The sequence below is a fragment of the Hemiscyllium ocellatum genome, chromosome 7 (assembly GCF_020745735.1).
Source record: "Hemiscyllium ocellatum isolate sHemOce1 chromosome 7, sHemOce1.pat.X.cur, whole genome shotgun sequence".
NCBI lineage: Eukaryota > Metazoa > Chordata > Chondrichthyes > Orectolobiformes > Hemiscylliidae > Hemiscyllium > Hemiscyllium ocellatum.
Genome location: NC_083407.1, coordinates 66,649,492 through 66,793,670, shown reverse-complemented (window position 1 = coordinate 66,793,670; position 144,179 = coordinate 66,649,492). Strand labels below are relative to the sequence as shown.

Here is a 144,179-nt window from a genome sequence, read left to right as displayed (position 1 = left end):
TCAGTACATTTACTTGGTGGCACCCATCTCACTGATGTTATTAAATCCAATTGGTTTCATCTTCTGTGAAATACAAAAATGGAGGGAAAATATGAACACTGAACAAAGCAAACTGAAGACTGTTGCACTGGTATTGTTACAGGTTTTTAAAAACCCAATTGTTTTTATGGTCATTGTTGGAATTTGTGGGAATTTTATCTTTGAACGAAAGATTCCGGTGATTATTGGAGAATTTCTGGATGGTCTGGCAAGCTCTTTCAGTGGTTCAGCTCTCTTTTATCTTGGACTTACAATGGTGGGACAAATCAAGAAACTGAAAAAAAATTCATTTGTTGCAATTATTCTGCTGATCACAGCCAAACTGTAAGTAGAAAAATCTTGCTGTCTGATGTGTTATAAGTGCAATTAGTGGCTGATTCTTACAATTTAAATTTTCTACTCTGTCTATTTTATATGGGAGTTAAGTCCTTTTAAATATTGGGATTCCACTTGCAAAATCAGAAAATTTTCACAACTTTTTTTTTACTGGAAAAAGGATCAGTGACTGACTGAACTAGAGACATAATGGAGAAAAAATATACTTTGTTCAAAGTAGGAAGTGATCACCTACAGGATTAGAAGAGGGAGGAGAAATAGAGAAGCAACACAGGACAATTCCAAACTGACAGAATTTTCCTCTCGGTGAACAGCTCTTGGTGCATATGAGAAGAACATGGGCAAAGGCACAGAGAAAGTATTCAGAATCAACAGCATGGTATTTTCATACATGAGACAGAACCTAGTTCCCTCCTTTCTGGTGATTTTGGGGTTTAATCAGCTAGCAGGATGATGGGTAGAGACCCTATCACCATCCTGCCTCCACCCTCATTAGGTTCATGATGGGAGGGCGCTGGTAAATTTTCCCATCCTGCCACAAAACAAGACCTTGAGGAGAAATTAAAGCCCTTCTCATTGTTGCTAATGTCTTTGGAGTGGCAGATTGAAGATTTATCATGTGGGGAGCACAGCAGAAATCTCAAATCTGCTTATGGACTGCCTGCTGGGATCCTGCATTCAAAAGCACTTGATGCCTGAATAAGAAGCCTAGCATCATAAAGGGGAGTTCTGCCCTTGCTGCCAACCCTCGCTCGCCTGCAACCCCCTTTCCACCATGCTTCAACCCTGCTGGGATTCCTCCCCAATCTGAAACCTTGGTTGGGTGTAGTACCAGTATCAGTACTAGCAACAGCCACTGCCTGACTGTTGGAGCTGCTGAGTACAGAAGAGCTGGCTACCAATCGGTCCTTGATCTGGGGAAAGACTTGTTTGGGCGGCACGGTGGCACAGTGGTTAGCACTGCTGCCTCACAGCGCCAGAGACCCAGGTTCAATTCCTGACTCAGGTGGCTGAGTGTGTGGAGTTTGCACATTCTCCCCGTGTCTGCGTGGGTTTCCTCCGGGTGCTCCGGTTTCCTCCCACAGTCCAAAGATGTGCAGATCAGGTGAATTGGCCATGCTAAATTGCCCATAGTGTTAGGTAAAGGGGTAAATGTAGGGGAATGGGTGGGTTGCGCTTCGGCGGGTCGGTGTGGACTTGTTGGGCCGAAGAGCCTGTTTCCATAGGTAAGTAATCTAATCTAATCTAACCTGTCTGTCAAGTACTCGAGTGTCACAAGATATGGCATGGCCTCCTGAAAAGAGGTGGTATGGCAGGGGTTCAAAGGCAACAAGTATGAGCCTCAAGGACAGATTAATTTATTCTTGTAAGTTGCATAATTACGGAGACAAACATTTTTACAGGCAAGGTGAGGCAGGTTTGCGGAGAATAAAATATCATGAAAATAAAGTCACTTTTGGATCCCCGCATCACCATCACCCTCTTCGAAGTTTCAACCTGGCATGGATTTGAAGGCTCAGTGTGAGGCAAATTCACAAATGGAAATTTTCATTGTTATGGAAGATCTGTGAAGGCTTTGATAAGTGACCATCTGCAGCCTTCTGAAATAAGATTTCCTTCCCAGTGGACAGCCAGCCCTGCATTCTCAGTAGAGATGCACAGCACATCGACAAACCCTTCGGTCCAATACGCCCATGCCGACCCAGATATCTCAACCCAGTCTAGACCCACCTGCCCGCACCTGGCTCATATCCCTCCAAACCCTCCCTATTCATATACCCATCCAAATGCCTCTTAAATGTTGCAATTGTACCAGTTTCCACCACTTCCTCTGGCAGCTCATTCCATACACGTACCACCCTCTGCATGAAAAAGTTGCCCCTTGGGTCCCTTTTCAATCTTTCCCCTCTCATCCTAAACCTATGCCCTCTAGTTCTGGACTCCCTTATCCAGGGAAGAGACTTTGTCTATTTATCCTATCCATGACCCTCATAATTTTATAAACTTCTATCAGTTCACCCCTCAGCCTCCGACATTCCAGGGAAAACAGCCCCAGCCAATCAATCTCTCTCTATAGCTCAAATCCTCTAACCCTGGCAACATCCTTGTAAATGTTTTCTGAATCCTTTCAAGTTTCTCAACATCCTTCTGATAGGAAGGAGACCAGAATTGCACCAGTATTCCAAAAGTGGCCTAACCAACGATCTGTACAGCTGCAACATGACCTCCCAACTCCTGTACTCAATACTCTGACCAATAAAGGAAAGCAAACCAAACACATTCTTCACTATCCTATCTCCCTGCGACTCCACTTTCAAGGAGCTATGAACCTGCACTCCAAGTGTTGCTCTTTGTTCAGCAACGCTCCCTAGGACCTTACCATTAAGTGTATAAGTCCTGCTAAGATTTGCTTTCCCAAAATGCAGAACCTCACATTTACCTACATTAAACTCCATCTGCCATTTCTCAGCCCATTGGCCCATCTGATCAAGATCCCGTTGTAATCTGAGGTAACCTTCTTAACCGTCCACAACGTTCCAATTTTGGTGTCATCTGCAAACTTACTAACTATAGCTATTATGCTCACATCCAAATCATTTATGTAAATGATGAAGCGTAGTGGACCCAGCATTTGTGGCATTCCACTGGTCACAGGCCTCCAGTCTGAAAAACAATCCTCCACCACCATCCTCTGTCTTCTCCCTTTGAGCCAATTCTGTATCCAAATGGCTAGTTTTCCCTGTATTCCATGAGATCTAACCTTGCTAATCAGTCTCCCATGAGGAACCTTGTCGAATGCCTTTACTGAAGTCCATGTAGATCATGTCTACTGCTCTGCCCTCATCAATCCTCTTTGTTACTTCTTCAAAAAACTCGATCAAGTTTGTGAGACACGATTTCCCACACACAAAGCCGTGTTGACTATCCCTAATCAGTCTTTGCCTTTCCAAATACATGTGCATCTTGTCCCTCAGGATTCCCTCCAACAACTTACCCACCACTGACATCAGGCTCACTGGTCTATAGTTCCATCGCTTGTACTTACCACTCTTCTTAAGCAGTGGCACCAAATTAATTAATGAGGTGTCCATCACTGGAGGGTCATTACTTAATTCTTGACAGTGTTATATCACTCACCTCAGGAGAGGTGATAGTCAAATGTTATTGTCTCTAATAATCCAGAGACCCAAGTAATGTTCTCAAATTGGTACATGCTGGAATTTGAGTTCAATAATCCCTTAACAGTAGATGCAATTACCCTCCATCCAGCAGTCCCTGTGTGCAGTTCAAGAATTTGAAAAATGCTCCTGTCCAGTCACATGTGTTCTCACTCTCACGCTATACACTTTCACATCTGTACTTGTTCACTGTCCTTTTTGCTCTTTTCCACTACCTTGCATTCATGTGCTGGTCTGTCTGACATATATTTTCTTTCTTTCACCTACCTATACTTGCTTATGTGTGGTCTTCTTTGTACACATTATTTCTTTACAGTTCTGCATACCCATCCTGAATCATGTTTTTTCCTATGTGATGCATTCTTATTCATGCATTTTGGTTTTCTCTTCCTCTCTGATTTACTCATGTTGCTTTGCTTGTTCTGCTCTTCCTTTTCATTCATTTGCACTTTCTCATTGCTCGCTATGGTATTCTTGTTCTTTCTTCTACCACCTTTCCATTTTGTTGTCTTCTTTTTCCCTTGTTCCCTTATCCCATCTCTTAAGCCCTAGGCCGGCCTATCACTCTCACCTTGACCTCCTTCCACCTATCACATCTCAATCGCCCCTCCTCCCTACCTTTTATCTTAGCCTGCTGGACACACTTTCCTCATTCCTGATGAAGGGCTTATGCCCGAAACGTCGAATTCCTGTTCCCTGGATGCTGCTTGACCTGCTGCGCTTTTCCAGCAACACATTTTCAGCTCTGATCTTGCATTTAATCTTGATATATTTCCTCCATTCCCCATCATCTCTCAGTTCCTATCGAGAACTATACTTGTCTCGAACATTTTGTTTTTCTGTGAACATCATGATTTTTCTCTCATCCTGTCACTCTCTCTCACTTTCCTGAGAAGATGCACTCTAGTGCTTTCTGTATTATTCAATCACTCCAAAGAGCATTGAGGCAGATCCAGACCCCTAACGCCCCACCCCACCCTATCTCTATAACCCTGCACATCCTAACATGCACATCTCTGGACATTATGGGCAATGTAGCATGGCCAGTCCACCTAAACTGCACTTCTTTGGACTCTAAGAGGACACACAGGAGGTCCTTAGCGCTGTGAGGCAGCAGTGCTAACCACTAAGCCACCATGCGGCCCGGTAAATTCTCTCATGCATTTTACACTCCCTATTGCAGGTTTACTCTTGCTTCTGTTGAACTTCTCTCTTGCTTGTTCACACAGGGGAATGTTAAAGAGCTTTTGAAAAAAAGATTTAGGAAGCTCAGAAATTTTAAGATGTTGAAGTTCTAAAGAAAGTGAATCACAAGATAAGATTCATCTAATAAATCTTGATTGCAGCATATGTTTCTGTCTTAAAGTCTCCTTGCTTTGAGCAGAAATGCGCTCTGTTTTGTCTTCTCACTAATTCTATCTTGTATGTTTTCTTTCTCTTTACCATTCATTCTTTTGATTATAACAATAACACATTATGAAGTATTCATCGAATTCCCTTATGTCTACTCTGCCTTTGTGCCCGTTCATTCTTCTACACTTTCGTTTAGTTTAGTGATTGCTTTTACTTACCCTGCCTTTGAATTCATGTGTTCTGGCTGGAATATTCTCTTTCGTGCTCGCTTTCAGTTTTGCATAAGAGAAATCTTGCATAAACATAGTGAAAAACTAAATTTAGATGTGATAACCAACACAGCAGTGTTCCAACACTTTTCCCATATATGAGGAACATTTGCCATCTCCCTCCGACTTGAAAGAAAAACACTTATTGTCTGATACATGATGATGTGCTTTTCACAGTAGCTTTTAAATTCATTCTACATTGCAAACTTTAGTCTCTATTTTTTTATGGGGATTTCTCAACTAATCTCTCACCTGTTTCTTCTATACTTCAAATATGTAACACAGCACAGACTTTGTTCTCCCAATAATATTCATGTGGCAGTTCATTACATAATGCCTTGACTTATACTTAATTTTTCTTACCCTTCTCTCTGTTGGGAACCATGGCTGTCAACCTTGTGACAAGGTTGTGATTACTTTCATAGCAAAAAATTGGGTGATTAATTGAGTAGTTTGGATTTAGCAATCTTTAGAAATTTACGTTAATAATTTCATGTGATAAATTTGAAATTTTTTTCAATTTTCTGAACAGACTAATATGATTTATTGTTTCATTTAATTTGTAATAAAATATATGTTTTAAAATTCATAGGTTGGTACTTCCCCTCATCAGCCGTGAAATGGTGGAATTACTAGACAATGGTAATACTGAAGCTAACTATACCAGCCTCTCAAACTATGCATTTTTCTATGGCATTTTTCCAACAGCACCAAGTGTAGCTATATATGCAAGTCAATACAATATGGAAATTGAAATTGTAAGTACATCAAGAATTAGTCTCCCATTCTAAATTTAAAATAGGAAGAGTTTTTTTTACAGGATTTATTGAGAGGGTATGTATGAGTTGAAACTCTTTTAAATTATGTATTCAGCTTTTTTATGATTCTTCCAAATAATTCAAGCCTCAGTAAATTTAGTATGAACACTGTTGAATAACTCATTAACGTTTTCCATGCAAAACCATATTTCTTTTCAGTGGAAGTTGATACCGTAGCAATATTTGAGAAGCAGTTAGACAAATACATGAACAGGCAGGGAATACAGCGATATGGACCATGTTCAGGCAGATGGGATTAGTTTAGAATGGCACCATGGTCAGCACAGACATATGGGCTGAAGGGCCTGTTACTGTCCTGTACTGTTCTCTGTTCTAAGTACAGATTATGAGACCGTAAGTCCTAGAAAGCTTAGAGGAAGCACTCATTTAGATAATCACAACTTGTTCATTTTTTTTCTGTGTCTACATCACTATTTGTCAATAACTTATATATAAAATTATTTTATAGGTGACTCCTGGGATGGTGATAAATACATTTGTATCTGCTCCCATTATGTATGTGTCTGCTTGGCTTTTGACAATTCCATCTATGCACACACAGGTGTTACAATCTGCCATTCAGAGCATCAGCTTTGACATAAGCATAGTCACCCTCGTTTTTCTGGTTAGTATACCGTTTCTGTAAAAACATTCATTTCTAATGTTAAATATTTGATTTAGCATGCAGTGTTCTCACTATTGTTGAAAAAAGTTGAGTTTTTGATGTTAAAGTTGAGGTTAATTCATTATGATTTTGGTGTATATTTTGAGATGTTGGTTGACTTGTACTTCAACTTATGGCAAGTTATGTACTGTATATTGAAAATATCAATAATTCACTGAAAATCATCCTTTTTGATAGTGATGCTTCCAAACTCCAACAACATGAAGTAGTACTATCTGACTCCGGAGCGCTCAATCCTGTTCTGACAGAGACCAGCATCATTCCTAAGCCATATCAATGACCCTTAACACCGATAATTCCACTTCTCATAATTACCAAATATAAAAGTGCATAAATATTGTTATAAACCAATTATCTGCTAGCTTTGTGTGCCATTTTGGTGTCCTTACATGTGGAAATATTTAATTACCATAAAGGGAATGTAACAAAGGTTCACCAAACTAATTCCTGGGATGAAAGTTTGACAAAAGATTGAATAGTAAAAAGTGAGGACTGCAGATGCTGGAGATCAGAACTGAAAATGTGTTGCTGGTTAAAGCGCAGCAGGTCAGGCAGCATCCAAGGAACAGGAAATTCGACGTTTCGGGCATAAGCCCTTCCTGATGAAGGGCTTATGCCCTAAACGTCGAATTTCCTGTTCCTTGGATGCAGCCTGACCTGCTGCGCTTTAACCAGCAACACATTTTCAGCAAAAGATTGAATAGCCTGTCCCTCTATTCTGTGGAATGTAGAAAATTGAGGGTGACATCATTCAAAAATAATCTTTTCTTGAGATGAGTACGCATACTTGTTGCACCAGCTATATTTTACAATTGTTTTTAACAGAGCCATCACACCTATGACGTTTGACTAGCTATTTACTGCTAAGCTTTGGGTGAGGGGAAGCTTTATTAGCTTGAACACTGGAATGATCATGTGACTATGCAATTTCTTAAAACAAATTGAAGGGTCTGGAGTAACTGACTCCAGTTAACACAGAAATAAACTGAATATTTTGTTAAGAGACATGGATTCCACAGCAATTGAGTTAGGGACGTCTGTGGCACATAGACAGTGAGCTTGCTATTTCCGTTTATTGTTTGGGCTGTCTCGTTTGTATTTTAACAGTGTACAGTATTGTTACTGCTAGGTATCAACATAACGTAAGCAGTCACTGAGGGCTGTTTCTGCGAACTCTGAGCAGTTCAGCTTTGAATAGTGTTTCAACAATTTCTGTTCCAGTACATCTCTCAAAATTATCTAAATCAATAAGTTAGTATCTTACCAAAAGATGTCCCCTGTGGCAGTACTATAATCAATCAGTACTGCATTGAGATGTCATCTGAAATATGTACTTCGGTGTCTGAAGGAGAAATGGATCCCTCAGATTTGAAGACAAGAGTGGTATCACTATTCGATTGTGATAGGCAAACTTAATTTTTAGTATAAATCTATAAAAAGGATTAACCGCTACAACATTAAATAATTCTGTCAATTCAGAACCCTACTTCTGCTGTGTTGTAAGTTCCTGAAAATCATATCAATCATTTTCTGTGTAAGATCCATGCTTGACAAGGTAGTCAGCCCCAGTTCATACTGCTTTCCACACACCCATAACTTTCCCCATTGCCACAACTTCTCTTCCTACTATCTAACTCCTCCTTTAGCTATTTTTAGATCTTCTCCCCAATAAACACCGACTAGCTTGACTCCAGATTGCTTGTCTTACTAACTCTACATTTAATAGATCCTAGAAAATTGCACTTCAGAGCTCAGCCACTTGAAGGAGCAAGCTATCCCAGCAGTAGTCAGCACCAGAGATCTTCACTAAAACAAAGTAAGGACACAGCTACAATAAGAATTCCAGCTATGCAGAAGTTGCATTAAAATTGTATTTGCTCAACTGATACCACACTTTCTTCCTCTGTTTGCATTTGACCACCACACATACTTAGATGCCTCACTGGTGCTTATCCTGTACCTGCTAATGCTATGGGAACACATACAGTCTTGCTCCTGACTTTCATCAAGATTTGGTTATTCACACAGCTAGACTTTGTACTCTAAACCTTTGGCCCAGATTACTCAGAAAACCTGCTCAGCAACTGAATGATGCATTTTAAAATGTATTCTATAAAATTTGTTGATCTTTATCAAACATAGCATTTATCAAACTAAAATGAATAATATCAGTCCATTGTGATTGTGAAATAAAACCTTTTTATTTACATTGTGTGTAACATCAGAGAGTGCCACAATCAATTAAGTTTAGGTATCACTCTCTTGACTGACTCAAATTTCATTTATCTAGAACAATGAGAGATTGCAACTGGTCATCTGTGGAAACTAATGATGAAGATGACCATTGTTAAAAATGAAATAAGAAAGGAAAATAAAGCAGTATTTGTTGTTTTCTTCTGACCTTGATAATCTGGCACCTCCGCAAGGAGTTTTGTAAAAGCAAGTTCCAATCTAAGGCATCTGGAGGCAGTAAACTCCACCTTTCTGTTCAGTTTCATTTATTTTAATCATTATTGTGTAGAGTAAGAAGCTGCGAATTAGCCCCAGGATTTTCCTTTTTACAATACTTCGCAGTAGTTAAATCTGTCATAATTAAGCATAACCTCTGATTTACCATGAACAATGCAATGAACAACATCGTTATTTATAAATTAATTAGAATTACCACTCAAAAAAAGCTTTAATTCTGCGCTGATTCAAAGTTTTATTTTGAATCATATGTTTGGCAATTATAATTGCAATTTGATTAACTTACACAACTTTGTTCTTTTATACAGGTTTGGTCTGTTGCTGTTATGCTTTTGAGTAAGAAATTTAAGCAGTTACCGCATTTATTCTCCATTAATCTGCTGCTTGCACAGGTAAGTTTCATCCAATATTAATTGTAAGGTTTTGTGGAATGACATTTACTTATGGATCATTGGCTGTGGCCATTTGCATACTTTCTGAAGGTACTAGGCCAAAAAACAGGTCTCGACTATATTTCCTATTCCTCAGATGCTGCCAGACCTGTTGGGTTCTCTGGTATTTTCTGTTTTCAGTTCAGACCTTATGAGAGAGAATGAGGACTGCAGATGCTGGAGATCAGAGTCAAAACGTATGATGCTGGAAAAGCACAACAGGTCAGGCAGCATCCAAGGAGCAGGAGAGTCAATGTTTCAGGCATAAGCCTTTCATCAGGAATGTGGTGGAAAGGGGTCTGAGAGATAAATAGGAGGGTGCGCATGGGAAGAAGGTAGCTGGGAAGACAATAGGTAGATGCAGCTGGAGGGTGATGGTGAGGTGGGAAGGAAGATGGACAGGTAGGACAAATCAAGAGGGCGGTGCCAAGTTGGAGGGTTGGATCTGAGATGAGGAAGGGGACATGAGGAAACTGATGAAGTCAACGTTGTTGCTGTGTGATTGGAGGGTCCCAAGCCAGAAGATGATGTGTTCTTCCTCCAGTCATCAGGTGGCTTGGATTTGGCAATGGAGGAGATCCCGAACTTGTATGTCCTTGGCGGAGTGAGAGGAGGAGTTGAAGTAGTCGGTCACGGGGTGATAGGGTTGTTTGGTGCATTGTCCCAGACATGTTCTCCAAAACATTGTGAGTTGGCATCCTGTGACCGCAATGTAGAGGAGACCACATGGAGAGCAATAGACACAGTAGATGAGGTGTTTGGATGTGCAGGAAAATCTCTCCTGGACATGGAAGGATCCTGTGGGGCCTTGGACAGACGTGAGGAGGAGGTGTGTGCATGGTGGTAAGAGAAGGTGCTGGGAGTGGAGGTTGGTTGGGGACGTGGATCTAACAAGGGAGTTGTGGATAGAATGATCTTTACGGAAAGCATATGGGGTAGGGAGGGAAATATATCTTTGGTGATAGGGTCTGACTGTAGGTGGCAGAAATGGCAGAGGATAATGCACTCTCTCCAGGGATTAGTAGGGTGGAAGGTGAGGACCAGGAGGGTTCCATCCTTGTTGCGGTTGGAGCGGGGGGGTGGGATTCAAGGGTGGAGGTTTGGTGAGCGGAGGAGATGCGCTGGAGGGCATTGTTGATCATATGGGAGGGGAAATTGTGGTCTTTGAAGTAGGAGGCCACCTGGGATGTTCTGGGCTGCAATTGCTCCTCCTGGGAGCAGATACGGCAGAGGAATTGGGAGTAAAGGAAAGCATTTTTACAGGAGTGGGTGCTGAGAGGAGGTATAGTCCAGTTGTAGTCGGTGGGTTTGAAGTAGATGTCCATGTTGAGTCGGTCAGTGGAGATGGAGACAGAGGTGACCAGGAAGGGGAGGGAGGTGTCTGAGATGGTCCAGGTGAACTTGACGTCAGGGTGGAAGGTATTTGTGAAGTTGATGAACTGTTTAACCTCCACGTGGGAGCACAAGGTGATGCCAATGCAGTCATTAAAATAGCTGAGGAAAAGGTGGAGAATGGTGCCGGTGTAACTGAGGAAGATGGACTGTTCCACATATCCGACGAAGAGACAGGCATAGCTGGGACCCATGTGGGTGCCCATGGCTACCTCCTTGGTTTGAAGGAAATGGGAGTATTCAAAGGAGAAATTGTTGAGGGCAATGACCAGTTCTGCCAATTGAATGAATGTGTTGGTGAAGTACTGGTTGGATCAGCAGGAGAGGAAGAAACAGAACCAAAAGAGAAAATGCTGGAAAATCTCAGCAGGTCTGGCAGCATCTGTAAGGAGAGAAAAGAGCTGATGTTGCGAGTCTAACTGACCCTAAATCAAATTGTCGATGGGACATTGGCCGCCTTAATTTCTTTGCCCTTCTTACCCATTCCAACCTCTTTCCATCCAAACTTTCTGCCCTTTGCTCCCTTAGGTCCAACCCCAACCTTGTCATCAAACCTGCTGACAAAGGGGGTGCTGTTGTCGTCTGGCGTACTGACCTCTACCTCTCAGAGGCTGAGCGCCAACTCTCAGATTTCTCCTCCTACCTTCCCCTGGAGTATGACCACACCACTGAACATCAAGCCATTGTCTCCAACACCGTGACTGACCTCATTTCCTCCGATATCTCTTCCCCCCCCCCCCCCCCCCCCCCCCCCCCCCCCCAGACACTGCTTCCAATCCCGGACAGCCCGTTTCTGCCTACTCCCCAAAATCTACAAGAAGGACTTCCCACAGGCCCATTGTGTCAGCATGCTCCTGCCCCACTGAACTTATTTTCTCCTACTTTGATTCCATCCTCACTCCTGGTTCACTCCCTCCCCAGCTACATCTGGGATTCCTCTAATGCCCTGCGACACTGACTGCTTTCAATTCGCAGGCCCTAACCACCTTCTATTCACCATGGATGTGCAATCTCTTTACACCTCCATCCCACACCAGGACGGCTCAAAAGCTCTTAGCTTCTTTCTCATAAAGAGGCCCGAACAATCTCCATCCACCACCACTCTCCTCCGCCTGGCTGAATTTGCTCTCAGCTTTGACAAAGGGTCAGTTAGACTCGAAATGTCAGCTCTTTTCTCTCCTCTCACATGTTGCCAGACTTGCTGAGATTTTCCAGCATTTTCTCTTTTGCTTTCAGATTCCAGCATCTGCAGTAATTTGCTTTTATTTAGGAAGAAACGGAAGTCATTGGAGCCTTCACCATGGTGGATAAGTATGTATACAGACTGGAATGTCCATGGTGAAGATGAGGCATTGGGGGCCAGGAAACAAAAGTCATGGAGGAGGTGGAAGGTGTGGGTGATATCCTGAATGTATATGGGAAGTTCTTGGACCAAGGGGGACAGGATGTTGTCAAGATATGAGGAGATAAGTTCGGTAGGGCAGGAGCGGGTGAAGATGATAGGTTGACTTTGCTTATGTCAGTCAAGCAGACTCCTCTGTCTGGGTCGTGTCAAATTTCTTAGTTATTGTTGCAGCTGTATCTATCCAAATAAAGTGGAGTACACCAGCACATTCCTGTCTTGTATCTTGTAAATGGTGAAAAACCTTCCCCTCCGTGGGGAATCAGGAAATGAACTATTTCTTGCAGTATGCCCAGTTTCTGACCTTGTGCAGTAGCCATAACGTTTATGTGCCAGGGTCATTTGAATTTCTGGTTAATGGCGACCCCATTATTGTGATGTTGGGGATTAGACAATGATCTTGCCATTAAGTGTCAGAGAAAGGTGGTTAGGTTCTCAGTAGGAGATAGTAATTGCCTGGCACTTATATAGCACAAATGTTGCTAGCCACTTATTATCACAAACCTGTATGTTGTCCAGGTCTTGCTTTAAAGAGCGTGGACTGTTTTATTAGCTGATGAATGGTGATTGGACATGGCATTCATCAGCAAACTGCCCACTTTTGACCTTAAAATGAAAAGCAGATCATTATATAAAAGCAATAAGTGACAATTTCACTGGATTGACAATCAAGAGCCCTGGGCCATGGGGTCAAATGACACCATGGGTGTAATTTAAATTCAATAAAATTCAATAAACAATGGGAATAAAAACAGTCACCATGAGACTAGCTATGGAACCATTGTTGTAAAAATACAACTGGTTCTTTTGCAGAAGGAAATCTGCCTTCCTTCTAAGGATCTGGGGTGGGCAATTTAGAACAGAGCTGAAAAGCATTTCCTCACCCAGACTGTTGTGACCGTTTGGAGTTCTCAGCCACAGAAAACAGTTGAAGCCAAAAAAAATGTTTTCAAGGAGTTAGATTATAGTTCTTATGTCTGAAAAGATTAAAGGTATGGGGTGAAAGTGGGAACAGGGTACTGAGTTGGATGATTAGCCATAATCTCATTGAATTGCAGAGCAGATTCAAAGGGCCAAATGGCCTACTCCTATTCCTAGCTGCTACATTTCTATAAAACCGATCGTGATAGTTGGGCAAGCATTGACGAACTCCTGCAGTGATGTTTTAGAACTGAGATGATTGGTTTCCAAATCCAAAGACATCATTGTGCTATATATGTCCAATAATATGACAGTTTTCCCACTGATGTCCTTTAACTAGTGTTGCTTGATGTCAAATGTTGTCTTGATTTCAAGGGCAGTCACTCACCTCACTTGGAATTTAGCTCATGTGCATATTTTGAACAAGTCTGGGATCAAGTAGTCCTGAAAAACCTAAACTGAACAGGTTATTGATGAGTAAGTGCCACATGATAGCATTATTCATGACTCCTTCCATTGGTAACTGAGAGCAAGTTGATGGAATAGTAATTGATCAGAATTGAATTTTTCTTTGGACAACTTTTTAATTTTTAGAGCAAATTCTTGGTTGTAGAGTTGTATTATACCTTCAATGGAACAGCTTGGCTAGTTGTATGTCTAGTTCTGGAGCAAGTCTTTGAAACTGCAGACTGAATTTTGTTGAGGTGTGGGTCTAGAACTCTTTTTAATGTGTCAATTCACTAATTTTTTTTGATCTTACATGGAATGAATCGGGTTGGCTGAAAGTTAGCATCTGTAATGTTTAGCATCTCAGGAAAAAGCTAAGAGGGATCATTCTTTGGTGCCTCTGCATGAAAATGACCTTTCGTTTTCTATATTGTGTTTGGTTGTTCTAGGATAGAGGTATTCATGGAATCTCCTTCTGAATTTGTTGCTTAATTGTCTGCCACCATTCATACCTAAAATTGGGACAGGATTGCCGAATTTTAATCCCATAATGAGTTATAATTAATTTTAGCGTAGTCTTCAACATGGTGCTTCTAATAATTAGCAACCATATAGTTCTGTATTGCATTTTCTTGAGGTTGGTATCTAAATTTCAGGTAAACGTATGGCACCCATTTTGTTCTTCCACATTCTCGACTGAGTTAAAAATCACACAAGACCAGTTTATAGTCCACCAGGTTTATTTGGAAGCACTAGCTTTTGGAGCACTGCTCCTTCACAACCACTTGATGAAGGAGCAGCACTCAGAAAGCTAGTGCTTCCAAATAAACCTGCTGGCATATAACCTGGTATTGTGTGTGATTTTTAACCAGTCCAACATAGGCTTTTCCACATAATATTGGACTGAAGTAAGGTTGATCATCAGGTTGACAATGTTGGAGTAATGAAGAATAAGCAAAGAAATAAGAATAAGAAAAGAAAAAGTTAAAAATGGCATTGGGGTACATTGATGGCTGCTATCATACACAGCACCTCAAGTTTATCTGTTGCACTTAGTACAGTGACAGTATCACATAGTATGATGAAAGGATCTGTCATGGCAAAGAAAGAATTTGCAATGTACGCAGCTGAGATCTAAATATGTTGAAGTTATTTGACACCAAAATGGAGATTTTTTTTTTGTAAGTGTAAAGTCTGTGGGAATGTAGAAATTAGTACTGCTGATACCTATATTTGTTGCATATCAAAATATATGGGCTTTTAATAACTATGTTAGGACTGTCAATAAAGAAACGGGCTTGTCAGCAGTATTCTACACTACTCAATAAGAAAACAGTGTGGATAACGATTCAGAAAAACAGTGAACAGCAATTAGTAAATTAAAAATGTAAGTTTCCTTATCCAAGCAGTTGCTATGACTGAAGTTATTTTATGATGTTAAACTTCATTTGCCTTTTGACCAATGGCCAATGATGCTGGGATTTGATGAGGATTTATGAATAATTGCAATTTTATAAATGAAACAAATGAAAATTTCTGCAACTGAAGGAAATTAAATGGAGCATTTGCAGAGTTCAACCTAAACTGGAGATACAAGAGATGGTCAGCAGACTTTGCAGAATAAATTGTCAAATTCTAATACTTAATCTGTCAATGAACTGAATATTGATTACTTTCTCAGTTAGGTTTTTTACACTTTTTAAAAAACATTTTCCAGAGTATGGTCTGTTTGGGAATGATCATGTGGTATGTTATCACCAAGCAAAATACTCGTCTTGGTCAAGTGCTGGTCTTCATTGTGCTATATTGTTCTTTGTATAGCACGTATGTATGGACAGGTAAGATCATTTTAGACGATTGTTTTAACCCATTCACTTTGCTTTCCTCTGTTGTTTGCTATAATAGTTCTGTGTATTTTGATTTCTCATTGTGTCTCTACTTATTTTGTTTTCTTTGTCTTTCCTCCCTTCTCCCAATCTATTTATTATCTGTTTTCCTCTTTATAACAATGACTAATTCTGCTAGTTCCCTATTTTCACTTTTTCTATTTTGCCCCTTTTCTTTCCCTGACTTCTCGTTCCCTTTGCCATCTCATTCTCCTCTTATATTTTCCTTTTCTTCCTTTTGTTTGCTTCTTTTACTATTACTTTTCTTTCCTATATAATTCAGTTTTTCTCCTTTCCACTTTCCTCCCCTCTCATTTTTTCCCTGATTTCTTTATCTTTTCTCTTTCCCTCTCACTTGCTGTCACTCTCTTCTGTATGCTATGAGGCTTTGCCACAAAATCATCTGAGTTACTGCATCATTGGCATTTCAAATATTCTTGTAGATAAAAGTGATGTCACATTTTTAAAAGAACAGATCACTGATCTAATCACTTGTTTCACAATTTGGAGCCCTAATAGAAACACAGCTGATTTACTGTGTTTTTTCATAGTGGTCTAAAATGTCCACAACAAATTTCTTTTAATAGGTCTCATTGCTCTCTCATTACTCCTGTTGGAGAAAAATGCATCCAAGCAAAAAGGATTCTTCATCATTGCTGGATGGGGGTGAGTGGAAAACTGTTATACATTTTCAAAACCTGTCTGTGGATACTGTTATTGATAGGTGATAGTCAACAACAAACAAAGCAAGAATGGGACCTGAATAACATGATATTTATTTTATAATATTATGGCATAGCTAATAATTTTACCATTTGTTAGTCTAAATAATATACTTCAAAATTGAATGGACCGAGTTCAACAAAGCTCGGTATAAAAATAAGAAATGGCCATGGAGAAAAGGTTTGCCTTTAGATGAAATGGAGATCTTGATCCTTGAATTGTTTTAAAATAATCTATTTACATTGGGATTAGGATGTTTTGGGTTATTTGATCTGTTTTAGAAATTTGTGGATTTTCTCAGCTGTTGTGATAGAATTTGTCTTGGCTATCAAAATGCAAACCAATTTTTCAGAGCATATTGTTGGATGTGGATTGGCCTGGGCTTCCTCTATGAATTAATGCTCTCAATAGAATGACTTTTATTTTTTGCTTAATAGTTGCATACCATTAACCAAGCTAAGAAAAGCTTCACGAAAGAGCCAAGTGATACATTGAGTTAATGGTGGAGGTAGTGCTCTACTTAGTACTGCACTGTCTTCGCTTGTTATAATTTGAAATGATTAAATATAGTCAGACTGATAAGAACTGAAATCCCATTTGTTAACCCTACTGTTAAACAAACCTGCTCATCAACTGTTAAATGTTTCAACTTGCCGAGTGATTTCTTGATTTAAAGATTGTGTAAAGATTGGAGGGACATGTTAGGCCACCTGAGTAAATATCAGTTATCTCACTTCAGTCATTTGGCTGTACTGTTGTTCTAGACATTTTTTTATCGGTAAATTTAGAGCCCGATAAATCGACATGCATTAAAATGCTCAAGATTAAGATCCTCAACCTGCTAAGAGGAGCAATTGATGCACTAAACCAGAAGGCATCTAAAGCAGACTTCATTTTGCCATTCACATTTTATTTTATGTATTTATACATGTTGTCACCACTGTGCTTGCATGTCAACCAAAGGCATCCATCTTGAAACATATGTTGATTTTGGTAATGGAAGACTGCTTTAAAGATCAATTTGTACTAGGTTTTCTGTCTATATTTGTCCACTACCACAGAAATTAGCACTTAATGTATTTCATGATAATCTTAGCTGATATCCATTCTTAATTTCTGTAACAATTATGTTGTTGTAATCCACTATTCTAGCAATTAATAGTTATATGTTTTTGTTTTATTAGAATACCAGCATTCATTGTGGGAATACTATTGTTAACTGGTCACCCAAATACACACACACTGGGAGATTCAGCATTCTTTTATGGAAATACTCAGGTATGAATTAAATAGGAATTTTGGAAACACCCTAAAAATATATTGTTGAAATTGCTTTAAGCTCTTAATTATGCCATACTACTAGCATGGAACTATAAAACTACAGAGATTCACATTTCTCTCCAATTTTTGTACAAGGATCATTTAAACCAATGTTATATTACCAACATACAAACTTGAATGGTAAAATTAATTCATAGTTTTGATATACTTGAAATCTTGAAATCTGATGCTCTATTGCCATTGGGATCAACATAGAACATACTTCTAGGATTTAACGCTTACACTATTAAAAAAAAAGCTAATAATTATATAGAATGGTTGAGCTTTCATTGTTATGGCTTATAATTAAAGAATCCTCCAGATAGATAGAATTTGCATCACCAAAGAAGTCTTTTCAGCAGATTTTTATGTTCCACATGTGTTCATTTACCTCATCTTACCCAGTCAAGAAATGGTGTGATATTGCATTAAAGAACAAAGGATTTTCAGATTTTGTTTTGTCACAGAAGTCAAGTTGGAAAATATCAGTGCTGCCCAACCATTGGTGCATACACACCCAATGTTTCATTTTGTGCATGATAACAACAGGTCAGTCTTAATAACCGACATCATTAAAGCAGCTGGAGGACAAAAGACCTCTGTACTGAAGTGGCTTAGGAGAGATGCAATTAAACAAAATGAGGGACTATGATGCTGCTACTAAAGCAAGAAAATCCAAAGTAGTTTCTCGATTTTCTTCAGGATAAGATGGAAGATGTATTTTGATCTGAGTATTAAGACCCTTCCATTTTTCTATTGAATACATGGTCAAGTTGAATTTAAGCAACTTAGTGATTTTGGTAATGTTCTTTTGGGTTCTGTGCCATAAATATAAATTAGCTCTCAAGTTCAATCTTCGGTCAGGGCTTAGTTAACTGATCTCAGTCAGGGAGGCATAAGTGGACCTGTAATTAGCCTCAGTGACGTGGAAGAGAACAATGTCTTTGTGAAATTACCAATAAAGTAGTAATTATACTGTAATTTGCTAAGTTCAGGAAATGTGCATTTATTAGAACATTAATTAGATTTTGAAAGGTGCATCTGCAATACATTATGGTATTTTCTAAAATTTAGGTAGACGGGTAGAAATTAGAATATGTAGGCTTACTGTTCACTAATATTAGCAAGACTGTTCATATAATTATAAAGCAGCATAGTTCTAAGTTTTATGTCAACACATGACTAATTGTGGAAATTCGGGTATTCTTTGTTGTCGAAATTTTGAAGCAGCACAGTTGTCTTAGATGGGATTTGGGAAAAATAACTTTAATTGAAAAGAGGAACTGTAAATATCTATTATTTTTAGTGTTGTATTTGCATAGCACATGTACAGACTTCCAAGAAATGAAAAATCTCAATCCTATGGTGCAGTGTTGAGGTGGGGAATAAATGAATCAAACTAACCTGAGCATTCCTGGCAACTAGGTGAGTGGCATACGGGTGCCCCGGCCACATCAGGCTACTTGTCCTGCTCCTTTCACTTCACCTCATGCACAGATGAAGATAGGCCATTACCTTTCACCCCTTGAAGCTCACATTCTCTCCGGTCTGTACTGAAAGGAATCCCATGGTCTCTCCAGGCAGCTGAATCGCTTCTTTGGTATCTAGGTGAATGATAACCCTAACCATATTTTACTGATTATCGGTAGTAGGGCACTTCCTGGGCATTGTCAGCCATGTCCTTACAAAGTAATCAATATATTGAAGGAGCATTTCAATGATTTGCTTAGAAGTGTGAATATCTTTGAGTGATTTGACTAGCATTCTTAGATTTGGCTTAGATTAGTTACAGTGTGGAAATAGACTCTTTGGCCCAACAAGTCCACACCGACCTGCTGAAGTACAACCCACCCAGACCCATTCTCCTACATTTATCCTTTCACCTAACACTACAGGCAATTTAGCATGGCCAATTCACCTAACCTGCACATTTTTGGACTGTGGGAGGAAACCAGAGCACCCGGAGGAAACCCATGCAGACACGGGGAGAATGTGCAAACTCCACACAGTCAGTTGCCTGAGGCGGAAATTGAACCCATGTTTTTGGCGCTGTGAGGCAGCAGTGCTAACCACTGTGCCACCGTGCCTCCCATCGATGAAGGAATGAAAGTGGTTACTGCATTTTGTAATGACATAAGAAGTAATTTCTGATGGTTGCATATCAGCTGAACACTAATGTAGTGGAATGCTTTTGATCGATGATCTGAGGGAGTACTTTGATGATCAAATGGATATAATCTCCAATTCAGTGTACCTGTAGGAATCTAGCCAGAGCAGTATATCTTAGTGTCCTTGGACTTTTGAAAGTAGGCGCGTTCACGCCAAAATGGAAAATGTAGTATTATTGCACAGGAGGTGCACTTTTGTATAACAGAATGTGTCTTTCTACAAATATCACATGGAAGGAGCAAAAGGTGAAGGAATTCAAGATGATTTTGATTCCAGTGGGACTATGTGTCCACCTGTGCCACTGAGAAGGAGATCCTTCTAGGAAGCTGCCATTGTCTGTGATTGCTTGGTGATGTCTAAAAAGTTAATCCATTGGAGGTGTCACTTACTGTGAGCTGGAGCATGGTGCTCATCCCCTCTGTCCTGTGGGATAAGACATGGATGAGGAGATGGCTGATGCTGCTCCTACACTTGCAGAAACCACTCCTCAGGTTGGTCATTCACTGACTTATGGAGAAGCTGCATGAACAGCTCCTATTCTGCTGTGAAGACTGTGCGTATCAAAGATTGGAAATCTCTAAACAAAGCAGAAATGTCTTTCAGTGTATTTCACATCACCTCTGACTGTGAAACACACTCTTAGAACAAGTCCTGTGAACAAAGTCCGTTCACTTAGGCAAGAAGGCATCTATCATATCTGATAGAAAGAGCCTTCTTCCCCTTTCAGTTGCTGAGTCTCTTCGTTCCCTGTTGTCAGGTAAAACAAGGTGAAAGAACAAGTTCCAAGAAACCCATGTGCTCAGAGTTCAAACAAACACAGGGATTAAAAACTATGTTATTGGCTTTTTAAATATCTTTATATATCCGAGTCACTTGTCCCTCAGATGTTTATTTGTGCAAATGAATACACTCGGGTTAGACATGGAGCTGCTGTGCCTTCCTGCTATGGACTTAATCAGGATAGAGATAGGAGATAGGAGCTGGTGGGCTGCCAAACCATTACCATCTTGCTTGATTAAGTGTCTTCGTTCCACCACCAAACTGGCCATGGGAAAGGGTCTTAAATATGACTCATGATGTTTATAACTAAATAATTTCTCATTTCTATCTAAATAAAATTGTTGTTTGCTTAAATATTTCTTTCTTTGACATATACATTCTGCCTATGGTGTTTCTTGCCACTGATATTTTGTTCCCACACTTGGTTCCCAACTGTTCTATGATCACTCATCACTGCTTGATGAATGGCTCATGCCTGAAACATTTATTCCCCTGCTCCTTGGATGCTGACTGACCTGCTGTGCTTTTCCAGCACCACACTTTCAAGCCAGCCCAAAACCGCTCTTTACTACAAGAGTTGAACAGCAAGACTAATAATCTCGCAAGAAGCTTGTTTGTACCTGTTTGCATGAATTCACATTTTATTACCACGTAATCTCAATTAATTAGTATGCCATTTCTAATTCCCTCAACCACTAGAGAGAAACTAAACTGATTGCTTAGTTGGCAGGACTGATGTTTGAAGAGAAACTGGATTAGTTAGGTCTATATTCACTGGACTTCAGAAGATTGAGGGGGGAGGGTGTGGGATTTCCAATGAAACTTACAAAATTTAAACTGGTCTAGACAGAGTAAAGTAAAAAATGAGGTCTGCAGATGCTGGAGATCACAGCTGAAAATGTGTTGCTGGTCAAAGCACAGCAGGCCAGGCAGCATCTCAGGAATAGAGAATTCGACGTTTCGAGCATAAGCCCTGATGAAGGGCTTGTGCTCAAAACGTTAAATTCTCTATTCCTGAGATGCTGCCTGGCCTGCTGTGCTTTGACCAGCAACACATTTTCAGCTAGACAGAGTAAACACAGGAACGATATTATAGATGACTGGTCACAGTCTAAGGGTGGGGTAAGTCATTTAGGACAGATGCAGAGAGATTTTTTTCATGCAGAGAGTGGTGAGCCTAGGGAGTTCTCTGCCACAGAAGGCAGTTGAAGCCAAAACGTTGAATGTTTTTAAAAGGGAGTTATAGAATTCTTAAGCCGAAAGGGGTCAAAAGGTATGAGGAGAAAGGGGCAACCAACTATTGAGTTGGATGATCATCCATGATCGTATTGAATGGTGGAGTAGGTTCAAAGGGCTTATGCCTGCTCTTATTTTCTGTGTTTCACTGTAGAGAGTAACTTTTCCCAATCTTGAGAGTGGGTACTGGCAACAGTGTATGCTATTAGCTGCTCTGTACCTCCACACTCTGTACCATTGTCCGTCTGTCAGTAGCTCAGGCAATGCTTCACAGGCAGTGACCATTCGCAAACCTCCTCTCCCTCTGGCCTGTGGATATTGACATTAGAGATGTACCAGCCTCATTGCACCCTAACGGCACATTTTCGACCCACTTACAATACAGTTCTAAATCTTCATCCTGCACCTCTCCATGGAAAATTAGGGTCCAGACCATGTGCACACCGGGACTCGTGGATTAGACAAAAGTGAGGACTGCAGATGCTGGAGATTAGATTCAAGAGTGTGGTGATGGAAGAGCACAGTAGGTCAGGCAGCATCTGAGGAGCAGGAAAATCAACATTTCGGGCAAAAGTCCTTCATCAAAGTACATCTCTGAGCTCATTGCTTGCATCTTAGCATTCACTCACTTTGTACTTAATTGAATGCTTACATCACTGTGCCTTTCTTTTTGTGATTTGGCTCCTCAGCCAGAGTTTAAAGTCTTACAGCTCTTCTGTTTTGTGATGCCTTTTAGTGCAGACACAAAGCCAAACTGCTTGCATTGGATGTCAGCAGTGACTTGTTAAAGGGTGAACACATTACAATACAGCACCATCTTATATCAATCCCGTACCTGTACTATGTGCCAGCAGCATGCGCAGCAAACACTAAATTTGGTGTTACAACCAAATGGCCAAGACTAAAGGAAGTAGTCCTCAGTCAAGACAAGGGAAACAATCTTCAGTCAGGGGTTCCAGCACAGGAAGCCAAATTCAGCTACTGATTTCAGTCCAGGGGCCAGGACATGGTCACTCAGCAGCTTAGGGCAGTCAAGGGTTCAGTATCACTTCATTCTGGGGAGTGCACCACTATCAGACCATAAGACATAGGAGTGGAAGTAAGGCCATTTGGCCCATCGAGTCCACTCCGCCATTCAATCATGGTTGATGGGCATTTCAACTCCACTTACCAGCTTTCTCCCCGTAGCCCTTAATCCCTCGAGACAACAAAAATTTATCAATCTCTGCCTTGAAGACATTTAGCGTCCTGGCCTCCACTGCACTCTGCGGCAATGAATTCCACAGGCCCACCACTCTCTGGCTGAAGAAATGTCTCCGCATTTCTGTTCTGAATTGACCCCCTCTAATTCTAAGGCTGTGTCCACGGGTCCTAGTCTCCTCACCTAATGGAAACAATTTCCTAGAGTCCACCCTTTCCAAGCCATGTGTTATCTTGTACATCTCTATTAAATCTCCCCTTAATCTTCTAAACTCCAATGAATATAATCCCAGGATCCTCAGCCGTTCCTCATATGTTAGACCTGCCATTCCAGGGATCATCCGTGTGAATCTCCGCTGGACACGTTCCAGTGCCAGTATGTCCTTCCTGAGGTGTGGGGACCAAAACTGGACACAGTACTCCAAATGGGGCCTAACCAGAGCTTTATAAAGTTTCAGTAGCACATCTCTGCTTTTATATTCCAACCCTCTTGAAATAAGAGACAACATTGCATTCGCTTTCTTAATCACGGACTCGACCTGCATATTTACCTTTAGAGAATCCTCGACTAGCACTCCCAGATCTCTTAGTACTTTGGCTTTACGAATTTTCTCACCATTTAGAAAGTAGTCAATGCTTTTATTCTTTTTGCCAAAGTGCAAGACCTCGCACTTGCTCACGTTAAATTCCATCAGCCATTTCCTGGACCACTCTCCCAACCTGTCTAGATCCTTCTGTAGCCTCCCCACTTCCTCAGTACTACCTGCCTGTCCACCTAACTTCGTATCATCGGCAAACTTCGCTAGTGTGCCCCCAGTCCCCTCATCCAAATCATTAATATATAATGTGAATAGCTGTGGCCCCCAACACTGAACCCTGCGGGACACCGCTCGTCACCGGCTGCCATTCTGAAAAAGAACCTTTTATCCCAACTCTCTGCCTTCTGTTAGACAGCCAATCCTCAATCCCTCCCAGCAGCTCACCTCGAACACCATGGGCCCTCACCTTGCTCAGCAGCCTCCCGTGTGGCACCTTATCAAAGGCCTTTTGAAAGTCTAGATAGACCATATCCACTGGGTTTCCTTGGTCTAACCTACTTGTCACCTCTTCAAAGAATTTCAACAGGTTTGTCAGGCATGACCTCCCCTTACTAAATCCATGTTGACTTGTTCTAATCAGACTCTGCTCTTCCAAGAATTTAGAAACCTCATCCTTAATGATGGATTCTAGAATTTTACCAACAACCGAGGTTAAGCTAATTGGCCTATAATTTTCCATCTTTTGTCTTGATCCTTTCTTGAACAAGGGGGTTACAACAGTCATCTTCCAATCATCCGGGACCTTTCCTGACTCCAGTGACTCTTGAAAGATCTCAACCAATGCCTCCGTTATTTCCTCAGCCATCTCTCTCAGAACTCTAGGGTGTATCCCATCAGGGCCAGGAGATTTATCAATTTTAAGACTTTTTAACTTTCCTAGCACTATCTCTTTCGTAACGGCAACCATACTCAACTCAGCCCCGTGACTGCCTTTAATTGTTGGGATATTACTCATGTCTTCCACTGTGAAAACTGACGCAAAGTACTTGTTAAGTTCTCCTGCTATTTCCTTATCTCCCATCACTAGGTTTCCTGCATCAGTTTGAAGTGGCCCAATGTCTACTTTTGCCTGTCGTTTGTTTCTTATGTACTGAAAGAAACTTTTACTATCATTTCTAATATTACTGGCTAGCCTACCTTCATATTTGATCCTCTCATTTCTTATTACACTCTTTGTTATCCTCTGTTTGTTTTTGTATCCTTCCCAATCTTCTGATTTCCCACTGTTCTTGGCCACTTTATAGGATCTCTCTTTTTCTTTAATACATTTTCTGACTTCCTTTGTCAGCCATGGTTGTCTAATCCCTCCCCGGATAATCTTTCTTTTCTTGGGGATGAACCTCTGTACAGTATTCTCAATGATACCCACAAACTCCTGCCATTTTTGCTCTACTGTCTTCCCGGTTAGCCTCTGCTTCCAGTCTATTTTTGTCAGTTTCTCTCTCATGCCCTCATAATTACCTTTATTTAACTGTAACACCATTACATCCGATTTTGCCTTCTCTTTTTCAAACTCCAGACTGAACTCTACCATATTATGATCGCTACTTCCTAAGGATTCCCTTACTTTAAGATCTTTTATTAAGTCTGGTTCATTGCAAAGCACTAGGTCCAGAATAGCCTGCTCCCTTGTGGGCTCCATGACAAGCTGTTCCAAAAAGCCATCCTGTAAGCATTCCATGAATTCCCTTTCTATGTCTGGAGCAACCAGTCTTGGGATTCATGGTAAGACATTTGGGGAGCTACAAAGAGATCAGTTAGGGGTCTAGTCAGTCATCATTCAGGTCTGTCCATCCAGTTAGGTCTATGGTCTGACCTCTGCTCTGTCCACTAAAGATCAAGACTGAAGAATAGGGGTCGCTGTTCTGTCAGGGAAACTGAGGAACTCGAAAGTGGGGGTTAGAGGTAGCAAACAGCAGTAACTCAACCTATAAGGAAGGGAAGTGATGGAGAATGTGAAGAAAAGGAGCAATGCAGGAGGGGACTTTATTGACAGTCTGCACCACCTTGGATTTGATCGATTTGACAGTGCACTTCTATGTCTGGCATGATGATGCAGTGTCTCTGGAGCTCCGGGTAAGAGAGAGATGAACTCTTTAAAAACAAAGGCTGGGTAGGAGTGTAATAGATTACTTATTGATGATTTTTACAGGTTTCAATCATTATCTGGGGCTTCCCATGCAGAATAGGCAGCTCATAAAAATTTAGTGTAGTAGAACCCAAATGCTATATTAAAAGAAATTGCGCAAGTTGGAGCCTTCAATACCAGAGGTTAAAATATATGGATGTAGGTTTGCTTGCTGAGCTGGAAGGTTCACATCCAGATGTTTCGTCACCCTACTAGGTAACATCTTCAGTGGGCCTCCGAGCGAAGCACTACTGATGATTCCTGCTTTCTGTTTATATGTTTGTTTCTTTTGATTGGTGGTGTCATTTCCTGTAGTGACGCCATTTCCTGTGGTGATGTCATTTCCTACTATGCAGAGCAGAGGAAATTCACCTATACCATGTATTCGAAAAGAATGGGTACCCAATGAATACAATCCGCTGATTTCTCAGCAACACCCCAAACAGGCAGACAAAACACGTCCAGAAACTCTAGCCAATCTCTCTACATCAATGACTGCCAGGATACTCTGATCTCTTGGCATCATGGCAGCCCACAAACTCACCAACACAAAAAAAAGCAGCTAATGAACTTGAAAGACCCTATACAGCCAACAAGCAAAACTAACGTCATTTACAAAATACCATACAAGAACTGTAACAAACACTACATTGGACAAACAGGCTGAAAAGTAGCCACCAGGATCCATGAACATCAACTAGCCACAAAACGACATGACCCTCTCTCACTAGTATCCTTACATATAGATAAGGTAGGACGCCATTTCGAGTGGGACAACAGGACAAGCCAAACAGAGACATGCACGAGAATTCCTAGAAGCATGGCATTCCAGCCAGAACTCTATCAACAAACATATCGAGTTAGACCCCATCTACCACCCCCGAGAAAAAAAACAGGAAATGGCATCACCAACCCAAAGAAACATATAAATAGAAAGCAGGAATCATCAGCAATGCTTCGCCCAGAGGCCCACTGAAGATGTTACCTAGTAGGGTTACAAAACGTCTGGAAATGAACCTTCCAGCTCAGCGAGCAAACCTACGTCCAGAACTTCAACCTGAGCTACAAATCTTCTCAAAACTCGTTAAAATATGTGACTAGAATTATCACCTCAAGTCTGTTTGCTACAAGAGGTGTGGACTGTATTCTGAATATTTTTATTGATCTGACCCACATTCAGATTCTTTGGAAGGTTCCTTGTTCACATGCTTGTCATTGCAGGTTATTAGTACAGCAGCAGTATTATCATGTAGCATTATTCTTGCGGGTTCATCATTGATGTTACTGAGTCGGAAGAGGCATGATAATGCTTATCAGATACTACAGCGCGACTCTATTTCCAGCAATACGAGTGAGAATCCTAGCCGAACAACAGCTACAAATGTTACTCCTGATGTAGAATTTGCAACTGGAGAAGGTAATGGTCTTTTTGATTTATATAACATGAAATGACTAATGTAGATTTATTCTCATTTCCTACTTAAAGATACTATATGCACTGTATGTTCTTATTAAGCACTGTAAGTAATCTAATCTAATCAGAGATAGTCTGGGTCGCTTCCCTGTCTGCCACCTGTGTTCCCCACATTGCTTGCATTTTATTTCTTTATTCACATTTGTATATTTAGCAGAATGCTGCATCTTAGATTTACTTAACCTGGTGCCATTATTTAAGAAAGATGGTAAGGAAAAGTTGGGGAGCTACAGACCAGTGAGCCTGACATCGGTGGTGGGCAAGTTGTTGGAGCGAATTCTGGGGGACAGGATTTACATATATTTGGAAAGGCACGGACTGATTAGGGACAGCCAACATGGTTTTGTGTGCGTGAAATCTCACTAACTTGATTGAGTTTTTTGCCTCGAAAATGGTCATTTAACCGACCAATCAGTTAGCTGATGCTGACTCAATATATAATCCCAGACATTATACAATACTGTCAATACCAGTCAACACAAAAAAGTTAAATTGGCATGATTTAATAATATGTGATCATGGTTACCTTTTGTCTACAAGCATATTTGGCATCAATTATGTAATCGCTGTGTAGTATAAGAAATGTTAGCCAAATTGTACACAGTAAGCTCCCACAAACAACAGTGTGACAGTTACAAGATGATCTACTTTTGTGATGTTGATTGAGGACTGAACGTTGCCTGGACATCAGGGATAACTCTCCTGATAGTCACCAAGATAATGAGATGAAATAATTCCTGTCCACCTGCTGGGGCAGATTGGCTCTCGGTTTAACATATTTGAATGTTGACACCTTTAACAGAATACTGAAAAGTAAATCCTCACCACAGCTTGTCATGGTGTAATTTACTTCTTGAATTGCTACCACTATCCTCTCTTGGTAGGAATCAAAAGGGCCTCCTTTGTTTGGTGTGATAGAGAAAATGCAGTAAAAACTAATCTAATGAGAAGAAACTTTTTGTCTTAGACAAGATGTAGTTTATTGATTGATATCGGGAGCAAGGTACAGTGTTATAATAGGTATTGTTACTGAGACCACAAAAGAGACATGGAAACATAGAAAATAAAGCAGGAATAGGCCCTTTGACCTTTCGAACCTACTCGACCATTCATTATGATTGTGCTGATCATCTAACTCCATGATCTGTTTCTGTTCTTCCCCCATATTCTTTTGATCCCTTTTGCCCCACGTTTTATATCCAGCACATCATACAATGTTTGGCTTTGACCGCTTTCTATGGTCGCAAATTCCACAGGTTTACCACTCTCTGGATGAAGCAATTTCCCTTTATCTCAGTCCTAAGTGGCTCTGTCTTCCTGCCTTTGTGACCAAAGTAGATAACTTCACATATATTGTATTTGCCCAATCATTATGCTTGACCAAATCACACTCAAGCATCTCTACATCCTCCTGAAAGCTAGCTTCCCATCCAGTTTGGCGACACTACTTTTAATTCTCTGATCAAAATCATGAATCTATATTTTGAATATCAGGAATCCTAGCACTGACCCATGTGGTACCCACCAATCACTGCTTGCCATTTGGGAAATGCCCCATTTATTCCTATTGTTTCCTGTCTGCCAAATCATTTTCTATCCATCTGCATACACTGCCCCCAGTCACTGCTTTAATTCTACACACTAATCTCTTATGTAGAACTTTATTGAAAGCTTTCTGAAGGTCAACTGAGTTATGTCCTCAAAAGTTCTGATACCTATGTCCAGCATGATTTTACTTTCAATAACTCAGTGCTTACTGTCTAATGCTATCACTATTTTCCGTGTGCTCTTCTATAAAATCTTTTCTAATACACTTGAGTATTTTCCTCACTAATGACTTCAGACTGGTGGTCTGTAATTCCCAGTTTTCTCTCTACCTTTTTTAAATGAAGGGGTTACATTAGCTACCCTCCAAGCTGTAGAAACCTTTCAGAATCTTGGAAGATGACCTCAGACCTATTTCTGTGGCCACGTTCTTGAGTACTTTGGGATGTAAATCATCAGGCATTGTAGATTTATCGGCCTTCAATCCCATTTCCGTACTATTATGAATTTCCTTTCATTCCTCTTTCTCACTAAACCCTGTGTTCCCCATAGAATGCAATTTATGTCCTCCTTTGTAAACATAGAAGTATAAATTTAGTTGGGTTAACCATTTCTTTGTTCCCCCTTATAAATTCCCTCATTTCTAACTGTGGGGAAACCTAGATGAGTCTTCAACAGTCTTTTTCTCTTCACATACATATAGAAACTTTTACAGGTGGTTTTTCCACAGGCTTAATCTCAAACTCCTGTTTTTTCTTTCATAATCAATCCCTTAGCCCTCCCTTGCTGAATTCTTAAACTGCTCCCGCTCCTCAGATCTATTTTGGTTTTGTTCCCTGGCTAATTTGTATGCCTCTTCCTTGGATAAAATACTACCTATAATTTTCATTGTTTGGTGAGCTTTCCCATTTTACTTTTGTGCCAAACAGGAATGAACAGTTGCCATAAGAGGTATGAGCAGAATTACGCCATTTGGCCAACTGAGTCTCCTCCACAGCTCAATCATTGCTGACAGTTCCTCATCCTCTTCTCCTGTCTTCTCCCTGTAATTATTGCATGAACTCTTTGAATGTTTGCCATGCCTTCCAACTGTCATGCCATTAACTAAGGTTTCATTGAGAGAGCAACACTTATCCCCTCAAAGAAAATCAGTTATGTTTTCACTGGTTCCCGTTTCCATGGCATTTGTTTGGCCAGTGTTGTTGCTGTTGACCTCTGACTAGCAACTTCGGGGATGAGATATCTTGACAACAGGACCTGATTAGTCAAGAAACCTCCAATCAGTATTAAAATGCCTGATTTTCCCATTAATATGATGGCTTCCTGATGGAGCCAGCTATAGCCATTAAAGAAGCTCACCTCTCCACTTTATCTGAAAAATGGAAAGTCCTTGTCTGTGTCTGTGTCTGTGTCTGTGTGTTCAAAAATATGGGCTGCAATTCTCCTAATTTTCATATTAAGTCTGAGGCTGGGTGTTTTCAGTTGCAACTGACTCAATGCCCATCAAGAAAGCTTGCTGGATAATGGTTATGAACTAACTGGTAAACTTACCTGCAAATTGCAAACCTCAACAATTGAGTCGCAGCTTGCCAAAAGCTTCCATCCAGTAAGAGGATTAGATTCTGAGTCCCATAGACCATCTAGTTGAGACTTACTCTTCAGGGGACACAGTGGCAAAGAGGCAAATGTTTTAATTGCTCCTGGGGGAGGTGAATGATACAAGTAGAGGAAGGCTCAAGGAGGTCAGAGGCAAGGGCAGAGCACGTCTCTTGAAGGTCACCACTTGTCCCACCATCCATCCTTCTGATTGCTCCCAGATTTGGAGTAAATGTAGCCCTCTCACAACCTGCCAGACAGACTGTTCTGGTTTTGAGTTGGGAAACTGGCTAGTTTTCTTTGCTGCCAGAAAGGCAGATAATTGTGGAGGTGGCAAACTGAGGCCTCTAAGCTGCTGTTAATTAACCACCTAAGGGTCTCAATCGCTGGTGGGCCTTGCTCAAAACTTAAAGTGCAAAGTGGGTGAGTATCTCTCCAGGGCTAAATTGTTCCAATATTTCTGCTAGTTGGAATTCCACCCATGTAGTGTAACGATTTTGGAGGAGATTGTCGGAGAAATATTTAAAGTGTAAACCTAAACAGGATCATTATTGGGCTTGAAATGTTAATCTCCTAATTCCATGTGTAAAAAGTTTATTTTATTTGGCTAAATACAAAAACTAACATTCTTCTTCTTTCCTGACAGAAATATGTCCATGTCAGATGGAAAATCAAAGTACATTATGTTATTCCAACCAGCAAGTTCAGAATAATGGCATAAGTATAAATGAGGCATCGTTGAGTGGTATGTTTTGTGAAACAATGTTGATTGACTTTTGAAGTGTACCGTATTAAATATTTTGATACCTAAAAGGAGCACAAAATGTATATGCGTTCAATAGGAGTTTTATTCACAATGTCCTAGAAATGCTTCTCTAGCCAAATGTTGTAGGGATTTCAACAGGGAGTTTAGTAAACATGTAATGGTTTTAAAACTTAAACAGACTACATGCCTGCAATGTAACCATGTATTTGTGGTTGTAATCTTCATTTTTGAGTTAAATAAATTGATTTCTCACAATGGCCTAATACAGTATTAGTTCTGTGATCAGTCAACCTGTTTTGAGTCTGATATTGCTAAATTGTCAACACTGCAGTTAATAAAAACTCAAAACAATAAAATGGTAGCTGCTGTATTTACAATGTTACTGTGATGTATTTTGCAGCAGAACAATGTACGACATCATGCAATGCTGAAAACTGCATATTGATACAAGAAGAGCAGCATTTGCAGAATACTGATCCACAGCTGGCCAGACACGTGTTGCTGTGCTTGCTTCTCATTGTAGGCTTGTTTGCTGTAAGTTTAACATTAAAGTTACCATTACAAGGAAGAAATTCATTTTAATGAAGTAATAGAAATGTTATTATATCATCTATAGTTTTATCTTTTATCTCACTCGGTTCCCCTTCTTTCCTGAAAGTTGTGTTTCTTGCTGAACAATTTTCCAGCCAGTACTAACCTTCCAGTGGCGTCCCCAAGGTGCCTATCACAGTATCCCTACAGTATGGAGGCAGGCCATTTGGCCCAACAAGTCCACACTGATCCTTCGAAGAACATCCTATCCACTCTGCTACTCCATCCCTGTAACCCTGCATTTCCCATGACCAATCCACCTAACCGACACATCTTTGGCCTATGGGAGGACACCCACACAGACACGTGGAAAACGTGCAAACTCCACACAGTCAGCTAAAAGTGGAATCAATCCCTGGTCCCAGTTGTTGTGAGGCAGCAGTGCTAATCATTGAGCCACCATGCCTATCATTGATGAGAGCCTTGACAGTGAATTTCAGCAAACGTCTAGAGAGGCAAATAAGTAATTGAAAATGTAAAGTTTGCCTTTAATTTTCTCCCTGTGTTGCTGCTGTTTTAGTTAAACAATAGCTGTTGCCATTTTCATTTGCCTAAATAGTAATGTGGGAAATGTTTGTCTCAAATCTTATTTATTTTAGATTAGTCATCCTCAATGGGAGCATAGATTGCGTGGAGGTAGAGACATTGAATATTGAGGTAGATAGATGTTTGAATAAAAGAATATAAAATGGTAATGTGAAATTGAGGCCATGATCAGTCATGATATTGTTGAAAGGCAAGCATACTTGCTGAGCCAAATGGCTTACACTTGCTTCTAATTCATTTTCAAATGTATTTGTATTAATTTAATAAATAACAGTTTGACTTTTTAAAAATCATTTTTCAGAACGTATCCAGTTGTTTATGGTGGTTGGTTAATCATGAACCAGGTCGCCTTTATGTTGAGCTACAGTTCTTCTGTATAATCTTTAATTTTGGTCAGGTTTGTATTTTTTCTATGACTGCTTTGTTGCCAATATTTCAACAAGAATTGAATTAGTGATAAATTTCAATCTAAATGGTAAATAATAAACCTACTTTTCTGTTTCCTTTCAGGGTTTTATTTCTTTTGGCATATTTGGGCTTGATAAACATTTAATCATACTTTCGTGTAAAAAGAGGTAAATAATTTTCTTCATTTAAGCCAAAAAGTTCTATTCCTCACTCTTAAAAAGGGGGGCAATTCAGATTGCATTAAATCAACAAGCTGCGGATCTTGCTGCTGACCATCACTGCAACTTGCTAATCACACAAGTTCTTCAAGTCTTGGCAAACTTGAAGTAGTGAAAAAATATGGTTTTCTATTAAGTAATCTGTTTAGCTGCAATCATGAGATCCATAGGTTATTCACTTCTGCTATTCTAGCTGAATTGCAGCAACCTGGTTTCAGTAGTGGTAACAATGAAAGATGTCAAAGGGGACAAAATATACACAATATGTTGAAATGCCAGAGAATTTCCACATTAACATAAAGCTTTTATGCATTTGTCTTTGATTTTCTGAATATTTACCTATCTTTCTATGTTGACATCTAAAATGGGAGCTCCTTGTCAATGTACAAATATACTTATCTGCCTGTGATAACAAAACAGTGCTTTCATCCTGAGTGAAGAGTGCAATCAGAATGTGACAAGTTTACAGATACATTTTCTGTTACATATCTGAATTATAATGGAAACATTTGACAGGATATGCATGCTGGGTTAAATCTTTTATATCTGTTTTATAATATGCAATATATTGGTAAACACATCTTGTGTAGATTGGATTGGCACGAAGTAGTGTTTCATGTAACATTTGTTGACGCAAAAAAGATGGTGAGATGTGGATTTCTATTCCCATTACGTGCGGTGAATTTTTTTCTAAACTTTCGTTTTACTGTTGGTGAGTTGCCTTCATGCAGTTATAGAATACATTATTTTCACCATATTGTTTACCTCTTCAAGCAACTACCATGATGGTTTAGCAGGACTACCAGGATGGCAGAAAGAAAACTAAATGGCTGTTGTTATTTTTCTTAAATTCTCATGTTCCAACTCAAGGATGATTCAGTCAGCTCAGGAGTTGACGTTTAACTATGTTTAGTACATTTTGGCGTGTCTTTGATTAATCATTCTGCTTAACTTGACAGACTAGAATTCCTATTGCATGGAAGAAACTTAGGAGGACAGACTGACGATCCATTGACTGATGACATAAGGTTGACTTGCCAGCAGTTTTCTCAATATCATATGGGTCAATGTGCCAGAGACATCGTCAAAGCAAGGAGGTATGAGTTTAAATTAGCATGACTCATTGTGCTCATCAACTTGGCATTGCCAATTAATTCATTGCATTTTATTAATTTGCTTAGACTCTAATAGCTTTATTTCAATCTGAATTTTCTAAAATTGACTAATATTCTCAAAGGCTGGGGTCTTGCTTTTATTTGAATTCAAACTTTCTTTTGTTCCTTTAATAATTTGTTCATCAATATAAACAGCATATTCCTCAGTAAGACAATAGATATGTTATTTGTGGAGAGCTTTGAAAATATATGTTGTATTGAAAAAGTCCTTCTAATACTTTGTTTAGAATAAACATTGCACATTTGTTAGTACATTACTCTGCAAAGCATACTTTTTGTGCTTACTTAAGTGATTTTTCTTTTTATAATTTTTTAATGTTAAGAATGATATGCTGTTTGAGTGATTTTAGTTTCAAATAATCTATACTATGTAGCACTTAAAAATTGTACTTCAATTATGTTTGAAACAGAATTAAGATGCAAAACTCTGGTTTTAGCCAATTTTCTCTGATGATTTAATAAGTATTAAGCAATAATAAATATTATGTAATAAATTCATCCATTATTATAGATAACCATGGTAAATTTTGGTTTAGTTTCAGTACTGTCAACAAAATAGGATTTAATTCTTGCCAAAATTATTTGACACATTACAGTGTCTCACAGAAAATGCATGGTGCAGGATAAAACTTCCTTCCAGTGAGAGCGCTGAGAGAAACATTTTCTTTGAAAACAATGAACTTATTTAATTTTTTGAAAAATGTTCTTCCTAATCACTCCCAGGATGGAAAAAGAAAAACTGCTTTTTCTTCACTCATAATCTGGCCATAACCTGGTTCCTGTGGTTTGGATATTATACATGGGAGAGGTGGGGTGGGATCTTGGGTACAGTCAGGTTGGTGCAAAGATAGATATGTGCAGAGTACTAGAGTTTAGGATGAAAAACGCATATGTTTGAGTTTCCTTAAATGATGTGTTCAATTTCACAGCTTGCATACTGACAAGTTTCTTGCCTGGAAGTGAGCTTAATTTGATCAGCTTTACTTCCAGATAGGTGCAGAGGACTCTAGAGCAGGTCACAGATGTAGGGTTGGTCCAATCTCCCAACCACAGGTGTCTTTGTACTGGGGTGGATGGTTTTGTAGAGCCATGGGCCATCAGTCCTGCTTCTCCTGGGTCAAAAGCAGTGCTGGGAAAGTACTTAGTTTCTCCCTGAAGCTGTCTACACATTTTCTTGAGGTCTAATAAGTCTAGCCAAGCCATGGTCGAATCAGCAAAGCAGGTTATATCAGAAGTTACCAATCAACATATTTAAATTGTCAATCTATCTCCCAAGAGCAGATTGGCTGCCTATCCCTTGCCTCATCTCCGTTAAGTCCAAAAGCCCATTTGCAGAACCTGCGCTGTTGCAATCACCCAAGCCACCTTCCATTTCATCTGGAGGTCTAAGATGGACCATGTCCGCAGGGGCACAATGTACAAAACCATGGGTGGCATGGAAGGAACGTACCCAATGCCTCCCTCATCATGATCGCCACTTTCATATGCACAGCTCGATGCAGCCACATAAACCCTCAATACACAAATACCAAGTGTCTCTATGTGTTGAAGTTTTACCTGTCCCCAGTGTTGCAAAGGATGGGTCTGGCCTCATAGTTAGACCGTGCTGTGTCACCTGTCCTTCATGGAGATATTTGCAAAGAAAAACATCTTTGACCATAAGTCCTTCAGGAAGTGATCAACATTTGGTGTCCTTGAGATTCTGTGGGAAAAGAAGGTGGAGGATCCTGTTGAGTTTATTCTCTGAACAGAGAACCCCATGATTTTCCTAATCCACACGTGGATGTTAGATGAGCAGTCTTACGATAAAATGGTGCTGGAAGGTACATGTGAAAGTTGGACTTTCTGTGTAACTTTTCAATGATACCACTATATATTTAGTTAAACCCGACTATAGATAGTGACATTGATTTAGGCATCATTTTACTTAAATCTTTATTTCCTACCATGCCACCTTGTTCTTCTGTTTTTGGTGTTTCCTTTCCTGTGAAACAGTGATGTGAGACTTGCAGACCAAGTGGATGAATCATTCCTTTGACACAGGTGTGGTGCAGAAACCTTCACAGATATCTTCCGAGGCTGTGATCTAGTGGATTGGTTGATTCAAGTTGGTCTGGCCCATGACCGAGGAGAAGCTGTTAAGTATGGAGATCAATTACTAGAAGGTGGTGCCATTCGACACATTACCAATGAATATTCATTTCAGGATGAATCTTTGTATTATCGCATGTCGCAGATTAATGAAGCATGATTTGTACAATTATTAGAGCTGCTTTGAATCTACAGATTAAATTTACAAGATTTTCTTCATTGCCATAAAACACAGTATGATATATTTTTTAATTTCTGCCTTTTTAAAATTCTTCATTACTATTAACCAAAGAATTTGGAATCCCATTTACTAAATAAAATTAAGTTTGTTTCCAATTTTTAAGATATAAAACTCATGCTGCATTAGTGTATTGAAAGTAATCTCAGATCCATGAAAGTGTTAAATGTGACAGTAGTGTCAAGGTGGACAATGATTTAAGGGTTTGCCTTCCATTGTATTATAATCGTAATTGAGTCAAAGTGATGAGATCACATTGAAGTACCAAGCTAATATTTTGCGTTTTACTTTTTGGAACAGAAAAGCTGAAAATTGCTTTTGCAACAGTTCTTTATGGAACTAGACATTTAAAAACTTTCAATCTTCCATGTGTTCATTCATCATTGTAACATCATTGTAAGGATTTCTCCTTAACATTAATAAAAAATAAAAATTGACTAAAACAGGGTAAAAAATAGAAATGAACATTGAGTCATTAATTAAATGTAAATTACATTCTTAATGACTCCAGTCTTTATATATAATCTTCATAACGGGTGTGCTAAAGTTTGCATAACTATATGTTTAAAAATTGCACTTTAAGTTAAAAGGGGTACTTTTAAATTCATTTTAAGATATGTAAAATACTATGTGAAAGCTGAATCTTTTAACTTTATTTATCCAAATTATCTGTTAAACACTGAATTTTCAAAGATCAAGAAAGAGCCTGATAAAATAGAGATGGGTTGACATCCCAATTTAAGTTACTTTTAGCTGTATGGTAAAATAATTTAAAAAGCATATAAATTTTTTGGAATGTAAGGTTTTGGTATTATAATATTTTGATATGTTTAGTATGTCCCCATGTCCTGTACAAATGAAGAAATAAAACATTTTTAATACTCGAGTTTCTAGAAGACTGGAATAGTTTTGTATTTTAATGTGCAGTCGGATAATACATGGCTGAACTTGAAATTCAGATTTCATTTGTCTTCATTTAAACGTTGCACATCTTGAGATAAGACCCTATCATTCTTCAGTTTGTTGATTTTGATTTTAGTTTCTTCTGTAGAGTAATTTTTTTTAAAATTTAGTTGCAGCTTAATAAGTTAAGTAGTCAAATTATAATGTTTACTTGTCTGGAGAAAGTTCCAGTGGTATGTGAACATTAAATGAAAGTGCTCAGAAAAGATGGTTCTTAAGCTTAAATTTCTTTGTTTGTTAAAATTTGATACCTATTTAGCTCATATTTTCCACACATTGATGCGATTGATCCCAACCTGGATCAGAGTCTAGGCAAAATGACAGTGAAATAGTGCTGATTTGACATGTACTGATATATATCCCAAATGCACTGGTGCTCTCTATAAAAGTAACTGCCAGGAACCACTTTTTTTTTCTTTTGAGTTGTTTAATCATTATGTATTTGATTTTTTTTTCTAGGCTAATTGTTTTTTGGCAAGATATTTAAATAAGTTATACAGTAAAGTACAAGTGATTAGACCCGTTTCCTCTAGCAGCAATAGCTTTAGACTTGCTCCTGCCAGTGGATAAGGATAGACTTCAACCTTGACTGAAATCATTCAGCATTGACTGTCTTTTATAGACCACTACCTGCCATGTCTATCCTAATTTATTACAGCAACTACTGCTCCAAATTAAGAAGGTAAACTGATGGCATTCTTCCAAATAGATGAATATATTACTAAACTAAATGAGAATTTGACAAACTGTTGACAAGCCATAAGAGATTTGTATTTCCATGTAGGGCCATGTAGGAGACCTGGATTGAAAATAGCATCAGCATGAGGATGCAAAAGTGCTATGTAAGCCCAAGTGGGTCTTCTCAGGATATCTTATCCTGCTCACCTCATTATGTATGCAGTCAAAAATTGTACAGGCAAAGCACAGCCGGTCAGGCAGCATCTGAGAGGCAGGAGAGTCAACGTTTTGAGCACAAGGTTTTCATCAGGAATGTATGCACCAGCATATGTATGCACCAGCCCACTTATAGTTCCACTTTCATTCTATCTTAGAAATATTTGTCGCTGCTGGGATTCTCCAGGTTTCTTGCTGCTGGCATCATATTTAAACACCAACTGCACCAGGTCAATTCATGTCAGCTGGAGACTGTCAGTCGCACTTGCAGTGTGGGAAGAATTGTCCCAGACATGGTCAACAGAGGCAATTTGGGCAGTACGGTGTCACAGTGGTTAGCACTGCTGCCTCGCAGCACCAAGGATTTGGATTCAATTCTAGCCTTTGGTGACTGTGGAATTTGCACATTCTCCCAGTGTCTGTGTGGGTTTCCTCCAGGTGCTCCAGTTTCCTTCACAGTCCAAGATGTGCAAATTAGGTGAATTGGCCCTGGTAAATGTGGGGTCATGGGGATCAGGTTGGCTGCTTTTAGGGTGGGGGGGTGGTGGGAGTCAGTGTGGACTTGATGAGGCAAATTACCTTTTTCTGTACTGTAAGGATTTTGTGTTTCTATGAATTTGGCACCCGAACTGCTGAGAGGGATTTATATGGGTTGCAGAGAGGACGTAAGCATCATTTTTGTGTGTCTGATCTACTTGCTTACTTAGTGGGACCCATTTTACTCTAATGAGACACAATTTACCATGAGACCTGGTTTATTATCTTTGAAAGGCAAGATAAATATAATATGCAGCTTTAAAAAAAAGCATCATTCCCTCTAATTTCCTGAGTAACCTTACAGTTCTTGAATCCTATGCCCTCACTGTGGTCTAAGAATCTGTTTTGGAAGATGATTTTTTAAAATAGTTTGTATTACCCCGATTAGAGCTGGTTAAACTGAAGTTGAAGCTGTTCTTCCTGTTTTTCGGTGCTGATTGTTTTCTCTGGAGGGAGCCTTCTGATTTGAGTGGTCTCTTAACTAGTTGAAAACAAAAGATGTTGGAAATCACAGCAGGTCAGGTAGCATCTGTGGAGAGAGAGCAAGCTAACATTTTGAAACTACATGACTCTTCATCTGCCTTTTGTAATAAATAAATGATTTGTGACGCTGCCTGACCTGCTGTGATTTCCAGCATTTTTTGTTTTCAGTACAGATTCAAGCATCTACAGTAATTTGCTCCTCTTCTAACTTGTTACCTGGGTCATTACCAAATCCAGTGCTTTACCAGAAGTTTGAAGTAACAATGTATTAACTATAATAATTCAGTTACTCCATGTAAATTAAATTTCTGTGCCAGGAAGAGTATTCCAAAAGACAATATTGGATATTGTAATCCCTCCATTGATTGAGCTGACCCTAGGAACCAGGCTGTCTCAAAAACATTTCTTCTGAAACTCAGACCTATTGTTCCACCCAAAACATTGCAGCATTATTTCATCAACGTCTATTGAATAGTCTATCATGGTGAATGAAAGAACTGCAGATGCTGGAAATCAAAATCAAAAACAGAAAATGCTGGAAAAACTCATCAGATCTGGAAGTATCTATGGAGAGAAATCCGAGATAATGTTTCAGGTCCAGTGATCCTTCTTCAGAACTCTGTGCTGCAAACTTTCTGACTTAATATCTCGGTTCCAATGTCTCATTAACTCCTATTCGATATAATCAATCAGGATAACTGGCTTGCGTACCTGTATGTCTGGCCTGATCTGAATTTCCAGCATGCTGTTCTGTTAGCCAGTTTTCAGTGTGCCATTCAGTTGGGCAGTGTTGCTTTTAGTGTCTCAAAAGAGTTGTTGTTTTATTTAAAAGGAACATTCTACTACATGTAAGGAGAACTGTTCTCTTTGCTCAGCACTATCAGTAGACCTTGCCAGTTCTCCTTTAAACTTGCTGCCCTGGTCAGCACTGTGTCTGTGATCTGGAGGAATTCTCAGGAGTGCAGGAAGAGGGTTAATGACTTTCTGCACACTGCAAGAGTAAGTGAGTGCCACCATCTTCTCTCTGCTTCCTTATATCTTTGCTACTGCACTCACCTCCTACCAAGGATAATGGTCTGCCACTATCACTTTTGCATGCAGCATCTTTCCTCACTTAATCACCCAAATCCTCCCCACCACTAACCTGCATACCCTGTGTACTACCTACTCATTCACCACCTTCCTCTCATCTGCACCAGCACTAATGCCTTGGTTTCCATCATGCTCAATCCCTCCCAAAAGGTGGTGGAATGCCTGCTATTTATCTCCTCATCCCCTTACAAGGAGAGAATCTTTCCCTTAGCACAAGAGGACAGTGATTGCTCATATGTTCATGCCATGACTACCATATCCCAGCAGTCAAGTAAAATTCACCTTCGAGTGCTGCGTTGTTTTCCCAGTACCAGCACTGTGAATGTACTCCCCTGAATCTATTTCACAACTCATCGCCTGTCTTGTCTCCTGTAGGGACCAGTGGTATCCTCATTGTCACCACTATTGAATAGAGCATCCCCTCAGCATATCATCTCCTCCTCCACCACCTCTGAGGAGGAAGAAGACAGACATCCCTGAGAGAACTACTGGCAATGCTATCCCTTGTAAGCTCCACCAGCTTCGATCCTTACACCTCAGTGGATAACTTAACTACACTGTAGTCCTCACAAGGAGACAGGATGGTGCCAGTAGACACTCAGCTAGAAGAGGAACCGCATACTAGCTGCAGACACTGGGACTGCACCTAGATGTAGTGGGAGCGAAAGAAACCGAGAAACTAGGAGCAGGAGTCGGCCATTCAACCTTTCAAGCGGCTCTGCTATTCAATATGATCATGGCTGATCCTCTGTTAGGACACGAGCTATACCCCTCTACTAATTTAAACCAGCAACACAGAAAAGATTCATCCCATTTTGTAACCTGTTTAGAATTCAAGAGGCAAAGAACTGTCCCAGAGGTCACTATTTACAAATTAACAACTTTTATTTTTCAAGTCCAACAGAGAATATTAAAACCAACAACTATTCACAACTTCTTTCTCTTATCTTTTACCTCCTACTCTACAATACCAGTCCGATTAAGAAAATCTCAATTAAGATTTACAAAACAAAAGTCATGTTTCTAAACCAGTCAGCTTCGTCGACTCTCCTTTGTAAATATTCCCCTGTAGATATTCCTCTGTAGATTCTCCCCAGGTTGGTTCTGCTGTGCAAACTCCATTTACAGACAGGTACCGTTCAGAGAGCTCTTGAGCTCACAGCCTACATTTGTAGGTCGTTTGGCATTTCTCTCTAGAAGTTCAATATGTCCGGTTTTATACCCCACAACGTAGGATTGGTTCATTGGTTTTAATATTATCAAAATGCTAAATTCAAATTTGATTGGATTCTGGTATCTTAAACTAGCTGAATTTGAATATGTTTTTGTTCCATAGCAACACAGCTGCAGATAGCTGTTTCAACCAAGTGGTACATTGTTATCTTGTTCCGGACTCTCTCTGCTTTGTCTTTGCTAGCTTTTCAACTCTTAAAGGTACAGTACTTCTGCACCTCTATCTTGATTCCAAATTCTACACTTCATTACACCTCTAGGGCAGCACGATGGCTCAATGGTTAGCACTCATGCCTCACAGCACCAGGGTCCCAGGTTTGATTCCAGCCTTGGGTGACTGTGTGGAGTTTGCACGTTCTCCCTGTGTCTGCTTGGGTTTCTTCTGGATGCTCTGCTTTCCTCCCACAATCCAAAGATGTGCAGGTCAGGTGAATTGGCCATGCTAAATTACTCTTCAGAGGGTGTGGACTTGTTGGGCCGAAGGGCTTATTTTCACACCGTAGGTAATCTAATCTATCTTGATTCCAAATTCCTTTTAATATCTGAAAATGTAACAACAATCTCTTTCTTGAATACATTCTATGATGAGGAAGAAATAAAACCTTATAATGGTACATATATAGTACAGGTGACGTTTCATTATAAATACATTGTTAATTTTGTAAATATACTCTCACTTTTCATGTGATTGACCGGTATTTAAGCTGCAATTATAAGAATGAAGATGGAGCTTCTCACCATCCTTAATTTGACACAACAGTCTAACTCTGTCTGAGTGACAGCTTTCCTTCCCCTTGTGTCCATACCTATATGAAATTTTGTCTGGGTTGAATGAGGGAGTTTAGTTGTTGTGAAGGCTTCCAGTGGTTTGTAACCTTAACCTTTATGAAACAGCGAGAACCACAGTGAGAGATTAATGAATATCTGATTTGATTTGATTTATTTACTGTTGTCACATATACCTAAGCACAGTTAAAAGTTTTGTTTTACATGCAGTAAGCATGAAGCTGCACTTGCAGTTGGGATTGTGCAGGGGGCGCTTGTCTTAGCACCAGCAAAACTTTTACGGTCTGTGACAGGTGACTTCCCCCAGTGCTGTCTCATAGGCTCTGTTTCCATGCTATATGATTCTATGGTCCAACTAGTCCATGCTGAACATAATCCCAAACTACATTAGTCCTACCTATCTGCTACTGGCCCATTTCCCTCTAAATGTTTCCTATTCATGTACTTGTCTAAGTATCTTTTAAATGTAACTGTGCCCACATCCAACACTTCCTCAGGAACTTCATTCTATGTAACCACCCTCTGTAAAACATTTGCCCCCTCATGTTTTTTAAACCTCTCTCCTCCTCAAGATTATTCCCCAGTCTTGAAATCCCCTATCCTAGGGAAAAGACCTACCATTAACCCTATGTGTACCCCTCATGATTTTATAAACCTCCAAAAGGTCAACTCTCAACTTTCTACACTCCAGTGAAAAAATGTCCTAGCCTATCAAATCCACCTTTTAAAAAATCATTTAATGAGCTTCACAAGAAGTTGCTGTCAGTGCATGTGGAATGTTCTCTCAAAAAAATTACCAGGAGACGCAGAAAATCCTTCACGAAATCAAACTTTAATCTTGCAAAATCAAAGCTGTGGGATCCAGCAAAATGTCTTCCTGACTCCCCACAAGATCTTTGTTCTCTTGCAATTTATACAGTTATTCTTCCCGTGCTTATCTGATAACCAATCATACTGGCTTGCTTAGCCTTTCTAACATAATCATCATCTGCCACACTGGTTCCCTCCATCACGTTTAACCTATCACATTACAACAACACCATCTTCAGCATTAGCTCATCTCCCAGTGATTTAACTAACCTATCACAATGCACTACCGTTATCTGTTACTGGAGTCGTGTAACATGCTTCTGGGCATATATTACAACACTAAGTTAACTACATAACTGCCAGAATAACTTTCATATATTTCCCCCTTTGAGACCAACAAGTCTCTCACAGAGAAAGAATACAAGGAGGCTGAACACCCAAAGGCCAAATTGATCAATGGAGCCCCAAAAGCAGGTAATAACAATTTCCAGGGTCCAGACCTCAAATGATTCTCCCTCCACACCTGGAGTCACAGGCAAAAAACCCACCCCACAATAACGGGAACAGGAAAATAGACCGAAAGACCCTGCATAACCTAAACACGCACACAGCACATGCAAGTCAGGCATCTCCATCTGAACAAGCTTCAACACTACAGCAGACATCAGGTCGTTGAAGCAAAGCTGCGAACCTGCAGTGGAAGCGAGGGCTGGGCCAGAGTCCACTGGAACAACAGGGAACCGTCGCACAGCAAGACGCACTTAAAAAAAAACTCAACAAGAGGAAGAGCACAGCAAAAGACAAAGGCAACAACAAGCAACACAAAACCCACAACAATCCCAAATGTAGCAAACCAAGCCCACAATCTACCAAAAATACCATCCAACCAGCCCAAGGCCTGTTGAGTCCGCCATGACACCCGACTAGTTACATTCAAATGCAGAGAGGACTTCAGCAGAGAAATCAATGAATTGCTGCTGATCGTGACAGATATAGAGTCATAGAGATGTACAGCATAGAAACAGACCCTTCGGTCCAACCCGTCCAGGCCGACCAGATATCCTAACCCAATCTAGTTCCACCTGCCAGCACCCGGCCCATATCCCTCCAAACCCTTCCTATTCATATACCCATCCAAATGCCTCTTAAATGTTGTAATTGTACCAGCCTCCACCACATCCTCTGGCAGCTCATTCCATACACGTACCACCCTCTGCTTGAAAAAGTTGCCCCTTAGGTCTCTTTTATATTTTTCCCCTCTCACCCTAAATCTATGCCCTCCAGTTCTGGACTCCCCGACCCCAGGGAAAAGACTTTGTCTATTTATCCTATCCATGCCCCTCATAATTTTGTAAACCTCTATAAGGTCACCCCTCAGCCTCCAACGCTCCAGGGAAAACTGCCACAGACTGTTCAGTCTCTCCCTGTAGCTCAGATCCTCCAACCCTGGCAACATCCTTGTAAACCTTTTCTGAACCCTTTCAAGTTTCACAACATCCTTCCGATAGGTAGGAGACCAGAACTGCACACAATATTCCAACAGTGGCCTAACCAATATTCTGTACAGCCGCAATATGACCTCCCAACTCCTGTACTCAATACGTTGACCAATAAAGGAAAGTATACCAAATGTCTTCTTCACTATCCTATCTACCTGCGATTCTACTTTCAAGGAGCTATGAACCTGCAATCCAAGGTTTCTGTTCAGCAATACTCCATAGGACCTTACCATTAAGTGTATAAGTCCAGCTAAGATTTGCTTTCCCAAAATGCAATACCTCACATTTATCTGAATCAAACTCCATCTGCCATTTCTCAGCCCATTGGCCCATCTGGTCCACACCCTGTTGTAATCTGAGGTAACCCTCTTCGCTGTCCACTACACCTCCAATTTTGGTGTCATCTGCAAACTTACTAATTATACCTCTTATGCTCATATCCAAATCATTTATATAAATGATGAAAAGTAGTGGACCCAGCACCGATCCTTGTGGCACTCCACTGGTCACAGGCCTCCAGTCTGAAAAACAACCCTCCACCACCACCCTCTCACTTCTACGTTTGAGCCAGTTCTGTATCCAAATGGCTAGTTCTCCCTGTATTCCTTGAGGTCTAACCTTGCTAATCAGTCTCCCACGGGGAACCTTGTGAAATGCCTTACTGAAGTCCATTAGATCACATCTACTGCTCTGCCCTCATCAATCTTCTTTGTTACTTCATCAAAAAACTCAATCAAGTTTGTGAGACATGATTTCCCACGCACAAAGAAATGTTAACTATCCCGAATCAGTCCTTGCCTTTCCAAATACATGTACATCCTGTCCCTCAGGATTCCCTCCAACAACTTTCCCTCCAACAACTTGCCCACCACCGAGGTCAGGCTCACCGGTCTATAGTTCCCTGGCTTGTTTTCACCACCCTTCTTAAACAGTGGCACCACATTAGCCAACCTCCAGTCTTCTGGCACCTCACCTGTGACTATCGGTGATACAAATATCTCAGCAAGAGGAACAGCAATTACTTCTCCAGCTTCCCACAGAGTTCTCGGGTACACCTGATCAGGTCCTGGGGATTTATCCACCTTTAACCGTTTCAAGACATCCAGCACTTCCTCCTTTGTAATCTGGACATTTTGCAACATGTAACCATCTATTTCTTTACAGTCTATATCTTCCATATCCTTTTCCACAGTAAATACTGATGCAAAATATTCATTTAGTATCTCCCCCATTTTTTGTGGCTCCACAGAAAGGCCGCCTTGCTGATCTTTGAGGGGCCCTATTCTCTCCCTAATTACCCTTTTGTCCTTAATATATTTGTAAAAACCCTTTGGATTCTCCTTAATTCTATTTGCCAAAGCTATCTCATATCCCCGTTTTGCCCTCCTCATTTCCCTCTTAAGTATACTCCAACATTCTTTATACTCTTTTAAGGATTCACTCAATCTATCCTGTCTGTACCTGACATATGCTTCCTTCTTTTTCTTAACCAAACCCTCAGTTTCTTTAGTCATCCAGCATTCCCTATACCTATCAGCCTTCCCTTACACCCTGACAGGAATATACTTTCTCTGGATTCTTGTTATCTCATTTCTGAAGGCTTTCCAATTTCCAGCCGTCCCTTTACCTGCAAACATCTGCCTCCAATCAGCTTTTGAAAGTTCTTGCCTAATACTGTCAAAATTGGCCTTTCTCCAATTTAGAACTTCAACTTTTAGGTCTGGTCTATCCTTTTCCATCACTATTTTAAAACGAATAGAATTATGGTTGTTGGCCCCAAAGTGCTCCCCCACGGACACCTCAGTCACCTGCCCTGCCTTATTTCCCAAGAGTAGGTCAAGTTTTGCACCTTCTCTAGTAGGTACATCCACATACTGAATCAGAAAGTTGTCTTGTACACACTTAAGAAATTCCTCTCCATCTAAACCTTTTATACTATGGCAGTCCCAGTCGATGTTTGGAAATTTAAAATCCCCTACCATAACTACTCTATTATTCTTACAGATTGCGGAGATCTCCTTTCAAGTTTGTTTCTCAATTTCCCTCTGACTATTGGGGGGTCTATAATACAATCCCAATAAGGCGATTCCAATGATCCAAAAATGTGAATCCTTCTCCCATCCACCAGCTCCTCAGCCATGCATTCATCTGCTCTATCCTCCTATTCCAGCCCTCACTGGCTCGTAGCATTGGGAGTAATCCAGATATTACTACCCTTGAGGACCTCCTTTTTAATCTTCTTATTCAGCAGAATGCTGTGGCTCTCTGACCGTCCAACCCACAGCCTTAGTCTGTTCTCCAATTTTCTTGAGCAGAGATTCTGAGGATCGAGAGGCATTTCCTGTCTGGATGGCACCTGTACAAAGGCATGACCTTCACAGAATTCTGATATTGGGGGTGGGGGTGTCACCCCATGTCCCTCATTGACCCCAATGGAAGGTGTTCCATCACTGAAACACAATACAATATGATGTTCTGACCTCCACCTCTGGATGGAGTATGGTCCCACTGGCCGTCTCTCATCAGCACAGCAATTGATGGAGGACGAGTGACTCTGACGCTTTTAAATCCTCATTGCATCATGAGGGCCCCTGTGGTTGGAAGCTCCACAATAGGGAGCGGGTTCACATCTGCTGAAAGTCCATGCTGGTCCTAGGTTCCAAACACGTGTCCCTCATCCATTTATGCAGCAGCCCTTCTTGCAGTAGACACAGGGACAACCACAGCTTGTGCTCAGACCTACTGGGGATGGTCCCAAAGAACCAAAGCTCCTCAATCATGTGACCATGCAGTAATTCTCAACCACACACAAAGAACGTTTGAACAGTGTTTTCTAAACACAGGGGCAGGGAGGTCCCCAACAGAGGGACTGTCGGTGGGATGCCCCTACATGCACATTACACATCGGTGTTCTGATTCAAACGTCTTTTTCTCATGATTTTTGATGCACATACTATAGGAGATTGTATATATGCACTAATCAGAATATGTTCCCCCCACCACCAGCCCACCCATCAAGAAAGGCAGCATTGCATTTAGATTAATGATGTGGATATTTTACAATCCAAGTTGTGAAGTAAGCAATTCCTACACCTTGTGTAGATAATGGAACCTTGGAAGGTGACTGCTACTCATGAAACAAAACTGCATCTTTACAAACCACATTATATTACATGTGGTCCACGGTCATTAGTAGGAATAATTTGTAATGTTTCATGTGATCAAGTGTGCTGGTGGCCATAAATTTTCCTTGACACAGTGGGTGCATGTACAGTAGAATTCTAATGTTTCCAATATCAATACAAAACTTAAAGAAATGAGAAGTTGTACTTGCTTTCCTCTTAAGTAAATCAAACTACTTAGTAGCAGGTAGGGCTCCAAGCCAGACCTTCTTGTCCAGACTCTACCACTGAACCCACAACACCATCACATTCAGCATTTAGTGATAACAGATATCTTTCGCTTGTACTAAGTGGCTGTTTGATGCTGTAGTAATTTGTAGAGCCTCACCACTTGAATGGATCCTGCTCCCTCCAGTAAGTGTGTCAATCCCCTCTGAACTGTACTGTTCCCTACTACCATTACATTCCTTATAATGGTCCACTGCTTCCCCCCCCCCCCACTTCAATGGCTTCCAGTACCACAGTGTTCTGCTCAATTAACTCATCCACCCTGCAGCATTCACTCTCATCCAAACTAGTTGAGGAAAGCTCAAAACTGTTGGACAATTGCAAAGGCTGAAGATCTTGCTTTCCTGCCATCTCCCCTTACCAGTTTCATTGGCAATAACACATCCCTTTCCCTGATTCATAATAAAATTAGAATGCCCTTTCCTATGTTAACAGACTGCCTCCTAGAAGGAAGTATCCATATCATTTTCTCCCTCTCAATATATCAAGTGTCTGTCATTTCGCTGACTCATACATTGTGAGTCAAAGTTGCAAACACATACTCCAAATACAATTGTTTTGTGCCAGAAAGCATGGGTTCATTACATGTCTGAACAAACTGATTTTTAAAAAAATTAGATGATATACTTGGAAGAACCCAATTTTCCAACACCATTTTGATTAAGTATCTCCCTTGTTTCTCTCCCCTATTTTTTATTTCTGTTATTGTCACACTGCGTCTGGTGAGCAATATTTGTTGTTTATTAATTGGTGAATTGATAAATTGGTGGTGCGGTATTAAATTTTTTAAACAGCTGTGTCCTTTCTCAACCCCCACCCTTTTTGATTTATGCTATTGTCACAGGGACAGAGTATGTATGTGGGTATTTAGTTTAAGTGGAGGTGGGCCTATTATCAAAACAAAAAGCTGGGTTTTTACTGCCCCAATTGGCAGTTTGTATTTTGCTATAAGTAAATTGGACAATGGGTTTACTCACCAAAGAGCTTGGATTATTCCCAGTTGGGGAAGGGTGGAACTCGTATCTGATGTAATCTTATGTAAAACATAGAAAAATAAGTGCACAAAACTCCTTTAAAATATGTGTGCTGATAGTTCAATTGTTAGGAGCTTAAAAATACTAAGCATTGTTATCTTAAAAGTGTTGTCATCTCATATTTTGTGAGACCACTAGATCTGGAAATTGGAAAGCATGCCATGGCATATCTGGGGATATGGTCACAACATAAATTCACTTGCTGCAACATTCAAAATGTTAAAATATTTATTGATATTTTTCTAGCTGAGTCATAGAGATATACAGCATGGAAATAGACCCTTTTGTCCAAATTCTCCATGCCGACCAGATATCCTAAATTAATTTAGTCCCATTTGCCAGCATTTGGCCCAAATCCCCCTCAATCCTGAGGAGGAAATAAATTGAAATGGTTCAGTTTCAACAGCAATGTATAATTTGAAGATAATGTAATTGTTTCCACATCCACAAATCTGCAAGAAGAGCTTTGAGATAAATCTTTAAACATCTGATAGCAATGTTTAAGAAGCATTTAACAGACACATGATCCACATTTGGAAAATCAGTTACAGAAAACAGTATTTTTTGGTGCAGATCAGTGGCATATGCTACAACACATTAAACATTTTCAGTTAACATTATACTTAACTTTTTCAAGCTTTTCAAGAAAGTAGGATTTTATCTAATAGCAAAGCTTTAACATAAATGTTTTTCTTTTACAAGTTTTTATTTTTATCATTCAGTCACTATTCTGCAATTTGAAACCTTACATATTACATGTTTATATATTATCACTTATTTTCAAGGCAATAAAACATATTAAAACCAAAGATACTAACAAAATATTCAAAAGTATTAGCTAATTTTTACTGTAAATTGCTATTTCTTCATTTACACAATCAGAAAAGATGTGAACAACTTCGGTGGTATCCGGTATTCCATTCTCTAGTATGTGCTTTGCTTTTTCAATTTGTTTCTTCTCTAGTGCTTTTATGTCTTGGAGCAGTTTAGCACCTTTTTTCTGGGGATTGAAATAAATTACAGAGAATAATCTTGATGCTGCTCTATACAGAAAATACAATTTCTGCTTTAAAATACTCACTTTTCAGATGTGATAAATAAACATTAATGGATTTAAGACGCTGATTTTAATGGAAACCACAGCCACTCTTATCAAAATGTTTCACAAAGGTTACTGAAGTAACCTCTCACTATCAAATCACTGATGTTTAATTCAGCTCAAATCATTTTAAATTTAATGCTCCAAACAGAAATCGCAAAAACTATTGAGATTTGCAAAGACAAGCCTTCATGTATTGATTTTTATTAAATATTTACAGGATCATAGCATACATTTATTTACTGCATAAAGGCAAGTACCTGATTTATTTCCATTGTTGCCGCTGCAACTTCATGCTTTTTGTAGAGTTCATGTTTTCGGTCAGGTTTAGTCTGGAACCGTGGCTTCTTCTTTACTGGATCATCAGGACCAAACGAAGGAGAACTAGTTTGCAGCAATTGCCTCAGGTTTTGTACAAAGATAAAAGGCTTGAAAACAGACCTGAGAAGAGACAAACCAGAATGTTCTGTAATCCATAATTGTATGATTATACTTTTACCAGCAGCTAGCTATTTAAAAAAAGAGAGAATGCCTAACGGAACCAAAGGATTCTCAAAACTAATCTTTTAGTGTTGGCTTAATCAAATTTTGAGTTTTAATCACAAATCTAGGGGCATTCAGAAATGTGATGTAACAGCAGTGACATCTGGTGGCTATGAAAAAATGTTATCTATGATAGTGAGCAATGAGATGGCACTGTGGTAATGTCACTGGACAAGCAATCTACAGCCCAAGGCCATGGGCTTTCCAGGGTCATGGGGTCAAATTTCACCATGGTATATGATATGATTTGAATTAAATAAACCATGGGGATTGAAAAATCTGGTCTAAAACAGTGTATCACAGAATCATTCAGGAGAGGATACTCCATGTTACCAAAAATAAGCTACCAACTACGCTAGTCCCACTTTCTGACACTAGGCCTATAGCGCTGAATGTTATGACACTTCAAGTACATTTTAAAGATTCTGAAGAAAGGTCATTGAACCCAAAACATTAACCTTGCTTTGTCTCCACAGGTGCTGCTGAAAATGTGTTGCTGGTTAAAGCACAGCAGGTTAGGCAGCATCCAAGGAACAGGAAATTCGACATTTCGGGCCAGAGCCCTTCATCAGGAATGAGGAGAGGGTGCCAGGCAGGCTAAGATAAAAGGTAGGGAGGAGGGATGAAGAGAGCTTCTTCAAGGAAGGCATCCTTGCAAGAGGATTCGCAGTAGGTTAAAATCTTCGAGTAAAAAGGGAGGTCTGCAGATGCTGGAGATCAGAGCTGAAAATATGTTGCTGGTTAACCTGCTGTGCTTTAACCAGCAACACATTTTCAGCTCTGATCTCCAGCATCTGCAGACCTCACTTTTTACTCCACAGGTGCTGTCCAACCTGAGTTTTTCCAGCAATTTCTATTTTTATTTCTAATTTCCAGCATCTGAAGTTATAAAAAAAAAATTTGATTGTTATATGTATAACGGACAGTGAAGAAGATTGTCAAAGAGTTCAGTAGGATCTTGATCAACTGGACCAGTGAGCTGAGGAATGGCAGATGGATTTTAATGCAGTTAAATGTGAGGAGGTTGCACTTTGGTAAGACAAACCAGGGCAAGTCTTACACAGTTAATGGTAGAGCTGACAAACAGAGAGACCTGTGTGCAAATACAGTTCCTTGAAAATGGCATCAGAGCAACACAAGGTGGTGAAGGCGGCATTTGACATGCTTGCCTTCATGGTCAGAGCATTGAGTACATGGGTTTTGGGAAGTCATGTTACAGCTCAACAAAACACTTGTAGTACTGCATACAATTCTGGTCGCCCTGCTACAGGAAGGATATTATTAAACTAGAAAATTTACAAGGATGTTACCAAGTTTGGAGGGTTGGAGTTATGAGGAAAGGTTGGAATGGCTGGGATATTTTTCCCTGGAGCATAGGAGGTTGGTGGGTGAACTGATAGAGATTTATTAAATCATGACAAGCATAGATAAGGTGAATAGCCAAGATACTTTCCCAGGGTAAAGGAGTCCAAAACTAGAGGACATAGATTTAAGGGGGAAGGTTTAAAAGGGATCTGAGGGGCAACTTTTTTCCACATGGAAGGTGGTGTGTGTATGGTATGAACTGCTATAGGAAGTGGTGGAGGCAGAATACAATTACAGTCATTTAAAAGACATTTGGATAGGAAAGATTTAGACATGGGCCAAACACTGGCAAATGGGACTGGTTCAGTTTAGGCAACCTGGTTGTCATGGATAAGTTGGGCCGAAGGGCCTGTTTGCATGCTGTCTGACTCTATGACTCCATAACCACCTGGCCAGCACTGATTCCTGCACACTGCATACAGGGTTCCAGTCACACAAACTGCTTTCTTCCACCACCCTCTGCCTCCTCTTACAAAGCCAATTTTCAATCCAACTTGCCAAGTAACCCTGGATCCCATGAGTTTAAAATCTTCTTTCAGTTTCCCATGCAAGATTTTGACAAAAGTTCTACTAGATTCATTAGCTTGATATCTCTCTGACAAAGTCTAGATTAGAATGGTGCTGGAAAAGCCATGTTGACTATCCCTGTTCAAACTTGCCTCTTCAAATGAAGATAAATTTTCTCCTTCAATATTCAATATTTTCCCTACCACAGATGTTAGACTCAGTGGTCGATAGTTTCCTGGATCTATCCCTACTAACCTCCCCTGTGGTCAGAGACAATTTAAAAATGTGGGTCAGGATGCCTGTAACTTGCTTCTCTATCTCCCACAGCAGCCTGGATATAACTCATCTAGACACAGGGACTTATCTACTTAAATGTTCCAAAACTCTTTTCTTCTTTTATCAATCTGCTCAAGAACTTCACAGTCCATGTTCTCAAATTCTGTACGTGCACCCTGCTTCTCCCAAGTAAAGAGAACATTTTGAGGCTGTACTGCCCCTTTTATTTCAAAAGCTCTAAATTTGCTATTAAAAGTCTGTTCCGCAGCACCTGAAATCCATGTACACACAAACCCTCTCAATTACTTCATTTAAAAAAAAACTTGAAACAGTTAAACATATTTGTTCAATAAAACTATAACAAATAGTAACAGGAGTGGGCTGCTCTACCATTGATGGTCGAAAGCCAAGCAGCCATAAATCAGATGTCTGATTGCCAGATTTCTGGCAGATTTTCATAACCTGACAGATCATGAGTTTCTTTCCTCTGATCTCTCCCATTTTCCGACTTACTATGACAATAGGGAGACAATATACTAAGAAATAATCACGAAAAGACAGAGTAAACCTGTTTTAAAAAGTTAACTGAAACACTAGAATTATCAAGTTAAAAATAATTTAACAAATTACTAACTTTATATAAATTTGATTTTTGTAACAATAAAGTTTCAATGTAAAATTAGTTTTAATTAAATGAGCAATAAATAATGGTAACATTAAATAGAAAGTGAATGGTATGTACAGTGGAAATATCATGTGTTCTTTACCTATCAGGATAAGGTGTCCCTGTAAAGAAATGAATGCAGTGCAGGCTGCTGTCCATAGGTAGAATGGAGATCATGCTCCCTGTTGTCATAAAGCCACCTTCCATATTGGTACCACTCTCTTTGTCCCGCAAAATATCCATCATAGTTTCAATTGTGATATTTCCTGTTATAAAGCATGAATATAACAAATGTTATAGAAAGATGATGATAAAAGCACATCAGCAACAATTTTAAATTTTACAATACATTTAAAATAAAAAATTATCCTGATATCATTAAGAGGTACATTATTAAGAAAATTAAATCCTGAACCTCAGAAATACTAAGGAAAAATGCCAAAGGTTTGTCAAAGTGGTAGGTTTTAAGGAGTGTCTGAAAGGAAGAAAAAAAAGGTACTGAAGCAGACAGTCCTAAGGTGGGAATTCCAGAAACTACCAGCTAAATGCCAGAAAGCATGGCCATAACTAATTAAAGTCCGGGATCCACAAAAACCAGAATTCTTGCAGGGTTGTGGGGCTGGAGGAAATTATAAGAATAGGCAGATACAAGGCCATAAATGGATTTCAAAACAAGAACGAGTATTTTAAAATTGATGCACTGATTGATCTGAAACCAATGGTGATTAACAAGGGCACAAGAAATAGATAAATTATTTGCTGCAAGCAAAGTCAAGGGCAGCAGAATTTTAAATGACTAGACGATTAGGGAAAATCGAATCCGGGAGGCCAGCAAAGAGTGCATAGGAATACTCAAGTTGAGACTAACAATGATATGGATGAGGGTTACAGTGGCAAATGAGGTTAGGAATGGGCAAGATCAAGAAATTTACTCAAGTATAAATAGATAATTTTCAATGGCATAATGAGATAGAAACTAAAATCAAAATTACACCATGTTTGAGAACAGTTGAGATCAGCCTCAGACTGTGGAAAGGGAGATGGAGTTAGGTAACTAGCAGACAGAGTTTTATATAGGACTAAAAACATTTCCAAACATTTAATCAGAAAACTTATCTGTTCATCCAGTATTGGATATGGGATATACAGTCTGGTAAACTAGTAACAGTGGAGAAGTAATGAGGTATGGTGGTCAGTGTCAAGAGTTATTACAAGCCATTGTGAAGGGGTGAATCAAGTCCATTTAACTCCCTCTGATGCCCAGAAGAAAGATTTCAATTTATTGTTTACACAACTATCTCATACTTGAATTAAAATGTAATATTAGTCTGAAATTAAGGAGCTAATTACACTATGTTGAATGAAAAGAAAAGAATGGTATGTCTTTCTAAGCCTAAAAAAAGGCATAAAACACAGATATAGATATATTTTAAAACAGGAAAGTGCCTAATACAAAAAGGAAGATCAAGTATAGGCAGATTAAGTAAACGTACTTGGAATTTTGAGGTATTAGGTTTTAACCTGTGACAGCAGCAAAATCTGTAGATATGCTTGAGCACTTGGTGTTTGGATGTTTCTCCAATTTGCTTTATCACAAAACAGGATTTATTGAGAGGCTGACAGAAACAGGGAGAGAATGAGCAAGACTTCCAGATTTTCTATTATAAATCCACTTCTGTCTCTTGGCTCTGCTCAAGAAGTAATTGCTAAAATACAGTTCCTTTGTGTATTTGTGTGTCTGGCCTCACTGTTTTTCACAAATTAGATAATCTGCGGGTGACTTTCATCCAAATATGTGAATCTTCTAGAAAGGTGTAAATTAAGAGATACAGATCTGAATGACTAGTTTCATTAATTTCTGTTATGAATTATACTAATATTTTTGATGGTTTTACAACATTAACCCAACCTGGTCAGGCGACGATTGCAGCCATTTTAAGTCAATTTTTTTCTGTCTTATAACTAAATGTGTCCAATGAAGGTCCCAAATATTAAAATGAAATGACTAAAGTCAGAGATTGGTGATCCATTTTTACTATTAGCATAATACCTCTTCACTATGAGAATCAAACATAAACAACATTTCTCCTTTTTGCTTATGTTGACCGTTCTGTTACAACTTTGACAGGAGAATAACAATGCAAAAAGTGGGACAGCAACACACATTCTGCATTCATTCTTTAATCCTAACTTGGGTTCAACTTCTGCTTTGGGAAGGGCAGCAGAACTTGTTCCTTCTGCTGTGCCAGTTTACCAAGTTTTAATCCTTCACTACCCTGTTCTATAATCCATGTATCACATTCAGGTATTTTTACAAATTTGATTCAGTGGATTCGAATCGGTTGTTTGCCTTCCATATAATACCTGAACTAACGTGCTGAACTTCATTGTCAACTCAGTTTTGCATCAGGAGAAAGTGGGGACTCAGATGCTGCAGATCAGAGTCAAGGGTGTGGTGATGGAAAACCTAGAGTATCAATGTGGATTTCACCAGTTCCCTCATTTGCCCTCCACCCACATTATCCCAGTCCCAAGCGTCCAACTCGGCACCGCCTTCCTGACCTGCCCATCACCTTTCCCATCTATCCGCTCCACCCTCTCTTCAACCTACCACCTTCTCCCTCACCTTCATCAACCTATCGCATTCTCAGCTACCTTCCCCCCAAATCTACCCCACTCTCCTCCCATTTATCTCAGAGGCCCCCCCCCAGCCCACAAGCCTCATTCCTGATGAAAGTTTTATGCCCGAAACGTTGATTCTCCTGCTCCTTGGATGCTGCCTGACTGCTGTGCTTTTCTAGGACCACACTCTCAACTCAGTTTTACATCAGCCAATTTGGACTGATTGAAATTTGCAAATTAGTTCTCTTCCTTTGGTCTCCCAGTGGGTAACTGTTTTACCTCATTGGTGTGCCCTTAGTGATCTGCATCAACAGTGTCTATTGTGGGCTCTGTTTCCTTTCTTATCCTTGTTTTGGGAATGGGTTTTCCTCAAACTGTTCCACTTTTCATGGAACTTTGCTGCTATATATAGAGTCATAGAGATGTACAGCATGGAAACAGACCCTTCAGTCCAACCCGTCCATGCCGACCAGATATCCCAACCCAATATAGTCCCACCTGCCAGCACCCGGCCCATATGCCTTCAACCCTTCCTATTCACATACCCATCCAAATGCCTCTTAAATGTTGCAATTGTACCAGCCTCCACCACATCCTCTGGCAGCTCATTCCATACACGTACCAACGTGAAAACGTTGCCCCTTAGGTCTCTTTTATATCTTTCCCCTCTCACCCTAAACCTATGCCCTCTAGTTCTGGACTCCCCGACCCCAGGGAAAAGACTTTGTCTATTTATCCTATCCATGCCCCTCAATTTTGTAAACCTCTATAAGGTCACCCCTCAGCCTCCTATGCTTCAGGGAAAACAGCCCCAGCCTGTTCAGCCTCTCCCTGTAGCTCAGATCTTCCAACCCTGGCAACATCTTTGTAAATCTTTACTGAACCCTTTCAAGAATCAAAACATCTTTCCGATAGGAAAGAGACCAGAATTGCATGCAATATTCCAACACTGGCCTAACCAATGTTCTGTACAGCCGCAACATGACCTCCCAACTCCTGTACTCAATATTTTGACCAATAAAGGAAAGCATACCAAATGCCTTCTTCACTATCCTATCTACCTGTGACTCCACTTTCAAAGAGCTATGAATCTACACTCCAAGGTCTCTTTGTTCAGCAACACTCCCTAGGACCTTACCTTTAAGTGTATAAGTCCTGCTAAGATTTGCTTTCCCAAAATGCAATATCTCGCATTTATCTGAATCAAACTCCATCAGCCATTTCTCAGCCCATCTTGGCCCATCTGGTCCAGATCCTGTTGTAATTTGAGGTAACCCTCTTCGCTGTCCACTACACCTCCAATTTTGGTGTCATCTGCAAACTTACTAATTATACCTCTTATACTCACATCCAAATCATTTATATAAATGATGAAAAGTAGTGGACCCAGCACCGATCCTTGTGGCACTCCACTGGTCACAGGCCTCCAGTCTGAAAAACAACCCTCAAACACCACCCTGTGTCTTTTACCTTTGAGCCAGTTCTGTATCCAAATGGCTAGTTCTCCCTGTATTCCATGAGATCTAACCTTGCTAATCAGTCTCCCATGGGGAAGCTTGTCAAACGCCTTACTGAAGACCATATAGATCACATCTACTGCTCTGCCCTCATCAATCTTCTTTGTTACTTCATCAAAAAACTCAATCAAGTTTGTGAGACATGATTTCCCACGCACAAAGCCATATTGACTATCCTGAATCAGTCCTTGCCTTTCCAAATACATGTACATCCTGTCCCTCAGGATTCCCTCCAACAACTTGCCCACCACCGAGGTCAGGCTCACCGGTCTATGGTTCTCTGGCTTGTCTTTACCACCCTTCTTAAACAGTGGCACCACAATAGCAAACCTCCAGTGTTCCGGCACCTCACCTGTGATGATACAAATATCTCAGCAAGAGGCCCAGCAATCACTTCTCTAACTTCCCACTGAGTTCTCGGGTACACCTGATCAGGTCCTGGGGATTTATCCACCTTTAACCGTTTCAAGAAATCCAGCACTTCTTCCTCTGTAAACTGGACATTTTGCAAGATGTCACCATCTATTTCCCTACAGTCTATATCTTCCATATCCTTTTCCACAGTAAATACTGATGCAAAATATTCCTTTAGTATCTCCCCCATTTTTTGTGGCTCCACACAACGGCTGCTTTGCTGATCTTTGAGAGGCCCTATTCTCTCCCTAGTTACCCTTTTGTCCTTAATATATTTGTAAAAACCCTTTGGATTCTCCTTAATTCTATTTGCCAAAGCTATCTCATATCCCCGTTTTGCCCATCTGATTTCCCTCTTAAATATACTCCTACTTTCTTTATACTCTTCTAAGGATTCACTCGATCTATCCTGTCTGTACCTGACATATGCTTCCTTCTTTTTCTTAACCAAACCCTCAATTTCTTCAGTCTTCCAGCATTCCCTATACCTATCAGCCTTCCCTTTCACCCTGACAGGAATATACTTTCTCTGGATTCTTGTTATCTCATTTCTGAAGGCTTCCCATTTTCCAGCCGTCCCTTTATCTGCGAACATCTGCCTCCAATCAGCTTTTGAAAGTTCTTGCCTAATACCGTCAAAATTGGCCTTTCTCTAATTTAGAACTTCAACGTTTAGGTCTGGTCTATCCTTTTCCATCACTATTTTAAAACGAATAGAATTATGTTTTAAAATAGTTAAAACATAAACATTTTATGTTTTAAAATATTTGGCCCCAAAGTGCTCCCCCACTGATACCTCAGTCACCTGCCCTGCCTTATTTCCCAAGATTAGGTCAAGTTTTGCACCTTCTCTAGTAGGTACATCCACATACTGAATCAGAAAGTTTTCTTGTACACACTTAAGAAATTCCTCTCCATCTAAACCTTTTACACTATGGCAGTCCCAGTCGATGTTTGGAAATTTAAAATCCCCTACTGTAACTACCCTATTATTCTTACAGATTCTTTCAAGTTTGTTTCTCAATTTCCCTATGAAGATTAGATTAGATCCCTATAATATGGGAACAGGCCCTTCGGCCCAAAAGGTCCACACCAACCCTCTGAAGAATAACCTATCCAGACCCATGCCCCTACCCTACACTTACCCCTGACTAATGCACCTAACACTATGGGACAACTTAGCATGGTCAATTCACCTGACCTGCACATCTTTGGATTGTGGGAGGAAACCCATACAGACACAGGGAGAATGTACAAAGTACACATAGACAGTTGCCCGAGGTGGGAATCGAACCTGGGTCCCTAGTGCTGTGAGGAAGCAGTGCTAACCACTGAGTCACCGTGCCGCCCAAATTCACCCTCACTTTCTCCTGCCCTGTACAGGTCCCTTCGAAATTTACCATTACGTTATCTGTTAATCAGATCTCTGCCTCCATCCTGTCATCTGTGTCACATTCCCTCGCCTTTTCATGGCTATTGATCTAATTATTTTGGATTCTGCTCTAATCATTTTTGGTACTGCAAGCTTGATTTCAGTTCTTCTTAATTCAAGTGACCTTCCCAAGCCAACCCAACCTCATGTATTTTGTAGTCATCGTAGGGCTTTTGGCCTCTCTTTATTCCTGCCTTTTTGCCTTTTTTTTCTGTTTTTTTTTTCTCAACCTGGCCAGTCTCTCTGGACTGTTCTGTTTGAGGGAGATATTTTGCTACAAGTCAAATCATTCAACGATGAAATATCTGTCTCTGATATTAACAAAGTTAGGATTATTCTCATTGTTACCATAGCCATAATAAGTTCACTCTCTAAAGTTTAACAATCAGAGGTACCACCACACTTTTTCTAATGAACGCTTCTATCAACACTGGAATTGAATTTGCTTCCAGGTAGAAAAGTATTCATTTGCTCCTATAGCAAGTTCTGTGAACATGTGGTATCTTAGAGAATGCTAATTTATCTCTTGACCACAGTCATCACATCAAGCAGACAGTGACCATCTTTAATGCTACAGACACTGGCCTTGCAGCCTGAACCTCCGTAAGATGCCATTTAACAATGTTCCTTTGCATGTCCTGGATTCCTGCAAAGGAGACACGGGCATTTTCCATTGTCTCCCATCCAGATCCCTTCTTTCAACAGTCAGGGACAGTACTGCTGTCTCTGCCTGGCTTCCTTTTTCTTTCCAGCTTATTTCAGATGTATTTACCTCATCTTTATATCTCTCTGGTCTGTGAAAGGTTCTGGGTAAGCCAACCTGAGGTTTTTTTTAGATTACTTACAGTGTGGAAACAGGCCCTTCGGCCCAACAAGTCCACACCGACCCACCGAAGCACAACCCACCCATTCCCCCGACATTTACCCCTTCGCCTAATACTACGGGCAATTTAGCATGGTCAATTCACCTGCCCTGCACATCTTTGGACTGTGGGAGCAAACCGGAGCACCCGGAGGAAACCCATGCAGACACAGGGAAAATGTGCAAACTCCACACAGTCAGTCAGTCACCTGAGGCTAGAATTAAACCCGGGTCTCTGGCGCTGTGAGGCAGCAGTGCTAATCACTGTGCCACCGTGCCACCCACACCATGCCGCCCACGTTATTGCTGTGTGTGATGTCTCATTGTTACTAACCAGAACGGCTGATTGTCTAGGCCCTGCTGCGCTGCTTTTCCTCTACATACATTACTGAGTTTTTGAACACGAAGGAGAATTACCTAACAAAAATTTTTGGATGGTGGTCCCAGTTTCAAATGCCCTTACCCACTGGTCAAAAGCAAGCTGCTTAAAACATACAAATTGCCGAAATGCGTGGTCAGGCCATTTCTTGAAAGTTGGAATTTTTGCTGGTATGCTTTTGGTACTAACTGCTATTCACTTATGGTGGGAGTAACTATGACTGTTATGGATGGGCCTCCAATAGGGTACTTGCCAGGCTGGTCATCTTTGTCACAGTTTGTACTTGTTTTTGCCTACCACACTGTCGGTTGTACCTCCCTGTTGGTTTTGCTGGAAACAGCAAAACAATTTGGCCATCAGACAAAAATCGGCCAAATGAAAACAAAAAATTAGACAGCTGTTGATTCACATGGATTGAGATACCCAGCAGTGCTGAGTGTCAACCCATCAGAGCTTCCAGTGGAAGGTTGGGAAGTCCACATTGGAAGCATCCCAGAGGAAAAAAAAACCTTCCTTGCAGTTTTGTTTGTGGCAGCCAACTATAAAAAAGTTTATGCCACACAGGAACCAGCAAGACCACCATGACTATCAAGAAATCCACTTTCACACATACTGGGGAGACAGAATCAAGTCCCAGGGACTTCATATTACAGTACTTCCTTCGTGGGATCACGCCCAGAGGACTAGGTGCTCTGGCGAGTGCAGAAACTTATATATTATGGAAGGGAATGTTGGAGGGACCCAACTATCAGAGCATAATACCTTCACAGAAGTACAGACCTTCTAGAACAATAACTATATAAATGCAGACAAAATTAATATGTGTTGGTGTAGAAGCAGCAGATGTGACCGTGTACATACAGCCGGTCATTATAGAGCCAATTTGCGAACAAACAGACGTGAAAGAAATTTTGAGTTCTTATCCCATCAATGAATTATTCTGCGAATTACTCTTTGCAACAATTGGCACTTTTCATGACCATTTGATGAAAAAGCTACAAATTAAGAACACAAGAACCTGATGATCTAGGTATGAATGAGGTGGTGAATATGACTCAATAGCATGTCATTATGCTAAACATAATGGTAGAGGCCCAGTTAAACAATCAGAGTCCCATAACTGTTCTATGTGCGAATTAACATTTATATCAAAATTTGGTCTAGGCTAGCATGAACACTATAAACACACTGCAATCCATAATCAAGAGTGCTTAAAGGCAGCTGGAAATGAATCAAAACTGGAAAGAAGAGGTTATAAATGGATGAGGGATGAAACCCATCTACTTTTCCAGTTAGAACAACAATTTGCAGAATACCTCAGCAAATTTTCAGATATATACCACATGTTATAGATTACCTATACGATAGCCCAGCCGCCAATGTCTGACGGGACTGATAAGATACTTTGGAGGTGGTTCCTCATGAGAATACAAAGACGCAGGAGGGAAAGATCCAAGTACAGAAAATGACTATTTGCTTGCCAGCTGATACCTCTAACACTGGGGCATTGATGACCAACTCTCTCAGGCTGAAGAATTATTAAAAAAAAGAAAGGCGATCCTGAGATCTGACCACTGGGCTAGGGCTGACAGAGTGTATCACAAACCTCTTAATAGCTGGAGACAACTTGTACAGCGTAAATCCCAAGTCAAAAGAACGTGACTTTAAAAAAATCTAAGCAATACCTTGGGAAGAAGGGTAAGGGTGCTAAAGGTTGATGGGCCATGAAATGGGCAAGATTTGGAGAAGCTCAAATACTTTATAAGAAAGACAGATGCCAGTTAGTCTGACACATAATGGAGGCTCCTTCCACATCTTGTGTCCTCTCTCAAAAAAGGAACTTGAAGCTAATTTCACACTTAAAATGTTAGTGCCCAATCATAAGATTTGTAAAATTTCAGAACAGAGAAATGATGGAGAAGTAATGTGCCCCACAGATGCATAAGAAGTTAATATTGCCTTCTGAGAGAAGGACCCGAAGAGTATGCCAGGCCCAGATGGAATGAAATTACATGACATCCAAGTATCCAATCTAAAGATGCCGCATGCCTCTCTGACTTTATTCTCTTTAAAGAATCCAAGGTTCCCTCAAGAAGAGTTGAACAATCTCAAATCCGAAAAGCGAAGATCAAGAACACATTAGAAATACAGATAATTGGAGGCCCATTACAATTGATTCCATCTTACTTCATATATTCACTAAAATCACGGAGAAAAGATTTGGCTCTCTTGTTGGTATTAATCTCAGACAGAAAGGGACTTTAGTAGCAACTCTAGGTTGTAATGAAAACAGAACAATCCTGGATAACATCATCCAAATAGCCAAAAGAAACAAGAGGGATCTCAAAAACACAGTAGGACACTGAATATTAACTCGGGTGATTCACTGAGTGATTCCTGATGAAGGGCTTATGCCCGAAACGTCGAATCTCCTGTTCCTTGGATGCTGCCTGACCTGCTGCGCTTTAACCAGCAACACATTTTCAGCTCTGATCTCCAGTATCTGCAGACCCCCCTTTTTACTTGATTCACTGAGTGCTCTTACCACATCTTTTTTACATTGAATCAATGACCTTCATGCCCTAAAAACACAACGATCGTTGAAGGAAACTATTCAAACATTATCTCAATAAAAATCAACAGAGGACTAAAGCACAGAGATTTACAATCTCTTATACCGTTTAACATCACTTTGGATCCACTTTTATGCATTCTGGAGGATACTGGGTCAGAAGTAACACTGTTTTCAGTGAGGAAAGAATAAATTGCTCTGTCTTGGCTTGTGCAGATAACACTGCCCTGCTGAACAATTCATATACCGCCATGAGTCATACTCTCAAGATTATCCAGATTTTCTGTGAGTATACTTAATTTATAGGATTAAAACAAGCTACGAAACAAAGAAAGTTTGTCAATGAAGTTAGTTGGAAACATTGCCCCTCCATGAAATGCCATATCATCTATAAAATTTGAGAGGTGCTTGCTTATAGGCTGTAATAATCAATAATCTATGTGATTAACATATTTCAAAACTATTTTTTCTTTTTATTAATTACCTTTATGCTTATTAAGAAGCTGGAGGCCAGTACAATGTCGATTATCAGTTTCATTCATTTGAGTAGTGTCTTGATGGGAATATACAGCAGTGAAATCGAACTCTGTTTTACCATCCCACCAGCCTTGATCTTTTGCATAACTCCTCAGTTCTGGATGCTCTTTATTAATCTTTGTTGTTATGGAAAGCTGATTAGAAATATTTCGCATTTCTTCTACATATAAGAACAAAAAAATGACAAATCATGCAGATTAACATTATCTAAAAGTGCATATCATAGTTAAAGTTCCTTTCTAATGACAATTTTATAATTATGGCTTTAGACCTGGTAATCGTAATAAAACCAGCATTAGCAAAATTAGACTTGCTGACTTTTTTAAAAAATAATTTAACAGAATGATAGCATTACACAGATTGGCAATAAATGTTGGCCTATCTGCCCACTAAGAGACTTCAGTGTTATCATCCAAAACGTCTGTGCTATTGACTGCAGGCCAATTGACTCAATTGGCAATTGGGAAAGAAGCTTTTCAGTGACAACAGTTTTGGCTAAGAGGCAACAGAAAGAGTATCAAACGCACTTCATATTGTCAATTTGATGACAAGGAGAAGGATATTTGACCAGCAAAACTCATTTTTTAGCTGCTAGACCTCCTGTATCCCTAACCATCCATCTCTGATGTACTCTGTACATCATCGCATTCTGACAAAATACGGCTGAATGGCCTTTACTTTGGGACAGCCAAATTACCAAGCATTTCATTCTTATGTTCTGCTGATACATTATCACAAGACTATGACAAGAATAGTCTTAAGACATTCAAACCTTAAAAGCGACGCCTGTGTACCTAACATTTTGATACACCATTGCCCAACTCCAATTTGGAGGGAAGATCTCTAATGCCTAAACAATATTCAAAGGGCAAACTCAAGTTCAAAAATAAAAACAGCTCATATTTGAACTTCAATCATTCAAAGTTACTATGAAACCAACTGAAAGGATCAAAAGAAAATGCTGCTCTGCAGACAATTGCTTTTTCATCTTGGCCAGGCATTTTAATTTTTAAATTATCAGAGACTATATCATGGATCTAACCCACACTTCCTTCACTTGTCGAAAACTTAACCAATTTCCAGCTGATTTCAGTTCAGATAAAAGGCAATTTAAAAAGCAGATAGAGAAAAAGCAGGGAATTATAGACCAGTTAATTTGACATTGGTGCTAGGGAAAATGCTACAGTCCATTTTAAAAGATATAATAGTGGGAAAATAGTGCCCAGATCAGAAGTGGCATAGATTTATGAAAGGGAAATCATGTTCGACAATTCCATTTTGAGGATGCAATTTGTAGAGTCAGTAAGTGGGAGTCAGTGAATGTGGACTACTTGGACTTTCAGAAAGCTTTTGATCAGGTTCCACAAAAGAGATTAGCATGCATAATTAAAGCACGTGGGAATGAGATAGTATACTGACATGATACAGAACTGGTTAGCCGACAGGAAACAGAATAGGAATAAACAAGCCTTTTTCTGAAAGCTATTGACTAGTGGGATACTGCGGCGACCACTGCTTGGAACTCAGCTATTCACAATATGTAGTTTTGATTTAGATAAGGGAACTATATTATACCTCCACATCTGGAGATGACACAAAGCTGAGTGGGAGGGTGAACTGTGAAAAGAATGCAGAGATGCTTCAGTGTGATTTGGACAAGTTGAGTGAACAAATAGATGACAGATAAAGTTTTATGTGGATAACTGTGAGGTTATTCACTTTGCTAGAAAAAACAAGGCAAATTATTTTCTGAATAGTGACAGATTGGGAAAGGGGAAGGTGCAAGAAGACCTAGGCGCTCTTGTACACCAGGTTCTGAGGGTAAGCATGCAGGCCCAAAAGATAGTGATGAACGTAAATGGTAATAAGTTCTTCAAAGCAAAGAAATTCATGTTCAGGAGCAGGCATGTCTTCCTGCAATTGTTCAGGGTCTTGGGAACACTAAATCTGGAATACTGTGTGCAGTTTTAGTCTCCTCATCTGAAGAAGGATGTTCTGATTATTTGAGCGAGTGCAATGAAAGATAACTAGACTGATTTCTGGAGTTAAAGGGCTGACATATGAAAAGAGAATGGTTCAGTTAAAACTATATTCACTGGAGTTTAGAAGAATGAGTGAGGATCTCATAGAAACATACAAAATTCTAAAAGATGCTGAAAATCAATTCTAAAACTGCTGTGTTTTATGTTTTTATTTCAGATTTACAGCATCTGCAGTATTTTGCTTTTGTATATTTCACATTTTGTGTTGAGAATTTTTTACTTAATGGCTCTTAGCTAGACTTTTTTTTTGTTGTCCCACTAAAGTAATATTTAAGAAAATTAGTCTATTCTGAAAATTCTGATGCACATCACTTAAGTCATCCTTAAAGCAAGGACAATAAAGATTATCAGAACTTAATTCAACAACTGGAGCTGTCTCAGGTCTTTAAACTTTGAAAGGCAAATGTTTATTATCAGACCAATAATGCATCTCTACTAACCTTCAACTTTTTCTGCAGCCCAATGTTTACCAACAGTCTCTAAAACCCAGGCTTCCTTCTTGTCAGCAATCAGAAAACTGTTGTCATGGGTAAATATGACTTCATCTTCCATACAATTTCCACCTTGACCATATTTCTCTAGCAGACCAGCAAGAACATCAACTGCTTCCTCAGCTGTTTGCGATCGTTCAAGGCCAAGTCTAGAAAAATGTACATAATTCAAATATAGGTGAATTTGCACAAGTTAAATGACGTTTGTAGTAACTTATCATAGCCATAGCTAAGATTCAAATCTGTTAACAATATAATTTATAAATATTCTAATACAAAAGACCTTAAAATTTTAAATGGGTAAAAGTAATATACAAAGTATTTATGATAATTTATGATTTTATATATTTTAAGCCATGATGTTTTTAAAATAGCTAGAAAATTACAATAAAAGCAATCGTTCTCTACACTAAACTTCAAAATTGAGATAGGAGTCCTGACAAATCAAATTGTTTAATCACAAATTTGTCAAGATGCAAAGATGTTTTGCTGAATGCTAACCAAATTATAAGCAAAGTGTTACAAATGAGCAAAGAACACAAGAACAGTATGTCTACCACTATGCCTTTGAAAAATTAACCAATGACCTTTATTCAGAAGTGTTTGGCTCTGTAATGCATTAATACCTTTAGTTCAATATTGTATACTTTAGTACATGCTGGATTAGTTGAGGTTGAATTTGGAATTGTTGCTCAAAAATAACAATGAACAGCATCTAGTAAAGCATTCCAAGGCACTTAATTGGAGAATAATCAACTAGTTTGATGGAATCCTTTAGTTATTTTAAGCAAGTTGTGCTTGGAAGCCAGCATGCTGTGAAAACATTACATTCAGGGTATATTGATTCCAAAGGTGGTACATTTGACTGTTTCAAATATTTCTCACAGACAGGTCTGCCCAGAAATAGGACAGAGTTTACTGAAAAGTGGTCAACAGATTGCTCTGGGCAATTTTAAGGTTACTAAAAATGAATTCAAAGATTACTGGCAGTTGAGACCATCACTCTCAGACTGAGAATAAGGGACAGAAGCAGATACCATGTTTGGAATGCTGCAGTTATCAGGATGCTGGGAAGGCAGCTAAATCACACAAATTTTGTGTAGAGGCCTCCATGAGAAATCAAGAACACTTAGATGGCTCTGTGCTGTTAGAACTCAGAAAGATGTTGCAGAAGTAGTAAACAGCTAAATATTGGAGTCAGTATACATAAGTAGTGCTAGAAACCCCTAATAAATTTATGTTGCCATGACCTAGCAATGCCCCTAGTAATGGATATTTTCTTCAGTACGTGTCTAGAAGCTGTGGGCGATTACTGGAGATGTTTACAAGGATGCAGTACACTTTCTCTCTCTGTCAGTAAGAGTTGAAGCTCCGAGATGAAAGCAATACTCTCCGTATTTTTCTGTGAAATAGTTTGGGGAAAAAAACGAAGTTTCAATATCAGAACTCCTAACTACTTCTGAGCTGAATCTAAAATCAATTCTCAGCACTTTACATTACTCTGCAGTGGTCAGCTTTTGGATCTTATCATCAAGAATTCAAAGTAACTGCGAGGAGTCAACTCATTTTTGGCATGTGAATTTGCTCTTTGACGTCCAGGGTAATTTGTTTCCTTTTTGCCTATTTTTCTCATTGCAAAGTCATGTATGTCTTTGTCTCATCTATACATGGCCGTACATGTGTTTTGGATTAAGGGAAATGTAGTTTTATTTACATAGCAGATTAGTTGATAACCAGTTGGCTGTTTGTTTGAAGAATAAGTTTACCTGTAGTAAATGAGTTATTTTGAGTTTATTAAAAATCCAGGTGAAAGTTTCCTTTGTACTAGACAGTAATACAGAGAAACAAATTGGCCATTTTGGTTACAGAATTAGACACACACTTTTATTATGGAATAGTAGAATTTGATTTCCAGTGCATTCCTCCTGTTACAGCCACAACAACTGCAGTCACCTCTCTCCTGCTGTCTAAAGCTCCAGACACTTGATCCATGTGAAGCACTGATTTAAGGGCAATTTTTCAATTCCGTATTTTGTATTCACTGTTCACAATGAAGTCTCTTCGCCACTGCATAGATCAACCATAGATTAATACATATGTTTGCAGAACTCCTCTGCTCAATCCATAACTATGACACTGTTCTTCCAGTTGATTGCCATCTTAATTCACTATTTGCTCACTTACATTTCTGCCCTCAGCCCAGCTCAGTGTTCCAGTGAAGTTCAACACAAGCTTGGAAACAGCACCACTTTCTAAAATTAAATACAGTATAGCTTCAAATCGATTTCAATAACTTCTGACCATAAATTCTGTCCTTCAGTTTGATTTTTTTTTTGCTGGGATCCTGTGTGCATTTTGTTTTTCTTATCGTTGCTTTCACACAAAGCTGGTCATTACCATGCTGTTAACACTGACTTTCAACAATGTTATGTTTCTTTACAATGACTACCAATCCCTCTATCTTCTGTTGCATGACTCTTTGTTACATAATCTCTCCTGTTCTCTTCTCCACCCCAATCCTTCCTTTTTCATCTACCTTCCCCTTACCAACAATATAAAATTCATCACATTTCTACTTCTCTTCAGTTTCGCAGTTGTATTCAACTTGAAATGTTAACACTTTTTCTCTCTAGTTAGTTGTAGAGCCATGCAGCATAGAAACAGACCTTTCAGCCCATCAGTCTAAGCTGACCAACAAACACCAAACTGCACTGCATTTGGTTCACACCCTGCTATATTAAGTGCTTGTCCAGATGCTTCTTAAATGTTGTGAGAGTACTTGTCTCCACCACCCTCTGAGGCAGTGCATTCTATATATCTACCACCCTCTGCATGAAAAAGTTTTTCCTCAGATCCCCTCTAAAACACTAGTTCCTCACTTTAAACTTATGCCTTCTAGTCTTAAGTCATGTCTGCTTCTGGAAAAAGATTCTCACAATCCATCCTGTCTTTGCCTCTCGTAACTTTGTATACCTCTGTCAGATTCTCCCATAGCCTTCTCGGCTCCAAGGAAGACAACCTCAGCTTATTCAGCCTATCATCATAACTGAGACTTTTAACCCCAGCAACATCCTAGTGAACTTCCTCTGCACCCTTTCCAGTGCAAACATATGCTTGCAATAGTGTGGCAACTAGAATACTGCACATATAAAACATTGGTTAAGCCACAAATGGTTTACTAACATTGTAGCAAGACTTCTTTGCTCCTATATTCTACATCCCATCTAATGAAGACATGCATCCCACATGCCTTCTTCAATATCCTATCTACCTGTGCTGACACCTTCAGGGATCTATGGACTTGTATACCAAGGTCCCTTTGTTCCTCAGTACTCCCTAGGTACTTACCATTCATTACATATATTATTAGGGAAGGATATACACTTATCAGGATTAAATTCCATCTGTCATTGTTCTGCCCAATTTAACAGCTCATCAATATCAGATTGTATTCTGAGACCATCCTCCTTGCTATTAGCAACACTACCAATTTTTGTGTCATCTGAAAACTTACTAATTATACCTTTGATATTCACATCCAAATTGTTAATGATCATAACAAATAGCAAGGGTCCCAGCACCAATCCATGTGGTACACTTCTGGTCACAGACTTCAAATCACAAAAAAAAACCTTTTCATCATCACCTTTTGTCTCCTATCTGCAAACCAATTTTGGCTCTAGTTTGCCAACTTGCCTTGGATTCCTTGGGCTCTATCTTTTCGACCAGTTTTCCACGTAAGGCTTTGTCAAAGGCTTTAATGAAGTCCATTTAAACTACATCAATTGCACTATCTTCATCAATTTAGTCAACTTTTCAAATAACTCAATTAAAAGGCAGGATCTCCCTCCAACAAATCCATAATCAATCCCTGCCTTTAAAGTGCGATTAATCTAGTCACTCAGAATGTTTTCTAATAATTTCTCCACCCACCACTGACATCAGGCTGACTGGTCTGCAATTACCTGGCTTATTAAACATGGCATATAGTTACTGCCAGACTGGAGATTTCCCTGGCAATTTTTGCTTTCATTTCATTTGAACAGATCTGCAAAAGTTTGCTTTTTTTCTCTTGCTTATTGCATTGGATTTGCGTGTCACTGGCAAGCCATGCATTTTCTGCCCTTCCTTAAATTACCTTAAAAGCAGTTAAGAATCAACCACATTGGGTGGGTCTGGAGGTCAGAGTGGATAAAGATGGCAGATTTCCATTCCTAAGGAATATTAGAGAAACAGATTTTTTTTTTAAACAATCAAATATAGTTTAATTTATTGATTTCAGCAATGGGGTCAGAGGAACATAAGCCTTAGAAGAAGTTATAGGCCATTTGGCCCCTCAAACCTGCTCCACTATTGAATAAAATTATAGGTGATTTGGTTATGGACTTACGTCCACTTACTTGTCTGCACACGTAACAATCAACTCCTTTATTGATCAAAAATTTATCTAATTCAGCCTTGAATACATCTAAAAAATGCAGCTCCCCTCCTTTGGAGGAAGAGAATTCCACATCTTAACAATCTTGAGAGGAAAAAAATCCTCAACTCTGGCTTAAAAGGCCTCTTATTCTTAAACAATATGCCCTAGTTAGTCTGTACCAAAAGAGGAAACATCATCTACTATTCACCCTATCTTCTCCTAAGATACATTTCAATAAGGTCAACTCTCATTCTTCCAAACCCCAATGGGTATAGGCCTAAACTTTCAACATATCTTTATAAGATAAACTCTTTATTATTCCAGGGACGAGTTGAACGAACCTTCTCTGAACTACTTCTAAGGCAATGATATCTTTTTCTAAATTAGGAGACAAAAATTGTGTACAGTCGTCTCGATGCAGCAACAATCTACATTGCTGAAGCAAAAAAAAACTTACCTACTTTTATATCCCATCTTCTCTGCAATAAACAGCAACATTTAATTTGCCTTCCTAGTCACTTAGTATACTGCGCACTAACTTCATGTAGTCAAATACCAGGACATCCAGGTACCTCTGTACACCAATTTCATCAACCTCTCTCTATTTACACAATCCATTTCTTTTGTATTCTTCCAGTTAAAAAGAACAAATTTACATTTGACCAAACTAATCTCACCTACCAAATGTCCATCATTTAATCTGCCTGTATCCTGTTACAGGCTCTCTACTTCCTCTTGACAACTTATATTCCTTCCTATCTTAGTGTCATTAGCAAATTTAATTACCGTTCATTCAGTACTTTCATCCAAATAATTGACATGGACTGTAAATAGTTGAGGATATAGCACTGATCCCTATGGCGCTCCACTAGTGACAGCTTGCCAACCCGAAGAATACACATTCATCCTTACTCTCTGTTTCTTGTTGATAACTAATCTTTTATCCACACTAAGTCAGTCAAAAACAATGCCATTAGATGCATCTCAGATAACTGTTCCGTCCAAAAGCTCATAGATTACTGAACGCATAGAAAAAAGAAACTTCTAAAGAGGGCATTTTCAAACCAGATACAGTTTAAGTATAGTCATAATACCAGTCTTGTGCTTTGGCTTATTGATTAATTTGGTTTATCAATTATAAATAAATTAGTTTTAATAGTTACAAGCAGCAAAGCATATTTATCTGATCGTACAGTATTTACTACTTTACAAAGAAGATAGCAAAACAATGTTACCTGAACGTCTATTCTACAATTTCAATCATTATTAGTCCTATGGTATAACATGAAGACATAATTCATGGTACTTATAATACAAGTCACTTTATTAGGAGAGTTGGATGATATATGTGAGCTACATATTGCCTTGAGCACAATGAACTCAAGTTGCTTCAAGCAAAACTATATCCAGAAGTTACTATAACTAGATCTCCAAACACAAATACACAAATATCCTCAGATAAAAATACTTCCATGGATCACAAATTGATCTGGTGATATTTGGTATATCCATCATGATCTATATTCTACCCCAAGCTGTACCAAAAAGTCAGATTTATTCAGGATGCATAATTCTGAAGGATTCATCTAAGCCCTCTGATTAGTCTTTCCCCACATTCACATTGCTGAGTCCAGGTTGACACAATCATTTCTGAGCTAACGTCAAAACTGCACAGGTGTTGACAACATGGATTTTGTCACTCCTGGGAAATGAAGTCGCACTAGAGCACAAATAGGGAACAAGGAGGAAGCACTGAGTTTGACTCAACACTAGGAACCCAAAAATGCCTGGTGTTCTGGAGAATTGTAGCAAAAAGCCACCGTCTTGGAGACATACTTGTAAGAACTGCAGTAAATAACATCATGAATTTCAAGTGGGGACACAAACCTTGGAGGGAGCAAGATGACTGACTGAATAATTCAAACCTTTCTGCAAGACAGAGGTATAACAGGCAACAGGAAATTTCTGCAGGAAATATATTCAGCTACCTTAAAAAAATGTATCAGTCAACTTGCAGTAAAATAAATTAAGACAAACCTGACTAAATCCATGCCCAGAAGGGCTTCTTTGTCACTGGGTTTTTCTTTTCCCCAGACTGCTTCATTGCCAATGCATACTCCATGTTCATTTGCTCCCATTTCAGCACCCCATAACCAAGATGGACGGCTAAGAACAACAGCATGTGTCTTTCCAACTTGATCAATCTTTATGTATGTGCACTAGAGTATAAATGAAATTACCGTAACTTGTCATATCTTCTCACAGCATGACAGTATGGAATAGACAAAATAATTGATGAATGATTTTATATTCTGGTAGCTTTATTTAAAAACATTTCACTAAAACATTTGCATAAATTAATCTAGAGACATTTAATTCTTAAGATAGCTGTGTAAAAGTGCCAGCCCAGTAGAACATAATCAACATAAGATATAAAAAATAACAATGCAGAGAAACTTTGTGATGTTGCACAATGCAAGATCAGACAACCATGGATTCAAGTGCATCCAGTCACATTTCGTGAAAATATTGAAAAATTAATCTCCACACATTAAAGAAAGCAAGATTCCTGTCTGTTATTCTATTGGTCCACATTGTTAAATATATCTCATACCACAGTAGTTTATGACTCATTATCTCTGTATTGTAATTTTTGGAGAAAATTTAGAAAATTCCAAGTTACTCTTCATTGGGAATGTTATTCAATCTAGGATGTGGGGTAATGTCAAAAAGAGATATATGTGTGACTGTGCATAGAGACAGCACAGAGATTCAGGACTCTGTGTAGAGAACCTTCAAGTTCCGAATTCTATCCAATAGATGATTACTATTGAAACAGCACAAGATACAATGACAGCAACTCAGTTAAAGGTGGTCCTGAACAACATTATTCATATGAAATGTAAATGCTGAAATAAACTGTCTGGTGTAAATTACCTGTGTCATGTCAGAACCGATATTATTTCTATAGTATTACCTATGCAAAACTACAAAGCAATGAAAAGGAATAAAACGCATACAGACTACCTTGTCCTGGGATTATCATCATTAAATACCAATAACCATAAACATCTTCCTTTGTCCTCGGTGTGCTTCCAACCAATAGTTTTGTCCTGATTCCCACTGATGATGATGGGGACCTCAGAGGGAGGCCAAGATGGATCATCCACTAGACACCTCTGGGCTAAAGATGGTTGAAATCGCTCTGGCCTTGCCTTTTGTACAGTGTTTGCTGGGGATCCACCATCATTAAGGATAAGATATTTATGGTACTTAATCTTCTAGTTAACTGCTATTTGTGACTGCAGAACTTTAATCTGATCTGTTGATCTTTGAATATCTTGGACAACGTGTAGTATTGCTGCTACACGAAGTTGGTTCCTGATTTTTATTCAAATTTGTTTTTGCTTTTCTACACTTCTCATTGAACTTGAGTTGGTCCCTTCACTTGATAGCAATCACACAGTGATTGATAATGACAAGCCATGAGATGACATATTGGATTGAATATAACTCTGCTGTTATTCCACCCACACCCCCCTCACCCCCATAATGCCTCAAGGATGCCCAGTTTTAAGCTGGTAGATCTTTTATAGTACATGTGAGCAAGTAGATTAATTCAGTTCTGTGATCCTCATAATTACATGTCCTAGAACTGGACATATGGGCTTGAACTTAGGGGGAACTTGGGAGAGGGAAGCTGCAAAAGGTTTAGCTCGAATTATGTCTACACAGACAGTGATAGACCACCAGGGAAGGCAACAGAAGCAGTTTGATAAATTGAACATATTTTAGGAAGCAGCCAATTTGAAAGGAAATAGGTTTTGGAAAGAGCCAGAGAAGAGTCCTGAAGAAGGGTTACACCCAAAATGTTAACTTCTCCGCCACCTGATGCTGCCTGGCTTGCAGTATTCTTTCAGCCTCCTGCTCATCTACTTGGGAAGAGCCAGACAGACTACATCATATTTTCTAGTCCTGTACATTCCTAGGCTTTTGCATCTTTTCTAAATGGTGTGAGGTTGCAGAGCTCCGAAATGCAGAGATATGTATCAAGTGCATAAATTACTAATGATTCACATGCATGTACAGCAAGTAATCAGGAAAGCTAATAGAATGCTATGAAGGGAATTCAGTGCAAGAGTAGGGAGGTGGTGCTTCAGTTATGCAGGGCAATTGAGAGACCACATCTGGAGTACTGTGTACAGTACTCAGCACCATATGTACAGAACAGAGAAGATTTATGAGACTAATATCTGGAATGAGCAGATTGCCTTTTGAGGAAAAAAAGCCTGGATCATTTGGAATTTAGAAGAGTCAGAGGCGACTTAATCGAAACATATAAGATTCTGAGGAGATGTGATCAGGTGGATGTCGAAAGGAAATTTCCTCTTATGGGAGTATCTAGAACTGAGGATCATAGTTTGAAAATAAGGGGTTGCCCATGAAAGACAGAGATGACGAAAGTTTTTGTTTCTCTGAGAAGGGTGATCATCTTTGGAATTACCTTCTTCAAAAGGCAATCGATGCATAACCCATCTTTATGTTTCAGGCAGAGATAGATTGATTCTTGATTACCAAGGGAATGAATAATCAGGAATACGCAGGAATCTAGAGTTGAGGTTAAAATCAGATCAGCCATGGTCTTATTGAATTGTGGAGCCGCTCAAAGGGCTGAGTGCCCTTTTCTTGTTCCTTGTTCAAATGTTTACTTATGAAAATACATCACTAAATGTAATTTTATTTAAAACATATATGATCAATACTGTGGTTCTGTTAAGAGTAATAACACTCAGAGAAAAAACTCCTGATGAATATGAGCTGGCTGTTGGAAAGCTAAATGTAAAACAAATACTTCAATAGAGAACTACGGAAGTCTTCCATAACTATTTGAATCACGTACATTTTTAAATTTGGGTTAACACATAGAAGTGTAAGTAAGGCCATTCGGCCCATCGAGTCCACTCCGCCATTCAATCATGGCTGATGGGCATTTCAATTCCACTTAACCGCATTCTCCCTGTAGCCCTTAATTCCTTGTGACATCAAGAATTTATCAATCTCTGGCACATTTAGTGACCCAGCCTCCACTGCACTCTGCGGCAATGAATTCCACAGGCCCACCACTCTCTGATTGAAGAAATGTCTCCGCATTTCTGTTCTGAATTTACCCCATCTAATTCTCAGGCTGTGTCCACGGGTCTTGGTCTCCTCACCTAACGGAAACAATTTCCTAGCGTCCACCCTTTCCAAGCCATGTATTATCTTGTAAGTTTCTATTAGATCTCCTCTTAATCTTCTAAACTCCAATGAATACAATCCCAGGATCCTCAGCCGTTCCTCATATGTTAGGCCTACCATTCCAGGGATCATCCATGTGAATCTCCGCTGGACACGCTCCAGTGCCAGTATGTCCTTCCTGAGGTGTGGGGACCAAAACTGGACACAATACTCCAAATGGGGCCTAACCAGAGCTTTATACAGTCTCAGTAGCACAATGGTGCTTTTATATTCCAACCCCCTTGAGATAAATTCCAACCCTCTTGAGATAAACCCCTCTTGGGTTAGTATGACTTAATGAATTTCTGATCAAAAGGGATATAAATGTCTTACCTCAACCTGATCTCCTAGTTGATAGGTTGCCCTAGGAAAGAATACAACTTCCTGGACTTCATCCGAAGGCCTGTTTGAGTTCTTTCCAAAAATAATCTGATTATCAACTGTTGCTTGAGGTAAAGCCACAAACGTGTGACAAGACATTGGAGGATATACGTTTCTGAAAGCTGTACTGTGGAAATGAATTACGAAATAAAAAAACTAAAGTAATATTCAGTGCAAAACAAAAACCCTTTTCCTTCTGAAGGTTTCACTTGAATAAAACCTCTTTCAACAAAATGGAGTCAATACACGTTGCTGAGTTGAAATCCCCAATATTAATTCTGCACCAGTTTGATACAGGGACACACTTAACAGGAATTAAAGCTTTAGAATGAAATCGTCACGGGGGTGGGGGTGGCAGAGTTTCTCCAAATGTTCACAGTTTTAACAAGCCCAGGACTTCATTTGGGTGAGCACTGGAACCACAAGTTTCTTTTTGATTCAAAGTGGGCATCTTGTACAGCGCCATATCTGCTCCCAGGAGGACCAGTTCCACCATAGAACACACCAGGTGGCCTCCTTCTTTAGAGATCGCAATTTCCCTTCCCATTTGGTTAAAGATGCCCTCCAACGCATCTCATCCACATCCCGTACCTCTGTCCTCAGACCCCATCCCTCCAACCGTAACAAGGACAGAACGCCCCTGGTACTCATCTTCCACCCTACCAACCTTCGCATAAACCAAATCATTCGCCGACATTTCCACCACCTCCAAACAGACACCACCATCAGGGATATATTTCCCTCCCCACCCCTTTCTGCCTTCCGCAAAGACCTTTCCCTCCGTGACTACCCGGTCAGGTCCACGCCTCCCTACCATCCCATCCTGGCACCTTCCCTGCCACTGCAGGAATTGCAAAACCTGCATCCACACCTCCTCCCTCACCTCCATCCAAGGCCCTAAAGGAGCCTTCCACATCCATCAAAGTTTTACTTGCACATCCACCAATATCATTTATTGTATTCGTTGCTCCCGATGCGGTCTCCTCTACATTGGGAAGACTGGACGCCTCCTAGCACAGCGCTTTAGGAAACATCTCTGGGAGACCCGCACCAATCAACCACACCGCCCTGTGGCCCAACATTTCAACTTCCCCTCCCACTCTGCCGAGGACATGGAGGTCCTGGGCCTCCTTCACCGTCGCTCCCTCACCACCAGACGCCTGGAGGAAGAACGCCTCATCTTCTGCCTCGGAACACTTCAACCTCAGGGCATCAATGTGGACTTCAACAGTTTCCTCATTTTCCCGTTCCCCCACCTCACCCCAGTTCCAAACTTCCAGCTCAGCACTGTCCCCATGACTTGTCCTACCTGCCTATTTCCTTTTCCACCTATCCACTCCACCCTCCATCCCCTGAACTATCACCTTCATCCCCTCTCCCACTCATCTATTGTACTCAATGCTATTTTCTCCCCACCCCCCTCTCATTTATCTCTCCACCCTTCAGGCTCTCTGCTTGTATTCCTGATGAAGGGTTTTTTGCCTGAAACGTCGATTTTACTGCTCCTTGGATGCTGCCTGAACTGCTGTGCTTTTCCAGCACCACTCTAATCTAGACTCTGGTTTCCAGCATACCGACGGAATTATAGTTTAACAGTACGAACATTACTGCAGCACTCGGGTTGGTCTTGGCGGAATAGACTCCGTCCCAATGTCACTCGATCTTCTCTCAATTAAAACAGAATTCAGTAGGGAAACTGAATCTTGATATTTGATAAACGCACGTGGATTTATATATATATATATAAAACAGCAGTGTCCCTGGCGAGGGCCTTGGATTAGTATCTGAAAGTTACTGTTTTCTGATACTCCCTCAGTTTACAGGGACTCCCTGCACGAACATGATGAGGTTTTCTCTGGGAACTGAAACTGAAACTGAATGTGAATCTGGACGTTGATTTGTTTGTCTTCCAGTGTCATGGTGGGACCGTCCCGTTATCACTTCCGGGACATTTCAATCCCACTTTAACAACATTCTTGTGTTTGGGGAATTGGCGGAACCGTCACTTTTCACGGGCTCACAATCCCGGGTTACCATCGGGAACCGCTTCCCGGGCACACACTCCGTGTGTTGGTGTCAGGGCGGTGCTGCTGCTGCTGCCCGGGGAGCCGCCTGCCCTCGGGCCCGAGGCCTGGGCTAGCGCCAGCAACAGGCCCCGCTTGATCCGCCCAGTACTTACCCCTTCCCCCCCAACCCACCTCGGTTCTGTTTGTCATCCCGGGGTAAACACCCCCGACCCGGCTCCCGGCAACATGGGCAAGTCATTCGCCAACTTCATGTGCAAGAAGGATTTCCACCCGGCCTCGAAATCCAACATTAAGAAGGTGAGCGGCAGCTGGGGGCCTGCTCCAGAGCACGGGGCGGGGGCGGGGGCGGGGGGTGAGGGGTAAAGAGGAGAGGAGGTGAACACGGTGATAATCCCCAGGATGATATCCCCCTCCCCTCAACCCGGGGGGTGCAGGGTGATACCCTCCTCCCCTCAACCCGGGGGGTGCAGGGTGATACCCTCCTCCCCTCAACCCGGGGGGTGCAGGGTGATACCCTCCTCCCCTCAACCCGGTGGGGGGGGGGGGCAGGGTGATACCCCCCCTCCCCTCAACCCGGGGGGGGGGGCAGGGTGATACCCCTCAACCCGGGGGGGTGGGGCAGGGTGATACCCTTTCTGTCCCCCACCACACACACGCGGGTGATAATCTCCTTACACGGGGACAGGGTAACAAGTACAACTATAATCACTCCCCCACCCTCAGACGGGGAGACTGGGTGATAACGTCCCTCCAGGACATGCGGAACAGGCTGATTGACTGACTTTCAAAGGCTGAGAGGGAGGGCAGGGGGAGCGCATGCACAGTTCATGTGGCTGCAGTTAGGGGGAACTAACTGTCCTTCATGTAGTGGTCTTCCCTGATGTCTTTCTCACACTTGCTATTCTTAATGACCATAACATTTAATATTCAATAATTGATATCATAAATGCGAACATGTATTATTCAGTCAGTAGCTTTAGAAATGTCAACACTACAGTTGGCCAATGTAGTTCTGAGGTAATAGGATGGAATTCTGTGAACAGCACACAACTTGCAGCAAACAGACGAAAGTCTGACATACTTTCCTCATTCCTGAAGAAGGACTCATGCCTGAAACAGTGGTATGGTATTGAGGGTGCATTAGAGGTTTGGATTAGGAATTGGCTGGCTGGGAGGAGACCGAGGGTAGTAGTTGATGGTAAAGGTTCATCTTGGAGTGCAGTTACTAGCGGTGTTCCACAAGAATCTGTTTTGGGACCATTGCTGTTTGTCATTTTTATAAATGACCTGGAGGAGGGGCTTGAAGGCTGGGTGAGCAAGTTTGCGGATGATACGAAAGTCGGTGGAGTGGTGGCGAAGAAGGATGTGGCAGGTTACAGTGGGACATAGATAAGTTGCAGAGCTGGGCAGAAAGGTGGCAAATGGAGTTCAATGTAGCTAAGTGTGAAGTCATTCACTTTGGTAGGAGTAACAAGAAGATGGATTACTGGGCTAATGGTAGACTACTTGGTAGTGTGGATGAGCAGAGGGATCTTGGTGTCCGTGTACACAGATCTCTGAAATTTGCCACCCAGGTAAATAGTGCTGTGAAGAAGGCATATGGCGTACTGGGCTTTATTGGTAGAGGAATTGAGTTCCGGAGTCCTGAGGTCACGTTGCAGTTGTATAAGACTGGTGCGGCCTTATCTGGAGTATTGTGTGCAGGTTTGGTCGCCATACTATAGGAAGGATGTGGAGGCACTGGAATGGGTGCAGAGGAGGTTTACCAGGATGTTGCCTGGCATGGTAGGAAGGAAAGGCTGAGGCACTTGGGGCTGTTCTTATTGGAGAAAAGAAGGTTTGGGGAGATTTGATAGAGGTGTACAAGATGATTAGGGGTTTAGATAGGGTTGACAGTGAGAACCTTTTTCCGCGTATGGAGTTAGTTGTTACTAGGGGAGACAGCTTTAAATTAAGGGGAGGTTGGTATAGGACAGATGTTAGGGGTAGATTCTTTACTCAGTGGGTTGTGAGTTCATGGAATGCCCTGCCAGTATCAGTGGTGGACTCTCCCTCTTTATGGTCATTCAAGCGGGCATTGGATAAGCCTATGGAGGTTATTGGGCTAGTGTAGGTTAGGTAGGCTTCGGTCGGTGCAACATCGAGGGCAGAAGGGTCTGTACTGCGCTGTATTTTTCTATGTTCTATGAAACGTCAATTCTCCTGCTCCTTGGATGCTGCCTGACCTGCTGCGCTTTTCCAGCAACACATTTTCAGCAAAGTCTGAATGTGCACTGCAGTTGGACCTGAGGAGATATTTGGGCAGATGTTGCAAGGAACACTTACGCTGCAAAAGGATGAATCAAACTGTCTCTCTTTGAACTCAATGACAATACTATCATTTGAGTCACTAGCAGTAATGTTCTGTACCACAATTGATTAGAAACTTGACTAGATTAGCCATATGAATACTTTTGCTACCAGAGCAGGTCAGAGCATAGGAGTTCTACATGTGAGAAACAAAGCTCACACACTTCAATAATTTCAGTCCAAGACAAAATCTGAATCAGTAGTGTCCTTTATGTTAGTGTAAAAAGTGAGGTCTGCAGATGCTGGAGATCAGAGCTGAAAATGTGTTGCTGGTTAAAGCGCAGCAGGTCAGGCAGCATCCAAGGAACAGGAAATTCGATGTTTCGGGCATAAGCCCTTCATCAGGAATGAGGAAAGTGTGTCCAGCAGGCTAAGATAAAAGGTAGGGAGGAGGGACTCCACCACTCCACCAAGGACATGCAGGTCCTTGGACTCCTCCATCGCCAGAACATAACAACACGACGGTTGGAGGAAGAGCGCCTCATCTTCCGCCTGGGAACCCTCCAACTCAGATTTCTCCAGTTTCCTCATTTCCCCTCCCCCCACCTTGTCTCAGTCGATTCCCTCGAACTCAGCACCACCTTCCTAACCTGCAATTTTCTTCCTGACCTCTCCGCCCCCACCCCACTCCGGCCTATCGCCCTCACCTTGACCTCCTTCCACCTATTACATCTCCATCGCCCCTCCCCCAAGTCCCTCCTCCCTACTTTTTATCTTAGCCTGCTTTCCTCATTCCTGATGAAGGGCTTATGCCCGAAACGTCGAATTTCCTGTTCCTTGGATGCTGCCTGACCTGCTGCGCTTTAACCAGTGTCCTTTATGTTACCCTTGCAAGAGGGTGTGATGTCCACTGTCTACAAGGCAAGGGACACACACACTGAATTCAATTAATACACGATAATTATATAATTTGGTTCCCTTTTTTATCCCATTGCTCCTCCCCGTTTACATCTTCCACTTCTCTCACACCGGCACCCATTACTCCTGTTTATCTCTTGCCTTATCCGGCCTTGCCTGTGACAAAATGCTTATATCTGGCCTCACAAGGCCGTTTGACCTCATCCCGTTGTGGGTCATTGTTAGGCATATCCTTTCTTCACCATTATCTACTCCCTCCATCTGTGCCTTCTCCTACCATACTGATCCTTATGACCTTCTAATTGGGGTTTGTTCCTGTGTTTCTGTAAAAGTGGGAAACAGATGCTTATACCTATTGTTTGTACAGGCGTATCTAGCTTAACTTCCTCCCCTCACAGCATCTTATCTATTTGTTTGTAATATCTACCATTGTTTTGCAGTCACATTTCATTCTTGCATACAATTGTAGCTAATACAAAAAACAATTGTGTATTTCCTCCACATCTTTTCCATTCTTGTTAACTCAGCTCTTGGCTGAAACAATTACACACTGGTGTGAGTTCATTTACCTTGCATAAGTAATTATAATTGCAGAAGTAACACTACTTTCCCTATATCCCACATACAGCAGATCAGTTATCTCCTGAATCCCCAAAGTATGTCACTAGTCTTCAAGACAGATGTCAGGAGTGGTGGAATACTTTGCCTGGATGAATGCAACTCCAACAACATCGAAGAAGCTCAATATATCCAGAACAAAGCAGCCTCCTTTATTGGCATTCCAAGTATCGTTTTGAACATTCACTTCCTCCACATTGATGCAGTTTGGCAGTAGTGTGTACCATGTACAAATATTAACTTTACAAGGTTCAATTGGTAACACATTACAAACCTGTGACTTGTTTTCAGATCACCATCAGAAGTCCAATGCAAAACTCACCCCCAAGTTTCCGCAACCACACACCACCAACCCCACGAAAACTAGTCACCCTACACTACCTGTCATTGTGTCCCTGGCAAGATCTTGACCTTACCATTAATATAGGCTTCATCACTGCCTGTCTTCTGGAATACAACACTGCTCTTGGGAACAGGTTTTCTTTCCTGTGAGGCCAGAAGTCCATCTCAAGTCAACATGCCCTGATGTCTATTACCAATAACTTTTACTTGTGGTTGGGTGATCGAATTCTATTTAAACTGTAAATATGAAGAAAATAGATCTGCGAGTTGAGGAAGGAAAGAGAAGCTAGAACTGCAGGCTAAGGTGCTAATGATGACCATAATGATTTGATTTGATTTATTGTCATGTGTATTTTGTTACAAAATATAGTGAAAAGTGTTGTACACTGTCACTACTCTCCAGCGCCATCTTTAAACACAAAAATAAATTAAAACATGGAATGTAAAGGCAGAAAAATTAAAAAAAAACTGTTCAACTTTATAGTCCTTCTTGTTAAGTGCTCCACCATTGATCCTGTGGCAAGGCATGCTGCTGCTGTTGCAATGAAAGTCACCACTCTTTAGCGCTATCTCACCTCCACTGAGTCCTTGCCAATGCAGATGCCACTCTACTAACCTAAACTGACTCTGCCACCACCATGAGCCTGCTTCGGGCCCACCTCACCGTTGCAACTGCTGCTGATGCTGCTGGTCCAAATTTGCCTCTTCCACTGTCTCCGTGAATTTGTGCCGGACGCAGGTGCTGTTGGGTGTGCAACAAATTCAGCGTAAGCATAGGGATTCATTGCAAATGTAGCTTCCTGATATTGTGCAGTATTGTCAAGTGTTTTAACTCCCCTTTTGGAAGTGCAGTGCTTTATAAACTCAATACAACCCAGAAATAGTAAGTGACAACCCTTTGTATAGGGACATGTTTTTCAGTGTCTGCCAGCAGCTCTGAATTTCCTCATCAGCTTTATAAGAGGCAGTCCCTACAATACCTCCAATTTAAAATTCTTCCTCATATGGCCTCCATTCCTAATCATTTCTTTAAACTTCTACAATCAAAAAATTTCTTGCACACTCCAGGATCTTGTACTTACCAGCCATCAGGGTTTTTGCCTTCGTCCACACAGGTTCCTTTGGAATTAAACGTATGTCACACTTTGGTTTTCTCCCCTTCTCTAACTATCCATAAAACACATCAATTTGTCCAGACGTTTGGTCATTGTTCAGATCTATTTCTTCTCTGTGCTGAGTGTGTCTTTTTCCATGTACATGAAGTGTAGAGTGAGGTTTTTATCATCAGAATTGCTACTAAAATGGAAGTTGTTTTTGCTGTTACCTATCTTCAGTGTACTTTTTTCTGGATGGTTTGAAACATTATTACCCATATCTTGGTCAATGTAATTATAACCTACGTTTTATGTTTTTGTCTAATACTATTCAGATGGCTGTATTTATCAACCCAGTGAGTGTGCAGTTATAGTTTCAGTGCTTGAAATTAGGGTTTATTTGAATAAGTACTTATGAAATATATTGCTTTATAGTTTTGGATCTGGAGGTTTCAAAGACTGAGTTTGTTCAGTGACATAAAATCATAACGTTATATATATTATTCACAACCATGGAATGTAGAGAAATATAACAATTAAACATTGCAAGAGCTCACTAAATGAATCACTTGATATTCTGCTTATATTTTAGTGATGCTGGTTAGAGACATATCTTGACCAGACTCAAGACGAACTCCCTTAATGTTCTGTGAGATTGTTTATGTCTACTTGAGAAGACAGTTTAGATCTTTGCTTCATACCATAGTTATCAGAACAGAAGTGTTGTGTTGTTTATAGAAGTGTAACTTTATATCTTTTTTTCAGGTATGGATGGCAGAACAAAAAATTTCATATGAGAAAAAGAAACAAGAAGAACTAATGCAACAATATGTAAAAGAGCAAGAAGTATATGATAACAGGTTTGAATTTGTATCCATTGTATTGTTTTTGATTTCTTAATAGTTAACGCAAATTGTTAACTTGCACTATTAAGCCTGGGTTTTCCACCTGTCTTTCTATCTGCATTTCCTCACTCCTACAAACCGCTGCCATTTCCACCATCCCCAATAGACTTCTCCACCACCCAATTTCCCCAACTCAAATCAGCTGATTTTCTGTGGATAATTTTCTGGGAAACATGGGCATAGAAAGTTGGGGCCAGTGCCTTATTTTGAAATAGTATAAACCTAAGTCTCAGTTTTTTTTAATGAAAAAAAATGACGCTGCAAGATTTTACACATTAAAACAGAAGAACAAGCGTCAAACATGGCAAATATTAAATACCTTTAATTGCCAACACTCTAAAATGCCAATCAAAATATGTTAAACTTGAATTAAAGGACAAATTATAAATCACACATTTAAATGGCAAATACAGATTGTTCTGCTATAATGAGCATTTTGTTAGCATGAATTCACTGTAATGCAATTGATGAATTGGGGACACTGTTTCTAAAGCATGAACTTTTAAAATAGGTTTTGGCTGTAATGTGATTAGATTAAATTAGACTCCCTACAGTGTGGAAACAGGCCCTTCGGCCCAACAGGTCCACACTGACCCTCGGAAGAGTAATCTAGAACATAGAATATAGAAAAATACAGCGCAGTACAGGCTCTTCGGCCCTCTGTTGCGCCGACCAAAGCCTACCTAACTAGCCCAATAACCTCCATATGCTTATCCAATGCCCGCTTAAATGACCATAAAGAGGGAGAGTCCACCACTGCTACTGGCAGGGCATTCCATGAACACTCAACCCGCTGAGTAAAGAATCTACCCCTAACATCTGTCCTATACCTACCACCCCTTAATTTCAAGCTGTCTCCCCTAGTAACAGCTGACTCCATTAGCGGAAAAAGGTTCTCACTGACAACCCTATCTAAACCCCTAATCATCTTGTACACCTCTATCAAATCTCCCCTAAACCTTCTTTTCTCCAATGAGAACAGCCCCAAGTACCTCGGCCTTTCCTCATACAATCTTCCTACCATGCCAGGCAACATCCTGGTAAACCTCCTCTGCACTCGTTCCAATGCCTCCACATCCTTCCTATAGTATGGCGACCAAAACTGCACACAATACTCCAGATGAGGCCGCGCCAGAGTCTTATGCAACTGCAACATGACCTCAGGACTCCGGAACTCAATTCCTCTACCAATAAAGCCCAATACACCATATGCCCTCTTCACAGCACTATTTATCTGGGTGGCAACTTTCAGAGATCTGTGTAATTGGACACCAAGATCCCTCTGCTCATCCACACTACCAAGTAGCCTATCATTAGTCCAGTAATCCATCTTCTTGTTACTCCTACCAAAGTGAATGACTTCACACTTAGCTACATTGAACTCCATTTGCCACCTTTCTGCCCAGCTCTGCAACTTTTCTATATCCTGCTGTAACCTGCCACGTCCTTCTTCGCTGTCCACAACTCCACCGACTTTCGTGTCATCCGCAAACTTGCTCACCCAGCTTTCAAGCCCCTCCTCTAGGTCATTTATAAATATGACGAACAGCAATGGTCCCAAAACAGATCCTTGTGGAACACCGCTAGTAACTGCACTCCAAGATGAACCTTTACCATCAACTAATACCCTCTGTCTCCTTCCAGCCAGCCAATTCCTAATCCAAACCTCTAATGCACCCTCAATGCCATACCTCTGTAGTTTTTGCATTAGCCTACCATGGGGTACCTTATCGAATGCCTCGCTAAAATCCATCTACACCACATCTACTGCTTTACCCTCGTCCACTTCCTTGGTCACCTTCTCAAAGAACTCAATAAAGTTTGTGAGGCACGACCTGCCCTTCACAAAACCATGCTGACTATCCTTGATCACATTATTCCTATCCAGATGTTCATAAATCCTATCCCTTACAATTCTCTCCAAGACTTTGCCCACAACAGAAGTGAGACTCACTGGCCTATAGTTACTCGGGCTATCCCTACTCCCTTCTTGAACAAGGGGACCACATTCGCTATCCTTCAGTCTTCTGGCACTATTCCCGTAGACAATGACGACATAAAAATCCAGGCCAATGGCTCCGCTGTCTCCTCCCTAGCTTCCCAGAGGATCCTAGGATAAATGCCATCAGGCCCAGGGGACTTATCTATTTTCATCCTTTCCAGTATTCCCCAGACCTCTTCCCTACATACCTCAAGGTCATCCATTCTAATCACTTGTGACTCCATATTCACATCAGCAACAGTGTCCTGTTCCTGAGTGAATACTGATGAAAAGTATTGATTTAGTGTCTCTCCAATCTCCTCCGCCTCCATGCACAACTTCCCACTACTATCCTTGACTGGACCGATACCTACCCTAGTCATCCTTTTATTCCTGACATACCTATAGAAAGCCTTTGGGTTTTCCCTAATCCTACCAACCAAGGACTTTTCATGTCCCCTTCTCGCTGCTCTTAGCTCTCTCTTAAGATCGTTCCTGGCTACCTTATAACTCTCAGTCGCCCCAACTGAACCTTCACGCCTCATATTTACATAGGCCGCCCTCTTCCCTTTCACAAGGGATTCCAATTCCTTATTAAACCACGGCTCCCTCACAAGACCCTTTACTCCCTGCCTGACTGGTACATACTTATCAAGGACACCCAATAGCTGTTCCTTTAACAATCTCCACATATCATTTGTGTTCTTCCCTTGAAGCCTATTTTTCCAATCCACGCATCCTACGTCATGCCTCACCGCATCATAATTTCCCTGCCCCCAGCTATAACTCTTGCCCTGCAGTGCACAGTTATCCCTCTCCATCACTAGAGTAAAAGTCACCGAGTTGTGGTCACTGTCCCCGAAGTGCTCACCTACCTCCAAGTCTAACACCTGGCCTGGTTCATTACTTAGAACCAAATCCAATATAGCCTCACCTCTTGTTGGCCTGTCTACATATTGTGTCAGGAAACCCTCCTGCACACATTGGACAAACACCGATCCATCAAACGAACTCGAGCTATAGCTTTCCCAGTCAATATCTGGGAAGTTAAAGTCCCCCATAACAACCACCCTGCTACTTTCACTCTTCTCCTGAATCATCCTTGCAATACTTTCCTCTACTTCTCTCGGACTATTAGGAGGCCTGTAGAAAACTCCTAACAGGGTGACCTCACTTTTCATATTTCTAACCTCAGCCCAAACTACCTCAGATGGCAAGTCTTCCTCCATCATCCTTTCCACCGCTGTAATACTATCCTTGACAAGCAATGCCACACCTCCCCCTCTTTTACCCCCATCTCTAACCCTGCTAAAACATTTAAACCCTGGAATCTGCAACAGCCATTCCTGTCCCTGTTCTACCCACGTCTCTGTAATGGTACCAACCCACGCTGCAAGTTCACCTACCACGATGGCACAGTGGTTAGCACTGCTGCCTCACAGCACCAGAGACCTGGGTTCAATTCCCACCTCAGGCAACTGTCTGTGTGGAGTTTGCATGTTCTCCCCGTGTCTGCGTGGGTTTCCTCCGGGTGCTCCGGTTTCCTCCCACAGTCCAAAGATGTGTGGGTCAGGTGAATTGGCCATGCTAAATTGCCCGTAGTGTTAGGCAAGGGGTAAATGTAGGGGTATGGGTGGGTTGCGGATCGGTGTGGACTTGTTGGGCCGAAGGGCCTGTTTCCACACTGTAAGTAATCTAATCTAATCTTATTTCTTATACTTCTGGCATTGAAGTATACACACTTCAAGCCACCTTCCTGTTTACAGGCACCTTCCTTCGAGATCGATGCCTTGTTCCTAACCTCCCTACACTCAAGATCCTGTACCCTAAAGCTACAGTCCAGGTTCCCATGCCCCTGCAGAGTTAGTTTAAACCCTCCCAAAGAGCACTAGCAAACCTCCCCCCAAGAATACTGGTGCCCCTCAGGTTCAGGTGTAGACCATCCTGTTTATAGAGGTCCCACCTTCCCCAGAAAGAACCCCAGTTGTCCAGAAACCGGAATCCCTCCCTCCTGCACCATCCCTGTAGCCACGCATTTAACTGCTCTCTCTCCCTATTCCTCGACTCTCTATCACGTGGCACGGGTAACAAACCAGAGACAACAACTCTGTTCGTTCTAGCTCTGAGCTTCCAACCTAGCTCCCTGAAAGCCTGCCTAACATCCTCACCCCTCTTCCTACCTATGTCGTTGGTTCCAACGTGGGCCACGATCTGGGGCTGCTCCCCCTCCCCCTTAAGGACCCGGAAAACACGATCAGAGACATCATGTACCCTTGCACCCGGGAGGCAACATACCAATCGTGAGTCTCTGTCGCCCCCGCAAAACCGCCTATCTGTGCCCCTCACTATTGAGTCCCCAATAATTATCACTCTACCTTTCTCCACCCTTCCCTTCTGAGCAATGGGGGGGCAGGCTCCGTGCCAGAGGCCTGAACCTCGTTGCTTACCCCTGGTAAGTCATTCCCCCCCCCCCCAACAAGTATCCAAAACGGTATACTTGTTCTTGAGGGGAATGACTGCAGGGGATCTCTGCACTGGCTGCTTCCTCCCACTCCCCCTCACTGTCACCCATCTGTCTATAACTTTCGGAGTAACTACTTCCCTAAAGCTCTGATCTATGACCACCTCTGCCTCCCGAATGATCCGCAGTTCATCCAGCTCCAGTTCCCTAACACGGTCTTGGACGAGCTGGAGATGGGTGCACTTTTTGCAAGTGTAATCAGCAGGGACGCTAATGGCTTCCCTCACCTCATACATGTTGCAAGAGGAACATTGCACTGCCTTCGCTGCCATCCCTCTAAAAGGTAAACTTTAAAAAAGCTAGATCTAAACAAACAAGCAAAATGCAGCACTTACCTGCTTACTACAACGGGTCTTATTAGGTTAGAGGAGGAGGGCGGGTGGGAGGCTCTACCCCTGTAGTGCCTCGGGTTCCTCGCCTGCGCGCTTATATAAGAAGAAAAAACCTTCCCAGGTAAGCTAGCGCGATACCAGCTTCCAGATCCGCTAGGCGCTTAAAAAAAACTTTAAATTTTAGCCGTTAAAAAACAAAAACTGGACTATACCCGTGACTTAAAAAGAAAACCACCAGACAGCCGTTACCTGCTCCGCCGAGAGAGTGAGGCCGAAGGCTTGAAGCTGCGCGCTTATATAAGAAAAAAAATCTTCCCAGGTAAGCTAGCGCGACACCAGCTTCCGGGTCCGCTAGGCGCTTAAAAAAACTTTAAATTTTAGCCGTTAAAAAACAAAAACTGGAGTATACCTCCGACTTTAAAAAAAAACACCACCAGACAGCCGTTACCTGCTCCGCCTATTTCCATCTGACTAATGCACCTAACACGATGGGCAATTTAGCATGGGCAATTCACCTGACCTGCACATCTTTGGACTGTGGGAGGAAACCGGAGCACCCGGAGGAAACCCGTGCAGACACGGGGAGAATATGCAAACTCCACATAGGCAGCCACCCAAGGCTGGAGTTGAACCCAGGTCCCTGGCGCTGTAAGGCAGCAGTGCTAATCATTGAGCCGCCGTGCCTTCCTTTACAATCCAACACTTCAAGCACTGTTTCTAAAGTGCGATTTTTCTATAATGTGAGGTTGCACAAGACCGCAATCATCATGTTATAGAACTACCTGTACAGCTGAGATAGATCTTACAACTATGCTTGTAATATTTACCACTTACCATGTATGCCATCACTCACAGTAACATAGTCCAAATTTCATCACAAAAACAAACAGATATATTTCTGTCTGTACAATTGAGAAATATGTCTCCCATGCTTCACAGATGTTTTGTGTTGAATTCCCTCCCTGAGGGCACTGTGGATAAACCTAAAGCACATGGACTGCAGCAGGTCAAGAATGAAACTCACACTACCTTCTCGAGCAATGAGGGGCAGGCAATGGCCAGCTAGTAGTGCCCACATCCCGCGAATGAATTTTTAAAAATCATGGAAATGTGTGTTTTGGTATCTGGTAAATATATGCAAAATGAGAAATAGCTTCTGCTCTAATTCCTGCCATTTGTAATTTCGGAACATGAGTCCTTTTTAGGTATGAGTTCCAAAAGTATACCTGAAAGTCGCCTTTCCTGCTGCTTTGGCTGGTTGCTGATTTGTAGGTTGGAATTTTAATGGGATTCTGGCCCAGTGCAGCAGAGTGTGGTTGTGGCAAAAGTAGCTGCAAGTGTTGCTACGACTGCTGCAGTTAATTTTGCTGAATCTGACAAGTTCATATGGCTCGCAAAATTTGTGGACCAGCTGTTACAGCTAGAATAAAAAGTGAACTGCAGATTCTGTAAATCAGAAACAAAATCAGAAATTTCTGGAAAAGCTCAGCAGGTCTGGCAGCATCTGTGAAGAGAAATGAGAAGTTAACATTTTGGGTCTGGTGACTGGGGAAGGACCTGAAACGTTAACACTGATTTCTCTTCACAGAGGTTGCCAAACTTACTGAGCTTTTCTAACAACTTCTGTTTTTGTTAGAGGCTGAATTCTAGTTTAAAGGCTGTGTTAATAAGATATTTAAAATACTGACCTGACATCTGCAAGCAGGTTTATTTGCATGCCTCAAAATGTACCCCAGTAAAAAATCAAAAGTGAAAGATTATGTTGGGATGTTGATGCACTGGCATTTTTGGATATTTAACCGCACGCTGAAACTTCTCCCTTGGCAGTCAAGATTCTATTACTGCTTAAAAGTCTGCAAAATTTTCCTTTTCAAAGACTTGTGGAAATCAAAATAATTTGTCAATTCAAAAGTACTAGATTTCTCTTCAATGTGCAGAGATAGCAGCGAAATAAACCACTGATGTGATTTGTGTAAAGAAACTGTCCATTGTTTATTTTTCACCTCGGATCTGCCTCTGGCTGGCTGCTTTTAGTTTTTTGGGAGCATAACTCTGGGAACTATACTTCTGTGTGACACAAACAAAATACCTTTTTGATACAAGCAACACTGCTCCAGATGGATATTCATATCATGGTCTGCATCTTCAAACAGCAGCAATTATCATCAAGATTGTTGCAGTTATACCTACACTTTTACCCTTTGTACATCACTAGCATTTCTGATGCTGGATGCCTCAGAAATGCACACAGCATACATTCAATCCAGCTGAATCCTTGTAGTGTAGGAGAGTCAAGAGAAGCCAAGCCACGCCCTAATTTGAACAGCAGTAGGTGTCATACTCTGGTAAATTAATTCATTTATTAATTGCTGTGGGACATTTAAATAACTTGAGTTTGAGTCAGATAAGTGTGTTTTTAAAAAAAAAACTTGAGTTGAGATAACTGGGTGAGGGGCCAGGATGTGTAGGCTGGTACAGTGGCAGGGTAGCGAATATGAGATTAGTTTTATCCTAAGCCAGATTTTATTTCCTCCAACTTTTCCTGGTTATCAATTTGTGTATGTGTGTTGGGGCCCTCTGCAGTTTGATTCTAACTCAGTGATGTGTTTTTGGAGGATTTCATGTTTTGGGTAATTGCCCAGTTATTTGAACCTCCTGGCAATTACCACAAACTCAGCGCTTATGAAGAGTCCAGACATGTATCTTTCAGGGTACATCTGGTCGCTACCTCTCCAGAGATTGGAACATGAAATAATTTGGGAATGAAGTGTTGAACAAATGGCATCTTGTAGTTTGGCAAATGATGTGAGACCAATTTAACAGAACATTCTGATCAAAAAGCAGTAGCCCAATATCGCCAGATAGAAGAAAAATCACAAAAAAGGAAAGTCAGTGTAGCCCTTCAAAGCTAATTCCTCTAGTACCCCGACTGTCCCATTTTGATGAGAGAAATTATGTATAGAATATTACCAATATATTTATTTTTGCTACCTTGCTCGAGTGAAAATGACGCTCTTGAAAATTGCTCTAATTTTACATTTCGCTAACTTTCATTCATGTCCTCAGGTCTTCATCGCCTGCTTTACATTAAAATAAGCACATAGCTTTATCTTTTTCATGCTCATGCTGTTTAATATTTCACTTAAGCGAGACAGTTCTAGTACAAGTTTGTTTGTGCATACATATTCTGCGAAACAAATAGATACCGTTTTAAAATGAGCATTGATACATGAAAAGATGTAAAGAAGCATTACTATGTTTTGGAGATTAAAATCCTTAATATATGGAAAACTGCCATTTTTTTAAGGTTACTCATGGGAGATGAGCGTGTGAAGAATGGGCTTAACTTTATGTATGAGGCACCTCCAGGAGTAAAGAGTGGTAAGAGGTTTTAACAAGTGTCTTTATATTATCTGCATGTATTTAATTTTCATCATCTTTCTTTCTGTTTTAAGATTCTGTATTTATGTATACAGCAAGCTAACATTATTTCCTTTTTTCTAAATTGACTGGCAACAAAGAGAACAAAGAGGTAAGATTATATTGATAAATGTCTCCATTTAAGATAAATGTTTAAAAATTTGAAGAATTTTTTGATTTTAACATGTAATCATAGCTAAAGTGTTTGAATGTGCTGTTGCAGACAGAAGAAGGAGAGACTGAATACAAGTTTGAATGGCAGAAGGTTGCACCACGAGAAAAGTAAGTAGTGTTTCATGGCAACTGCTGACATCCCTCAACTTAAAAGATATAGGCAGAAATTCAAATGTTTGTTCGTTGTGAAGCTATTTTGGAAAACCAACCACACATTTCTGAATATTTATTAGTTTAATTTAAATTATGGACACTCGAGTTTGTCTGGTACTGATGACATCCAGTTTATAATTTTCCAGCTCATTTTAAATGAAATGTTTTACATTGGCTATTACAAATTTTACAGATTGAATAATTATGGATATTTTAGCCAGAGCCTCTGCTAATTCCTCTCTGATGTCTTTTAAATACCTTGAATTAATGCTATCAGAGTAACTTGAGTTAAGTTTTCTTCAGAATATTCTTGCCCACAATTTATAACAATTTTTCTTCATTTTTTTGCAATACACCTTCTTGTCACTTCTATTGTCATTTGTATATAAGAAAATCAAAGATTTGATGTTCCTACATCACACACAACTAGATTCTCTCATTTACCTCTGAATGCTCCTAACTGTTTAAAAGTACTACTTATGAGCTAATAAAATAAACCTTTTCCATTTCCAGGTCTATTGTTCTTTTACTGGTCCCTTTGTCACCTTCAACCTCACTTTAAATACCAACTACGCTTTATTTATATCTTCATGTAAGAACATAGAACCTAAGAGCAGAAATAGGTGTTGATCCTCTCGACCATTCAATGCGATCATGACTCATCTCATCTTAGCCTCAACTGCACTCTTCTGCCTGCTTCCCCATAACTTTCGACCCTTTGAATTTAAGGAGGAGATTCTTAATTAGCAATGTTCTGGCAACCACTGCATTCTGGGGTAGTTAATTCCATAGATTCATGACCCTTTTGAGAGAAGTTTTAATTCTGTTACCCCTTGCCCGTTGTTCCAGATTGCCCCAAAGAAGAAACATCCTCTCCACATCTACTTCTGTCAATCTGCTTTTGCATCTTATATACCTCAATTAGATTTCTTGTTATGTTTCTGAACTTGAGAATTAGGCCTAAACTGTTCAATCTTTCTTCGTAAGATAAACCCCTCATCTCAGGAATCACTCTAGTGAAGATCCTGTGAACTGCCTCCAATACAACTACATCCAAAACTATACACAGCACTCCAAGTGTGGTCTCGTGAATGCCTTGCAGCAAAACGTCCGTACTTTCATTCTCTATTCCTATAACAAATGCTAAAATTCTACTTATCTTCCTTATTACCTACTGTACCTGCATACTAGTTTTCTGCAATTTTATGCACGAGGACAGTCTGGTTCCTCTTGCATCAAACCACCCTAAACTTTTTCTCCATTTACCTTCCATCTCTGTATCCAGTCATTAATATAGATTGTAAATAGTTGGGGTCCCAAGGGCTGAACCCTATGACACACCACTGGATGCATCTTACGAACCAGGAAAAAACCTATTTATAGAGTCATAGAGATAGACAGCATGGAAACAGACCCTTCGGTCCAACCCGTCCATGCTGACCAGATATCCCAATCCAATCTAGTCCCACCTGCCAGCACCTGGCCCATATCCCTCCAAACCCTTCCTATTCATATACCCATCCAAATGCCTTTTAAATTTGCAATTGTACCAGCCTCCACCACATCCTCTGGTAGCTCATTCCATACACGTACCACCCTCTGTGTGAAAAAGTTACCCGTTAGGTCTCTTTTATATCTTTCCCCTCTCACCCTAAACCTATGCCCTCTAGTTCTGGACTCCCTGAGCCCAGGGAAAAGACTTTGTTTATTTATCCTATCCATGCCCTTCATGATTTTGTAATATGGTCACCCCTCAACTTCCAACGTTCCAGGGAAAACAGCCCCAGCCTGTTCAGCCTCTCCCTATAACTCAAATCTTCCAACCCTGGCAACATCCTTGTAAATCTTTTCTGATCACTTTCAAGTTTCACAACATCTTTCCGATAGAAAGGAGACCAGAATTGCATGCAATATTCCAACAGTGACCTAACCAATGTCCTGTAGAGCCGCAACATGACCTTCCACCTCCTGTACTCAATTCTCTGACCAATGAAAGAAAGCATACTAAACGCCTTCTTCACTATCCTATCCACCTGCAACTCCACTTTCATGGAGTTATGAACCTGCACTCCAAGGTCTTTTTATTCAGGAACACTCCCTAGGACCTTACCATTAAGTGTATAAGTCCTGCTAAGATTTGCTTTCCCAAAATGCAGCACCTCGCATTTTGCTGAATTAAACTCCATCTGCCACCTCTCAGCCCATTGGCCCATCTGGTCAAAATTCTGTTGTAATCTGAGGTAACTCTCTTCACTGTCCACTACACCTTCAATTTTGGTGTCATCTGCAAACTTACTAAGTGTACCTCTTATGCTACCATCCAAATCATTTATGTAAATGACAAAAAGTAGAGGACCCAGCACCAATCCTTGCGTCACTCCACTGGTCACAGGCCTCCAATCTGAAAAAACAACCCTCCGCCACGACCCTCTGACTTCTACCTTTTGAGCCAGTTCTGTATCCAAATGGCTAGTTGTCCCTGTATTCCGTGAGATCTAAGCTTACTAAACAGTCTCCCATGGGGAATCTTGTCGAATGCCTTACTGAAGTCCACACAGATCACATCTACCTCTCCGTCCTCATCAATCCTCTTTGTTAGTACTTCACAAAAACGCGAGGAATCAAGTTTGTGAGACATGATTTTCCACGCACAAAGCCATTTTGACTATCCCTAATCAGTCTTTGCCTTTCCAAATACATGTACATCCTGTCCCTCCGGATTCCCTCCAACAACTTGCCCACCACCGAGGTCAGGCTCACTGGTCTGCAGTTCCCTGGCTTGTCCTTACCACCCTTCTTAAACAGTGGCACCACGTTAGCCAACCTCCAATCTTCCGGCCCCTCACGTGTGACTATCGATGATACAAACATTTCAGCAAGAGGCCCAGCAATCCCTTCTCTAGCTTCCCACCGAGTTCTAGGGTACACCTGATCAGGTCCTGGGGGTTTATCCACATCCAGCACTCCCTCCTCTGTAATATGGATATTTTGCAAGGTGTCAACATCTATTTCCCTACATATCTTCCATATCCTTTTCCACAGTAAATACTGATGCAAAATACTCATTTAGTATCTCCCCCATTTTCTACGGCTCCACAGAAAGGCCGCCTTGCTGATCTTTGAGGGGCCCTATTCTCTCCCTTGTTACCCTATTTATGTTGACTTTGTTCTTTCTGTTTGTTAGTTAATCCTCTATGCAAGCTAATAAATTACCCTTACCCAATGTAATTTTATCCTGTGTATTACCTTTTGTGCAAAACATTATCAAATGCCTTCTGGAAGTCCAGATTTCCTGCACATACAGGATCCTTATTATGCACTTTACTTGTTCCATGTCTGAAAAACTCTAACAGACAGTGGAGATTTCTACTTTGCGATCTTAAATTCCTTCTAGAAGACCTTTAAATATACTTTTATCTGAAACTGTTTCCATTAAGAGCTACAATTCTTTGCTGCTCTCCTTACCTTTCCTGTATTTTTTCCAATTTCATGATGTCTTTCAACCTGACCAAATAGGCAATATACAAGTCATTCCGCTACAACACTTATTTTGTAACACAAGTGTGCTGTAACGTGATTGATGAACTGGGAACACTGTTTCTAAAGTGGGAACTTTTAAAACGTGTGTTGGCTGTAACGCGATTACATCATCAACACTTCAAGCACTGTTTCTAAAACATAATTTTTCTCTATAATGCAGTGTTGCACAAGAACACAACCATCACATTGTAGAAGAACTGCCTGTACCATTTGGGACCTCTGATTGTGACTTTGTAACAGAAAAATTTGTTATCCCTTACTACAGAGTTATTCAATGTTAGCACTCTGTTATTGTATTTGTTTGTCTCCCACTCTATATCGTGGACAGTCTTAATATTGTATAGAACCAACCTCCTCAGAGTTACTATCGCTATCCATCTAATACTGAACAGCACAAAAAAAACATATAGCACAGGAAGGGGCCATTTGGTCCCTTTTGCCTGCCAGCTCTTTTTAAAAGGTATACTGTTGATCCCACTCTTCTGTTGTTTATACATACATTTGCCTATGTTTTGAACAGCTTCCGTAACTTGGAACCCGCAGCTCAGGAACCTGTTTCATTTACTGTATCTGCAGGCATCCTAACACTTCTCTCTACATTATTCCCATCTTCTGTATTCCTAATACCATCTTGGATGCCAACATTCTGGAGAACGTAAACCAGAAATCAATTGTCCTTTATCTATCTTTATGATTGTAATATTCTGTTAGATCATCTCCCTTTCTTCAAAACTCAGGAAATAGGACTACCCAAAAAACTCAATATCTCCTCAGGCCAATCACTTCAACTCAGGAACAAGTCTAATGAGACTTTGTTGCACATCCTGTGGGGCAAGTTCATGCTTCTTTGGACGAGGGGACCAATAGTACACACAGCACTTAAGGTCAAACCGAACAATATCCTGCACAATTATAGTAACCTTCTTCATATGAATACTTCAATCTCTTTATGACAAAAGCCATAATACCATTCTCCTTTCTAATTTCTTGCTTAAGTTAACTTTCTCTGATTTATTTATAAGGGCTGTTAGCTCCCTCTGAATCCTAACATTTCCCAGTCTCTTGCCATTCAAAAATATTTTGACGTTTTTTTCCTATCAAGTGGTTAACTTTGTCACATTTAAACATTGGTGATGATTTTGCCCACTTACCTAAAATGTCTACATCTGTGTGCAATCTCTTCACCACTTGCTTACCCACCTAACTCAATATCATCAGCAAATTTGAATAAGTTGCACTCAGTCCCCTCGTCTAAGATTCTCATATAGATTGTTAGTAGTTGAAACTGAAATATTGTTTCTTGCAGTATTCTGTTAGGTACAGCCTGCTAACGTGCAGCATGTACCACTTGTGCATACTGTTTTCCATCCTGTAACCAATCCACAATCATATTAATCTAATTACTCTCAATGCTGAGTCGTAATTCATGTCATACTCTTTTATGTGCAAATTATAATACGTCCACTCTTTTTCCCCCTTTATCAATCCTACTAGTTACATTGACAACAAATGATTTGTCAAACTGTTTCTATTTCTTAAATTCCTGTTAATCTGATTAATCATGCTATGATTTTCTGTGTGCCCTGTTACCAAGCCTCAGATTCTTGCATTTTGCCTAATTCTAAATGTTCGGTTAACTGTCTTACAGTTGCCCATTTCCTTTCTTTATGCTTTTTTACAAAGTGTATTATCTTTGCTGTATCACCTTTCGATATCAATCAAAAAGTAGGATTTGAACAGCAACAAAAATGTGCAAATTGATCATTACTGTTTTGTTTAAAAGAGAAATTGCTTCAGGGAGCAGTTCATTTAGAGCCCCTTCTTGATTAAACAAGTCTAACTTGTATCTTGATTGTTTTATTTTTCCTGATATTATATTTGACCACCCACCCTTTGCCATATGTGATTTCATCTCAGGAGCTGTTTTAAAATGATGTAGAAGATAATAATAATTGAGTACTACGAAACCATACATGAATATGTTAAATGGTACAATTTTTTTTCCCTATTGATACCAGATATGCAAAGGATGATATGAACATTAGAGATCAACCTTTTGGAATTCAGGTGTGTACGACTTGTTCTTGGCCATAAAAACAGTTTCCTACAGTTTCAATGATGCATGCAATCTGATCATGTAATCCTGCTTACTAGGACTTTGGTACGTCTTCTTTTTTGCATAGAGGATTTCCCCAGCACCATGTCCGCTCCATTTCTTGCCCTTATGCTGTCACCTCTTTCCATTCCTACCAGATCCACAACTGTGTCTCTTGTCTTCTGCCTCACCAGTACCTGTACTTAATGTTCACCTCCAGGAACATACCATCAAATACATCTTCCACTTGTCTACTGAAGGAATTTTGAAGCAACCATCCTCTCCCCATTACCCCGATCCACTGTTAAAATATCCACACTGGTCTAACATCTCTTCAGTGCCCAAAGCGTCAAACACTCCTTTGTAGGTGAAGCAATGATTTAAGTCTAATTCTTTCAATTTACTATGCTGTGTTCACAGCTCACAACGTAGCCTGTTCTATGTTACAGAGAACAAGCCCGGGCTGATAGATCACTTTGCCAAATATTTCTGTTCAGAATATAAGCAAACCTCAATCTTCTGGTGACCTGTCATTTTAACTTTCCACTTGTTCCCATTTTGATATCTGCATTCTCAGCCTCCTGTAGTGTTCTACTGAAGCTCCATATAGGCTTGAGGAGCAGTGTCTTGTCATTTGACTGCCCACTTTGCAGCCTTCTAGACTCAGCATTAAGTTTAACCATTTCAGGCCATGATTTCTGCCTCCATTTTGTTTCATTTGCTCCACATGTTTTGGTTTTACTCTTGTTTACGGGAGAAGTTATAAATATAGTAAGTTTTTAAACTGTTGAAAAGTAGGTTGGTTTCGGATGGCAACTATGCATTCATACCTAGAGGTATGAATTGTGTCTAGAGGTGACGATCATACCACCTCTAGACGCAATTTTTATTTTTATTTTTCCATTTCTTTTTGAACCAACCAATTCCTTTTGTAATTTGATTTCTGTGTTCCTTATGTCACAGACCTTTATTATTCCTATTCTATTTGCCCTACTTTTGACTTGTTTAAAACTATTTGCTTCTAACTTAGCCAAGTTCCAGTGAAAATTCATTAACCTGAAGCAGGACTGTTTGTCTCTCCAAATTCTTCCAGACCTGCTGAGTATTTCTAGCACTTCTGTTTTTATTTCAGGTGTCTGGCATCTGCAGTATTTTGCTCTTATTAAATTTGCCATCCCTCTTTGAGAGACTGTAGAACAATTGTTATGAGGGCTGCAAAAATTTGCATTTATTCACTAAATATGTTTTTCTGAGGTTAGATGACTTAGATATCAGTATTTGAATCAGAATGTGTTATTAACAGTCCAGGTAGTGCATGATGAGATAGACAAGCAGGAGGCTGGCAGAACACAGTAAGCCAGACACCATCTGGAGGTGAAGTCAAGGTTTTGGGTGTAACTCTTCTTCAAGACATGGATGCTAGAGATTGGAATAAAAACAGAAAGTGCTGGAGAAATTCAACTGGTCTGTCAGCATCTGTGGAGAGAGAAACAACGTTAACATTAAAGCTGATATTGGACACGAAACGTTAATCTGGTTTTCTCTCCCCACAGATGCTGCCAGACTTACTGATTTTTCTCTAGCACTTTCTGTTTTATGCTGCCAAGCAACAATATATCTGAACTAAAGATGATCTATTTAATAATATCGTTTGACCCTTGAATGCAACTGCCAAATGACCAAAGTTACTTTGCTAAACAAATTTGCGCTTTATGACACAGCAAACTGGTACATCAACAGGTTGCACAGCAGACAATCTATGTCACAAGATTGGTGTAAAGGGAGCTGCAGATAAAGGGGGCGTGGGGGAGGGCTCTGGGTGGGGAGAGAGGCAGGGTGGTGAGGTAGGCACAGATGCGCACAGGTAGAGTGTACGATCGATGGGAGGAATAAATCTGTGTTCTTCCAGCCTTCTGCTGTCTACCTTGGATTCCAGTATCTGCAGTTTTTGTTTTATCTCTAACTAAGTGCATGATGAGAGCAATTGAGAATGAAATTTCTGATTCTAAGCAAATGTCTGCCTCACTTCCACCAAATAAATGCAAAAATATCTCCTTTTAAAGGAAAGAAAATGATTGTAATGTAAATAAAGTTCAGTATTCTTTAAAAATAATTTTATATCAGAACTTAACAGTTGCACAACACAGTTCAACAATTTTAATTGCATTTTTACAAATATAAAGTACCAAGCCGCTTTTAATCTTGTGGCATTGTCAGCTGTGCAACCTGTTGATGTACCAGTTTGCTGTGTCGTAAAGTGCAAGTTTGTTTAGCAAAGTAACTTTGGTCATTTGGCAGTTGCATTCAAGGTCCAAATGATGTTATTAAATAGATCATCTTTAATTCAGATATATTGTTGCTTTGCAGCATAGAACAGAAAGTGCTAGAGAAAATCAGTAAGTCTGGCAGCATCTGTGGGGAGAGAAAACCAAATTAACGTTTCATGTCCAATATCAGTTTTGATGTTAACTTTGTTTCTCTCTCCACATTGCTGCCAGACCAGTTGAATTTCTCTAGCACTTTCTGTTTTTATTCCAATCTCTAGCATCCACAGTGTTTGTTTTACCAAATAGTTGTTTCATTTGGAAAAAGCACATTCAAATTGGGAAACTTTGTCTCGAGACATGAAAATAAATACTTTGGCCAACTCCCTTCCCTTTTTAAATAATAATATGTTTCTGCTATCTAGGTGCGGAATGTTAGATGTATTAAATGTCATAAGTGGGGCCATGTGAATACAGACCGTGAATGTCCACTATTTGGTCTTTCTGGAATTAATGCAAGCTCAGTTTCCACAGATGGTGCAGGTACGTGAGATGCATCAAAGCTCATTTCATCCTGGTATCGCATTTTGCTTTATTTATCTTAGTCCCCAAAGAGATAACAGTTGGTAGTAGGATCGCATAGATATGATCCAATCATCCAAGTACATAAGTACAGGCAGTCCCCGATTTGCAAATGGATTTCCCTTCTCTAGTATTTTCATAAGTTGATTTTTATGCAAGTCAAAAGCCAATACACTACAGTCTAAAGTAGCCATTTATATATATGAGCTAATATTAACATGTTGTATCTTTAAAATTAATGGTAATGCACTGCTGTGTTGGAATTCTATTGTAAGTATGAGCGTTTATGAATCGGACATTTGTAAATTCGGGACAGCCTATAATCTGAACAGTGGTACGTATGTTCCCATCGCTTGTGTGGCTTGGATATTACTTGCCACTTGTCAGCCCAAGCCTGAATATTGCCAGGTCTTGCTGCATTTGAACATGGACTGCTTCATTATCTGAGTATTCACAACTGGTGCTGAATGTTGTGCAATCATCAGCAAACATTCACAGTTCTCACATTATAATAAGGGAAGGTCATTAGAAAGCAGCTGAAGATGATTGGGCACAGGACATTACTAAGAGGCTCTTGGGTTGCAGTGGTGGTGTCCCTATCAAAGGCCTGGATTCAAGTCCAAACAATTTCAGAGGTGTGTATTGGTTTGATTAGAAAATATCTCTCCTAAGGAGAAAAGGGGCTCTTGCGGTGCATTTGTAGTGTCTGTACATCTGAGCCAAAAGGCATGGATTCAGATCTATGTCGCTTAAGGTGTATAATAACATCTCTACACAGGTTGATTTGGGAAGAGCTAAGGGATTCATGCAGTGCATTAGTAGTATGAAAGGAAAAGGAAGTATATTATAAGGTTTAAGAAACAAATTAAATAAGATGCTTGAGTATAAAAAAAGCAGAGGTTAACTCTAACTCAAGCAAGACATTAGGAGAGCTAGAAGAGGCCATAAAATGCCATGACATGTAGGATTAAGGATAATCCCAAGGAAAAGGAGGGAATTTATGTGCACAGCCAGATACAATAGGTGAGATACACTTTAATGAATTATTTGCATCGGTATTCACGAGGTCAAAAGCATGGGTGATGGTAAGATTAGCGATGGATAAATTACATGCTAGGATATATCAATATTATGAGGGTGGTGGTATTGGGTGCCTTGAAAAACATCATTGTAGATAAGTCTGTAGGGTACTGAAGCAGGCAAAGGAGGAGATTAATGGGGACTTGACAGAGATCTTTGTATCCTCTTCAGCCGCAGGCAAGGTCTCAGACACTAAAGAATAGCCAGTATTGTTCCGTTGTTTAAGAAGGGCATCAAGGCTCATCCAGGAAATTATAGACCGGTGACTATTACATCAGTGATAGGGAAATTATTGGAGAAAATTCTTAGGGACAGGATTTACTTGCGTTTGGAGAAGAATGGACTTATTACAGATATCAGCATGACTTTATACGGGGAGGTGTCTCAAATTTGGTTAAATTTTTTTGAGGAAGTGATGACTGTTTAGGGATAGGGCAGTGGATGTTGTCTACCTGAACTGTACTAAAGCATTTGACAAGGTCCCTCATAGTCGACTGGTCCAGAAGATTAAGTCACATGGAATCGAGAATAAGCTGATAAGTTGGATATAAAATTAGCTTGGTCATAAAGACTGAGGGTTGTTGTGGAGGGGTATTTTACTGGCTGGACATCTGAAATCAGTGGTGTTCTGCAAGGTGCAGCGATGTGGCCTCCTATACATTGGGGAGACAGGCTGTCTACTTGTGGAACGTTTCAGAGAACACCTCTGGGACACCCACACCAACCACCCAACCGCCCCGTGGCTGAACACTTTAACTCACCCTCCCACTCCGCCAAGGACATGCAGGTCCTTGGCCGCCTCCATCGCCAGACCATGGCAACACGACGCCTGGAGGAAGAGTGCCTCATCTTCCGCCTAGGAACTCTCCAACCACACGGGATGAATGCAGATTTCTCCAGCTTTCTCTCTTTCCACCACCCCCCCCCCCCACCTTATCTAGGTCCCAACCCTCAGACTCAGCACCGCCTTCTTGACCTGCAATCTTCTTCCTGACCTCTCCACCCCCACCCCCTCTCCGGCCTATCACCCTCACCTTAACCTCCTTCCAACTCTTGTATTCCCAGCGCCCCTCCCCCAAGTCCCTCCTCCCTACCTTTTATCTTAGCCTGCTTGGCACACCCTCCTTATTCCTGAAGAGGGGCTTATGACCGAAACGTCGATTCTCCTGTTGCTTTGATGCTACCTGACCTGCTGCGCTTTTCCAGCAACACATTTTTAAGCTCTGATCTCCAGCATCTGCAGTCCTCACTTTCTCCTAGGTGTTCTGCAAGGGTCAGTACTGGAACCTCTGTTTATAATATATATAATTTACTTGGATAAAAATGTAGGTGCTCTGATTATTAAGTTTGCTGACAACATGAAAGATGATGGAGTGAGGAAGGTTATCAAAAAAACAGCAGGATACAGATTAGTTGGAAATTTGGATGGAAAAATGGCACATGGAGATTAATCTGGAAAAGTGTAAGAGGAAATGGCAGGATCCTTGGAAGCACTGGCATACAGATGGATCTTGGGTCCAAATCAATAGGTCCATAAAAGTGACAACATCAGTGCATAAGGTGATAAAGAAGGTATATGGCACTCTTGCCTTGATTGGTCATCGCGTTGAGTATAAAAGTTGACAAGTCCTATTGTATAAGACTTTAGTTGGGTTTCATCTGGAGTATTGTGTGCAGTTCTGGTTGCCACACTATAGGAGGGATGTGATGGCCTTGGAGAGGGTGCAGTAGAGGTTTACCAGGATGTTGCTTGAATTGAAGTGTCCAGTCAGTTCTGCTATAATAGCGTAGTTCTGTGCAATCCCGTGAAATAAGAAAATTGCATAATAGCGGCGCCGTTCAAACTATTTGGGCCAGAATCGCATTATAACCAATATATGCTTTAAAACTTTGTGCTTTAGAAACAGTGTCACCAATTTGTTACTCGTTATATACTGAATCTGTGTTGATGAAATGTGCATTATAGCAGAACGACCTGTATTAGCAATGTGGAGAGGTTGGACAAACTTGGATTTTTTTTTCTAGAGTATCGGAGGCTGAGCGGTGACCTGATAGAAGTATATAAAATTAGGAGAGACATGGATAGTTGAAGTCTTTTTCCCCAGGGTGGAAATGTTGAATACGAAGGGGCAAAGAGTCATACAGCATGAAAGCAGACTCTTCTGTCCATCTCATCCGTGCCAACCAGACATCCCAATGTGATCTAGTCCCATTTGCCAGCATCTGGCCCATATCCCTCTCAACCCTTTCTATTCATATACCCATCCAGATGTTTTTTAAACATTGTAATTGTCCCAGCCTCCACTACTTCCTCTGGCAGGTCATTCCATACATGCATCAGGTCATTTTTAAGTCTTTCTCCCTCACCTTCAATCCATGTTCTCTAGCTTTGGACCTCCCCACCCCCCACTCCTACCTCCCCAGCTATGAAAAAGACCGTAGTCATCCTATCTCTTTTATAAACCTCTATAAGGTAACCCCTCTGTCTCCAACGCTGCAGGGAAAAAGCACCAGCCTCTTTAGTCTCTCCTTATAGTGCCCAATTCTCCAGCCCAGACAACATCCATGTAAATCTTCTCTGCACCCTCTCAAGTTTAACAACATTGTTCCTTTAGAGGTGAGGGGGTGGGGAGTTTATAGGAAACTTGTGAGGAATGTTTTTTTCACAGAGGCTGGAATCTGCTTCTAGTGGAGATGGTAGAAGCTGATATGTTAGCAAAGCGATGTTTAGACGGACACGCGAACAGGCAGAGAATAGCAAAATATAGACCATGTGCAGGCACATGGGATTAGGTTGGAATGGCATCATGATTGGCATGATGTTCCTGCGTTATACGATGTGCAAATATATGTATATTTACTGTGCTATAGGGGAAGCAATGGCCTAGTGGTATCCGTGCTGACTATTATTCCAGAAACTCTGCTAATATTCTGGGGACCTGTGTTTGAATCTTGCCACAGCAGATGGTGGAATTTGAATTCAAGGTAAAATATCTAGAAGCAGAAATCTACTGATGACCAGGCTATCATGTTGATTGTCATGAAAACCCATCTAGCTCCCTAATGTCTTTCAGAGGAGGAAGTCTGCCATTCTCATTTGGACTACATGTGACTCCAAACTCTCAGCAATGTAGTTACCTCTGTGAAATTAATGGACAATGAATGCTGGCCTAACCAGTGATACCCCACAGCCTGTGTCAGGAATGAAGGGCTTGTGCCCGAAACGTCAAATTTCCTGTTCCTCGGATGCTGCCTGACCTGCTGCGCTTTAACCAGCAACACATTTTCAGCTCTGATCTCCAGCATCTGCAGACCTCACTTTTTACTCGTATGTCATAACAGGTTGATTAAATTACCTGCCCTTAGGAACTAGGGTCGAGCAGTACAGCTGTAATATCTCTACCTGTGAACCAAAAAGGATGGATTCAAGTTCTCCCTGCTCCTCAGGTGTTTAATAACGTGAATGAACGTGTTATTAAAAATATCTATCCTGATGCCCTGAAACTGAGATGAACCTCTAAATAGTTACCACCATTTTCCATTGTGCTAGGTCTGACTGCAATTGCAGGGAGGTTTCCCCTGATTCCCATTCACTTCAGTTTTGCTAATTCTCCTTGATGATACTCTGCCACATTCTGCAATAAATCCTGCAGACAGTAATGCTTAGTAAAGACATTAATGTTGATCCAAATAAATCTGTTAGACGAAAACCTGATATTGATTTTTAACCTTGTTCACCCCAGACCAACACTCATGCACCTCCACGTCATGCAGATCACTGAAAGTAATATGTCTGCTATGCTAGTTAATACTACGAATACAGTCCTTGCAACACCACACTCAAGCCCACAGCTGTATAATTCTGTGTAATGTTTGTTTGGCTCTGCCAGGATATGGACCTTCCAATTGCATTGTCTATTTAACAGATTGATTGATTGCTAGTCGATTTCTAATTGTTCGAAGCTTTCGTAAGTTTGAAGCTCTCCATAGTTGTCTGAGTTGCAAATGTCCATAGGGTGGAGTGGGCAGCTCCTGAAGTATTGTGCATTCCTTGATGCCATACTTCCATGTGCCTTTGCCTGTTATTGACCAATATACCAGTGGCTACAACATGATGATGGAAGGCTGTTGAATTTTATTGGAGGAAACTGTGGATGATCTTGGAGGGCAAACGTCAGCAGCGCTGAGCCTAGAAGGACCAGCTTCAAACTTCATTAACTCCACATCAGTAGCAACCATCTGGGCTGGCTGAATTGCAACAGCAAGGTGGAGTGCCAACATTGGGATCTCTAATTCTGTCATTTTGAGAGAGGACAGCTTGCTTGTGCACTATTGAACCATTGTTCCTCTGAGGCAATGCCTCAGCAATCCTACTAGTATGTTTGAGGACAGATTGTTAGGCTTCTTTACATCCTGCTGGCTTGATTTTAAGCTGGCTTATGTAACTATAATGGCAGCAGTCTTGGCTTTATATGGCATAAAGCTGACCTTGCATGACAGCAGTCTGTTTCCACTGTCAGATTCAGACAGAAGCTGCCCATACTGCATTGAAACCTGAGACATCAGACTCGGACATTACACCATGATTGTGTCCACAGTGTGCAAATGCTGCCAACTTCTTGCTGCAAGGAATGTGTTCAAAGCTGTGCAGAACTCTCTGCAGTGTTAGTGTTGAACTCTTAACTGTCAAGAAGCATGAAGTGCAGACTTAATGGCAGTCTTCCTAAGGCACCAAGCATTTTGTACAAATTTCAGTCTTTGGTTGCCAGCAATATTGAAGCTCTCATTTGATTCCTCTGCAGCTAAACTCATCTGTGACCTTTTCCTCCAATAAGCAGACACGTGTGATTTTCTTGACCCCTCTCCTGTGTGCAGCATACTCCTTCTTAGTGTCTGAGTATAAGGAAGTACTGTCATCATCAATGGTTTTGGCACATTGTCCACATGTTTAGCAATGGAAACAATAGGGATCAGCACCATCTCCTCTGCAGGGAGGAGTAGAACAAGTAGCAATGTCTCCCCCTTTTACTTTATTCCCACTACCTTAGTTGTGTACCACCTCGTCCCACACAAGAGCGTGAAGTAAGTTTGGGTGATGCAGTGTGTTTGAATAAAAATGTCATGGTCGAATAACTGCCAGTATATGTGCCTCTTGAGATATGATGCTTGTAGCAATGTTCAGTGTGTGAGGTTAAGGTGGACCATATGGTGTAAGGTACAATCCTGATAAATTATTGCTAACTCAGTAGCGGTGATTTGAATTGAGAAAGAACAAATGCTTGTGATGCAGCTGGGAGGATTTGATGTTTAAAGGTGCATTCACTGGCCTTGACCATTCATTTTGGGTCATTGAACTAACAGCATGACATTCGAGTCTTTGGGGCTTTGCTGCTGGCCTTGACCTCCACAGCTATCTGCTTCCACTCCCTTCTGACTCTGTTTCGAACCGTATGAAATCAGGGTACCTCACCTCCTTTCCCCCTCCTCAACTAAAATTCCTAGTGCAGTATCCAAAAACCTTTAGTGTTTGTTCTTGTTCTTATGCTATTCTTCACTTCTTTCTTTCCAGCTGCAATTCACTATCTGCATACCTCCCTCACCTGCTCCAGTACCTCCCTTTCAAGATGTGCTAGTGATTTTCACTACGTTGCTGTGCGACCAATGCATAGCACAGTTAGTGCTAGCTAATAAACAAACAGCATGCAGATGATCCTTGCTCACTTTTTTGGGTCATCCAATTTAACCTCCATGGGGATTTGATCTACTTTTTCTTCGTTGCGAGTTATTTTCCACTGTTTTGCTTGGTCAAATTGTGCCTTCAATAAACAGCTTATTTCTCCACTCCCACACAGTTAACTGCAGAATCCATAAAAGATCTATCCTTTGTACCTGCTTTCTTCCTTATTTACCTGCTGAGTAAATTGGGGCTATGTTCTTTGGATGGAAGAATGGTGGTCTCTTTGAAACATTCAAGGTTACGAAGGGACTTGATACTGCCATAACCTGCTGAGTATTCCCACTATTTCTATTTTACAGCATCCACATTATTCAGCTTTTAGACATTGAAGGAGATTGTGGCTGTGCCATAATCGACTATATAGTGAGGCTTGCTACTACGCAGATATGGGACTATAAAAAATTGAGGCTGCGTTATAACTGAACCACAGATAAAGGATCCCATGCAGGAGCTAATGAAAGCTAAAAGGAGTAAACTGACTGGAGAACCTGCTTAGGCCAATGCTAGGAGGAATTGGGGATTGGTGAGAGAGTGTTTGATTAGGGAAGTCAATAGCCTTGCCGTTCCTGTAATGTAAGCAAATATATATAGATGCTCATTATATCAAATTGCCGCTGGCTGAGAGTGTCATGTTTTGGTCTCATGGGCAATGAGGAGTGGATAGGTTTGTGAAGTTGAAATTGAAAATCAGCCATTGTCATGTTTGGGAGAGACTTCTCCAGCTCCTATTTCATGTTTTTACATACTTGGATCCTTCAGTGCCATTAGCCACAAAAAACAGGCCTGATTTTCATATATAAACGGACAAGACACAGTTCTACTTCTTCCTTCTGTACCGGTTTCATATTTATTGCTGTGGAACTGACACCAAGTCCTGGATGATTTACAACTTGTCCAAATGAAGACCAGGAAAACAAAAATGTTCATTTCCAGCCCCTGCCTTAACCTGTTCCCTTGCCACTGGTCCCTCCCTAGTTATTACCCTTGCTAATATATACTAACTATCAATATTCTGGAGGTTGCTATTGACCAGAAATGGAATTTGACGAACCATGTACATACTGTGGCCATCAGAGCAGTTAAGAGAATTTTTGAAGTGAGCAATGCACCTTTTGGCTCCTCATACTTGTCGATTGTGTAAAAGGCACAAGTTGAGAATATGATGAAATACTTTCCACTGCTTGGATGATTGCAGTTCTAACAATATTTGAGGTGGTAGGTACCAATCAGAACGAAGGAGCCCACTTGATTGGCATAATTTACATCACCAACACACAAATAAAGCATTATGTACTATATACAAGAATGCACTGTAGCAACTCACCAAAGCTTCTTTGACAACACTGTCATAATGCAACTTCTCTTACCTAGAAGGACAAGGGGAGTGGATGCATTGGAACATAACCACAACCTGTAAATTCCTCTCCAAGCCATGCACTATCTTGACTTGGAACTTGATCACTGTTTGATTACTGTGGTGAACTCAACATCAAGGAACTCCCTTCCAAAAGCACAGTGATTCTGCTTGCAACAGATAGATTGCACCAGTTCAAGAGTGCAGTTTGCAACACCTTTTCGAGAGGAAGGGCAACAATTCCTGACCTAACTAGCAATATTCACATCCTATAAAAGAATATCTTTTTTAAAAGTTGATCAGATTGAACTAGACCATGCACAACTTGAAACTTTTTTTCCAGTGCAGATCTTCAAAATCCTTCTCGCCACACAAACTGCCCAGTTATTTCCACATAAGTTTGGAAATTCAGATCATAACTTGAGGGTGAGGTTTTTCTTAATGTATCCATACCCCATCCCCTGCCCTGCTATTAACATCCAAGCCTTAAACTACCTCAATGTTTCTGGAATTCTTAATCCTTTTCATCTTTCTAATTGTCTTTCCTGTTTATTAGATAGAGGTTCAAGTTTATAATCAAACTTGAGTCCCCCTTCCTGAATTCTCCCTCTGAGGTTTGATAACCATTGATCACATTTTCATTTTTTAAGCATCTTGGGATATATTTTACATCAAAATCATTATATAAATGCAAGTTGTTCAGAAATAGGCGCTGCACCTGCATAATCAGCTTGCTTGTTTTGTTCATTCAATAATTTTGCAAGATTACAATAAACAGTTTAAGATATGTTTTGTGTCTATTATGACTAGCTTCAGTTTAATGTCGCCCATTCCCTAGTACAATGCTTCTGAAAGTTTTGCAAAACGTGTTCCTGCTGTGTTGCAGATAAATGCATCTAGTTGATATTCTTCACTCTGTAGCAGCTGTTTTATAGAATAATATCTAATCATTTGCACAGCAGAAGATCATTTGAATTGATTTATCTAAGCTATTTTAAACAAAGAAGCAAGTAGGTTCCCATTGTGAAATAAAACCTGAATGTAAGCAAATGTTAATAAGCATTGATATGTATGCCCTTTTAAAACAGGTCCATCAATGCATCCCTCAGAGCTGATGGCAGAGATGCGAAATAGTGGATTTGCACTGAAACAAAATGTACTGGGAAGGAATACAACTCCAAATGACCCATCACAGGTATTCTATATTTATGAAGTGAATATGAAATGATTTGGCAGAAAACCATTTTCAGGTGAATAATGAGATTAAGCAGTCCTGATCTTAAACTTTTAAACACAATTTTACTGAGGTAACAGTGGGTTTAATGGAAACCATGCTAAGTGAAATTAGTTATAATTCAGTGTTTAGACTTTTTGTGATGCAACCTTTTCTTTGCTTAGATTTTAATACTCCAAGTTTATGTGCATCTTTCTGCTTCATTTTATAAACTAAATTATAAAATTATGAAATTGTCTGTGTTTTAGCTAATTTTCATGTTCGATTGTATAAGGACAAAAAGATGTGATTTACTAAAGCGTCTAGTTGTGGGATATGTATTTTATAGTATTGGTCATGAATAATCGCTTATCTGCAATTTGAGTTGTTATATTGTGAATTTCTTTTTTCTATTTTTAATTCATCTGTGGACAGTTCTTTGTGCTGTCTTATTTAGACTACCTGTGTGGGCTTTTCTTTTCCCAGTACATCTTCCTTCATATAATTGTGATTAAATGGTATAATTAATTTGTCACTTCCTTTTCATCTCTTTTCCCCAATACTGCCAATAGCTTTAAATTATGAAGAAATAAAGTGAAGTTTTTTTTTAATCAATTCTCCTCATCTTGGTAGTTAAAGGATACTGTTGTGAGATTCCAAAGTTTGATACTGAATGTTCAGAGTCTCCATTCTGAAGTTTGACCATTCAGCTGATTTTGGTTCATTCCATTTTGAAAAGTAGCCTTGACTGTCAATGAAGCATATATTTCATGCATTTGAATTTGGCCCAGTTGTCTGACAGCCTCTATCTGCTGGTGTTAAAACTAATGCATGCCAATATAGAGGAAGAAGCATGTGTCACTTGGTTATTTATCAGTGTATCATAAAATCGATGGTCCATAATGTAATTTCACTATCCTAGAGCCAGTTTGCAAGCAGTTGAGAATCCTCCACAGTGCCTTAAATTAGATGTGACATTCATTTTGAGAAGGCTATCATACTCAGTTCACACAGGCTCAGTGTCAGGTCTGGAAGGCAAACATTGCAGTCACAGCCTCCTGTTGTTATTCTAGAGACTCAATGGCAGAGTGTCAGATAATACACAGCCCACATTATTTTACTGCAACAAGAGTGAAGATATTCAAGATTGCTATGTGAAAAAGCGTCAGATTCGATGCATGTTTTAATAGCATTGTTAATACAAGCTATTGATTACTACTGTGATTAGTAAGCTAATTCTGACCCTCTAGCATGAAGCCTATTCACAGAATCCTTACAGTGCAGAAAAAGGCTTATTCAGCCCATCAAACCTCTGAAGAGTATCCCGCTCAGTCTTAGTCCCCAACCCTATTCCCATAATCCCACATTTCCCAGGGCTAATTCACTTAACTTGCACAACTTTGGTCTGTAGGAGGAAACCGGAGCACCTGGCGGAAACCCGTGCAGACACATGTAAGCAGTCACGTGGAGAACATGCAAACTCCATGCAGTCACCCAAGACTTGATTCAAACCTGGATCTCTAGTGATGTGAAGGCACAGGGCTAATTGCTGAATCACCATGCTGCCTGCTGTTCTGGCTGGAAGAAATACTTTTCCTGTTCAGGACCATACTAGCTGCTTCACAAAGTTGCTCTGAGTGCAACTGTGACTTGCAAGGTTTTGAACATAGAATTATGTGCTCAGAGATTGCAACTGGGATATGGAGATTACCATGCATTTGTAAAGTATTTGCCAAAAAACTGCTTTCTTGGCTTTTAGCGTTGACCTGAAGGTTGATGTGAAACCAAGTTGTACCATGTAGTAAAGCTGGTACTTCAGCTCTGTTGATTTGAACGTGTTTCCCACATAGGGACAAGAATAGGCTATTAAACTCATCAAGGCTGTTTTGCAATTCAATTAAATTGTGATTAGTTTTGCCTGTAATCTATGTACCCACATTAGATCACTGCTACTTCATATCCTTGGCTAATAAAAATCTGTCAGTATCAGTATTTAAAAGTTCCATTGACACGAGCATCCTCAGACTTCTAGAGAAGAGAATTCCATATTTACGTGATTTTTGGTTTCAAACATTGCCCTGCTGTCCCAAGTTCTTTCGATAAGATTGAACATCTTGTTCTACATTCCCATGCCAGAGGAAATAGCTTTTCTGTTTATGTTCTGTTGAATACTTTTATCATTTAAAGCCTCAATTAGGTTACCTGTAAAGGAAGGGAATACAATCCCAGTTTATGCAACCTGACCTCACAAATGAACCCTTTAAATTGCAGAATTGTTCTAGTAATCCAGCACTGCACTCCCTCTGAAGCCAAGTTATACCCTTCCTCAAGTGATACTGTACTAAGAACTGAATGTAATATTCTAGACAGGGTCTGATTGTTTTTGTACAGTTGAAGCGTAACTTTGGCCCACTGGTATTCCGATCTCTTTGTGATAGAAGCCAACATTCTATTGGCACGGTGGTTCAATGGTTAGCACTGCTGCCTCACAGCGCCAGGGACCCGAGTTTGATTCCAGCCTTGTGCGACTGTCTGCGTGGAGTTTGCACATTCTCCCCGTGTCTGTGTATGTTTCCTGAGTATTCAGGTTTCCTCCCACGATCCAAAGATGTGCAGGTTAGGTGAATTGGCGATGCTAAATTGCCCATAGCATTCAGGAGTGTGTAGGTTTAGGTGTATTAGTCTAGGGTAAATGTAGAGCAGTAGGGGAATGGGTCTGAGTGGGTTACTCTTCGGATGGTTGGTGTGGACTTGTTGGGCCAAATGCCTGTTTCTACACTGTAGGGATTCTATGATTGTAGTAGCCTTTTCATTACTTTTTATATCTGTGCACTAGCCTTTAGTCTTGTATGTGAGTGAGTAGACAAATCCTATTCTCCTCTATTGTTTCCAGTTTCTTAACATTAAACAGTTATTTTGGATTATTTCTCTTGGTCCCAAGGTCAATTACAATATTATTTTCCATATGAAACTCCTTATGCCACCACTGTATCTGCAAATTTGAATCAGTCAATGCCTGTTCACAAATTCTTACTTGATGTATTGCTTCTTCTGATTTGAATATTCAGCACTCTATAATTTTATCTTTGTAATTTCCTCCATCGCTACTTTCTCTACTTCACATCCAAATTTCAACCCTTGAGAAACAGATACCCTCCCATTCCGTGAATTTTCTGTTTGCTGATAATTCTATGTGCAGAACCTTATCAAATGCTGACATACATAGGCAATTCCATGTCTACATTGGTAATGGCCTTCTCAAAAATAATCAGCAGTTAGACAGACATGGCTGAATCTTTATAAACGCTGCTGACTTTTCAGATTTGCACAATTCTAGGCACTCAGTCCTGATGATAGATTTCAATAATTTTCAAAACAGCTGTTGCAAAAATGACAGGCCTGCAACTACTTGTTTTTTTTTCTCCTTATGGTTTAAAAATTGGTGTGACATTTCTCGTTTTCTGATTCAAAGACACAATTCCTAAATCCATTGAGATTTTCTGGCAAAGTGTGTCTTGGATTTTTCGAACTGTTTCTTTTAAAACCCTAGAGTGTAATCAGACAGATCCTAAGGATTTGTTAATCTTCAGTTCCATTGGCCTGAAATTTGAAGAAAGCCATAGGGGTGGGAGTGTTATTACTGCATAAATCATCTAGAAAATTGTGAATCCACAAATCAACTAGAAAAAGGCCTATCCCGTCAGTTTTATGAAGGTTTTGTATTTGCATATTAAATATACATTCTACCTGCTACTGGAAGTCATGTATCTAACGATTGTTAATGATTGCCAATGCACCTCTCTAATCCTGAAAGTGAACAGTTAAAAATGTGGTGGTGAACTGCTGTTGGATATTCTAAAATTATAATATATTGGCTACTATTGACTTTTTGACCATTTTTTCCAGTAATGCAGTCTTTTCCTCTCATCTTTTCCCTTTTGTGAATTTATATTTTATTAGTGCGCCCGAATTCATTCTTCTCAATCCTTCCCTTGTTTGTTCATTTTTACCCTACAGTCTCACTGAGAAATTTGCTTTGTTGGTGCCATCAAGGTCCAAGATGCCCTGCTGCTCCCGTTATCTATTTCGTTTATAGTGCAAATAAAATTTGGCCTAAAGAATGAAGGAGAAATCCTTGCAATCCATGTTTGTAGTTCAGTGTTGTGCTCCAATAAATATATGCCCTTATTTTCACCTATGACCATTATTATTATATCTACATTGACTTCCTCAAGAAGGTTCTTTGTGTTTTGTCCTTCCCTTCTATTTTGAAGTTTGGTTCAAAGTATTAACATAACAATTCTGTCATAATCTTACATTATAAGTAGATTCCAATATAAATCTAATACCAGCCTTCTGGAACTTTGAGTCAAAATCTACTCTGGTAAAAATGTGGTGGTGAACTGCTGTTGGATATTCTAAAATTATAATATATTGGCTTCTATTGACTTTTTGACCATTTTTGACCATCTCATAAATGAGATAATAAGAATCCAGAGAAAGTATATTCCTGTGAGGGTGAAAGGGAAGGCTGGTAGGTATAGGGAATGCTGGATGACTAAAGAAATTGAGGGTTTGGTTAAGAAAAAAAAGGAAGCATATGTCGGGTACAGACAGGATAGATCGAATGAATCCTTAGAGTACAAAGGAAGTAGGAGTATGCTTAAGAGGGAAATCAGGAGGGCAAAACGGGGATATGAGATAGCTTTGGGAAATAGAATTAAGGAGAATCCAAAGGGTTTTTACAAATACATTAAGGACAAAAGGGTAACTAGGGAGAGAATAGGGCCCCTCAAAGATCAGCAAGGCGGCCTGTGTGTGGAGCCACAGAAAATGGAGGAGATACTAAATGCATATTTTGCATCAATATTTACTGTGGAAAAGGATATGGAAGGTATAGATTGTAGGGGAATAGATGGTGACATCTTGCAAAATGTCCAGATTACAGAGAAGGAAGTGCTGGATGTCTTGAAACGGTTAAAGGTGGATAAATCCCCATGACCTGATCAGGTGTACCCAAGAACTCTGTGGGAAGCTAGAGAAGTGATTGCTGGGCCTCTTGCTGAGATATTTGTATCATCGATAGTCACAGGTGAGGTGCCGGAAGACTGGAGACTGGCAAACGTGGTGCCACTGTTTAAGAAGTGTGGTAAAGACAAGCCAGGGAGCTATAGACCAGTGAGCCTGACCTCGGTGGTGGGCAAGTTGTTGCAGGGAATCCTGAGGGACAGGCTGTACATATATTTGGAAAGTCAAGGACTGATTCGGGATAGTCAACATGGCTTTGTGTGTGAGAAATCACGTCTCACAAACCTGATTGAGTTTTTTTGATGAAGTTACAAAGAAGGTTGATGAGGGCAGAGCAGTAGGTGTGATCTATAGATCTTCAGTAAGGCTTTCGACAAGGTTCCCCATGAGATACTGATTAGCAAGGTTAGATCTCATGGAAACCAGAGAGAACTAGCCATTTGGATAAGAACTGGTTCAAAGGTAAAAGACTGGGTGGTGGTGGAGGATTGTTTTTCAGACTGGAAACCTGTGACCAGTGGCGTGCCACAAAGATCGGTGCTGGGCCCTCTACTTTTTGTCATTTACATAAATGATTTGGATGCATGCATAAGAGGTACAGTTAGTAAGTTTGCAGATGACACCAAAATTGGAGGTGTAGTGGAAAGCGAAGAGGGTTAGCTCCAGATTATAACAGGATCTTGACCAGATGGGCCAATGGGCTGAGAAGTGGCAGATGGAGTTTAATTCAGATAAATGCGAGATGCTGCATTTTGGGAAAGCCAATCTTAGCAGGACTTATACACTTAATGGTAAGGTCTTGGGGAGTGTTCCTGAACAAAGATCTTTTGGAGTGCAGATTCATAGCTTCTTGAAAGTGGAATCGCAGTTGATAGGATAGTGAAGAAGGTGTTTGGTATGTTTTCCTTTATTGGTCAGAGTATTGAGTACAGGAGTTGGGAGGTCATGTTGCGGCTGTACAGGACATTGCTTAGGCCACTGTTGGAATATTGCATGCAATTCTAGTCTCCTTCCTATCAGAAAGATGTTGTGAAACTTGAAAAGGTTCAGAAAAGATTTACAAGGATGTTGGCACGGTTGGAGGATCTGAGCTATAGGGAGAGGCTGAACAGGCTGGGGCTGTTTTCCCTGGAGTGTCGGAGGCTGCGGGGTGACCTTTATAGAGGCTTACAAAATTGAGGGGCATGGATAGGATAAATAGACAAAATCTTTTCCCTGGGGTCGGGGAGTCCAGACCTAGAGGGCATAGGTTTAGGGTAAAAGGGGAAAAATATAAAAGAGACCTAAGGGGCAACATTTTCACACAGAGGGTGGTACGTGTATGGAATGAGCTGCCAGAGGATGTGGTGGAGGCTGGTACAATTGCAACATTTAAGAGATATTTGGATGGTATATGAATAGGAAGGGTTTGGAGGGATATGGGCCGGGTGCTGGCAGGTGGGACTAGATGGGGTTGGAATATCTGGTCGGTATGGACAGGTTGGACCGAAGGGTCTGTTTCCATGCTGTACATCTCTATACCTATGACTCTATGACTGCTGTCATTGTCACAAAGCATAAATAGCTTACTCTTTTTTTCCAAGCAAACTGATCCAAACAACCCTTGTCTCAGACTTGCTGTCAGAAAGTCCGTATTCAGAATGCATAGAAATGTAAAGCTACAGTTCCAAAATATTTAATAATTTTAAACGTCGTAGTTGTAACACTCTAGGATTAATCGGAATTTCCTTTTAGAACAGCTATACAATAGGAATTAAATTGAGTTTCCCTATATGAAAGGAACTTCTTTGAAAATCCAGGTTATTCAAAGTTAATCATCTTTCACAGCATGTCAAATAACTATTATCTGTAAGAAACCCATTTTTGATAGGCCAATGAAATGTGTGTGTTTGGAGCAATGGGATGCAGTTCCCTCACAAATCTCCCTATAATATTGGAGAGCAAATATGTGGCTGTGATAAAAATTTCACAGTAAATTTTTAAAAATGTTAATTATTCATTGGTAGGACCAAACCTCTAAAAGCATCAATAGTACAACTAGCCCTGTCTACCCTACGAAGCCCTCCTTGCTAACATCTTGTACCAAACTTGGGAGAGCTGTCCCACAGACTGGGTAGTAGCAACTCATTGGGGTAACATGTTGAAAATTGAGCCCACTATTCCTGGAATTCTCCCAAAAGATAAAGATTTTAAATGTATACAAAGTTCAACAATTTATCTGGCTTTCAAATCCATATTGATATGAACCATAGACCAGGTTTCTGTACTGAACAGGAATGTGGTTTATCACAAGTAATAGACTCTAGCTACACGTAAATAGCTGGCATTTAACACGACTAATCAAAATTGTAATCCCTTTATAAACTTCCCCCTTATACACACAGAAGGTAAAATAGGTTATGGACAGAATGGAAAAATAGTAAAGACAAGATGCTTCCAGTGGTTGGTAAGAGACACAGGTGACTGGTTCCCTTACAAAAAGTCTGACTTAACAGTTAAAAGTCACCGCTTACAACAATTATTGCAAAAAAGGTAAACTGGTTTTTCTTCAGCTTTACAGTGAGTTTTAACTGCAGAGAACAGAGAGACCACTCCAAGCTGAAGAGGAACTGAATATCTCTCTGCCTGTCTGTTTCTGAAACATGTTCCCAGATGCAAGCTTTCAGTTGATCTCAAATCCAATCTCACAGTTATTAACAGGCACAATACTCTCTGTCATTGATTACAGGTCTCTAGTCCATTAACCAATCAACTTCTTGTTGTCCTCAAATGCATTTGTACACCACCTTGGATCCAAATTGTCTGCAACTTGAATTTCAGTTGTTTTTACATGATGGCTGGCATGGCTGTCAGGTTACTTGTTTTTCAAAGCTGAACCAACCTTTCAAAAACTGATTTGAAAATGATGTTTTCTTGTATCAGTCCACAGTTTTTATAAAAGCAAAAATAAAATGACATGGTGCTTTCAAAAGCAACAGCCTAACATAGACATACTGCCTGAAACATATCTCACACACACTGTTCCAGACACCACCATTATTGTCCCTGGGTATGCACTGGCAGGACAGATGCACTAAAGCTGGTGGTGAAGCAGTGGTATACAGTGGGAGGGAGTTGCCCTGGGAGTCGAAATTGACACTAGGTCCTGTATGATCTTATAGTACAAATCAGATGTGGGCAAGCCACTCACCACCAGCACCATCAGCTCATGATTCAATACTCCTCTAGTTAAAAACCAATTGGCTTGGAGGGGAACTTGGAGGTGGTTGTGTTCTGGTATATTTGCTGCTCTTCGCTTTCTCGATAGAATTAGCTTTATTGTCACTAATGAAATGTTTATAAGTCATACTTATATTGCCATCTTAGATACAAAGGAACCTAGGTACAGATTCTTCAGTTCTGATGGAGAAAGTGAAGTTGCATGGGGTCCAGGGTGTAGTAGTTAATGGATAGAGAACTGGCTGGGCAACAAGAGACAGAGTTGTAGTGGAAAGGAGTTTCTCAAAATGGAGAACTGTGACCAGTGGTGTTCCACAGGGATCCGTGCTGGGACCACAGTTGTTTGTGAAATACATAAATGATCTGAAGGAAGATATAGGTGGTCTGATTAAGTAGTTTGCAGATGACGCTAAGATTGGTGGAGTAGCAGATAGTGAAGAGGACTGTCAGAAATGCAGCAGAATATAAATAAATTGGAGAGTTGGGCAGAGAAGTGGCAGATGAAGTTCAATCTGGTTTTATGGACTAGGCCAGACCATTCAAAACATTCCTAAGTAGGCAACCCAGACCATAGCTTTACAATTTGTTTCAGTAAGTGTACAGTGAAAATTACCCAGAGTAAGTTAGCTAGCTTGACTACCAGGTTTTAAAATAGATAAAAATTTATTCACAAAATTACACAGTGAAACACAAAAAGAACAGAATAAAGAACCTCTACAGAACTCTGTCTATCCAAATTAGATTTAATTATGCTGTTCTGAATATACACAACAGTCCCAAAAGCAAACCCCCTTAAATACAGAAAAGTGGATCAAATGCTTCCAGGTTGACATTAGAACAGCTGAAGGAGAGAGAGTTTAGCAACCTGTTCCCACACAGCTTGCAGTTGAACTCCTAACTAGTTCTGGACTGAACTGCTCAACTAGAAAGCTGACCACTCCACTTATACAGTTCACTTCTAAAACATGATCATTCTGGCCTGTCTCATCTGTTTGTATAAAAACAAAAGGCCTCTCGACATCCTTTTCATTTCTGTACAAAACTAGTCACCTCTGAGCCAGGAGAGTCTTATGATCGCTCTGAAAAAAATCAAGGACACAGTGTCCGTGAGAAAAGGAGCAACCCTAAGGAAAAAAAGGACCAGCTTTGTGACATCAGCCCCTTTTTTAAAATAAGATGAACCTTTTAAACATGGCTTCATTTTTAAAACTCTTCAAAAAAAATCAGATAGTAGTCTAAACACCGATATACGCTATACTAACTATAAACATGCAAACATGCATAACTACATGCAAATTCCGGCTGTGGCACACCCACCACCGAATGCCCCGTATCTCATTCGAGTCTCTATAACTGATCGGCAGTCACGTTTTCACAACCAGCCACATGCATAATTGTCAAATTGAATGGCTGCAACAACAAATGTCAATGGGTTATGATCCGTGTATACGATCGTCTCCGACGCATTGCTGGTAATATAAACACTGAAATGTTGTGTTGCTGACACCAAGCTTAAAGTCTCTTTCTCCACTGTTGAATGCTTCCATTAGTGAACGTTCGACTTCCTGGAAAAATACCTGATGGGTCTTTCTATCCCCTCGTCATCCTCCTGCAGGAGCACTGCACCAACACCAATGTCACTGGCATCGATAGCCACCTTGAAAGGCTTCGTGTGATCCAGTGTGGCTAATACTGGAGCAGTGGTTAACACAGTTTTAAAGCTGTCAAATACCTTTTGACAGTTCGCTGTCCACTGAAACTTCTTGTCCTTTTTCGTGAGTGGAGCAACCACATTGCTAAAGTTTGGCACTAACTTTCGGTAAAATCCACTAAATCCTGGGAACTGTAGTACTGCTTATCTCGTCGGTGTGGGAAATTCCCCTATAATTCTCGTTTTTGCATCCCGTCGGGCCATTTATCCATGTCCAATAACATGGCCCAGGAAAGTGACTTGAGTTTGACAAATTCACTTGTAGCTAGGTTTACCACCAAACCTGCCTTCCGAAGTTGATTGAACAAGTCCAAAAAATTCTGTAAATGCTCCTTCCATAAGCTCCTTCCATCATCAGGTCATCAATGTAAACAGCACAGAAGGGTAATCCAGCAATGACCTTATTAGTCTCTGAATTGTGCCTGGAGCGTTTCTCATTCCAAATGGCATGACTTTGAACTGATATAGTCCATTTGGCTCTACGAAAACTGAAATTGCCCTTGCTTTCTCTGATAGAGGTACTTGCCAGTAGCTTCTGAGCAAGTTCAACTTAGAAATGTAAGTTGCTTGTCCCAATTTTTTGACATAGTCCTGCAGTGGAATTGGATATGCATCAGTCTTTGTAATGGCATTGACTTTGCAATAGTCCACATGTAACTGTTGAGAACTATCTGCTTTTGGCAACATGACTATGGGTGAGCTCCAGTCACTGTAACTCACTTTGATTATGCCATCTTGGAGCATGTGCTCTATCTCCTCCTGAACCTGTGCCAACTTTAGAGGGTTATGCCTATAACGATGTTGCTTAATCGGAATAACATCTATATCTACATCATGCACGATTAGGTTCGCACTTCCCAGTTTATTTCCACATATTTCCCTATGTGATAGTAATAACTATTGAAGGTCAATTTGATTTTCTTGTGGAAGGGAATGCAATAATTTATCCCAATTTTTGACAACTTCCTCTTTGTCCAGTTTGATTTGAGGAATGTCCAATTCAGAATCCTCTGAACTTGGTTCTTTCTTCTGTGCTGTAATCATTAACACTTTCTCCTCTTGTTTTTCTTCTCTATCAAAATAACTTTTGAGCATATTCACATGACACACACTCTGTGAGATTTCTTCCTGTCTGCAGTCCTTATCAAGTAGTTTACCTCACTCAATTTCATTTCGATTTGATAAGTAGATAAATTAACGGCGCAAATCATCATGAATGATTATGATGTGGTAGACATCACAGAGATATGGTTGCAGGAGGGTTCAGGACTGGCAATTAAACGTCCAAGGATTTACAACTTACAATTGAAAAGATGGGGAGGTGGGCAGAGGGGGCAAGGTTGCTTTGTTAGGTGAGAATGAAATTAAATCTATGGCACTGAATGACATAGGATCAGAGGATGTGGAGTCTGTGTGGGTGGAGTTGAGGAGCCACAAAGGCAAAAAAATCGATAATAGGAGTCATGTACAGTCCTCCTAACGGTGGTCAGGATTAGGGGTGCAAGATGTACCGGGAAATAGGGTATGCTAGAAAGGCAAGGTCACGGTGATCATGGGGGATTTCAGTGTGCTAGTAGATTGGATCTGCTGGCGACATTATTTACCCAAAGAAAGGGAATTCATGGAATGCTTCCGAATGACTTTTTGGAACAGCTTGTGATGGAGCCCACAAGGAAGCGAGCTTTTCTGGACTTAGTGCTATGTAATGAGCCAGACTTTATAAAAGATGTTAAAGTAAGGGAGCGCTTAGGAGGCAGCAATCATAATATGGTAGATTTCAGTCTGCAGTTTGAAAGAGAGAAGGCAAAATCGGATGTAATGGTATTGCAGTTAAATAAAAGTAATTACAGGGGCTTTAGAGAGGAACTGACGAAAATCGACTAGAAGCAGAGCCTAGCGGAGAAGACAGTAGAGTAATAATGGCAGGAGTTTCTGAGTGTAATTGAGGACACAGTACAGAGGTTTATCCCAAGGAAAAAAAAATTATCTGGGGGGTGGTGATTAGACCGCTATGGCTGACAAAGGAAGTTAGGAAATTATCATAGAAAGAGCCTATAAAATGGCCAAGACCACTGGGAAATCAGAAGATTGGGAAGGCTACAAAAACAAACAGAGGATAACAAAGAGAGAAATAAGCAAGGAGAGGGTCAAATATGAAGGTAGGCTAGCCAGTAATATTAGAAATGATCATAAAAGTTTCTTTCAATACATAAGAAATGAATGAGAGGCAAAAGTAGACATTGGGCCGCTCCAAATGGATGCTGGAAGGCTAGTGGTGGGAGATAAGGAAATAGCTGAAGAACTTAATAAATACTTTGCATCAGTCTTCACCGTGGAAGACATGAGTAATATCCCAACAATTAAGGAGAGTCAGGGTTGTGTATGGTAGCCATTACAAAAGAGAAAGTGCTAGAAAAGCTAAAAGATCTAAAAATTGATAAATTTCCTGGCCCCAATGGACTACATCCTAGAGTTCTGAGGGAGGTGGCTGAGGAAATAGCGGATGTGGTGGTTGTGATCTTTCAAAAGTTACTGGAGTCAGGGAGAGTCCCAGATGATTGGAAAATCGCTGTTGTAACCCTCTTATTCAAGAAAGGATCAAGACAAAAGATAGAAATATGGGCCAATTAGCCTAACCTCGGTTGTTGGTAAAAATTTTAGAATCTATCGTTAAGGGTGAAATTTGAGTTCTTGGAAGTGCAGGGTTGGAGTAGAACAAATTAGCATGAATTTAGTAAGGGGAGGTTGTGTCTGACAAACCTGTTAAATTCTTTGAGGAGGTAACAATTAGATTAGACCAGGGAATTTATGGATGTAATCTATCTGGACTTCCAAAAGGCCTTTGATAAGGTGCCCCACAGGAGGCTGCTGACTAAGGTGAGGGCCCATGGTGTTTGAGGTGAGCCACTGGCATGGATTGAGGATTGGCTGTCTGACAGAAGGCAGAGAGTTGGGATAAAGGGTTCTTTTTCGGAATGGCAGCCGGTGACAAGTGGTGTCCCGCAGGGTTCAGTGTAGGGGCCACAGCTATTCGCTTTATACATAAATGATCTGGATTAAGGGTTTGGGGGCATTCTGGTGGAGTTTGCCGATGATAGGAAGTTAGGTGGACAGGCAGGTAGTACTGAGGAGATGGGAAGGCTGCCGAAAGATTCAGACAGATTAGGAGAGTGTTCCAGGAAATGGCTGATGAAATTCAACATGAGCAAATGCGAGGTCTTGCACTTTGGAAAAAATAATACATTCATGAGCGATTTTCTAAACGGTGAGAAAATTCATAAAGCCAAAGTACAAAGGGAGTGCTGTTCCAGGATTCTCTAAAGGTTAACTTGCAAGTGGAGCCCATGGTTACAAAAGTGAATGTAATGTTGTCATTTATCTCAAGAGGATTGAAATGTAAAAGCAGCAATGTGCTTCTGAGACTTCATAAAACTCTAGTTAGACCCCATTTAGAATGCTATGTCCAATTTTGGGCCCCACCCCTCAGAAAGGACATACTGACACTGGAGCATGTCCAGCAGAGATTCGCACGAATGATCCCTGAAATGGTAGGCCTAACATACGATGAATGGCTGAGGATCCTGGGATTGTTTTTGTTAGAGTTTAGAAGATTGAGGGGAGATCGAATAAAAATTTACAAAATAATGCATGGCTTTGAAAGGGTGGACGCTGGAAATTTGTTTCCATTAGGCGGGGAGACTAGGGCCCGTGGACACAGCCTTAGAATTAGAGAGGGTCAACTTAGAACAGAAATGAAGGGACATTTCTTCAACCTGAGAGTGGTGAGCCTGTGGAATTCATTGCCACAGAGCAGTGGAGGCGGGGGTGTTAAATGTTTTCAAGGCAGAGATCCTTAAATTCTTGATCTTGCAAGGAATTAAGGGTTGTGGAGAAAGTGCAAGTGAATGGAGTTGAAATACCCATCAGTCATGATTAAATGGCAGAGTGGACTCTGGGCAGAATGGCCTTCCTTCCACTCCTATCTCTTATGGTCTTATGGTATGCTTTTCTCCATCGGACAGGGTATTGAGTACAAGAGTTGGCAGGTCATGTTACAGTTGTATAGGACTTTGATTTGGCCATATTTGGAATGCTGCATACAGTTCTGGTCATCAAATTACCAGAAGGATGTTGATGCTTTGGAGGGGGTGCAGAGTAGGTTCACCAGGATGTTGCCTGGTATGGAGGGCGCCAGCTATGAAGAGGTTGAGTAGATTAGTATTATTTTCATTAAAAAGATAAAGGTTGAGGGGGGACCTGATTGAGGTCTAAGGTCTGAAAAATCATAGGAGGTATCAACAGGGTGGATAGCAAGATGCTTTTTCCCAGAGTGGGGGCCTCGATTACTAGGGATCACGAGTTCAAGGTGAGAGGGGAAAAGTTTAAGGGAGATATGCATGGTAAGTTCTTTATGCAGAGGGTGGGAGGTGCCTGGAATGTGCTGCCAACACAGGTGGTAGAGGCAGGCATGATCGCATCATTTAGAGTCATAGAGATGTACAGCATGGAAACAGACCCTTCGATCCAACCCGTCCATGACGACCAGATATCCCAACCCCATCTAGTCTCACCTGCCAGTGCCGGACCCATATTCCTCCAAACCCTTCCTATTAATATACCCAAACAAATGCCTCTTAAATGTTGCAATTGTACCAGCCTCCACCACATCCTGTGGCAGCTCATTCCATACATGTACCACCCTCTGCATGAAAAAGTTGCCCCTTAGGTCTCTTTTCTATCTTTCCCCTCTCACCCTAAACATATGTCCTCCAGTTCTGGACTCCCCGATCCCAGGGAAAAGACGTTGTCTATTTATCTTAACCGTGCCGTTCACAATTTTGTAGACCGTAGACCTCAGCCCTCAGCCTCCGAAGCTCCAGGGAAAACAGCCTCAGCCTGTTCAGCCTCTCACTATAGCTCAGATCCTCCAACCCTGGCAACATCCTTGTTAATCTTTTCTGAACCCTTTCAAGTTTCACAACATCTTTCTGATAGGAAGGAGACCAGAATTGCATGTAATATTCCAACAGTGGACTAAGCAATGTCCTGTACAGCTGCAACATTAAGATGTATCAAGGCAAATACATGAATGGGCAGGGAGCAGAGTTATACAGCTCCTTGGAAAATAGGCGACGGTTTAAATAGAGGATCTGGATAGGTGCAGGCTTGGAGGGCTGAAGGGCGTGTTCCTGTGTTGTAATTTTCTTTGTTCTACAAAATCAGTTACAATGCAACACTTACCAGCACACGGTGCCATCATAGATACAGAGTACCTAAATGCATTCTTAATTACAGAAGAGAGATGAAAAAAAGTTACATTACAACTATACACAGTATAACCATAGGTCAGAAATGCAAGAAGCAAAGTTAAAAAGACAAACATCACAGTCTGTCTCCAAGGAGTCTCTGCAGCAGACCAGCGCAGGGGGCCTTCATGTGATCTGACTGCTGGCTGTTGTCACACTCTGCACCGGGCCACTGCCACCATGCCCTGCATTGCTGACACCCTAGCTAGAGGTCATGGATTTAGAAGGTGCTGCCTAAGGGTTGCTGACAAATTTAAGATTAGATTAGAGAGGAGAAGCTGGCATTGTTCTCCTTTGGAGTAAAGCAAGTTGAGGGGATCTGATAAAAGGGTACATGTTTGTCAGAGTTTGATAAGGTAAACAAAGATAAACTGTTCCCACTAGTTAATGGGACTAGGGGCACATGGGTTTAAGGTTTTAGGCAATACATTCAAAATGTAAGGGAAAACCTTTCTTAAAAAGTTAATAACTATGAACTCATTGCAAATCAGATGATGGACTGATAATTTGAAAAGGAGATTGGACAGATACCAAAAGAAATAAATTTCCAGGACACTGGGGATAGAACAATGGGATTGACTGGATTGCTCTGCAAAGCATTGGCATGGACTCAATGGGCCAAGTGATCACCACCTATGCCATTGTGACTGTCTGACTTGGGCAGGTTGATCTCATTTTTGTAGGGACAAAAAAAATCTATTGCCTTTTAAGACCAGGAGTTTTTGTTGAGTTTTGACTGACGCCAAGTGGATTTCTTAAATGTTTATGCCACTTTTGTTCATTCCTCTCACAGGAACACTGCGAAAGAAAACTTTATCAAGCAGCCCTATGAAGCAGCTAAAAAACCTAACCTTAAGTAATATATACACAGCACCAGAGAACCCAAAGCAATTTATAATCAGTGAATTTTTCTTGAAGTGTAGTCACATTCTACTATAGGAAATGTCACCGCTAGTTTGTGAACTGCAAACTCATCAATGTGTAAATGATCAGATCATGTGAATTTTGTCTTATAATGTTGATTAAATGATCAATTTTGAAAAATGTGGTGCTGGAAAAACACAGCAGGCCAGGCAGCATCCGAGGAGCAGGAGAATCGACGTTTCGGGCATAAGCCCTTCTTCAGGAAAGATTCCTTAAGAAGGCTTATGCCCGAAACGTCGATTCTCCTGCTCCTCGGATGTTGCCTGGCCTGCTGTGTTTTTCCAGCACCACATTTTTCAACTCTGGTACTCCAGCATCTGCAGTCCTCACTTTCTCCTAAATGATCAATATTGCCAGGATACCAAGGATAACTCCCCCTGTTTTTGTTCACGTTAGTATTGTAAGGTTGATATCCATTTCTAAGAGGACAGAAGCAGCATCTACTGAACATTTCTTCTGAAAGACATCGCATTTGACAGTAGAGTACTCTTTTAGAACAGCACAGTGGGACCTAAATCTTCTGACTCTGAAGTGAAAATGTGACTAAAGTAGGCATAACTGTTACATAAAGTTACTAATGTTCGTAACCCAACTCTGTCCTTCTTCATAGATCTGACTGTCCTTCTGAATATTTCCAGCATTTTCTATTTTTATGATTTTCCAGCCGCTTTGTTTGTATTGCTTACGTTGTTACTGGTAAACTCTCCATAACAGGTACGTGCTGTGATCATGTCAGTCTGGCAGGACTACTTGTGAACAAGCTGAGTCCAATCAATAATGGGTGAAGCTATGTGTTGGTTGTACATTACAGCTTTCTATGAAAACTATTCACATACACTTACATTAAGCATTGTTATGCTGTTTTGTGTGAGACACTTTTAGTTGAAAGATCAGTGAACAAAGTGCTGTTGAGTTACTGAACAAAGTGCATTAGTAGTGTAGCTTATTTGCTCAGTATTCTCCTATGATAAACTATAATTTCTGAAAGATGAATTGAGTAGAACAATTGCTGTATCCAAGGAAGTTTTACAGTTCTTGCTCTAAACCTGCCTGTGCAATTTTTACCAACGTTCTTTGAATTGAAATTGACCCTAATTAGCGGTGTTATTTATACACCTCCTGAAGAGATTTTCCAATGCTTTAGATACCCTAACTGCTAATATTAAAGAAGTGTTTAGAAATTTAATGCCAACTGTGTAGTTAATCTATAAAATGATTACATAAACTGTTTGCATAATCTGAAAATGGTTGATAAGCAAATTAAAGTTGTACTTTTAAATGTGTGCTACTCACTGAATCCACATACAATTCAATTTTGTGTTGTTCTTGATTTTATTTTAGCAATACATAGCAAGTGAAGATGATGATGATCCTGAGGTGGAATTTTTGAAATCGCTTTCTACAAAACAAAAACAGAAGCTTTTGAGGTATGCTCTTAATTAGGTTTTGTATGTTTATTGATGATAAATCCATTTTTTTTTAGAGAAACTTCCTCCTGCAAATGCCATAAAATTCTCACAATAAAACTGAACAATTTTGTATTCATTAACTTAGTTACAACCAATAAAAATTTCAATGAAACTGGTTGATTTTACAGTTTTGTCCGTGTTGATTTACCATTGTTTAAAATCAGTAACATCACAATAACTTGCAGCTTCACCTTTGTGAAATATAGTGTGATCTTCTTGTGGCGGGCAGTTTTATATAAGTCTAACTTAAGATAGGAAAATATATATATCTCCTACGTTTCCATCTTATGCAACTACAGTTTCAATGCTACAATGTTTTTGTTTCTATTCTGCTTGGCAAATTATTCCAGACATTCCAGATTTTCTTCCACTAATTTAAAGTTTTTCCTTCTGAAATTGTCATTTGTCTTGCACTTTACTTAGTATTTATTGTGAGTAATGTTTGAAATTCAAATTTGGTTTTGTTATGCATGACAAACCGAGTGAAATGTAATCTTATTTGATGAAAAACTTACATTAGAAGCATTGATTTGAAATGTTGCATAACTAGAATTTTCTGTATATTCAGGAATATAAAAATAGATTTTACAAGTATATTAAAACAAAATTAACTACTAAAGCAAACATATGTCTCTGCAGAGACAGGAGAAATTATCACAGGGAATTAAGAAGTGGCAGAGACATTGAACAAATATTATGTTTGTCTTCACAGTAGAAAACACAAGTTCTTTACCAGAAATAGAGACTAACCTAGGAGCTAAAAAGGAGGAGGTAATTAAGGCAATGAGTATTAGCACTGAAAAAAATCCAAGGGACTGAAGCATGACAGATCCCCAGGATTTAATGGTCTAGATCCTACAGTGCTGAAAGAGCTGCAGAGGTAATGGATATACTGGTTGTAATTTTCTGACGTTCCCTAGATTCTGGACTGGTGCCAGTAGACTAGAAGTTAGCAAGTGTAACACTGCATTTCAAGAAAGGTGAGAGAAAAGTCAGGGAACTAGAGACCAGTTAATCTGACATAGTCATCAAAGAAGTGTTGGCGTCTATTATTGAAACATTCTTAACAATGCAGTTCGAAAAGCATAGTGGTCAGGTTTATATTGGAGTTTTTTGAGGATATAACTAATAAGGAAGATTGAGACTAGATTGGGTTGGGATATCTGGTCGGCATGGACGGGTTGGACTGAAGGGTCTGTTTCCATGCTGTACATCTCTATGACTCTATAAAGAGGAACAAGTGGATGTAACGTACCTAGGTTTCAAAAGGTGTTCAGCCTGCTGCTGCACAGACAGTTAATTTAAAAAAAAGGGTTCATGAAGTTTCAAGTAATATATTAGCATGGATAGAGAATTAGCTAATAGGAAGCAAAGATTGTGGATAAATGACGTATGTTGAGGTTGGCAGCTTCAAAGGATCAGTATCACAGGGATCATTTCAGGGGCTTGAAATGTTAATGAACTCTATATTAATAACACAGGCAAAGCGATGGAGCATAAGCTTGCTAACTGTACAAAGTTTGGTGGGAATGCGAGTTTGAGGATCGCTCATAGATATTAAAGAAATAGGTTAAATAAGTGTGCAGCAAAAGGCCAGATGGAGTTTAATATAATGTGAGGTTCTCCACTTCGGTCGTAAGAATAGAAAATCTGATTTTTTTTTATATATAAAATAAGAAGTCTTGCTACAAATGTATGGGGCATTTTTGGAACCGCCACATAGAACATTACAGTGCAGTATAGGCCCTTCAACCTTCGATGTTTCACCAACCTGTGAAACCAATCTAAAGCCCAACTAACCTACACTATTCCATTATAATCTGTACGTTTATCCAATGCCCTTAAAGTTGGTGCCTCCACTATTTTTGCAGGCAGGACATTACAATCCCTTAGTACTCTGAGTAAAGAATCTACCTCTGACGTCTGTCCTATATGTATCAACCCTCAATTTAAAGCAATGTCCCCTCGTGCTAGCCAGCACCACCAGAGGGAAAAAAAACTCTCACTATCCACCCTATCTAATCCTCGGATCATCTTGTATCCCTCTATTAAGTAACATCTTAATCATTTTCTCTCTCAAAGCAGCCTCAAGTCCCCCAGCCTTTCCTCATAAGACGTTCCCTCCATACCAGGCAACATCCTGATAAATCTCCTCTGCACCCTTTCCAATGCTTCCACATCCTTCCTATAATGGAGCGACCAGAACTGTATGCAATACTCCCAAGTGCGGCCTCACCAGAGTTTTGTACAACTGCAACATGACCTCATGGCTCTGAAACTCAATAGCTCTACCAATAAAAGCTAACACTTCTTATGCCTTCTTAACCACCCTCTCAACCTGGGTGGCAACTTTCAGGGCTCTGTGCACATGGACACCGCAATCTCTCTGCTCATTCACTCTACCAAGAATCTTACCATTAGCCCAGTACTCTGTATTTCTGTTACTCCTTCCAAATTGAATCATCTCACACTTTTCCACATTAAACTCCATTTGTCACCTCTCAGCCCAGCTTTGTAGCTTATCTATGTCCCTCTGTAACCTGTAACATAGAGTAATAGAGATGTACTGCATGGAAACAGACTCTTCGGTCCAACCCGTATATGCCGACCAGATATCCCAACCCAATCTAGTCCCACCTGCCAGCGTCCAGCCCATATCCCTCCAAACCCTTCCTATTCATATACCCATCCAAATGCCTCTTAAATGTTGCAATTGCACCAGCCTCCACCACTTCCTCTGGCAGCTCATTCCATACACATACCACCCTCTGTGTGAAAAAGTTGCCCTGTAGGTCTCTTTTATATCTTTCCCCTCTCACCCTAAACCTATGCCCTCTAGTTCTGGACTCCCCGAGCCCAGTGAAAAGACTTTGCCTATTTATCCTATCCATGCCCCTCATAATTTTGTAAACCTCTATAAAGTCACCCTTCAGCCTCCCACACTCCAGGGAAAACAACCCCAGCCTCTTCAGCCTCTCCCTGTAGCTCAGATCCAGGCAACACCTTGTAAATCTTTTCTGAACCCTTTCAAGTTTCACAATATCTTTCCGATAGGAAGAGGTCCAGAATTGCACGCAATATTCCAACAATGGCCTAAGCAATGTCTTGTACAGCCGCAACATGACCTCCCAACACTTGTACTCAATACTCTGACCGATAAAGGAAAGCATACCAAACACCACCTTCACTATCCTATCTACCTGCGACTCCGCTTTCAAGGAGCTATGAACCTGCACTCCAAGGTCTCTTTGTTCAGCAACACTCCCTAGGACCTTACCATTAAGTGTATAAGTCTTGCTAAGATTTGCTTTCCCAAAATGCAGCACCTCGCATTTATCTGAATTAAACTCCATCTGCCACTTCTCAGCCTATTGGCCCGTTTGGTCAAGATCCTGTTGTAATTTGAGGTAACTCTCTTCACTGTCCACAACACCTTCAATTTTGGTGTCATCTGCAAACTTACTAACTGTACCTCTTATGCTTGCATCCAAATCATTTATGTAAATGACAAAAAGTAGAGGGTCCAGCATCGATCCTTGTGGCACTCCACTGGTCACAGGCCTCCAGTCTGAAAAACAACCCTCCACCACCACCCTTTGAGCCAGGTCTGTATCCAAATGGCTAGTTCTCCCTGTATTCCTTAGATCTAATCTTGCTAATCAGTCTCCCATGGGCAACCTTGTCGAACGCTTTACTGAAGTCCATATAGATCACATCTACTGCTCTGCCTTCGTCAGTCTTCTTTGTTACTTCATCAAAAAACTCGATCAAGTTTGTGAGACATGATTTCCCATGCACAAAGCCATGTTGACTATCCCAAATCAGTCCTTGACTTTCCAAATACATGTACATCCTGTCCCTCAGGATTCCCTCCAACAACTTGTCCACCACTGAGGTCAGGCTCACTGGTCTACAGCTCCCTGGCTTGTCCTTACCACCCTTCTTAAACAGTGGCACCATGTTTGCCAACCTCCAGTCTTCCGGCATCTCACATGTGACAATCGATGATACAAATATCTCAGCAAGATGCCCAGTAATCACTTCTCTAGCTTCCCACAGAGTTCACGGGTACACCTGATCAGGTCCTGGGGATTTATTCACATTTAACTGTTTCAAGACATTCAGCACTTCCTCCTCTGTAATCTGGACATTTTGTCCTTCTATACTGTCTACAGCTCCTCCAACTTTAGTGTCATCCACAAGTTTAAAACCCATCCTTCTATGCCCTCATCCAGGTCATTTGTAAAAATGACAAACAGCAGTGACTCCAAAACAGATCCTTGTGATACACCAATAGTAACTGAACTCCAGGATAATCATTTGCCATTAACCGCCACCCTCTGTCGTCTTACAGATGGCCAATTTCTGATCCAAACCACTAAATCACCCTCAATCTCATGCGTTCGTATTTTGTGCAATAGCCTACCGTGAGGAACCTTATCAAACACTTTACTGATATCCATGTACACAACATCAACTGCTTTAATCTCATCCACCTGTTCGGTCACCTTCTCAAAGAACTCAATAAGGTTTGTGAGGCGTGACCTACCGTTCACAAAACAGTGTTGACAATCCATAATCAAATTATTCCTTTCTAGATGATGATAAATCCTATCCTTTATAATCCTTTCCAAAACTTTGCCCACAACAGAAATAAGGCTCACTAGTCTATAATCACCATGGTTGTCTCTACTCTCCTCCTTGAACAAGGGGACAATATTTACTATCCTTCAGTGTTCTGGCGTTATTCCTGTAGACATAAGTGACAACATAAAGATCAAAGCCAAAGGCTCTTCAATCTCCTCCCTGGCTTCCCAGGGAATCCTAAGATAAATTCCATCTGGTCCAGGGATTTATCTATTTTCATGCTTTCCAGAATTGCAAATGCCTCCTCCTAAATAACCTCAATCTTATCAATGATACCCCTGTATCTCCGTATTCTCCTCGATAACAGCATCTTTTTCCTGTGTGAATACTGATGAAAAATATTCATTTAGCGCCTCTCCTATGTCTTCGGACTCCACGCACAACTTCCCCTTATTGTCTTTCTCTGGCCTAATCTTGCCCTAGTCATTCTTTTATTCCTGGCAAACCTGTAGAAAACTTCAGCTTTTTGCTTGATCCCACCCTGCCAAAGACTTCTCATGTCCCCTCCTGGCTCTTTTAGCTCTCTCTTTAGGTCCTTCCTGGCTAACTTGTAACTATCAAGTGCTCTAACTGAGCCTTCACATCTCATCTTTACTTAAACCACCTCCTTCCTCTTGACAAGAGATTCATAAATTGTCTGCATTTTCTGGAGTTTAGAAAAATGAGAGGTGATTTCATTGACACACAAAATTCTAACGTGTTGAAACTGAGAGGTTGGAAAATTGAACACAGAAGTACAGTCTATGGCAAAGCAGTGATCATTTAGCGCTCAGCTGAGAGGTTTTCTGTAGAGGGTTGAGAGTTTTGGAGCTTTCTGCGTGGATGTTATGTAGGTAAAAACAAGAACTGCAGATGCTGAAAACCAGAGCCTAGATTAGAGTGGTGCTGGAAAAGCACAGCAGGTCAGGCAGCATCCGAGAAGCAGAAAAATCGACGTTTCGGGCAAAAGCCCTTCATCAGGAGTAGAGACAGGGTGCCTGCAGCGTGGAGAGATAAATGAAAGGAGATGACTTGGGGATTGCAGTGAGAGAGAGACTCACTGAAATTCTTGTAGAGAGAGGAGGAAAACTTCTTCAAGGCAGGCATCCTTGCAAGAGGATTCGCAGTAGGGTTAAAATCAACTACGTAAAAACAAGGACTGCAGATGCTGGAAACCAGAGTCTAGATTAGAGTAGTACTGAAGAAACACAGCAGGTCAGGCAGCATCCGAGGAGCAGGAAAATCTACGTTTCAGGCAAAAGCCCTTCATCAGGAATAGAGACAGGGTCCCTGCAGATGTGGATGTTATGTATACAATTCAGGCTGAAATAGACAATTTTGGTCTCTCAAAATCAAGGGATATAGGGAGTGGCCAAAAAAGTGGAGTTGAAGCTGAAGATCAGCCATCATCACATGTAAACAGTGAAGCAAGTTCTACAGGCTTATATGGTCTATGCCTGTCCTTTTTTCTTATGTTCTTCTAATCCAACAAAAGAAACTGGAAGAATGGAGCAAAATCCTTCCTGGGATAGCATGCAAGAAATTTTAGAAAATATTGGTGGATGTGAGTGAGCTTATAGATATTGATCATCTATCCCCTCAAAGGGAACAAAGAAGTTGAGGAAGAGTCGGGGTGGACCATATGAAGTTGAAGGAACAATAAAAATTGATGCAAAGTTAATGTTATTTTTCAGTTTAGGGCAAGAAATTGAAGTAGCATATTAATGCAACAATAGATGTTCTGGAAAAGGAGCTGCAAGTTGCAACACAATTGCAAGAGGGCTGTTCACTGCTCCATGTATCTCAGAAAATGCCAGGCAGAGCTGGGACTTGTACTTGTTGCCATAGAAATATTTTTTATTTGCAGGAAATGAGTGAAGCCAAAGGAGAAGATATACAATATGAGAACAAATTCAGCTTACAGTAGCATTTTAGATATATCCAGATCTGTTATGATCTTATTTAATAATAGCACAGGCTTGTATCTAAAAGACCTATTCTTGTTATTAGTCCAAATTAGAATTTGGAAGCTTGGAGAGATTAAGTTCAAATCTATGGAAGCTGGAAAATTTAAATTTTTAATGAATTAAATATGCAAAGAAAACCATGTATCAATAATCAAGACCAGAATTACCCAAGTTGTTTTAAAAATATAATGAGATAATATCTTTTAGGGAAGGCACAGAATCTTGTCTGGTCTCTGTGTGACTCTGGGCATACGCAGTATGTGTTGGCTGTTAACTTCTCTTGAAATGACTCAACAAACCACTTGGTTGTTAACACCATGTTTTTAAGGCATTGCACCAAAGCCTCCGTGAAATATGATCAAATTTTACTAAGCTAGGTTAGATGTTGAGGAGTGTGTGCCAAGTTGGACAGCACATCTAAAATCAAGAGTGTGGTTAGGTTATTAAAATGGAGGATAGGATTTTAAGGCTTGGATTTAACTTTTAATGCTGCTTGGTATTCTGGATAGCTGGAATGAAAGATGGTGAATGACCTATCATCAATTCCATTTACCAGTGTAAATATAAGCAGTCAGTAATTCAACTATATCTTGAAGAAGTGGAAGAGTCTTCTGGTGCATGGGGTGATGTGACTGACCATCTTTGACGCTGAATTCCTGGGAGTGAGGCACTTAGTGCCATTGCAACACTCCGCTTTCCAGATAGCATTTATCACATTCCTGGCTAACCAAAATTTGAGACTTGCAATGAATTATTTTGAGAGCCAGTGAATGAACCCAAACAGTGTTGGTTATGCCTTTTTTTTGTCCACAGACTGTAGTATTGTACAGGCTGAAATGTATTTTTAACCCTGCTGTCCATTTCCATCTGTTTCTTAAAGGTTTTAAGGCAATGTCTATTCCTACTTCATGACCTAGGAAACCTTTTGTGGACCACTTCTCTAGGCTAACAATGGATATACATTTTTGTTCCATTGCAGTAATAGCATGTTAGAAACTCATGGTCAAGTACAAACAAATAGTTAAAGAGCCTAATATTGACCTTTATCTTAGGAAGGCTCAAATACAAAGGAGTGATAAAGTGCATGTGCTTGTACAGTGCTCTGATATTAGACCCATCTTGTATTAATTCGATTCTGAGCACTGCATCTCAGGAAGGCCTTGGAATGTACAGCAAAAATTCATTATTAGCTTAACTATGAGCACAGGTTGCATAGATTGCATGTTAAGGCTAAGGGTTAATGCAAATGAGTTGTTAAGATGTTTTAAGGTATATAATGAGAAAATAATTTCTGTTGAGCAAGTCTACAGATTGAATGCATATCTTTATCAATGAACAGCCCAACTCTAATTTTAATGTTGAGAAACATACCTTCAAGGAAAATATAATAAATAAATGGCTATTCATGATCCATTCAAGTTCCCTCCTGTCTTTCCTTGCCTAAATCCACCAATGTAATCATTTATAATCCCACTTCCCTGTGTTTGCTTTTAATAGTTTCACCTTAAATGTGTTAGTATTATGATATTTTGTACAGATATTGATAGGTGTTTGTTATGTAAGAGGATGCAACACCCTGACAAGTGAATGAAGAGGAAGATCAGCCAAGATTTGATTAAATAATACAGAATCCTGTAAAGTGCTCAATGTCCTGCCCTGTTTTTATGTTCCATCTCCTATTAGTGGCAATTTCTACATTATTGGATTACCCATAATATTAAACTGCCAGGAAAGTTAATTAGAGAATCACAGTTTGGTGGAGGCAAACTATACAGTACTCCATATCCAGTTAGTTTTGCAAAAGATTAGGTTATCTATATTGTAGTGTAAAAGAAAATGGATAGATTGAACATAATTATAATGTATCGCTTTGCTACAATGTTGTGTTCATGCCAAGCAGTGCACTTCATCCTCAGAACAGCATTACTATGCTGCTTAATGCATTTGACTTTGTATCTGTATTGTGCAGTAAGATTTTATTTGTTTCAGTTCATTATTCATGTCAATTTTTCAATTGTTCAAAAACAACAACTAAACAGGCTTTGAATTTGCCATCATGGAGGTGCAAGGTCCAGAGTTGAAAGATATTGCCAAAGCCCAGCATAATACCATAAGAAATTGTAACTGGCTTGCTTTTTTTTAAAAAAAATAAGTCTATTTAGGCTGGTGTGCTGAACAGCTGTCCTGTGCAGCAGAACTCCCCGTTAAATTTCAGTAGGTTGCTGCCATCATTTTGGCCATAGCAGGAGTAGTAGGGGTGAAGCTTCTGCAACAAAATACAAATGTCAATGTTTGGATATTAAAATGTGAGATTTGATTGTTAGGAAAAGCTGTCAATAGATCCCAACTGATTGCATCTGCAACATTATAAACGAGTGACTGCTGTGTATTACCAGCACTTCCTGTTTTTGTTTCAGATTTATTATAACTTTTTACCTTTTGAATACTCCATTCATTTCTGTATTTGGATGTGTACCTTTTGATTCTGAATGCATATTTTTTGTTGAGGCATGTTATGATTGTATCTTCAGTTTCATAAAAAAAATGAATTTGTACTTGGCTTTATTTTAAGAGATCGAATAGCTGGAGGAAAAGGTCATCGAAGAGATTCTTGCAACTAAGTCTTTCAACGCTGGCTTCTATAACGAAAGATAGTTGTCTTTATGAGAAGGTCTGAAGGATACATTTAATTATCTACATTATTACCTAAGCCAATCAGAATGTAATGAACCAGAGGCTTCTCAGAGGAAATTAGCCAGATCTTTCAGATTTGCACTCATTATGTGTTTAGCACTTTAACAACTAGCTTGACGGCATTGTTGCAGGTTTGGACTGGTTTCTTTGCTGGTTATTCATCGTAACATTTCTGATCCTACAGAATGTATACTGAATAAAGGTACGTGCGTGTGTTTTGAAAGAGGGAATGAAAATTATCTAATTTAATGCATTCTTAGCAGAAATTTAGTGGAAAGAAGAAATTTATTGATATTACTCTAACTGAAATCTATTAGGTGCAATTCTTTGTGTTGCTGTTTTTAGTAAAAGACAAAAACACCCTCCATTTAAGGAATGATGTCTTGACACTGAAGCTACAAGTCAGAATTAGCACGTAATAAAGCAAAGAAAAAAAACTAATTTTTGGAATTTATTTATACTTCAGTAGTAGGGCAGAAACTGATGCTAAACCAATTATTTGGACTGCATATGTGTTGTAATATTCCTGGTTTCATACCATCTTGGAGGAGTTCACGATTGTGCTGTATTGGAAGGTTATGTTGCACAAGCAAAGGAATATTGATGTTTAGTTTCAAACCTAGTACAAAGGAAGATAATTTTGATTGTGGAAGTCAATCATCTGAGTTCCTGGATATAACTGCAAGAGTTCTTCAAGATAGTACCCTAGACTTGACCATCTTCAGTGTGCCTTTGGTGATCATAGAGCAGGTCAAAGTGTTGAATGCCTGGACCAAGTAATTTCTCTCCTGCCTCCCCAGTGGCTGTCCACTCTCTACAAGGTATAAGTCAAGAAAATAATGAAATATTTTCCACTCACCTGGATGAATACAACACTAACAACACTCGAGGCTCCACACTATCCAGGAACAAGCAAACCTTTGGTTCATATCTTATTCACCACTTCCAGCATTCACTTCCTCAAACACAGTGAGGAAGTGAATCCACTGTGTACCATATACAGAAACCCACCACCAGCTGCACATTTTGTTCCTAGCCATATAACATCCTGACTTGGAGCCATATTGCTGTTCTTTCATTGTCACTGGGTCAAAATTCTGAAACTCCCTTCTGAACAGTACTGTGGGTGTACTTACGCCACAAGTGCTGCAGCCATTCAAGAAGGCAGCTGTGTCTTCTTTCTCAAGGGCAATTAGGAATGTATAATAAATGCTTGACTATCTTGCCATGCTTGCATCCCATGAATGCATTTTCAAAATAAAATCTCAAAGATATTAGCATCTTAGAAGACTTGACAGGGTGAATGAAGCAAGATAGTTTCATCTTGCAGGCAAGTCTAGAACCAGAGGACATAATCTCCTTGTAAGACGCTGCCCATTTAAGGCTGAGAGAGGAGGATGTTTTTTCTGAGGATGATGGATCTGTGGAATCTTTTACCATAGAGGGCTGTTGAAGTTGAGTTGTTAAGTTCAAAGCTGCTATCAATAAATGTTTAATCAGTAAGGAAATCAAGGATTGTGGATATAAGGCAGCAAAATGGAGTTGACAAGATCATGACAATCAGCTAATCATTGAATGGCAAACCCCACTCGATGGACTGATAGCCTACCTCTGCTTCAACGTCTTGTGGTTGAGTGCAACAATAAGAAAGGAATTTTTCAGAAATATACATTTTAGAACTTAATTACCTAGAATGAAAAAAATAGGGCAACAGAAGAGCAAAAGACCATCCACAAGGAAAACAATCATTACATTGAATCATATAGGGCTTGGCTTGTCCATCAGACATTTTGTGCAAGATGCACATAAAATGGCAAAGAAGGCAGCAATAAGGAGGTGGACATAAGACACAGTTTGGTACCATGAAAAAATCGATTCTTCAAGTATAATGCCAATGTGGTGAATGCACAAATGGCAATTCCATCATTCGTGCGCGTGCGCGTGTGTGTGTGTGTGTGTGTGTGTGTGTGTGTGAGAGAGAGGGAGAGGGAGAGAGAGGGAGAGAAGCTCTTGCAGATTTGACTGAAAGATCCTATGGGTCCATTATCTCTTAGTAACTAAAAGAGTGAATGTCAGTGCTAGATCAGAGTTTTAAAGATAGGACGTCCAGGATCTAAGTGAAAGAGTGATGAGGATAAATTTTCTGAAAGGAATTGAGCCCCAACATTTTAAGTGTAATAATCCTTTGTTGTTCCTGATGCCAAATAGTGTAGGGAATAAAACAGAGGTATCAAGGAGAGACTTCTGAAAAGATAGATATGTTTTATATTTCAGCGCAAGAAAAATCTGTTAAAGCAGTTCATATCTGATCTGAAATTGTGCACAATATCTTTTCTAAAATGCCCATTCTTTGCCTTAACGTCTCCTATTAAATGTAACATTAGCAACCTTGCCAAAGCGACATTACATTATCAAACTTCTTTACCTCTGCACCTCACTCTCACCTTTTAAATGTTCTATGTTAAAATCCATCTGTTCAGCCACAGAGCCATAGAAACATGGTGAGTGGTCAGTTACCTTCCTGAACTGCTGCAGTTAATGTACTGTAGGTAGACCCACAATGTCGTTAGGGAGGGAATTCCAGTATTTTAACCCAGCAACAGTGAAGAAACAGCAATATGTTTCAAAGTTAGGATGGTGAATGGCTTGGAGAGAATTTGCAGATGGTGGTGTTCCCATGTATCTCTTGCCCTTGTTCTTCTAGATGGATGTGGATGTGGGTGTGGGTTTGGAAAGAAGACTTAATGGTCTTCATGAATTTCTACAATGCATCTTGTAGATGGTACTTACTGCTACTGCTGTATATAGATGGTGGAGGGAGTGGATGCTTGTGAGTGTGGTACCAATCAAATGGGCTGCTTTGTCTTGAATGGTGTTAACCTTCGAGTGTTGTTAGAAGCTGTAGTCATCCAGGAAGTAGGGAGAAGTCTATCACCCTTCTGAATTGAATTGTACTTTGTAGACGATGGAGAGACTTTGGAAGTCTCTTTTCTAGTTATAAATATATAATTGGTATATTTGTGGTCCACAAACACTAAATCTACTTCCACTGCGAGTCCTTCTTGATCTAGAGGGTATGTCCTGAGCCTTGGCACTGGCCAGGTGCATGGTCATCTGAACTCACTCTCAGTTGCAGAGATGTGTGTTTAATCCCCTGACTCCTCCCACCATTGCATTCTTCCAAATACACCCTGCCGGAGCGACTTCCTGCAACATGGTCAATTTCTCAATCACTGTGCAGCCCCATAGAACACAGGTAGCAAGAACCTTTTAGATATTTGCAAAGGCTCTTCTGAGGCCTTTATTACCCATCTGTCTCTGACTACTGACCAAATCAGAAGAATGTTTCTTAAGAGGTGTGACTGCCATCTGGGAAAAAAGTGTTCAGGTAACATTCTCTCCCCCCGCCCCCCCCCCCCCCCCCCCCCCCCCTTGACATATCTCTCTGTCTGCAGGCATTTGCTGTAGACTTGTTTGCTTAGGATCACTGTGGCATCCAGGAACACCCATATCCTGCAATCACAAAACATTACCTTTTCTGCCATATTTATGTCAATTTATTATTTTTAGATCATAATTAACAAACTCTACAATTTCCAATGTGTTCTTACTCCTAGTTAACTTTCTGAATAAATCTTAAAATTACAAATAAAATACCTATGTTATGAAGCAAATTATTCACCTACCAATCAGTTTATTGATCACCTATGGTTCTGCTTGCTTTTTCCTTTCCAAACAAAGTTGATCCACAGAACCAAGTTCTGATGGAGTGACATTACACTCAAAGAAACTATTCCCATCTCTGCTATCGCTGCCAGAGTTGCTGATATTGTTCAGCATTTTGTTTTTAATTCAATTAATAGAAGTCTAGTTTCCATGATGGCGGCCATGAAACTATCATTCTGTAATGTAAACAAAACTGGTTTGCTAATTCTCTAAGAAAAGAAACCTGTCATCCTGACCTGATTTGACCTACAGCATACTCTCATCAACATGATTAGATTCCCTAGAGTGTGGAAACAGGGCCAATAAGTCCACACCAACTCTCCGAAGAGTAACCCAAGCAGACTCATTCCCCAAACTAATGCACCTATCACTATGGGCAGCTTAGCATGGCCAATTTACCTGACTGGCACATCTTTGGATTGTGGGAGGAAATCGGAGCACCCGGAGGAAACCCATGCTGACACAGGGAGAATATGCAAACTCCACACAGACAGTCACCCGAGGTGGGATTCAAACCTGGGTTCCTGGCGCTGTGAGGCAGCAGTGCTAACCACTGAGTCACGATGCCACCCCAGTGACTCTTAATTATCATCTAAAATGGCCCAGCAAGCTACTCAGTCCAAGGTCGATTGGAGATGGGAAACCAATGCTGACCTTGCCAATGATGCCCACATTCCATCAAAGAGTTTAAATAATTTGTAGTTTCTTTATATTTTGAAATGTAGAATTTTGATTAGGAGGATAATTTTGTGTCGTGTGAAATTGCCTGATGGCAAGAATGTGCTTAAGTCTGTCTTTGGATATATTGTATAGTTCGGTTATCTTTTTGATTTCTTAGTGTGTCCAAAAATAAGATGCTTTTGAGAAAACTTCTTCAAATTATAATTTTTCATGGGTGATTTTTGAAAACAATGTGCTAATCTAAAATCTCTTTTGCAAAGGAAACTTGATCACCTCGAGAGAAAGAAAAAGCGAGAAAAAAAGAGAAAGCAAAAAAAGAAAAGAAAAAGTAAACATAAGAAAAAAGAAAGTAGATCCCCCACTATCAGCTCTGCTCGTGAAAGTGATTCTGAAGTGGAGAAGAGAAAAGAGATGCACAGCAAAGATAAATATTTAAAGAGGAAGAGGCACCTATCATCGGACAGTGAAAGCAGTTCTGAAGAAAAGATGATTTGCAATCAAAAACTCAGCAAAACACACTCAAGCAATTATTTTGAGACTGAAGAGAAGATTACACATAGTAAAAGAAATCATAGTAGAAGCAGAAATAAAGGCGACATAAACTATTCCAGCAGCCGGGACAGGGAACGATCTGATCGGAGCAGAAGCAATAGCAGAGATTCACGTGAAAGAAGAAAACGTAAGGACAAACACCATACAGGACACAGTGGAGAAAAGTATACAGATGGGAAACATGTGGGCAAAAGTAAGGGTGAGGAGAAAGATTGGATGAACAGGACAGATAACAAGGACCAGACGAGAACGTTCAGGGTAAACCAACAGATACAAAGTAGAGAGAGTCATAGTCGGGAAAGCTATCGTAAGGAAAGGAGTAACAGGGATGAACACTGCATAAGAAACAGTAAGAACAAGGATAAGAATGAAAGAGACGGATATGTAAGAGAATGAGGATAGAATTGAAGCCTTTGAAGTGAATAGACAGAACAGCCTAAGGACTTGTAGTATATCTGGTAATTTTTGAGACATAGTGTAAAGGGTTTTGTCTAGTTTATGGCACATTTTCTAATTGTTTAAAACTTCACTCTACATAGTTATTATAATAGTTTGAGACTTGTGTATTATTCTGTATTTTTGACTACTCAATAAAGTCCGAAACAGTAGACAAATGATATATCTGTAAACACTTTATTTTCTCCTCTCTAAAAGGAAACTATTCTATAAGTTTAAATTAGGTTCTATATGCTAATCATACTTCATTTGTAAATTTCCTTAAAATTTCCACTATTTATAATCCACAACTCACAAAGCAACAGAAATATTATAATTATTTAGGAGTTACAGTACAGAAACAAACTAGTTAGCTCCATCAGTGCAGTGTTTCCTGCAACCACAATTGTGACCCATCGTTAAATATTAGCACAGTCCATGATTTAGTTGCTGTCTTAATTAGTGCATTCTATAGCCCCAAACCAATCTTGAAAGCTTGCTCTCTCTCTTTTATATTGAAGTTTCATTGCACCAAAAACAATCTGCTCTTATCTATCTGATCAAATCACTTCATAACTTTAAATATATTTAAAACTACCTGTTATTTGAACTCAATCTATGGTTTACTGTA

At 40.3% G+C, this 144,179-nt stretch overlaps 3 protein-coding genes across 6 annotated transcripts in view; 2 read left to right on the top strand and 1 right to left on the bottom strand.

Annotated features, from left to right (window-relative positions):
* Positions 1-37,284, top strand: part of gpr155a (G protein-coupled receptor 155a) — a 61,460-nt gene extending 24,176 nt beyond the window's left edge. For 2 of the 3 annotated variants that reach the window (XM_060827317.1, XM_060827316.1), the window contains 14 exons: positions 1-363; positions 5,769-5,934; positions 6,464-6,619; positions 9,457-9,540; positions 15,459-15,579; positions 16,215-16,293; positions 17,535-17,628; positions 27,004-27,199; positions 31,044-31,142; positions 31,564-31,697; positions 32,602-32,697; positions 32,811-32,875; positions 33,886-34,023; positions 36,145-37,284. The exon at positions 1-363 is cut by the window's left edge and continues 37 nt beyond it. In XM_060827317.1, the coding sequence (XP_060683300.1) occupies positions 1-363; positions 5,769-5,934; positions 6,464-6,619; positions 9,457-9,540; positions 15,459-15,579; positions 16,215-16,293; positions 17,535-17,628; positions 27,004-27,199; positions 31,044-31,142; positions 31,564-31,697; positions 32,602-32,697; positions 32,811-32,875; positions 33,886-34,023; positions 36,145-36,352 (1,999 nt within the window). In that variant the 3' untranslated portion in view covers positions 36,353-37,284. Of the gene's footprint in view, positions 364-5,768; positions 5,935-6,463; positions 6,620-9,456; positions 9,541-15,458; positions 15,580-16,214; positions 16,294-17,534; positions 17,629-27,003; positions 27,200-31,043; positions 31,143-31,563; positions 31,698-32,601; positions 32,698-32,810; positions 32,876-33,885; positions 34,024-36,096 lie in introns of all 3 variants that reach the window. The other variant, XM_060827318.1, reaches the window with a different exon arrangement.
* A 12,097-nt stretch (positions 37,285-49,381) lies between these two features.
* Positions 49,382-78,451, bottom strand: scrn3 (secernin 3). Of its 2 annotated transcripts, none has more exons than XM_060827312.1 (8): positions 78,175-78,451; positions 76,524-76,698; positions 72,951-73,132; positions 66,443-66,642; positions 63,908-64,120; positions 53,729-53,891; positions 50,531-50,711; positions 49,382-50,171 (listed from the first exon to the last, which is right to left on the bottom strand). In XM_060827312.1, the coding sequence occupies exons 2-8, from the start codon at positions 76,668-76,670 to the stop codon at positions 50,010-50,012; spliced, it is 1,248 nt and encodes a 415-aa protein (XP_060683295.1). In that variant the 5' UTR covers positions 76,671-76,698; positions 78,175-78,451; the 3' UTR covers positions 49,382-50,009. The 2 variants fall into 2 exon arrangements, with proteins under 2 accessions (XP_060683295.1, XP_060683296.1); XM_060827313.1 differs by having other exon boundaries at positions 76,524-76,693.
* Positions 78,452-78,498: 47 nt separating this feature from the next.
* cir1 (corepressor interacting with RBPJ, CIR1) lies at positions 78,499-143,730 on the top strand. The gene is made up of 10 exons (XM_060827315.1): positions 78,499-78,895; positions 84,625-84,719; positions 92,906-92,979; positions 93,120-93,130; positions 93,242-93,300; positions 98,904-98,952; positions 101,670-101,787; positions 111,086-111,192; positions 128,740-128,825; positions 142,822-143,730. Exons 1-10 carry the CDS (start codon positions 78,824-78,826, stop codon positions 143,507-143,509), a joined length of 1,359 nt encoding a protein of 452 aa, XP_060683298.1. The 5' UTR covers positions 78,499-78,823; the 3' UTR covers positions 143,510-143,730.
* Positions 143,731-144,179: the final 449 nt, after the last annotated feature.

Excerpts from the sequence above, each read along its gene's own strand:
- scrn3 (XM_060827312.1), bottom strand. The coding sequence starts at position 76,670 with ATGTCTTGTCACACGTTTGTGGCTTTACCTCAAGCAACAGTTGATAAT. Across the intron at positions 64,121-66,442 it reads GGCTGCAGAAAAAGTTGAAG|AAGAAATGCGAAATATTTCT; the intron begins GTTAGTAGAGAT and ends TCTTATATGTAG. Across the intron at positions 50,712-53,728 it reads GGGACACCTTATCCTGATAG|GTCTGTTTTCAAGCCTTTTA; the intron begins GTAAAGAACACA and ends GTCTCTTCTCAG.
- cir1 (XM_060827315.1), top strand. The coding sequence starts at position 78,824 with ATGGGCAAGTCATTCGCCAACTTCATGTGCAAGAAGGATTTCCACCCG. Across the intron at positions 84,720-92,905 it reads CAAGAAGTATATGATAACAG|GTTACTCATGGGAGATGAGC; the intron begins GTTTGAATTTGT and ends CATTTTTTTAAG. Across the intron at positions 111,193-128,739 it reads CTCCAAATGACCCATCACAG|CAATACATAGCAAGTGAAGA; the intron begins GTATTCTATATT and ends ATTTTATTTTAG.